This window comes from Poecile atricapillus, chromosome Z (assembly GCF_030490865.1).
Source record: "Poecile atricapillus isolate bPoeAtr1 chromosome Z, bPoeAtr1.hap1, whole genome shotgun sequence".
In the NCBI taxonomy this organism is placed as follows: domain Eukaryota; kingdom Metazoa; phylum Chordata; class Aves; order Passeriformes; family Paridae; genus Poecile; species Poecile atricapillus.
In genome coordinates this window covers 69,213,398-69,356,199 of record NC_081289.1, presented here as the reverse complement: position 1 = coordinate 69,356,199, position 142,802 = coordinate 69,213,398, and the positions used below count along the sequence as shown (strand labels likewise).

At 42.4% G+C, this 142,802-nt stretch overlaps 4 protein-coding genes and 1 long non-coding RNA gene across 10 annotated transcripts in view; 2 read left to right on the top strand and 3 right to left on the bottom strand.

The window, feature by feature from the left end:
- LOC131573226 (uncharacterized) overlaps positions 1 to 9,133 on the bottom strand; it is an 11,257-nt gene extending 2,124 nt beyond the window's left edge. Inside the window, exons 1-2 of the long non-coding RNA XR_009276149.1 lie at positions 9,063 to 9,133; positions 2,936 to 3,270 (exon numbers count right to left, since the gene is read on the bottom strand). This is a non-coding gene — a long non-coding RNA (uncharacterized LOC131573226). The remainder of the gene's footprint in view (positions 1 to 2,935; positions 3,271 to 9,062) is intronic.
- Positions 9,134 to 9,178: 45 nt separating this feature from the next.
- On the top strand, positions 9,179 to 18,167 carry PHAX (phosphorylated adaptor for RNA export). The gene is made up of 5 exons (XM_058827056.1): positions 9,179 to 9,300; positions 11,504 to 12,123; positions 13,441 to 13,561; positions 15,359 to 15,442; positions 16,256 to 18,167. The coding sequence occupies exons 1-5, from the start codon at positions 9,205 to 9,207 to the stop codon at positions 16,523 to 16,525; spliced, it is 1,191 nt and encodes a 396-aa protein (XP_058683039.1). The 5' UTR covers positions 9,179 to 9,204; the 3' UTR covers positions 16,526 to 18,167.
- An 18,188-nt stretch (positions 18,168 to 36,355) lies between these two features.
- On the top strand, positions 36,356 to 59,173 carry LMNB1 (lamin B1). Its single transcript, XM_058827824.1, has 11 exons — positions 36,356 to 36,809; positions 45,406 to 45,562; positions 46,362 to 46,487; positions 47,484 to 47,654; positions 49,056 to 49,181; positions 51,707 to 51,927; positions 53,153 to 53,378; positions 55,364 to 55,468; positions 55,872 to 55,991; positions 56,694 to 56,807; positions 57,981 to 59,173. Exons 1-11 carry the CDS (start codon positions 36,460 to 36,462, stop codon positions 58,020 to 58,022), a joined length of 1,758 nt encoding a protein of 585 aa, XP_058683807.1. The 5' UTR covers positions 36,356 to 36,459; the 3' UTR covers positions 58,023 to 59,173.
- A 4,772-nt stretch (positions 59,174 to 63,945) lies between these two features.
- On the bottom strand, positions 63,946 to 121,231 carry MARCHF3 (membrane associated ring-CH-type finger 3). 6 transcript variants are annotated; one of them, XM_058864996.1, is made up of 6 exons: positions 121,109 to 121,231; positions 119,695 to 119,842; positions 82,183 to 82,463; positions 80,981 to 81,188; positions 69,082 to 69,291; positions 63,946 to 65,549 (listed from the first exon to the last, which is right to left on the bottom strand). In XM_058864996.1, exons 3-6 carry the CDS (start codon positions 82,440 to 82,442, stop codon positions 65,391 to 65,393), a joined length of 837 nt encoding a protein of 278 aa, XP_058720979.1. In that variant the 5' UTR covers positions 82,443 to 82,463; positions 119,695 to 119,842; positions 121,109 to 121,231; the 3' UTR covers positions 63,946 to 65,390. The 6 variants fall into 6 exon arrangements, with proteins under 6 accessions (XP_058720979.1, XP_058720978.1, XP_058720977.1 ...); XM_058864995.1 differs by having other exon boundaries at positions 82,183 to 82,452; XM_058864994.1 differs by having other exon boundaries at positions 82,183 to 82,448.
- A 4,598-nt stretch (positions 121,232 to 125,829) lies between these two features.
- CZH5orf63 (chromosome Z C5orf63 homolog) lies at positions 125,830 to 135,031 on the bottom strand. The gene is made up of 5 exons (XM_058865001.1): positions 134,867 to 135,031; positions 132,815 to 132,945; positions 130,024 to 130,144; positions 127,335 to 127,391; positions 125,830 to 126,577 (listed from the first exon to the last, which is right to left on the bottom strand). Exons 3-5 carry the CDS (start codon positions 130,141 to 130,143, stop codon positions 126,398 to 126,400), a joined length of 357 nt encoding a protein of 118 aa, XP_058720984.1. The 5' UTR covers position 130,144; positions 132,815 to 132,945; positions 134,867 to 135,031; the 3' UTR covers positions 125,830 to 126,397.
- Positions 135,032 to 142,802: the final 7,771 nt, after the last annotated feature.

Here is a 142,802-nt window from a genome sequence, read left to right as displayed (position 1 = left end):
TGCCTGGGCTCCTCCAGCAGCTGCAGGGGGGTCTGTGTTTCCCTTTTCCCTTCCATGGGCTGCAGGGGCTCAGCTGCCTCTCCATGAGCTGCCCCAAGGGAATCTCAGCTCCGGCACCCAAAGCAGCTCCTGCCCCTTCTCCTGTGCTGCCCTGGGTGTCTGCAGGGCTGTTTTTCTCGCATTTGTCCCACTCCTGTCTCTCACAGCTGCCGTGCAGTGTTTTTTACCCTCTCTCTCACACGTTGTCACGGAGCTGACAGCAGTGTCACCACCGGCTCAGTTTTCCCCAGCAGCTGCTCTGTTCTGGAGCTGTCTGACACAGGGGCATCCCCCAGTCTCCTCTCACAGGAGCCACCCCTGCTGCCCACTCACTACCAAAACCATCTGTCTTTTTGGCCTCAAGTCTTTGCTGAACACACACAGCTTTGTACTTCATCCCCTGTGATCTCTGAGATACAGAAATGGAGGCTCAAGCTAAAATTTATGTTACACAGATTGTGCGAGCAGAGTTTCCTTACACATGATTTTCCTCTTCCTGGTTTTCCCTTTACACTTTGGCAGTTCTCTGTTGGATTCTGACACTCATTCATGACTCCTGTGCAAGGATGAAGGGATGGAGGCTTGAAGGCCAGCAAGATGTCTACTGTTCAATTCTAGCGTTCAATTTAGTCCAATTTCTAAATAAGTGAGTGCACTTATTCACAATTTATTGCACAATTTCCAAATAAGTGCAGCACTGGCCAAGATGTAGCCTCCATGAAACTGGCCATATGGGTCACAAAGAGAAACAATTAATGCTTATAATTACCTTACACTGCTATATTGAGCCAATCAATACACATCCTAAGCCTTGTTAAGGGATGTTACCTTTACTGAGGAATTTTGTCTCTTGCACTTAATCTGAAAAGCTACTTCAGGGTTTTAAAAAAAAAACACAAAATCCAGCCTCCTGGCCTCTGTTTTAACGTGTTCAGGATGTTTTTCTTTCCCTTTTACTCCTGAACTTGTGTATTAGCTGAAGCCACAGCAAGATCATTGGTGAAAGTGGGTGGGAGAACGAAAATGCTGATGGGGAAATGCGTCCTTATTTCAACAATATCAGATGGAGGAAACAGATCAAGACTCTAAACCACGTCAGGCATTCCTGACTCACAGACCAGAGTTTATGAGAATAATGTGTGCAGCTGTGAGCTCTGAAAGTACCTCCTGAATCCTGCAGGGAGTTGCAGTGCCGGTGAGGTATTTCTCTCAGGAAATGCAAGTTTGGCTAAGCTCCTTCTGGGTTTCAAACTCTCCGTTGTAAATTACTTTTATACAGAACCCAAAATGCAGCATTGAGCCTGGGAACCTCTTTTTCCTCCAAGCCCTTTTCAAGACAGATTTATTATTATTAATTATTATTATGCACAGATCTGGAGCTTTTCCTTGCCAGAGGCCTCCCTGCTGTGTGACAAATGTGTGCTTGTTCAGCTGCAGGTAATGCAATACCACCCTCAGCAGAGTGCAAGCTTTGCATTTCACCCTCTCCAGACCAAGGCTTTTCTCACCACTTCTGGCAGGCTGCCAGTTTTCCATGCAGCTCTGAAATTAAAAACCTGGCCATTATGCTCTTTGGTGCAACTAGACTCCAAGTTATCCACACTAAGAGCTAAACTTTTCCTTTTTTTTCTTTTTTTTTTATCCTCTCTCTTGTAAAGAATTTGGGTTGATTGGGTCCTCTGGGTGCTGTTAATCATAGTAACTAGAGAACAGGGAGAAAGGCTTTATGAGATAAGGCTCTAACTCTCTTATTTCAGGACATGATGCTTTTTTCTGTGTTAGATCTCTCGAGTCTCTATAGGCCAGGAGTGGGTGATAATTCAAGTGCTCATTCTGGAAGGAGCTGACCTAAAAAACTGTCAGAAGTGTTTTGCAAAAACCTATTTGTGCCTCCAACCAGTGCTTCTGATAATGTTGTGGGAGCCTGCAACAATAAACAAACAAACAAACTTTATTCATATTACTTTTTTTTTCCCTCCACACATGCTGAACCAAGGCAGAGAAACTACCAAATTATGTGAAAAGTATGACTGATATCTCCTATACAAAAAAAAAGCAGTGAAAGAAGCTTGAAAAGTGCAAGAAAGGCATCCAAACTTCAGCTTGTGAGTAGTCCTATTAGTAACAGAAGTGAGTGATATTATTTACTGACCAGAACACTTTAGCTTTATATCTTTTCTCTAGAGCTTTGAAAATCATTCTGAAAAATGCAGGAGTGGGAGGTTTCTTTTGCCAGCCGTTCTTTGTATTGAGAAAATGATCACCAGCTTGGCATTTCTGTTTACATGTTTTGTTCACTCACTACTGGGAACTTTGTGTGTTTATTATTGCTAAACTTCAGGCCTGCTATTCTAATTGTGGCATTCGTGTGAAAAGCACTGTCTACCTGGATAAAACTTGGGCTGCCCATTAAACAAGGAGAGAGGAGATCCTCTGGTAGTAATTAAAAGAAACAAAACACCTATACCACGATGCAACACATCAGGCAGACCTTGGGTAATATCTGTGAAAAATCTTGGATGTTTTATGGCAAATAAATGCCTGGAAATTGTTGGGGTTTTGAAAATGTCTAGGGTGAGTGAATTCCTGCTGTGCTCCCAATTTTGACTCAAAATTTTTATAAGGAATGTTCATCTAACAGATTTTTGCTGTGAGATTTGAAACTCTTCGTTTCAGACTTCTCACTCAGCTGCCTCCTCTGTCTCCAGTCTCTGACAGAAGTAACAAAAACTTATGAAAAGATTACTAAATTAAAGGGAGTAGCACAATCTTTCCTTTTCTCCAATAACCGAATAGGAATATTTATATTCTGATAATCAAACTCTGGATGGCTCCACGGTTCATGTCAGGACATTACCCTGCTTGACATTGAAACACTCTTACTTCTCACCCATACCTTTGAGGAAATTATGCTGCTGTGTCTGTAAAACTGGCAGCTCATTCATCAGAGCTCTCCGTGCTCTCATTTCAAGGCCGGCTCCAAGCAACATCTGCTCCTGTGAGCACACTTAATGCTTGAGAGATCCAGGACCCTGGCATGGACAAAGCTGCATTTTTTTCCCTTTATTCCAGCCCTGGAACATGGCATTCTGTACAGCAGGCCTTGCACAGGAACAGCCCTTTACCCCACGGCCAGGGAGATCAGCAGAAGGGAGCAGAACAACAACTGCAGGTCTGATTTCCTCAAAATGTTTTTGCCTTACAGCTCATCCCAGGCTAGGATGAAAACAGCTGGAGGAGGAAAAAAAAAAAAAAAAAGCTTAACAGACATTAACTTATTTACTTATTTGTTTGTATGCACTGCAAAATCACCTTTTGCTGTTGTTTCCTTCTACATCAGAGTAGCAGTGAGTGCAGAATTAACCCCTGCTTTTACCAAAAAATGGTTTACCAAAAAATGGTTTACCAAAAAATGTCTGCAAGGAGATCCCAATAATGGAAATAATGGTTTCATGGAGATAACAAAACTTTCACTTCTGAATAGTTCTGATCAGCCAGGCTGGTATATTATATTCACTAACAAAACCAGGGTTTTGTTAGTGAATATACAATTAAGTAGATGTGATTGTCCATGGCTAGGATGGAGAAAAAACTTTTGTTTGGGTCAATATATTGTGGTTAGAATTAATCTCAATTTAATAGAAAAAAAATTGTAGTACTGTATTATTATTAAATATATTATAGAATTAATTATAAAATATATTTAATTAATTAAATATATTAATTATATTAATTAAAATATTTATATTATATAGAAATATAATTATCTATTAGATATAAATATTTATTATTGATTATATTATTATATAATGTATATTAATTTATAATTAATTGATATAATTAATTACTATTGATATATTATTTTTAATTCTTATTTTCATTATTATTCATTATCATCATTATTATCAAAATAAGTATTCCCATATAAAGAAAGACGTATATCTGGAAACCAGTAAAAACTTCCTATTTTTTCACCCTTTCACTGAGAGTGCATTCTTTGGGGAAAAAAAATATAATAAAAAAAAAAGGTGTTGAAAGAGAACAAACAGAAGTCTACAAATGTTTCATTGTCCCTAAAATCCCTACTTCAAGGTGTTACAATCTACAGCAGTGAGATGCTGCTCTATCATCCCAGTTGGGTTTTTTGCACATGCAAAAACCTGAGCTATGGAATTATTATTCCTCAGTGACAAAATCTCAGCAGACCATTTCTTTACATAAAAATACATTTCACTGACAAAATTTAAACACATCCATTCATTCATTCTCTAAAGACACTGGAACAGAAAATAAGGGAGATAATAATTTTCTTTCAAGGGATGTAGTATTTTACCTTCACGATTCCTTTTTCTGTTTCAGAGGGAGACAAAAGTCAACAGGTTCTTCTCAGAGAAACACCTCATCATGGAATAACTGGATGTTATATATATATATATATATATATATATATATATATAAATATAAATATATCTATTTTCACAACTGCAAATCCATGGAGCAGCTCTGTTACCTCCCTGAATGTTACAGCCCAACGTCATCTTCTAACTTAGACGAGACTTTGTGGCTTGGACAGTCTGAAATACTCCTAAATGTGAAGCACCAGAAATCCAAGTCACTTTGTGAGCAGCCAACACAAAACAACAGAAACCTCCAAAATTTTCAGGTTCACTTAATTGTTTTGCAGTTACTGGAATGCACTGGAAAAAAATTAAATATTTTGGCAATTTACAATCTGTTTCCTGTTGGATATCTTCAATCTAAATGTGGCACATCTGTGCTATTGATAAATGACTCAGCCTTTGTAAGCATTGTTACAAGTTCTCTTTAATGAGTTAATAATTGTCTATTTCCAAGTGCAAAGATTTAAGCCAATTTTTTAACATGCTACAATGATTATAATATATTAATGCCTGTGCAACTCTTAGGCAGAGTGACCAGGCTCATTTTGCCTTCCTGCTCACATATTTTTATCAGCTAGCAATTAACCTTTACTGACTGCTTTATTGAAACCACTTACTTGTGAGAGTACATTTGAAGTGAAAACGTTTTTCCAGAACTTCTTTCCATTTCACAAAATTTTTCAATTAAACTCTTTTTTTAGGCTGCCCTTCAGTCACAAAGGACAGCAATGCTGTGAATAATAACAAAAGATGTGCAAGGAAGAAAATATTGAATGCAAACAGAAAAACTGCCAATTGCTGATTAAGAATGAGTGTTAAGAGAGATTACGACTGAGACTGATTTATGTGGTGGGTTGATCTTTGTTGGCCCCCAACTGCTCTATCACTTCTACAGGATAGACAGGTGAGGAAAACAAAGCAAATTAGGATGGAGAAAGATTACTTATCAACTGCCTTTACAGGCAAAACAGGCTTGACTGTGGAATTACTTCAATTTTCTGTAAATTAACAGAGTAGGATAGTCAGAAATAAAAAAAAATATAATTAAAAAAAAATCCAACCAAACAAAAGCCCACAAACATCAACCACAACAACAGCATCCCCTCCACCCATAAAAAATTTAAAATACCCCCTCCCACACCAAAGAGACACTCTACAAACACCTCTACCCTTCTGTACCTAAAGACCTGAAAATTCTCCTTATGAAAACCCAGGAGATGTCTTCCCATGCACTTCTTGTGCCTGTGTGCATATTCATCTCCTTCAGTTTATGAGCACTTTAAAGGATTTTATTTTCACTGTGGTTTCACAATTGCATATTACAAATGCATTACAAGGGTTTAATTTTCACTAACTGGCATTGTAAAAGTCTTCTCACAATACAGGTATTTGTTGTATATCTCTTTTTTTTCTTCAAGTGTTTTGATTAGCTGTATAAACCAAGAGGTATTTAATTGAATAAATCCTATTGAAAAAGAAAGCACTGAGAATGTTTTTGCTCTTCTGTTTCAAAGTCACACAGAGGTTGTTAACACCCTGGCATGCCGCCCACATGTCAGGAATTCATGGTTTTTAAAAACAGGTACTTGCAGTGCTGGAGTCAGAGTGGGAGGATGAACACTTATGACACATAACTGCGATTATCTGAAAAGTTTCTGCATTTTTTTCAGGTAAACTAATCCCATCTTTCATCACAGATGAAGAGCATCGGGTTACTCGCCGAGGTTCAGCTCCATCCTAAGGAGCAGAAGTGCTCCTGAATAATGCCCTTTCCAAGTGAGCATCCTGCTGGGCTGGGACATACTGTGCTGCTGAACAGATTGTTTAGTCTTATCACCACCAACTGGATTCTTTAAAAATAAAAAAAAAATTTAAAAAAAAATAAAATCTGGAGGCGTTAAGAGTCTTTTCTATTGTGAATTCAGTTCGTAATGAGATGAAGAAGCCATGACGACCTCAGTTGCTTTAATTAAACATACACCTTGAAATAAATATTCTCCATCTGTTTGACTTGCTCATTAGGGCAGGAAAAACAGAATGGATTTCACAAAGTAGGTGACATTTTCTGAAATTTGTGCACCCTATCTGTGCAGCCAATAAATGGTGAACAGGTACTGTCATGAGGAATCCTAAACAAAATCAAAATAGCTGCAAGAAGTATGGAACCATCCACTGAAGCAGGGAGGGAGTAATTTCCCATGATTTATTCAACTAGGTCTTAAAAATAATGCACATTTTGTTTTAATTGACATGAAATGTTCTTGCTACAAACTCAGCAGGACTCTTGTCTTCTAAGAACAAAAAATAAAAAATAAAAATATTGTCTTCTACAATCAGAGATGGATCTCCTGAGTTTTATCTGGACCTACAGTGATGAGGCTCCAGTCACTCAAAACTGCAGTAACACAACAGAGAGGATCTGCAGGCTGGCATAAATCAGGACTGTTCTCTGTTCCACTTGATTATGATTTTTGAGTCTGCTTGGAGGTGGTATTTTGAAGGTGATATGCTCAATCAAAGGGTGGTTTTAAGATTTCTCTGTCAGCTTAATTAGTTTTGGTAAGGGGAAAACCAAAGGTGTGCAAAAATGGCATCAAGGAGACCGTGACTGAAATTAGCCTGTAACCAAGAACTTCTCGGTTCTTTGCCAGTCTTGCCTACCATCCCTACTATGCCAGAAGTGAGAGAACAAAATGTCCTTTACAGCTGAGCCTGCATTAAAGATGGAGATGGGAAGACATGCCTCAATACAGAATATTAATTTAGGAAATCCAGATATGGGATAGTGAATCAGCTGGGGGATTTTTTGTTGGTTTTGTTGGTTTTTTGTTGTTTTTTTTTTTTTAATAAACAGTACTGTTATCTGATTTATGTTATTTGGCCTGCTTCTGGATACTTTATGAAGTGCCCAAATGAATAATTCTTCTAAAGTTAAACTGAAAGTTGTGGTGGGGTTTTTTTGTGGTTTTTGCTCAGTGCCATGCACAGATTATGCTGACATAGATAACACCTTAATGTGAGTTACTGGAGGATTACATTTTCCCTGTTCCACAGTTCCCCTTAATTTCAGCCCAGGAACTCCCTGTAACCCAGTGAAATCCCACAGATATGATTTAATGCAAATAAGATGAAAAACAGCTTTTCTGCAGAACAGGATGTGACCAGTGCTATGCATCATTAAACACAATGGGAAACGAGGTGAGAACAGCATAGAAAGCAGCACACATTTATCTCATTTTCACCAGATTTCTTTAACAATTCTGAAGCACTGCAACAGGAGTGTCCTGAGGGACCAAACAGGGAAGCAGTTTTAACTGTTCCTGTTTTTTTCTTCAAAGCTTCATTCCTTTTCTTCTTCTAAGTAAAAACAACAGGAAATTTAAGTCCAGGAGTGAAATTTTTAAGGTAAGTAGCCATCCAAAGGTGCAGAAAAATGTCAAGTAGGCTTTTCAAAGGCCTGACTGGATAACTGATAATAAGGATGGCTAATTGATAATGAGAACTAGCTCCCAGCGATTTTCATTGCAGTTAATGTCCAAGCACTGAAAATCCAATTAGACCACAACAGGGATTTCAAAAGAGGCACTGATGGTTTGCAGTCCTCAGGTAAGATGGTCTAAAATGCATAAAGGAAAAACAGTGTCCATATTGGACATAACATTGGACTGTTATGGTCCAAAAAACTGCGCTTCTTAAATTTATTGTGTGTTCAGGGCCACATCACCAAGACCATAAATGCCTAGCTGTCATGTATTTCTTCTCAGAAAAATCACAGCTACATTTGTTTGAGTCAAGTATGTTTGAGTTTGAGTCTGGATGTTTCCAGTAGGAGTGATTTATCGACTCTGCTGTTTTATTCTTGTTAAAATGTACCTAACCAGCAGCTGCTATATGCTGAAGAATTATGAGGCATCTGCTTGGATTTGTTTTTTTTTTCTCCACCAGTAATTAATGATACCTCGAGCACTGGCATTATCGTACAATAATACCATCAGCTTAAAGCTTGTTAGCTCCCAGATGTCCTTGTGTAGGGGATGCTCTTTGTTCTAATACAGAACCACAGCAAGGCTGGGACTGGAAGGGATCTCTGGAGCTCTTCCAGTCCAACCTCCTGCCCAGGCTGGGTCACCAGGCGGCACAGGAATACATCCAGGTGGGTTTAGGGTGTTTCCAGAGCGGGATGCTCCACAACCTTCCTGGGAAGCTGTTCTGGAGCTCTGCCTATCATTCATGGAATGAAGTTCTTGTGTTTTAGTTTATGACCACTGTTCCTCGTCCTGTCACCCTCTGGAATTGCCTCGGAGATATTTATACACATTAATTAATTCCTTCATAGCCTTGCCTTCTCCACACCCTTATTTACTACACCCTTAAAGCTTCTTAGTTCCGGCATGTCCCTGATTACGGGATACATCTGCTGCCTGTGCCACTGACGAGAAGGAACCTCCTTTCTCGCCCACCAGGCTTGAAAGCACACCGTGATTTCACCCCAAAGAACGCTCGGCTCAAGGCAAGCTCGCCGCATCCCCTTCAACACCAGCTCATCCCCAGCAACACAACCCTTCTGCCGAGCATCCCACGGTCCCACCACCCGCCGGGGGCGCGTTGTAAGGCCGACAGCACCTTGGTTCCTTCCACCACGAGGCACTTCCACGGGGGTAGAGCCGAGCAGGAGGAGCCGCGGCCGGGCCGGCCCCGCAGCATCCCCGCCCCGGACGGACGCGCTGTCCCGCCCCGCCGCCGCGCTCCGCCCTTCCGCCGGGACATGGCGCAGGAGCTGCGGGGCATGGACGGCGAAGTGGAGGACGGCGAGCTCTCTGGCTCCGACTCGGATATGCCCGGCGCCGGCTCCCCCGGACAGGTGAGGGTGGGCAGCGGCTGGAGCGCCAGGCCGGGGGCTGCGGGACGGGCAGGCCGCGGATTCCGCGTCTGAGGGACTTTTATCGGCGTGGGGCGCTCCTTCCCAGGCCGGTGGCTTCTCCCGGGGCTTGGTGGCTCTCCCTCCTGTGGTGCCTCTCCTTTTTCTGTGGTGCCTCTCCTTTTTCTGTGGTGCCTCTCCTTTTTCTGTGGTGCCTCTCCTTTTTCTGTGGCGCCTCTGCTTTTTCTGTGGCGCCTCTCCTTTTTCTGTGGCGCCTTTCCTTTTTCTGTGGCGCCTCTCCTTTTTCTGTGGTGGCTCTCCCTGCCCCGGTGCTGGCTCTCCGTGCCCCGGTACCGCCGGGGCTGTCCCGGGGGGCGGCTGCCGCGTGGCGCGGGCGGGAACAATGGGGACAGTGGTGACAATGGGCACGAGCCGCTGGGTGACCGCGCGGGAGAGCCCCGAGCGCTGCCAGCCCCGGGGCCCCGCGTCTCTCCGTGTGTGGACAGAGATGCCGGCGCTGCCCCCGTGTCTCTCTGGGTCTCCTTGTGTCCCCCCCCCGCCACCACTCTCAGGTCCCCGGCACAGGGAGCACCTGGAGCTGCTGCAGCCAGCCCAGAGGAGGCTCCAGGATGAGCAGAGGGACGGAGCAGCTCTGCTGCCAGGAAAGGCTGCCACAGCTGCCATTGCTCAGCCCGGACAGGAGAAGCTTTGGCCTCAGCTCCCTGTGGCCTCGCAGGGCCCGAAGGAGCTGCAGGAAAGGTGGAGAGAGACAATTGCCAAGGGCTGCAGGAATTGCCAGGAGCCAGGGAATGGCTGCCAGTGGCAGAGGGCAGGGCTGGATGGGATCTTGGGCAGGAATTGTTCCCTGGCAGGGTGGGCAGGCCCTGGCACAGGGTGCCCAGAGCAGCTGGGGCTGCCCCTGGATCCCTGGCAGTGCCCAAGGCCAGGCTGGACATTGGGGCTGGGAGCTCCTGGGACACTGGGAGCTGGCCCTGCCATGGCTGGGGTGGCACTGGGTGGGCTTTGGGGTCCCTCCCAACCCAAACCATCCTGGGATTCTCTGAGGTTATGAGGAATTTGTACTGAGAGTATGAGGTACTCACAGTGGTGTACAGACAGGAAAAGATTTCAAACTAAGATCAATGTGAGATGCTGTATGTGTAACAAATTTTATTTTCTCCGGTTATTTTGATCTTTGCAATATAGTTCTGAGAAATGAAGCGCAAAGTAAGTGTTTTACAGAAATGTTCAGTCTTTCTGTCTTTTTTTTATTTATGCTGGTTTTGGGGTTTTTGCATTACACATGAAGTTAAAAGTTTGTATTTCATAACATGGTAAGTTGAATACTTCTCTTTTCTGTTTGCTGTTTGGAGAAAGAAGAAACGGCGCCTGTGTTGACAAAACCAGTAATGCTAAAGAAAGAATTTTCATTTCACCTGAAAGTGAAAGAAGATATCTTATTTTGAAGGATCATGGGACAGCATATAACATTATTATGATTTCTTATATAATGTAAGATGTCAGGGAATAACTGGAATTATGAGTAAAAGCATTTTTCAAGTATTTGTTATATCAGTGGAATGATTTTTTGGTGGGGGGGTGTTTGTTCTAATTAATAAGTTAATCCATGGTATCTTGGTTTAAAGGAGGAAAAATGGGTGCTTCTGTAAAGGTTCTGCTGTTGGTCATGCTGTCCTAACTGAGGTGGGCTCACCGATCACTAAAGTCTGAGCGCCATCTCAGTTTTGTGTGTTTGGTTTTGGGGTTTATTTTTGGTCATTTGGTCTTCTCACTTGAAACTCCAGAGAGATTACTAACTTCTCTGCTGTTAGACAAACTTCTGTCTTAGGTGCATTGCCGTGTTCTGTTATTTTACTGTCCTTTGAGCTGCTGTGCCTCTTGCGTCTTTGTCTGCTTCGCGCATATTCTCCACTTTTCCAGTCCTGTCATCATTTTTACTCAGCAAAGTTTGCCTTAAGGAGAAAAGCGACTCCTGGCGTGTTTCTGTGTCAGCCATGCTCTTTTTCATGTTTGTGCACTCAAAATACAGGAATTTCAAAGGATGCTTCTGTGCTGTAGCCTAAGAGATGCTTGTGGAGGACTGCATGGCCACAAGGGTCACAATTACATATTTTAGCTAATCGACAACTTGATATCTCTTCTAATTTTCACAAATAATGGGTTTTGATTCACTTTTTAATTGCAGAAGCCGCATGCTGGCAGTGATTCCTGCAGGCCTTTCCAGAGCAGCCTCTCATCCTGTGCTCCCAGCATTCCTTACAGGACCACCAAGAGCGTGGACTCCAGCGAGGAGAGCGGCTCCGACTCTGACGATGACAGCTGCCTGTGGAAGCAAAAGAGGCAGAAGCGCTTCAACTTCTCCCCTGCCAAACCTGAGCCCTTCCAGCTCGGCCAGAGCCACCAAAAACAGACTGCTCTGCGTGGCAAGAAGGTCAACAACATCTGGGGCGCGGTGCTCCAGGAGCAGAACCAGGATGCAGTGGCGACTGAGCTTGGGATTCTGGGCATGGATGGTTCAATTGACAGGAGCAGGCAGTCTGAGACTTACAACTACCTGCTGGCTAAAAAGCTGATGAAGGAAGCCCAGCAGAAGGAGGCAGAGACTTTGGATAGGGAGCTGGATGAGTACATGCACGATGACAAGAAGATGTTGCCGGCAGAGGAGGAAAACGGGCAGGGCTTCCTCAAACGGAAGCGGCCTGTGAGAGACAGACTGGGGGAAAGGCAAGAGATGAAATACAAGGGAAGGTATGAGATAACAGAGGAAGATTCAGAGGAAAAAGTGGCAGATGAAATTGCTTATCGGTGAGTCTAATAATGGTGCATCTTCACTTCACTAAGTACTGGTGATTGATAGAAAGAAGGGTGGGGAAAAGCTCCCCTGCTGCTAAATAAGGTGTCACACCAGATCACAGAAAGCATTTCCAAAATCCTGGGATAAAAATGCATCACTGTGGCTGCTGATTGTGTAGAAACATCCAAATAATATTGCCTGTTTCTTTGAATTTTTATATTTTTATTTACAGAGTCACCAGGGTAGTTTGTTATTTGAGAACAGGGCAAGATAAGGCTTCTCATTATACAGATTTCGTAGCAGCTTTTTTTGGGAAATACCCTATGGTTGTTTGGAGTTTGACACCAATGCATATGTGCTGTGGTCACCACAAAAATGTGTTTAAAGTTTTAAACCTTTGAAACTGTAGATAACTCAGGACAGTGCAGTGTTTTGGATCAAGTCAAACTGCCACACTCCTCTTTCAGTGGTGCAAGGAAAGAAAATTATGTGAAATAGGGAACAAGACTTAGAAGGTTTACTGACAGTTAGCTTGACATTTAAATAAAACCTGGGTTTATTGGTCATAGTTGTTTGTATATGTGTTGTATTACTTCAGAATCCGGCAATACTACAGCAATGAGTTATTAATGCTGTTAATAGTTCTGGGTAGTTCTTCATTTATTAATTTGAAAATTTCAAGCATATTTCTTGCAAAAAAATCTGCCTTTTTCTTATACAGAGCTTCACTGAAATAGGGCAGAAGCATCTTTTTTCTAATTTTTCCTAATTGTAGTAGTGGTGGCACTGAGCTGTATCAATAGGGCTCTGGTTGTAGTGTAATTTTTGTTATTTAGTTTTCTTTTAATAGATTATCATGGATCAGTCAATAAACTGATTTCTTCTTTGTTATGTAGGTTTCACTTAAATAGCACATGAAACAGGGGAACTTTTATACTTCCTGTTTTCTCCAGTTGCTGATTTAACTGTAAAAAGTTAATTTTAACCGTTAAATGCACAAGAAGCTTTTATACTTTGATTTCAGAGGTTTATGCATGTCTTTGCAGTTTCATATTTGGTTTGATATTCTACACATCCATAGAAGAAAAATAACTACTCAAGGCATTTTCATTGAAACAAGTTTTAAAAATACATGCTTTAGGGAAAAAAACATCCCTCAGAAGCTCAGTATTTTGAAATCTGATTCAATAAACCATTTAAACACATTTCAACGTGCAGACTCTTCAGCACAAAATGAATTATTCATTGTGGAAGTTCCACAGTCAGTTATACTCCAGAAATTATCCTGACAATAAATGTGCCTTTCCTTTTTTCCCCTCTTTGAACAGACTTTGTGAGCCAAAGAAAGACTTAATTGCTCGAGTGGTGAAGATAATTGGGAAGAGAAAAGCCATCGAGCTGCTGATGGAAACAGCTGAAGTGGAGCAGAATGGCGGACTGTTCATCGTGGTAAGGAAAATGTTATTCTTTGGGTTTGCCAGGGATGGGGAGGGCAACACAGCTTTTTACTTGCAGAATATTCACACAGTGCTGTTGCAAGTCTCTTGTGCTGGACCTGTTCTCCTGGAGTTTTATGGCCTTCCCTTGCCATGAGATCCTCCCCCAACAAACACTCGTGTAACATTCCAGCAGGATTTGAGCAAACAGGAAGGTAAATGAACCTGGGAATTACCCAGGTTCTTGTGCTGAGGTTGGTGTCTGACTTGCAGGGATAACGTTGTGTCTGTTACTGTGGCTCTCCTTGGAATCTTTCCCTCACAGACTTGAGGCCTAAGGATTCTCAAGCTTGAATAAAAACCAGCATTTCCAATATCCCATTTGCAGAATAACTCCCAAAAGGAAAACTGTTGGCTTTATTAGAGAACCACTGGATTGTGTATCAGCAGAGCATAACTGAGCACTGATTTCTGTTATAAATAGTGGTAAAAAACCCTCTGCTCCATGTTAGGTTATCAGTTTCCTGGTGTGTTTTTGCTGTTGTTAAATAATGAACCTCAGTGCGAAAAACACAGTGGGTAAGAAAAGCTGTGGATGAGGAAAAAAAGTGGGTGAGAACCAGGAAATACTTTCACTTGATTACGATTTTTAAATTCCATCACTTGGAAGTAGAGAGGAGGCAAAAAACAAGTAGAGGGGCACAATCTAAAAAAAAAAATAAAATAAATTTAAAAAACCAACCAACCAACCAAAGAGCTCCCCCCACATACAAAAAAAACCACTTCCCTTCTTCAAAAAAGAAAAGGCAATAAATTCCAGCTAGCTAGTTGTGTTAGAAGCATTCTCTTGTCTTGAAAGTTAAATTTAAAAGTGTTTAACGGAGGAGATAAAGGGACACAGCTCTTGGTGGCACAGGTTGCTTTGGAAGCAGATTAGAGTACACTCTTTGAAAGCACATCACAAAAGACACCATGAAATAAAGGTGATAAAGAGATGTTCACATGTGCTGTTTCAAAAGCCTACTTAAAGCCTGCCCATCCCTGTTTTGGAATTTTTAGATTATATAGTACATTATGTAGCAGGAAAGTATGACATTTTGCACCAGTGTCATCCAGATTTTACTGTAGTAAAAGTAGTGTTTTATACTGCAAATTTTAATTGAATAATAGTGTGATAATTGGCACTTGTAATTTACAGAGGTTTCAAAGCTGAGCCCGTTCCATGCACTGCAGTTGCTGCACTGAAAACTGCTGGGTCAAACATGTGGGGAGGAATTTTTAAAGTACTGATTGTGTTTCCTATGCCTTCAACAGAAATATAAAATCCTGTAGATAACAACAGACAAGTTGTAGCATTTCTGAGCACAATTATAAAAGAAAACCCTGAGATGAACATAATTTTATTAAATTTGTTTTAGACATTTTAGGAAATCTCTGAGTGCTTAACCTAGTGCAGAACTCATTGCAGATAGCTGTGAGAGTAGTTAGAATATTATTCATATTTTGTTTCTTCACTACCAAAGTCAGGTTTAGTGTGTAGTTTTAACAATTTAGCATTATGTTCTAAAGGATTTTTTTTTGTAACTTTGTGATTTTCCTGTCCAGATTCAGCAGGCTGATTGTTGACCTTCAAATGACTAATTCAGTCACAAATGAGGCATAGCCAGGGTTATTTTCATGTGGTATTTGAAACACCAGAACTTAAATTAGCTTTATTCTGTCTCAGCACTGAGTGTTGCCTTAGAGGCTAGTTTTTTGTCAACACTTAGCATTAAGCTTGCTGTTCTAAATTTCCTCTCTCCCTATTAAGAATGGCACCAGGAGAAGAACACCTGGGGGTGTTTATTTAAACCTGCTGAAGAACACACCGAGCATCAAAGAAGAACAAATCAAGGTAAAAACGTCAGGAGTTCAGATGTATATTCATTCTCCTTTGGGTTTTTTCTTCCTACTAGAAATGTCACGACTGAAACTGTAACAAATGTAACTGTGTATTCCACTGAAACCAGACTTTCACATTCAAAAGACAGGCAAAAAATAAAACACTCAAAAATGGTTGAATTGTCATAAACTCTAAGCAGAGAGAACTCACTTTTGCATGCTGCTAGTCACAAAAACCTGTTGAGGAAGATGAGGTTGTAGAGTCTGGCAGAGGTAAATGTTAGATTTTCCTAATTCATATATTTGTATTCCTTACAGCAAAGTTGTCCATATTGTGTTTCCCCATGGAGGCTTTGTGTCATTGTGCATGGATTGAATGCAGGCCTCTCAGTAGAATATTTTTATCCTGTATAGCTCCAGCTGTGGCAGCAGGCAGAGAATTGTGAATGAATTCTTCATTAAATTCCTTCAAACAAACAATCTTATTAATTTCTCATTAAATTGTTCATTTGGAGGAAAAAAAAAAAGAAACAGGAAAATAAAACCCCAACATCCTTCCATAGCTTACAGTGGTCAGAAAAAATTGTTAAAAGTTGCAAGACTCATCACTTTTCACTATTAGAGAAGAAATTTAGAGAAGAAATTTTCTCTTCTACTCCTCTTCCTTAAGTGCAGTCTTTCTCACACTGCTGCTCTCAATAACAAGTAATTTAAGTAAATATTGACCAGCATTTGTAATATTTGTTTCTTTTATTACTTCACATTTTCTTAAGGAAATACCAGTAAAATGAATGTGCAAACATTTTTGTTGTTGTTTTCTCTCAAGGAAATATTCTATCTGGAAAACCAAAAGGAGTATGAAAACAAAAAAGCTGCCAAGAAGAGGAGGATACAAGTTCTGGGCAAGAAGATGAAAAAGGCCATCAAGGGGCTGAACCTGCAGGAATATGATGATGCATCTCGTGAGACTTTTGCCAGTGACACAAATGAGGCTCTGGCTTCCCTGGATGACCTGCAGGAGGGGCACCACGAGGCAAAGATGGAACCCGAGGATACTATTGAAATTGATAATCCCCACGATTTAGAGATCTTTTAGTTACTGATATTCTTGGTAACAGAGTCTCTATGAAAACATGTTAAGTGAGCCTTTCTTTTAATCCCGTGGCTTCTTGTTTTTGAAGCATGGGGAATGCTTGATGCTGAAGAACAGGAGGTAGTTTTTAGCTAAATTTAACAGCATGACAGACTTAACTGTCCTGTTACTTGTTTGCTGAGTCCTCAGAAACTCTTAAGATTTTTATAGATAACAGCCCTGTGTTACATTAGGGAGTGTTTTTAGTCACATGTTAGTTTTAGGAGTTAAGGCTATGTTTTAACCAAACACTTCTCATTTAATTTGCTGAAGCACACAAAGTCAACAGGTGAGCAATGTTCTTTACTACAGATGAACAGAAAAAACAGTGTAAATTTAGTCTTGATAAAAAAGATCATATATTCTTGATGTGGCAGTGTATTGACAAGAACAGCAGTATTTATAGGATTAAGATCTGTAAAAACAGATTGGTTTGTGAAATAAACTTAATTTTAGTGGTGAGTGACCTTTGAATAACAACTTTGTAAATAAGCTGTATTGAGCAATGTATGTTTCAGATCTCTGCAGTAGTTTTATTCTTTGTATCCAATGGTGACTTGAGCTTCCTAACTGTTCTATCTAAACATTTCCCATGATTAGAAACACACCTAAGTTCCATGGATCTTTTTGTTTGCAGACCAATCAAACTGAAAACCTTCAGAACAGTGAGATTCTACTAAGTTGTGTTCCCTTCAAGGGTCTGTAGACTGTACCTGCAGATATAAACCCTTTACCCTGCAGTTCCTGTTTTTGTCCTCCTCCTGTCTGCAGTGAGATAATGTGCAGCTTGCAGAAGATCTGGAGTTTTTCTGTGCTGACTCTTGCAGGGGATATTTTTTTTTATTATTAACTTGATGCTGAAAATAGTTGTGTAGTTTGTTAGTTCGGCCAAAAACAATTTTTATGTCGAATATTGTTTTTAATATAGCTGAATAACATGTGCAGCACGGATATGCAAGTATTTTGTCACTAATTAGTTGTGGCTTTTTTTGTGAGTAGACACTATTGATCCCAACTTTTGTGCATAAATTTTTTTCACCTTTGAGTCCTTGAGTTTCAGAAGGAAAGTGTGTCACTAAAACACATTATCAGTTTATAAGATTGAGCAACTCAGTACTGCCAAGAGCTGGCATTGAAAGGACTGCAGCATTTGGAGAAATGCTTCTTACACATAACAGCACATTCCATTACCTGCCTTACTAAACCTGGATTTTGACTTTTCTGCTTTTTTTCTGTTCATGTGTCAGAGCTCTTAATTGTTAAAAAGTTACTCATCAGATGTGCAGCATGCCTTTGCTGGTAGTAGTTGCTCGTGCTGAAATAATAAAATCTCATATTTTTTCATTAACTTTCCTAACCAGTGATGGCCAGAGTAAACCAGTAACTCCCTAAAGGAAACAGAATTTTGTGCCGTTTAATTGCTTTGGGACTGTACCGTTTCATCCTGGTTTTGGGAACTGCTTGGGGATATGTCTTAACTGTTTTCTGGATAGAATCAGCAAATTGTAACGTTGGTTTAAGCAATTTTTTTATTGTTATGTAATTCGCACTGTGTATTTTTTTAATGTTAATATTTTTAACCTTGATTTCCCAGGCAAGGGGTACTGAAATGGTGTGTGAAGTGTTGTCTTTAACAAAAGGTCAACGGGCATCAAGCTGTTGGGGAGGGCAGTGAGGGTGGGGAGGGGTCTGGGGGCTGAAGGTCTGTGTTCAGCTGGAGGAGACCGAGGGGAGAATCCTCAGGAGGGGACGAGGAGGGGCAGGCACTGCTCTCTTCACTCTGGTGACCAGTGACAGAACCCCAGGGAATGGCCTGAAGCTGGGTCAGGGTTTTCAGGTTTAGGTTGGATATCAGGAAAGGGTTCTTCCCCCAGAGGGTGGCTGAGCACTGGAACAGCTTCCCCAGGGCAGTGGTTACAACACCAAACCTCACAGAGCTCAGGGAGTGTTTGGACACTGCTTTTATTTATGCAGATGGCTAATGCAGGGCCAGGAGCTGGAGTTGAGACAGGTTTTCTCTCTCAGCTCCTGCTTAATCACCTTCAGTCTGTCCTGGGCTGATCCTTGCACAGGGAGCAGCCCTGCCTGTCTTCTGTCTGGGAGCAGATTTATCTGTTTAGATTTTGGTAGCTGATGTTCTGCAGACAAAAATGCTAGCAACATGGGTTGGGGTTTGAGCTCTTTGAGTTAATCTGATGAGCAGGTATGGTTGACTCACTATATTTGCTGCAAATAAAGACTCTACTGCTGGCACAAACATCACCCTCCATCCCATAAACCATAGCATAATGAGCCATCTCTATTATACCCGAAGAAGATGCTGAAAAAATGAGGGAAATGTGCTTTGTTCTGAAAACACAAAGCTTATTTATAACCAAAGACCTTTTGCTACCTTGCATCCAGAGTTCCAACTGATAAACAACAATTTTTGGTACCACTGGAAAAAATTACTAATGATTCAGTTTTGCTGCGGATCTTGAAAGCATCATTTGAAGTATAATTGCAGTTTTACAGGTTCTATATCTCTTTCCAAGTAGATGATCTCATTAAGGTGTTCTTAGGCCCTCTGGGCTTATTAACTGGTGTTTGCCAAAATTCTCAAGCAAGCGTGAAATGACGCAGTTCAAGGTATAAAGGTGATGGGAAAAGGAGATGACTGTATTAATTTTGATATTTTCTGTTACAGAGAAAGTGGATTCCTTGTATTTTTTCAGAGTAAAGGTGAAGGGGTAGACTGAGTAATAAAGACAATTCTTCAGTGTTTTTTTGAAGTTCCAGGTTTTTATCAGTCATAAAACATCAGTATGAGTGCTCATTTTGGTAGACTGAGTAATAAAGACAATTCTTGAGGTTTTTAAATTCAAAAAAATTTTTTATCAGTCATTAAACTTCAGGATGACAATGCTCATTACTTATCCACTTAACTTAGACCATCCTATGACTCTGACAAGTCTGTCAGAGGCAATATTTAAAAAAAATAAATGTTTATTTCAATGTACAGAGGAGAACTCATGGCTCCAGTGAACATCAGCTTCTTTAGTGCCCCACTCCTGTTCCTGATTCTTACTGGTCAGCAACACCTCAGAGATCCAAGCCTTTTTCTGAAGCACTCGAGGTCTTCAGTGGGTCTGGGAATATCCATCCAGTCTTTGAGCTTTGGCATCACAGTTTGTTTAAGGATTCAGGAATGTGGCAGAGATGATGACTGCAATTTCCAGTCACCACCTCTTGGATTCAGTGGGCAGCTGTGGCCTCTTGGTGATTTTGAACCTCATGCATCCCATCTTATTCATGACCTGCCAGACCTGAGAACCAGACCTTTGTTCTTGCAGAACAAAGTTTTATTTTAAAATTACGTATTTGAAGGTTTCTTGTCTCCCCATCTGCAATGCTGATAGATGCCAGTTTTTCAGAGCTGTGGGAGGAACACTCAGCTGTGAAACGTTTAATAGTGCCCAGCCAAATGCATTTCTAGACTCACAAACACCTGGACCCAAATACTGACAAAAATGAGGAATGTGTATCTGAAGGGAGACTCTACACACAATTTAGCTGTTCTAGACATCTTTCAGGTTGTTGGGTTCTTGTTTCTTTTGCTTGACCAGAAAGATTTATTTAGTTACTTAAAGAAACAAAACAAATTTTGTATCATTAAATACATGCAGGAAAAAAAATATTTACTATCTTGAAAACTTGTCCCCAAACAGAATGTGTTATTAATTGAAAACTTACTAGTGATTCAATATATCAGCATTCTTGTTTAAGACAAGAATCCCTTTGAAAGATATTCTCATTTTTCTGCAGAAGTTGCACTTTTTTAGTTTGCCATCTAAATTATTTCATTTGTTCTATTGACGATTAATGGTGTTTCGGTTTTGGTTTTTTCCCCCCAATGGACAATACAGCTATTTACAGTAATTATTTTACATTTGATGTTTAGTTAACACTGATGTGTTTTCTACTGACATCCTTTCAGCCACTGAAATATCTTCATTCAACATGCAGAACTGGGGGGAAATAGATCCTGGAAGAGCATTTTGCCTTGGAGCATCAGGAGAGACCCTGCCATGGACCCAAAAAAAAATAAATGCCTTGAGAAATTTTACTTGTTGATATCCTCACACATTCAGATTTCCAGATGTTGGGCAACTGATTGCTTTTCCATTTGGAACACTCATGAGCTACTTTTACCTCTTAGAAAACAAACTGGAACAGAATAGTGTGTAAAGTTTAAATGGCACACAAAAATGCACCAAACTGTTGTGTGGACTACTTTCTTTATAAAGAAAAATAATTTTAAAACCCCACCAATTTGCTGTAATGTTGACATGCTTTCCTTGGTAAAGAATATGACAACCTAAAATATTTAGGACTCAAGGTTTTGGTGGAAAATCAGAATGTCTGTAGATGTACAGGAGCTATATATCAGCACAATCTTCTTTTTCTCTAAGTAGTCTCAGATTTAAAAAACAAATTGCATTTATGTTTACTTAGGAAAATATGTAAAATAACTCTTGCATCTTGTTGCTGCTCCATGAAGAACTTCTGTCATGGTGGATAAAGATCTGCAAACTGCCTAATTTTTCACCTTATGCAGATATTCTTCAGTAAAAGGCACTGAAGAAGAGTTTCTGTGCCAGAACATCCTCAGTACCTCTCAAAAGACTGGAGCTTTTTTCCAGCTTGGATGCCCCAATTTAGCCAAGAGTGTAGAGCAGATGAATTTCCAAGCACCACAGCTGGAAAGTGCAATAATCTGCAGTTGAAGGATGATGGAATGAAAAGATCAGGGTGCCAAGCAAGCAGGTTAAGAAGGGTCTTCAGGATTGCAGATATATTTTCCTGGATTCTGACTGCCCTGACTGACTGCCTGGGCTCAGCAGCCAGCTCTGGCAGTGACCTTCTCCAGGAGTTTCCTGTGGATAGGTCCAAAAGCATTTCTTAATGCTGGACCTATCTGTCTTTAATTATGGATTAAGCTCCATGCCAAGGGCCCTGGCCCCTCGGGACACCACTTCCTCTTCTCTCTCCCTCCCTTCCTCCATGCTGCAATTTCATTTACTCTCTTCAAAAATGAGAAGAGAAAGTTGAGACCTAAACCTGCTGCAATTTTCTCTGCACAGAAACCCTGTAGAGAATGGAGGGGTGTGTGCATGTGAGACAAACCATAAGGTAATTTTCAGAGTCACTTCAGCAGTTATATGAGGAGTTAAACAGATGAGATTAAAGCAGGCATGAAAGAGGTTGTTCATGTAATTATTCTGTCAGTCTGCTGCTATCTACAAAACCATAGTCCCTACCCAAGAGATAGTTAAGAGTCAAATCAATAGGTTCCTCCAGCAAGCCCTTAAAAAGGTGGGGAATTAGAATAGAATAGAATTAGAAGAATGGAAAGGAATAGGAATTGGAATGGAATGGAATGGAATGGAATGGAATGGAATGGAATGGAATGGAATGGAATGGAATGGAATGGAATGGAATGGAATAGAATTAGAATAGAATAGAATAGAATAGAATAGAATAGAATAGAATAGAATAGAATAGAATAGAATAGAATAGAATAGAATAGAATAGAATAGAATAGAATAGAATAGAATAGGAATAGAAATAGAAATAGAAATAGAAATAGAAATAGAAATAGAAATGTTCCTATGAAAATCATCTAGTTCAACTGCCTGCCCACTCCAGAGCTGACCAAAAGTTAAAACCTTTCATTAAGGCCACTCTGCAAATAATTATTTTTAAGGCAGGGTGTCATCCATCACGTGTAGGAACCCTGTTACTGAACCTCCTCTAAAACAGCTTTGAGCCATTCCCACCCACCCTGTCACCCAGGGGAGTTCAGGAGCTCCCTCTGCACATCCCTTCCTCAGGAAGCTGCAGAGAACCACGAGGTCATCTCTGCAAACAGGACAAACACAGACTCCTCAGCTGCTCTTCATGGGACAAGAGACTCTGGATACATTCCACTACCTTCATATGCTGCTTAAACTGCACCCAGCATTACCCACAGAAAACCCCACAATGCTCCTTTGGCCTTCTGGGAGCTTTTAAGAGCTGTCAGTTTTATGCAGGGAAGCTTAAGCCTTCCAGCAGTGAACAGGAACTGATAATAATGCTAAACCGCCTCTGTGAAATTACTTGATTCAAGTAATAAAGTAATAAAATAATTATGATTATTTTATTTTTATGAGGAAATTAGTCTAAGCAGGAAAAGCAGAATTTTCTTCTCTGAAGATGTAATTACTTCCAATTTTCAAACCATCACACTTTCACTATAATTCAGAAATTCCTAAAAATGACTCAATGTAGATCTGCCTTGATACTTCAAGGTGAAGCAGGAAGATGTTAACAGCTCAACATGTAAAACTTTTAGCCTCTAAACTGAGACCACACATTAGGATTTTATGAGCTTCCTTTAAAAGCCTAAAAATTATCTGCAGACTGCAGTTCAGAGTTGGTTGTACTGCAGAAATCAAAGCTGTGCTACTGCTGTCATTTTTCTTACAAGGCTTTGATTTGCAGTGGGTAAAAGAGAGGGAAAAACATTTCCATTGAAATGTATCCCAGTGATTGAATCTCGGTGGGAGGAGTAATTTCACTTGAGATATTTCACCACTACTCAGGGCAGGGGAAGAAGGCTTTAAGAGCAACATGTGAGAAAATGTCACCTGTAGTTCCCTCACTCCTTGCATGGCAGTTTCTGCATGCCCACAAACCCCTCCAAAATATTCCTCTTTAACACTGATAGTCCATAATTCCTCCTCTTCACAAAAGCACAGCAGAGCATATTCCCCAGCTGCCTCTTAGGGGTGATCAGACTTCACCATGCAGACACGCAGCAGCATGCAGACCCCTAGGCTGTCCTAAATATTTCAAAGCTATCAGAGCAATGGTTTCTACCCTATTTATTGTACAGTATTCTTGTGAAAGAGAGTTAGACCTTCCGGGAGGTAGAACTCAGCCTCACCTGGGAGTGAGCTTCCTCCCCATTTCTGGAAAAAGGGAAAAACATTAAAGGTCTACAGGCTAAGAGTACCTGAATTTTTTCAGAGATCGTTCAGGAGACCTGAGAGAAATTAGCTGATTTTTCTTAAACTGGAAGATAAATAGGAAAGACTTAGGTTCAGTGACTGGTAGTTCAAGCTGAAGATGTCGGAATGGAACCAAATTGAGCAGTTGCATCCCCGAAGGAAATCCTCTGGAAGTGCTGGATAATGTCTGTGAACCAGGAATGTGAGGCAGCCAGGAGGAAATCTGGATCTGGTGTGTGCTGGGAGGACAAGCTCCCCAGAGGAAGAGTAAATGGAGGAAATAGCAGTTTAACGTCTGAGAAGTTAAGGAGATGTTATCAGCAGGACCCAGAGCCAAACTCAGCAAGCCCCATCATCTAAAGTGATGCTGGGGGCTCACTGAAATCCACATGGAGGCACTCACCATATCCCTGCCTCAGCATGGGCAGAAAAAATAATTTTATTTATATATATTTATTCAGTTATACCCAAAACTAATTTTATAAAATGCTGACAAAGTGTGTCATCTCTGCCTTCCTCTAAGTGTCGCTCCTGCCCAAGCATTCCCTAGAGAAGGACAGGCATGAAAATAGCTTTTTGTCAAAAGGTGCTGGCTGTGGGGCTGTTTGTGCTGCTTGAATGTGTTTATCAGAGACCGACAGTATTTACTTTTAAGAACAATGATAATCAAAAAAGATAACACGTTAGCACTGCTTTGTGTTTCTGAGCCACTCCTTTGAAGGCAGTTTTACGATGTTTGTCTGTACAGCTATAATTTTCACCTTTAAACCTCAGGTAATTACGCAAGAATTACCAGGGGAGGAGGAAGGAATAATAAATTTTCTGTCCTAAAGCACGCAAATACTACTTGCAATTGAAAAGGTTTATAGTAAACAAATCAAGTGATTAATAAAGGCAACTATTTGTTAGATTTTTCAGGTATCTGTGGGTAGGATAGTCCTTTTCTACTTGGACTTGGCAGTTGCTTCAGAGTGAAGCATGAAGTTTATCATGAAGGCTGAATAAAAAAGTAATTACTTCCTTATTCTTTCTTGGTTGTTCCTATACACCATATTTCTACAGCATATCATTCCATATTGAGGAATAAGAGGAAGTGGTATTTTGCCAGGGCCCATTTAGGGGAAATCACAGGCAAGAAAAATTAGCTACATCCTGAAAGGAAAGGCAGGGGAGAAAGAAACAGATTTTGTCGCTTTAGGTCTTTACCCCAGAACTTTGGAGAGGATATCTTGCAGGTCCATTACCGCCTATCTGCACACATATTTTCAGAACTAAGTCATCTCTGCAAGACGTTCAAGCAATCTTTGGCACGAGGCCTGAAATAATTATTCGGCTATCTTCAAATTTTTGGAACAAGCAGAGTACTGTTTGAGCCTTCGAGAAGTTTGGGAGATGATGGACAGATTCTGAGAGTTCTAGAAAGCATAGGAGTTTTCTTCTGCAGCCAGCATATCAGTATCTTAGCTATTAGCTTAGCTATTACCTAGTTTGCATTACACTACTTTCTTTGCGAGAACATACAGGAAATGCATTATCCTTTAAAAAGCTTTGTTGTCAAAAGCTGTTTTCCCCACTCACAGGCTACTGCAAGGCAGAGCACCTTTCATTCATGAGATAAGATTTCTGTCTGCTAATTGCAAAATGTTTTTTTATCAATAAGTTCTTTTTGGTACCCTTAGCAGCATTTAACGTAGTTTGCCATTTCAACAGAGCCCAAGAGAAGCATAAAGTATTCACTTTTGCAAAAGGGTACAGAATCAAGTAAGAGCCTCCTGTGAAATCATGTCCTCTGCTGAGCAGAGCAGATCACATTAAAGCTGGCATGGATGAGCAGCCATTTATCCCTGGATGGAATCTGGCCCTTTGTGAGATGCCATTTGGAATTAATACCTAAATCTCTTAAACCATGAGGAACTAAGCTTTAGGATTCCAAAAATTCTCCATGTGCAAGGCAGCCAGTTATCAGTGTAAAATAATTTCATGTATTACTGTAAAATAGTTTTACAATGATGCAAGGAAAGAAATATAGCCCTGTAGAATTAACAGAAGACCTGAAACTTATGGAGGTGTGACTTAACAATAGCGATTCTCTCCTTCTCCTCCTTAGAGAAATTTCTAAATGTAATATGATTTTAAATGTAGTTTTTAGTAGTTTTTAGTTTAAGCAAGAAGCACTGTAGTGACCAAGAAGTATATGTGCACTCAATGTACTCAGTGCAAAAATGAAGCTGATTTGGGGAAATTGCTGCAGTGTCTTTTTGGTGACAGCTAAGGCCAGAATTCTCAATGAGACACTCATCATGACAAGTCTTATATTTGGAGCCTTATCTGACAGAAAAATAAAATTAAATGAAATACAGGAGCATGAATCGACAAGAATACATATAAGGCTCATTGAAGATAGTTGCAGGTAAAAAAATAATAAAAAATAATAACAAAACTATTCTTGTTATAGAACAAATAATCCTATCTTTAGTCAGTGCTTTGTTAATTTAGCAGCTGAGGGGACTGGTAAAGTTTTCCCCTCCCGTCCCCATCACAGGAATTGTGATCCTGTGATTCCAAGGTGAAAGATCAGATTTTGTGTTGCTGGACTGTGGTTTATCTCACCTTAACTCCTTAATTCATGCTGTGGCAGTGAGCTGATTTTTCAGAGAACTTGCTAGCTGAATACTAGAGGCAAACACAAAGCATGACTTTAGTCATTGAAGCCAAGTGGAAATAAGCAACTTTTAATTTTCTGTAGTTATGCCTATGGATGTAGGGAAATCCCTATGGATGTAGGGAAACCTGAAAAAGAGATGTTCTATGAGCAAATTTATTCTGTGAAAGGCGGTTATTAATTAAAATTATAGGGTGAGATCAGTTTTTCTGAATTATTCAGGATTTGTATAATAAAGCTCTACCCTGGTATAAATCCTTCTTTCTGAGTAATTTGTCCTGCACGTACCTGTGCACTGAAAAATGTTTATAATGATGTTACTGGTAATTTAAAAGGTAAGAACCTGCCAGCAATGTGCATTTCCCTCCAGAAGTAAGAAGCAGCATGCCAAAATTAGATAGAGCCATAGTTAAAAAGCAATATAAAATAAAATTATAGAAAAGAAATAAAATCTCTTAAACTTGCAGAACTGAAATTCTCCTATATTTGTGGTTATAATGTTGTATTCATAAAGCCCAAAACCAGAAACTTATAACCAAATACACACTGAAATTTCCTTCTCAAGTTTCAGCAAATCTTTACATTTGTTCTCAAAGTTATTTTTTTTTCCCTAAAATGACTACTTGAGTGCTTGTAAAGTTTTCTGGGGGTCCACAGTCCTGCCAAACTTAGGGCCACAAATAGCTGGGCTGTGAAATGACACTGCTATGACAGTTTTGAAATCGCAATCTTTTTCATCTGCTAAATGAGATTTAGGAAAGTTTAACAGATACAGATAAAGCACCACTCAAAATGGAGAGATTTCAGCTATCAACTTCAGGAGCCTGAGCAAGTCTCCTTTATTCCAAGTCTCAGAAAACTCATACAGAATTTCCACTGTAGAGATACTATAAGGCAGTATTACACAGCTAAGAAATGAAGTTTTCTTCTGAGCTTAGGAGGAAGACTTGCCTTAACTGCATGGAAATTGTTTTGTGGCTTACAATAAATATCTTCCTTAAGTCAGTGCTCTGTATCAGAAATCACTTGGCAGGTTGAAATAATCAAAGTTCCTAACTTTGAAACAGGACAATTTTCGTAAGGCTTCTTCATGAATGCGACTTTTAAAGAATAACTCTACAGCCAAGATGCCAAACTTTTAAAATCATACTTAGTACCTTGCTGACTAATTAATTTAACAAAACCAGGAGGCTTTTATATGCCTGTGTTTTCAAAATATGAAAACTGGTTTTTTCCAATGCCTGCAACACCCTTAGAACAAACTCTGACACTCATCTTTGCAGCCACATAAAAGAGGCTATTGGTATAAAACTAAATATAAAGGCATGTCTGGACTAGAAATACACTGCAAGTTTATTGTATTTGCACTGTCACCCACAGCAACTCCTGTAGGAGCAGACAGACTGTCCACATTCTAAGATTTTAGTGTTTTCACCAAAGGTCTCAAAAAGCACCCTGCTCCAACCCAACTCATTCCAACAGTCCTTCCTGTGCTGAGAGCAGCTCTGCAGGTGGGGTCTCACCTGAGCAGGACAGAGGGGCAGAATATGCCCCCCCCTGCTGCCCACACTGGGGCATCAGCCCATGTTTTGAGTTTTGGATTGCAAAATAAATACTTTGTGTTATCTCTATAAATAGAGTTGGTTTGCCAGCCTGAATCCTGTAAGGTTCAATGACACCCGTGTGATCCTTTAGATGTGAACTGCTGACCAGCCCTGGGGCTCTGAGGACTTCACAAAGTCTGGAGGTCGTTTTTGCCACTCATGACATTGTGGGTGGGTGTCTGATAATGCCCAGGTTGTGACTTTGATCCCTGCATAGGCCATTCACTTCAAAGCTGGACTCTGACAATGCTTCTGGGTCCCTTCCAATTCAGAACTCCATTGTTTCTGTGAAACCTTCTCTGAAGCTCCCACCCTCCTTGCCACGGGCAGTGGCTCCGTGGCAGCAGCACAGCACTTGCAGGAAGCGTCCTGGTCTTTGCTGCTTCCTTGGGCTCCTCAGGATCGAGGCAGCCTGAGCTGCCAGGCCAGAGATGTGGGATCGAGGTCCACCTCCAGAGGCTGAAGGGCTGTGACCCAAAGGACCCAGCGGAGCTCCCGTGTCTGCAGAGACCCCCCGGCTGCCCCCCGCCCTCGCTCCCCGCTCCCCGCTGAAGGTCGGAGCCAGCTTCTCCTCACCCCGGTCCCTCAGGCTTCGCGGCCATCCCCGGGCACAGAGGTCCGTTCGCTCCCAGAAGCTCCCCCAGCCCTGCCCTCGGCCCCAGCGGGGCTGGCCCCAGGGACCACCGGCAGCCCGGGCGCGGCACCGGGCGAGGCGGCGGCCAAGCCCGGCCGTGAGGGCAGGAGGGGCCGGGGCGGCCGAGGCCCTGCCCGGGACGTCCCCTGGCCTTGGGGGGGACGGGAGCCGGGCTGCCCACAGAGGGAGCCCGGGGAATGGTCTGGCCGGTGAACCGGAGGGTCCCGCAGATACCTGAGCTCAGCCCCGCTCCCGTCCTGTGCCGGCTGGAGAGGGCGCAAGGGCACGGGCGTGTCCCAGAGCCCGCAGCGGGCCAGAGCAGCCTCCGCTGCCGGAGCTCCCCTGCCCCGCTGTGCACGGGCCTGGCCCCTGCTCGGTGCAGAGAGGGCAGAGGGGCCTCAAGAGCCCTCGGGGGCTGTGTTGTGGAGCTCAGGAGCGAGGGTGCGGCTCCGGGCTGTGGCTCTTCTGGGCCAGAGCAGGGGGGCACGGCCGCAGAGCCGGAGGCGGGGGCGGCCCTGGCCCAGCCTGGGCCCCGGGGCTCATCCTCGCCGAGCACCGCCGGTCCTCCGCGGCTGCTGCGGCTGCTGCGGGTGCTTGAGCTCCTTCCACTCGAGGAGTTCTGCCCAGGGAAGGAGACCTCTGGGCTTTGTTCCTGCGGTGATCCCGCCCGTAGGGATCCCCAGCTGGGATGTGCTCCCACCAGAGTGTCTGGGGGTCTCTTGGGGACAGCTGTGAGGGACGGGGACCGAGGCTCGAAGCCCTGGTGGGGACAGCTGAGAAGTCTCTGGGGACAGACGTGTTCAGCCTCTGTGGCCAGGGCCCTGCTGGAACAGGCAGGGCAGGTGTTGGAAATGGCCTTGCCAGCTTCTCTGCCCCTGCTCCTGCTTGTTCTGCAGGGACCCTCCCCACGGTCTGGGCTCTGGGGGAACACTGCCAGCAGCACTTGCCCCAATACTGAGACCTCCGGGAGATATCAGTCCCCTCTCCTGACCCTCCCTCCCCATGCCCCCAAGCATTCTTCTTGCATGTGTGAAAGACAGCTTCCATTCTGTGAGAAGGTCCAAGGCAGCAGAGTTTCCCAGACAGGCACCAGGCAGGGAGGGTGTTTGGAGCAGTCACTGCACCTCCTGACTCCCAGCTCAGGCCAAGCCGGCGCCCTCCGCACGGCCCCAGAGCCCAGCTGCCAACACGGCTGCCCTGACACCGCACTGCTCACCATCTCCACTCTGCCTGACAGCATCGTGAGGCCCCCGAGCAGCAGGGAGAGCAGCTTGGGTATGTCAGGAACCTCAAGGCTTTGCACTGCTGAGTGAATTCCTCTTTCTCGTTGTCAGAGGCCAGCAGCTGACAGGAATCCAGCAGTGAGCTCCCAGGAGAGCCAGCAGGACTGCCCACACTGAGCACCTCCTGGTCCATAGCAGCAGCTGAGGGCACGGACACTGGGGCTTTTCCTGCTGACTCACAGCCAAGTCGCTGGGACAGGTGCCCTCCTTAGCATGGAAGAGCCCTTTGTGCCAGAGCTGGATGTGCATATCCTTCAGAACCATCTCCAGAGTCTGGGGCATGGAGAACATTTGCTCCCACAGTCTGAGGCTGTCCCTGGAAGGGGGTGTCCTGCAGCATTCCTCAGGTCTGGCAGCCAGAGTCTCAGGATCCCTCTGCCCACAGGGAACAAGCCCTTGGGGCTGATAGCTCTTATGTGGTGCCACAAAGGTCAGCATGCTGTGGGCCAGTTTCCCGGGGTACTCGTGAGCCAGCATTACAGGCAGATCAACCAGGCTCTCCACAGCTGACACTGCATTGGTGTGCTCCAAGTTTTCTTGGCTGATGTTCACAATTTGTGGGACCTGGAGGGGCCACAGGTGAGGGTGGTGCAGCCACTGGAGTGCAGCCTTGTCCTCAGCTGCCCTTCTCTCTGCTGCTGTAAGGTGATTCCAGGTGCACCTGGGCTTGGGAGGGAGACAGGCTAGGCTCATGGACACAGGGCACTGGCCCTACAGAGACCCAGGGCTTGCTGCTGAGCAGGACTGGAGCTCGGGGACAGCAGGAATGCTCTCCTCCAGGGACAGCCCTGCTGTTTTTACATTGTGGAGGGTGAGAGTCCCTCTGTGGGGGTGACACAGGTGACACATAGGACAGGGAGAAAGCCACTCCTATGTCCGGTGGCCCTGTGCAGGACACTACCCAGCAGGGTAGGGGTGAGGTGTGTGTGTAAATTTTGGGGTTCTCTAAACCCTTTGGGCCTACCCTATAGCTGTCTCCTCTCCAAGACCTGCTGGAGAAGGTTGGCTTTCCAGCCCTACTACTATTCTTGGGTGTGCAAACAGAACGAAAGGAGTTGTGCTTAATAATTATTTAATAGTTGATAACGACAATTTTCCAGATGTGGGTGAGTGAAAATGAGACATTTCCACTCCAGAAAGAGCACTAAACTATTTTTCAGAGGAGCAGCTCTGAAAGTTAAAACTCTCCAGAGCCCCAAACTCTCCAGATATCTGTAAAAACAGAGGAGAGGCTCTTTGACTGGCAAGAGAGCAGAATATGTGAAAGACAAGCAGGCTGCTAAAATCTGGTTTTCTGAAATTCTGTACTATACTTGTCCAGAGATGTGGAGCACATCAGCTTCACAAGCACTCACTTTAACTCAGAGAACCTGGGAAACTCACCATGCCTGCTGTTACCTGTCACATGCCAGAATAGGCTTAGGGCGAGTGTTTAATTTTCTTTAAGATGTTTAATTTTGCACTCACACAACAGGTTTGCTTTTCTCCACTGCCTCTAAGGGGACAAGGACCTGTGAACTAAGAGTTGTGATTAATCTGACAAGTTCATATGATTAGCCTTTGAAAACAAAAAGCTGACAGTTTCATAAAACTAATTACAAAGTCTCAGAAGATGGCAATAATTGAGGTATTCTCTAACCTTGCACTTACAATGTGAATTACTGTCCTGTCACAGGACCAGCCACAGCAATGCACTCTCATGTACTAGTAGGGTAAATACCTCTAACTTCATGGCAAAATCTTTTCTACCAAAAACTAGCACTTCTGTACAAGCATAAGCCATCTGTGCTAACAACTGGGTTCTTTAGCCAGGAGATTCTGTATTTACAATCTAGTTTGTACTCTGTTCTGCAGAAATGCAACTTTACCAGTTCTGCATGGTCTTTTTTAAAGTAAGCCTAACCTGACCTTCATGTGGAACTGTGCAATTACGAATTCCTGCTTCTCCTTTACCTTCCACAGTTTCTCTCTCTCTCTCTCTCTTTTGTGGTTTTGCAATCACTGTGGGGAGCGATTTCAACCACAGCAAACAGCCATATCACTGCTTTTCCCCTGTGGGCAGCTCTGCAGTGTGAGTAGACAACTCCCTGGGCCGTTCTCAGCCAAAACCAAACACCACCCCTTGTGTTTATCCTTTCAAACACTGCATGGCTCAGCATCTGCCTCAGCAAGGCAAGCTGGACAGTGGTGGTTTAAATGTTTTAGATGATGAAGACCAGCGCAGTGCAGTTCTCATGGTGGTTCTCTTTGCTTCTGTTCCTCCTGCTCTGCTTCCCCTGCCCCTGCACTTCTTGATCTTCCAACCTGTCACAGGCACATGCTGTGTGTCCACATCCCAGACGTGTTTATTCATCCTATTTTGGCTTCTCCTGAAGAAAGAGGTCCTGCAGAACACTAAACATAGTTTTCAAATAAAGTTTTCAGTGTGAAAGGTTCAGCAGAAATGAAAAACGGATTTTCCGTTCTACCTGAAACAGCAGTTTAAAAAAAAAAATGCAGTAATGTAATTTTCTTATTTTCATTTCATATACTCATTTAGCTCAAAAAATATTGATAGCTCTGTTTGAATCCTGGTAATAGTGCTAAATTAACATTTTTAAAGTATTTTTTTAGGAAAGGCTTCAAGTTCTGCATGAGGGAACCTACAAAGTGCAGTGTAGTCATACTTAAGTTATTGCTATACAGAGCAGCAATTAGAATTTGCACAGGGACCATGCAGCAGTCACAGTTATCATTTTCACATAATTGAAGCAAAAAAACCAGGGAGGAGTATTACTATTACCCCATCTGCTCCTGTGAGGAGTGTCCAGATTTTGCTCTCTTTCTAAACAGCTGCAGACACCCCTGTGCTCTCTCCTCCTGCCATGGCTGTTACAGAAAAAAATATTTCTATTCATTTTTTGTTGTTTTGCTTGGTTTCTTGAAAGCCCAGACTGAAGCAAATTCTCTTTTTTAGCAGACATTCCGCAGGTGGAAACAAACAGTATTTTCTCATAAGTACTCAGGTTAGATAATATAAAGTAGAATATTTTTAAATTATTTCTTTAAGTTCTTCTTTAGGAGAACAGTATCTGAATCACTGAGGTAACCCTCAGACTATGGACATACATGCAGAATGTATTCACTATGATTCTTGTTCACTTTAAAATCAAATATGGCATAAATACAAATTATTATATATATGTAAAATCTAAGCAATACAAAGTTGGCAACAGCAAAAATGACTCCTTTACTGGAAATTAAAAGATCTATGCAAATTTCCCAAAAACTTTTCAGATTCTGGAATTTCGCTTTAATCACCATCCAGAGAAAACCTTTGCTATTAAATGGTGTACGTTGGAAGGCTTTTGCTTAAAAATGTCTCAGTTATTGAAATGCTTTCTACATTTTGAAGAGGTGAGTTCAAGAGGTGTAGTCTGTCGGGTCTGTTAAATTGTCTACATGTCCCACATACACAATTTTTGCTGACTGCAAAATTAGTAAATTAAAATTAATACATTGTACCTGCCGTGGCATTTTGAAGCTATGTGGGAAGTACTTGGGATATTTTTCAGAGGTGTGTCAGAGGCAGGGCTGAGTCACACGGGTAAACACCACATTCCTGGTTTCTTGTTTGTTTCTTTGGGTTTCTGAGGGAGAGAAAACACTCCTGGTTCTCAATCTTGGTGACTCTTTGATCACTGATGGGTTTAGCCGTGGTACTCTCAGGCTCTTCTGGACACAGAGGCTTCATCCCATATGTGCCCTGCATCCAGCCAGAGCTGCCCTGAGTAAAGAGGAACAATGTTGATATTCAGTTTCATAAGCCTACCATCAGCCCAGGCACAACTTAAAGACCCATCATTTACTCACTTCCTTTTTTTAGACTAATCCAGAGGAAGAATTCAATCACACAAGCAGCAGAAAGAAATCGCAGATATAAGAAAATGGCAGGGAAATCTGGCAGCAGCAATGATTACTTGTTTCTTTATGGAAGCTAGTCTTGCTGTTGAAACCAACACAAGTTTATATTTTTTAAATACAGATATATTAATAGACTCAATTATTATAATTTTTATGTGCATAAGAAATGCTACTTTTTTGAAAATAAATGCTATTTTTGAAATGCTATTTTTTGAAAAATAAGCATAGAATTGACAAGATCAACATTTACTTTTTTCAGTGTGTAGTTACAATAAGCAGACTAAACTGGCCAGCTGCTTCTACTACAATATTTGTTTCCATTTAATTTTTATAGTATTAGCTAACCTTGTTTGCTAAATAAGTACCATTTAGTTTAATCTCATGTAGCAGACTGGGAAGCTAAAATGCAGTGTTTTCAACAAAAGAAATTTAAATCTTGAGACTAATAAGGTGAGAGGAAGGCCTCCTTACAAATAGTTTGGATTTTAAATAGATCATTTTGATTTGGGAGGTGAAATGGAACACATCACACCTATACTGTTCTTCCAGGAGTGAAAAGTGCTGCCCAACTGCAAGAGAAATATCAGGGGGTGGGGAAGGGATGATACTTTTTTTTTGTAACAAAATAAAAACTGTGATTTAAAACCAAGCACCAAACTAAATTCTGGAAGCAGACAGAATCAAAGCCAGCACTAAACACCTGCAGAGGGCTCAGTCTGTCCAACAATAAAACCTCCCAAACTTTGTCTCTTGTACTGCCTGTGAACACAGATCCTTTCACACCAGTGCCAGCTGCAGTGTAAAATTACCCTAGGTTATAATCCTACTGTGCTGACAATTTTATGTTCAAGCAGGTGCTGTAGAATTTTTTCCCAGCTGCTATCACTCTTATTACCCAGCTTTTTTATTTTTCCAGTGGAAAAGGAATAAATTCTAGTAACTGGCAGGGAAGGAAAAGCCAGAAAGAGATAATGAAACCAGAAAGAGATAATTTGTGTCAGCCAAGGCATCATGTGGGAAAAGCAGGAGCTCCCAACTATGACTAGTTTGTGACTAAATTACTTTCGTTATATACACCCCTGTGACTGGAATATATTTTTTTTTTCACTTTGAAGGGCTGTCACTCAGCAGTGGAAATTTGCAAAAGGATTCTTGCTTTTCCTGAAGAATTAATGCTCAGCCTGAAAGTGAGTGCTTCTCACTGGCAGCAAAACTTCAGGAGCCACACTGAGATCAGCCAAGGAATACGAAAATGCAAACTCAGAAGTTGGGCTGACTCCACCTAAGAAATTGCACTCTGAGTCCTGAAATGAGCAAACTCGCAGAATGACAGAATCAGTTAGGTTGGAAATGAGCTCTGAGATCATCACGTTCAGCCCATGATGAACAGCAGCTTGCCACCCAGACCATGTCACTGAGTGCCACTTCCAGTCTTTCCTTAAGCACCTCCCTGGACAGCTCCTTCTGCCCTCTCATGCAGGTGTCGCTGGTCACCTGGGAGATCCCTGGGTACCAAATTCCTTCAAAGCAGCCCTACACTGGGCGCTCAGGCGGCAGCAGGAGTCAACGTTGTTTTTAAACCACAGCGAGCAGGCTGTGGGTGAGGGAGAAGTAAATTCGGGATAGGAAACGACCATAACAGTTGTTATGCTGGCCAAATTCCTTATTTATGAGGGGCTTATAGCTGCAGCTGGACACGAGCCCAGGGGTGGCCAGGTGGCCAAGAGGCCGATGGCCCCTGGGCTGTGGCAGCCGTGGGGCAGCAGCAGGAGCAGGGCAGTGCCCGTCCCTGTGCTGCCACTGCTGAGGCCACACCTCGAGTGCCGTGTCCAGCTCTGGGCCCCTCAGCACAGGGAATGGAGGGGCTGCAGAGTGCCCAGAGAAGGGAATGGAGCTGGAGCCCCAGGAGGGGCTGAGGGAGCTGGGAAAGGGGCTGAGCCTGGAGAAAAGGAGGCTCAGGGGGCCCTTCTGGCTCTGCACAAGTCCCTGCCAGGAGGGGACAGCCGGGGGGTCGGGCTCTGCTCCCAGGGAACAAGGGCAAGAGGAAATGAAGCTGCGCCGGCGGGGGTGGGAGTTAGGTTGAACATCAGCAGAAATTTCTTCATAGAACGGGCTGCTCAGGGACGTACTGGAGTTACCACCCCCGGAGGCGCTTAAGGAAAGCCTAAACGCGGCGCTCAGTGCCATGCTCTTGTTGTCAGGGTGGTGGTCCGGGCATACCCTAGGCTCGATCATCCCCGCCTGATTTATCCCGTGGTTTTGTAATTTATGGGCACACCGCAAACAAGTGCATCTCCCCGGGACCGCCCGGCCAGGCGAGGGGCGCTGCGGGGAGCCCGTGCGGGGACCCCCGGGCGCGGCGGCGGGAGGGGACGCGGGGTCCGGGTCCCTTTGTCCGGGGCCATGGGCGGGAACGGGGGGCGGGAATAAGGGGCGGGAACGCGCGCGGGGCGTGGGCGCGGTCGGGGGGGCGTGGCCTTAGTGGCGCGCCCGCCGGCCGTTGGCGGGTTTTGAATTTAGCCCGCGGCAGAAGGCGGGTCGCAATTGGCTGGCGCGCGGTCACGTGGGCGGGAGGGCCGCGAGCGCGGTCCGGCTGGGCGGGCGCGCGGCCATATTGGATCGGTGCGGAGCCGGCGGAGGAGGAGGAGGAGGCGGCGGCGGCGGCGGCGGCGGTGGTGGTGGTGGTGGTGGTGGTGGTGGTAGTCGGTCCGTCCGTGCGTCCGCCTGTCCGTCGGTCCCCGCCCGGTCCCGCCAGTGTATCCCCCCCGCCCGCGCTCCATGGCCGACCCCATGCCGCGGACCCGCGGCCCCGCCGTCGCCGCCGCGATGCCGCAGAGCCCGACGCGCATCTCCCGCCTGCAGGAGAAGGAGGAGCTGCGGCAGCTGAACGACCGGCTGGCCGTGTACATCGACAAGGTGCGGAGCCTGGAGACGGAGAACAGCGCGCTGCAGCTGCAGGTGACCCAGCGGGAAGAGGTGCGGGGCCGCGAGGTCACCGGGCTGAAGGCGATCTACGAGGCGGAGCTGGCGGACGCGCGGCGGGCGCTGGACGACACGGCGCGGGAGCGCGCCAAGCTGCAGATCGAGCTGGGCAAGCTGCGCGCCGAGCACGAGCAGCTGCTGGGCAGGTGGGCAGCGGGGAGAGGCCCGGGAAGCGGCCGTGGGATGAGGGGATGGAGACGGGGATGCGGGCGGAGCGGCGGCCCAGGCAGCCGCGGTGCGCGCCCTGCGCTGCCGCCCGCCCGTCCCGCGGGGGCTGCGCGGCCGGGAATGAATGAGGGAAGGAGTGAGGGAAAGAGTGAGGGAATGAATGAGGCACGGGCAGCGCTGCCGCCGCTCCGCCCCGGCGGGAAGCGCCGGCCCCGAGCGCCGCCCCCGCCGGCTGCCGGAGCCCCGGTCCCCGCAGCATCCGCGGCCCGTCCCGGGTGCCATCGGGCTGGCTCCGAACCGTGCGGACGGAAAAAGGTCTGGTTGGATATTAGGCAGAAATTCCTCACTGTGCGGGTGGTGAGGCGCTAGAACAGGTTCTACAGGGAGGCTGGCGCTTAAAAAATGAGGTGAAGTGCTCTGATTGCTGCCCGCAGTAAGAGAGACCTTGGAGCGCTTTCTGTAAGGAAAGGAGGCTGGAGAGAGGTTTTTGGCAAGGGCCCGGAATGATAGGACAAGGTGGGAATGGCTTTGCACTGAAGAAGGGCAGGTTTACATGGGATATTGGGAAGAAATCCTTGGCTGTTAGAGAGGTGAGGCCCTGGAACAGGTTGCCCAGGAGGTTGTGGATGCCCTGTCCCTGGAAGTGTTCCAGGCCAGGCTTGATGGAGCTCTGAACGATCTGCTGTAGTCAGTGGCATCCCTGCCTCCGGCTGAGGACTTGGGACCAGACGGGCTTTAGAGTCCATTCCAGTCCTTGAACATTCTGTGATTCCATGAGTGTTCACTGCTCCCTGCACGGACAGGATGCTGTCCTTAAGGCTCAGGCTGCTTCGGAGTGAAAAACAGAGCTTTTCTGAAACAGATTAACTTCATTATATTACATTACTCACTAGGTAATACATGGAGTGTACTTAGAACCAAAGAGAACTGTAATTTCTGTGCACCTTTCTGGATGTTCAGGTGTTACAAAAAGTAGAATTTGTGGCCACACATCCCTCAGCTTGACGGCTTTAGGGCACAGTGCCAAGATCCCTGCTCTTGCAGTGAACTGATTTTGAGACACTAGATTTTGCTTCTTAAGCATTCAACTCCATTCAGTTGTTTATTTGGTTCCTTGTTTGTGTTTACCTTCAATTTGATTTCTGTCATTGCTGAAGTTTTAGCCATTCATCCTTTAGTCTTGGAATCACAAGGTGTGTCAATACTGGGAGGGGAAGAAACGTCCAGAGTTGTTATTCTTCCTCTGCTAATGTGTCTTCAATGGCCTCTCAACCCTGATTTTTCGTGATGAAAAAGATACTTCATGTCTCCAGCGTCTGCAGACCGCTCTGATATCTTTTGGACTCTGTTATTTAAAAAAACTAAAACTGTGAGCTTCTAATTAGTGAGACTGGTTGCTTGAGGTTACCTCTTGGTGCCTTATGAAGGTCTTAAATCAAAGTGGTCATTGACAGTGATAGGGAAAGCCAGGTGTAGCTGCAGACAGGCACCAACATTACTTGACTCGAAGGTCAGGCCAGGAATTTCCATCTCTTAGTGATTCTATTGAGGAAGACACACCCTTGTGTCAGCTTCTCACCAGACTTCATGTGTGGGGTTGGGATCTAAATGCAGCCTGTAGTGGATTCCCTTTTTGTGGCTGGAACCAGGGCGTTAGTAATGTGGACATGGACATCTGCATATTCTGTCTTGCATTTTCCTGTGATGGGATACTTGGCAGAAACCTGATGTTTTGCTGGGGGCAGGGTGTTGATTGCCAATAACTCTTGGATGGTTTAGTAAAACACTTGATGCTGTTTGAGGCTCCTGGATTCCACCTGTTTGTGGCTCTTTGGTGCCAGACCTCACGATGGGCATGCAGTTTCTTAGTCCTCTTTGAGTGTTGTTAAGATGGATATCTCTGGGATATCTAAGCTTATCTGTAATTCTACTTGCAAAGTCTTAAAAAGGAGCAAAGGGGTTTTTCACTTGAACTGGAGCACACTCCCCCATGGCTTCTTAAAGCTTTTAAGTCACATTATAACCTGGCAAAAAATACTCTTAGAAACACTTCTCACAAGTGTGCATAGGAGTACTGTGAAGGTTTACAAGGTAAGATGAGAATGTGTGCTCTCAACAGAATTTTCCTTGCCCTCTCTGAAAGCTGAACTGCAGTGTGATCTATGTGCTGGCTTTAGTTTAAATGTATATAGTAGTTTGCATCCAGCAGAGCCACTTGGGGAAAGAAAAAAGAAGAAAATAAAATAAAAAAAAAAAGAGTTTCCTGGCATGTTTGGTTTCTGTGGTTTAGGTATTCTGGTAGCCATGTCATAACACTCAAATTAGTGTTCCTTGCAGAGCCAGTGGAGATAAATGTGAGGAGAAATGGCTCTCAAGGTGTTCTGGGTTTGTGGAGGGAGAAAAGATGATTTTCCACTTAGTTATCTGAAGCTGGGCAATATAATTCATGGTTTAGCTGGCTTTTTGTATTTTTTGAATATTTTTGCAGGTGTTATTCTTGTGCAACTCTGCTTTCTCGGCATCCTTAATTGCTTGATTCATTTTATTCCAGTCATCTTACAGTCACTCTTCGAGTTCCACATCAAGTTCATGCTTCTAGTTACTCTCCAAGTGCTGTAGGACTTCTTTTATTTCTTTAGAAAAATTAAAGATCAGGTCACCTATCACTACATATAGTTGGATTTGCTGACTTTAGTGCCATCTACATGGTGTGATGCGCCAAAAAGCTTGCTCTGTTCATACTTCTAATCCCTCAAGAGAAATTTTATTTGTTTCTTCAGCTGATGCTCCTATATATAGCAGACTTGTTGCATGCTCTCCTTCTAGAGTGCTTGCCAATGCAGTGGGTTCTGCTGTAGCTGAATAGGAAGGTTTCCCTTGATACTTCAAATCTCTAAAGTACTAGGGGGGAAAACAAGTGAGGCTGAAGAAAACCAGCTTCCCTATTTCTGTTCTGGGGAGGGGGTGGGAAAGTGATACTCCTTGTTGTGTAAGTAGGAAGCTTGTGATGGACAGAATGGAGATCAGGGGGAAAAAAAAAATCTCTGTATTTCAAGACTTGGGGGGAAAAAAAAACCCCACGTAATTTGAGTTTAGGTGTATGGAATTCTTAGAGGGCTCTCGGGAGGTGGAGAAGGGGTAGATCTCTCTTCGTAGCTGGAGAAAGAATTGAGAGACCATAGCAATTTCACAGTATTTCCAGTTTATTTTCTCATTAGTGATTAGGCAAGACTTTCCTGTATGCTTAGCCATTGGTGGTGGCTGTTGCAGAGACTCTACTTCTGTCCTTCAAATAAATAGTCTAGTTAATTGTGGCTCCTACAATTTTGCAGTCAAGAGCTGTGGAAGACACCAGCAGTAGCTCCACGGAAAAAAATGTCTGAGCATGTTGATTTCCAGCTGCTGGGCTTGCTGGTGAACAATAAAGGTGAAAGGAGGTAGTGGGATCACAAAGTCTCAAAATGTGTGATGATACAATTAGCAACAAATTGTTTTGTTAATTATTAATGAAATTGTTAAATTATCCTGTTATTTTTAGGTAGAGTGCATGCACTTCCTACAGCAGAGCAGCGTTGCCTTGGCTGGGAGTTCAGATTGCTGCAAATTCCATATTTCTTGAGAAAAGGGTTAAATAGACAAGGCACACAAATCAGTGGAAGATGTGATCCTCGGGCAGGTCATAATGCCATCATTTAAGCAGCAGGTCCCAATTGCTCCAGCACATCCTGCAAGACTGGAGAAAGCTGCTTTTGAGGGGAAATGTGTCATGGGTTCATCATTTCCCCAAGTGCACACCAGGGAGAACTGCTGAGCTGAGATGGTTGGGGGGAAAAAGCATCCTGTGTCACTGGGGCAGTCGTCTTGACAAGGGTGCACATTGTCAAGTTTGGCACAGCTGTGTCACCAAGTCCTGCTGAACAAGGGCTGCTCAGAAAGCCAAGGCTGGCTGTTGTGTTGTGTGGCTCTGCTGGGGGGTCAGGTTTCAGCATAGTTTTCCACTGGTGGAAGTGGTTTCCAAGATGAAGAAAATTTATTTCCAGGGATGTTTGTGATGGGGGGTTAATTAAAGCGTACGGCAGGTCAAAAATCCCCGGCTGGACTTGTCCACGTTCTGGTTGGTCGTGTGAGGAAATTGTGTTCTTTGGGAGGCATAAGCTGGTATTAACACTAGTTCATTTAGGAAACCCATTGTTTACATTTGTCTTTGGCAGGCTGAGGTTTCACTGTGGCTCTTTGCCAGTGCTGCGGGACATCTGCTCTCCTGGAAGAGGAGACAACATGATTAAAGTAACTTTGAAGGAAATTGTATGTTTTACTGGAGAAGTTGGTAAAGGACTTAATCTTCCTTTATTATCTTCAGGTGTTTTGTAGAGTGCAAGCATTAATAGCAAATGTAATTGTGGCAAGGAACTAGACTTTAATTTTAAATATCAAATAGATAATTTGTCTGTTTGTCTGGCTTTAAATCTCCAATTGGCCTTCCTTCCCATCTGCACTCTGAAGTACCTTTCTGCACTGAGATTAGGCAGTAAAATAAATATTAGGAGCAGCTTCCCATCAGTCTGTGCCTTGAATTATGGGCAAGTGTGTGGCACTCTGCAGCTGAGCAACTGCGCAGAGCCATGTGGTCTTGGTGCAGGCAAAGATGTGACACCTGTTCCAGGGTTTTCCAGGGTGCATATGTGCTGTGAGGAGCTGGGCAGGAACTGTGGAAAGGAAGCTGATTTTAAATTTTTTGAGGCATGTTTTTGTTACTGTAGGTGATCTTGAAAAGCGAGGCAAAGGTTGGAGTCTGGGGAGCTCCAGAGCTTTAATCTGAAATATGTCGCTGTTTTGATGTGTACCATAGAGCACCCAGAGGAGGAAGGGGTGGGGTGATTAACTTGTTGCAAAATAGTTCAAGCCACTGAAATATAAGAATTTGTATTCTCAAGTAAGCAGGTCTTCTGTGCAGTGTAGGACACAAATGCTTGGGCGCAAATATGTGAACATGTAATGATGACAGGGCAGTGGTTTGATATGTGCTTATGTGTGTAGGTTCTGCTTAGAAATGGGGTTACAGTCATGGGATTCACACAGATGACCATGAACTTCAGGCTGGATTTGTGACTTTTCAAGCAGGGTCACAGCAGAGCAGTATGTGACCAGAGATGGTGTGTTGGTGTTGGTTTCAAACACTTTAATAAATAAATTTTAAATAAAATGGGTGACATGAGACAAGTTGAAACCAGATTACAGATATTTATTTACAGGACAGCCAAACTCATCCAATTACTCTTGTTTTCATGTTGAACTCCATTCCAAAATTTGAATGCTCTTAGCTGCCTTATTTTAAGGCACTTTCTTGCAAAATACAGCCTTAGCATTTTGTCTGCCATAGGGGAAGAATGTGGGAAACTGACTGCTAGCTAAATAAAGCATAGAAAATTCGTGACTGTAGTTGGGGTTTCTTTTATTATTTTCATATTTCTCTACAACTGGAGTAGAAAACCAGCCCACTACGCAGTAAACGTAATTTTATATGGGTCTAAATATAGGTTGCATTATCAGGAATTACAACACCTGTGTATCTATGTCATGACTTGGCAGAAAGCCAGTGATGTTCTAGGAGAGTTTGATTAATGTTGGTAATGCTTAGCTTTGTGATCAGACGCTTAAGTAGGGGCAGAAAAGAGTGGGTGAGGTGTGGGAGGTGAGAAGAATCTGTTGTAGGGTGGTGGTAATCCTGCACTCGGTCAGTTTCAAAGGAAATTTTGAATTATACCTCCCAAGGTCTGGCTGCTGACTGCTTGCCTTGTGTTAAGTGTGTGGTTTGTCTGGCTCCAGATGGTCAGCTCAGCTTATTGAACAGCTAGAAAATGATTTCTTTGGGGTTTTTTGGTTTTGTTGGGTGTTCGTTTTCCTGGAGGTTTTTTTTGGGTGGGTTGTTTTTTTTTTTGTGTTGTTTTTTTGCTTGTTTGTTGGGGGATTTTTTAGGGGTGGTTTTGTTGTTGCTGGTTTTTGGGTTGGGGTTGTTGGGTTTTTTTTCTGGTGGTGGTGGTTTATTTTTGTTTGTTTGGGTTTTTTTTGTTGGGTTTTTTTTGAGGTTTTGTTTTTTGTATAGCTTTTCTGTTAACTTAGCAAGAAGTATAAGGAGATTATGGGAAATTCTAGGTTGTTGTTTAACAATTCCACGGATAAGAAGATCCACGCTCTTTGAAGTCAAAAGAGAGAAAGCCAAGCTGCTTCTTTGAAAAAGATGCAAGTCAGCAATTACTTCTTTGCTTTTGTTTTTCCTTTCATGAGTCAAACTACTTAAAAAGGAGTGCAATTCTAGGTAACTTTTGAACACTGCAACAGGAAGGTGTTTGAGGTTTTTTCACTTGCTGTATTCAGATGTAGCTTTGGCTCTCTGGGGAGGAAGAAGCCAGCTATTGTCAAGAGGCTGGAGCTCTTCCTGGTGAAAATTAGTGTGTGTTAGGCTGAAGTATGTGTTGTATACATTAGTGTTTGTTTTTATAAATCACAGAGGCTTTTCTGATCTTCCCCTCCTTTCCTGTCTTCCCTTTAGGGCTGGGATGACACTGCTCAGTTGCTGAGATTTCATCTGGCTTTCAGTGTTTGAAGTGTGGAGCTCCAGTTTCTGTTTTCTCTCTGAGAATGTGCTCAGCTGAGCTGTCTCAGACAGCTCATGACACTAACAACTAATAGTGCTTAATTTTAATTCTCCACCCACCCACCCACCACCCCCCTGCTGTGGCTTTTGTTGCATTAAATTATAGTGTGGCTTCACAGACAGCCTTGCTGCAAACAAGCCAGAAAGGGCTGATCTAACTGGTTAATACTTTTTGTGGTACAGGTACCACATTGGGTTTTAATCATGTTGCTGTTGCTAGTCCATTTTATATACTCTTTTTTTCTCTGCTGCTGCATGGCAAGCATGCTGCTCTCAGCTGCCTTCCAGTGTATAAATGTATTAAAAAGGTATTTGCATTCAAAGAATTTAAAATACAAATAGTTTTAAGGTGTCCACACGCTTTGGAAAGTGGCATATTTTGGGGAATCTCCCTGTTTCAAAGTCCAGGATAATTTGGGGCAGACTAAGGAGCAGCACGCTGTCTGTAGCTCTGCAACATTTTTCATTTCAGGGTGGGCTTGGTTTCAGCATGGGAGAAGGAGTTTCTTCTGCACACCTTCCTTGCATGCTGAAGTTCCAACAGGCCTGGGTGGAAGAGGAGGGACAGGACAGAACCTCTAGGAAATAATGGGGAGAGCTGGAAGCAGGAGTATCCAAACCCTAAGTCCCGTGGTTTTGTCCGAGCTGCGGGTACAGCTGTGGATCCGAGAAGTGAAATGCCACGAAGGGATTGGGGAGTGCTGTGGAGGAGGAAGCAGCTGAGTGCAGAAGAGAGTGTTTTTGTGTGTCTCAGGGGCTCCCAGCCTGCCCCGTGGTGCAGGAGGAGGGGGGGGAGCAGGTGCTAATCCCATGGGATCGGGATTAGCGAGCGTTAAGTCTGTTGCGTAAAGCCTGCCATGTGGTGTGGCTGTGGTGCTGAAACCCCCAGACGTGCATTCCATCCCTGCACCCCTCTGTGTGCACCTGCCTCTCCCCCGAGCATGACAAGTGCAGGTAACCTTGGGAATTAAAGGATCTTTTAAAACTGAGGGTCTCTCCTTTTAAAATTCTGTCGATTTTGCCATAGGTCTCCTTTTGCCAAGAAGCGTTGCTGTTGTGTCTTATAAACTGTACAGTGGTTAGAAAGTAGTGGATGTATTCTGGGTCTATCTTTATCCAATTTCATCATCAAAATCATCTCAGCATTATGTTGTTAATTCTGCCCTTTTTTCTTCTTTTCTTTTTTTCCTAACATCTGAAAGGAAAAGCATGAAAACTGAAGGGGGATATGCCGGCTGTGGTGTTATTAAGCCTAAATCGGTCCATTCCTTTAAAAAGTTCGTAGCTCAGTTAAAACCATCAAGGAGTTCTGCATGCTACTGCCTTGGTATACAAATTTGGATATCCCAGGCAGAAAAAGAATGGAACTCCAAGGCTGAAGAATTTGTTACAGATTTAATGAATGCTTGTGTCATCTAAGGACAAGAAACATTTTGATTCATTCACCGGTTTCCTTTCTCCCGCTTTTGATAGTAGCCTGTTACAACATCATTTGTGGATAATAAACCTGTGTTTATGAGACATTACTTTTTTTCCCATTTCATTTCTCTGTTTGAATATGCTGGTTTAGGAAATTAACACCTACAAAATGTGTGACTGCTTGTCTAGACATAAAAACTAGTTTGAAGGTAATTTGAAAATCTTCTGTGCTTGCCCTCATAAAGAAATCACATCACTGCTGCACCAGTGTAATTTCTGTGAGGGCAGATATTGTTGTATAGACAGGATTTGGGTCTGTTTCCTCAGGTCTGTGGAACTTTGCCATTTTTGAAGGGTGCTGCAAAGCACAGTAAATTTAACTAACACAAGATGTTTTTGACAGGTGTTTCTCAAGTTTGATATTCAGATTGCTTTATTAGTCAGCAGTCAATGGGCATTTCTAGGTTTTTCTTGCAACCACTTTTTCTGGTTTGTTCCAGCTACGCAAAAAAGGAATCCGACCTCAGTGGAGCCCAGGTCAAACTTCGTGAGTTTGAAGCAGCCCTGAATTCTAAAGAAGCTGCACTGGCCACAGCCCTTGGTGATAAGAAAAGTCTGGAGGGAGACATTGAAGATTTAAAAGATCAAATTAGAGAGGTGAGAAGAAGAAGAAACATCAATTAACCATCAATTTCTGTTAGCCAGTTGAGGTGGTTTTCTGTATTATGAGCTGCCAGTCTGAGAAAATATAACTTTGTAACCAAAAAAAAAAAAAAAGTCATCTGGTCATAGCTAGAACAAATAGTGATCAATTTTCACCACTAGAAGCAGTTTCTGAGTTACTGTTGAGTTTTATTAATAAGATGAATGGTGAAAGAAACAGCTCATAAAACTGCAGATGCTGAAGTTGCAAGGGATACTTAGGGAGAAGAAAGCGGGTCAAGACTCAGAGTACACTTGACACTTTTCAGAAGTGTTTTGGGGGGCAGATTGACTTCACAAGAACAGATAATATCAAGTAACAGTTTCTCTCTGCCCTCCTTTTGGTTCTGCTTGTGGTTCTCCCTGTTCTGGTGGAACAAGGAGGAGGAAAAACTCTTGTCCTAGTTTTGTTAGCCTTTTGATTTGTGATCTTGAGCAGCACCAACTCAAGAGGATGGGTTGTGGAGAACAGGAAACTGGTGTTCTTCATGTATTAGAAATTGATTTGTAAAGAAAATTATTAAGTAGCAATTTTAATGCCAGTTACTAATGTGAAATATATAGAACTCACTTGTATAAGCAGCTGCAAAGGTGTATGTTTGTGATAGGCAATATTACAGGGGTAAGTATTGGGGTTTGATTGTGAAGTTATACCTTAATGTGTAGTTAAGCTGTGGTTCTGTGAGGCTCTGGCCATTCTTTGAGCGTGAGTTCTGCTGCATAATTGTTGTTTTGATTCTTTTGTTTCTTAAAGCTTGAAGCTTCTTTAGCTGCTGCCAAGGAACAGCTTATAAACGAAACTTTGCAGAAGGTGGATCTTGAAAACCGTTGTCAGAGCCTCATTGAGGACCTGGAATTCCGTAAAAATATGTATGAGGAGGTAAATTTAGTCTCAAAAATTAACATTTTTAAGGGCAAGAAGACTGGGAGGTCATTTGAGAATAGGAAAATAATTTGGGTTGGGAGGTTTCTCTGCAAGCTGTCTGAACTCCTACTCAGAGTAGGGTTTACCTCTGTTCTACTGTGGGGATTTATAACTTCCTTTTTCTAGGAAAAAAATATTTTAATTCTGAATTAGTGTGGTAAAATAACTTCATGTGTCATGTTTCATCTTAAATTCTGATCATGGTATGCAATGCACATGTCTTTTTTTATTAATGAGAAAGTAGGTTAGTAACTTCCCACATAATCACATTATAAGAAATAAAGTGGAGGGAGACTCAAGCAGGTGCTCTGGACCTGCAGTGTCAAATCTTTCTAATAGGATGCTTTTGAATAATGGAAACAAAAGTGGATGAATAGTTGTCTTTTAGAACTTTTTCTTGCCACCCTCCCTTTCATCTGTGGCATTTGAGGCTTTCCAGGAGGAACCTTAGGGCAGTAAGAAATGTACTTGACCATACTGTCTTTTGTTCCATGTGTGCTTTTTCTTGCTTGGAGTATTTTCAGTTTTGTTTCATGTTGTTGGAATCCCTTTCTTTCCAGAGAAAGCACAGGCAAGCACACAAGTAAATGGGCAAAGTGGGGTGACTGTTATAAAACAGTAGTTAGATTTTGTTGAAGCACAGAAGATACCTCAAGAAAGGAAAGATAGAAATTTTAGAAATTTTATTTTAGGAATAAAAATCCAATGGTGCTGGGGTGTATTTGTTGAAAGTCCAGACAACTCTCAGAAAAAAAATGTTGATGGTATCCTAGCTCTTATTTTAATGAGTGGTTACTGCAAAATAAGACTGGGGAGACTGTTTCTGCTAAGAGTTTCATGTCAAAGTAATCTGATACCAGAACCTGCACTACTCTCCACTCAGCAGGATAGTCTTCTGAAATTCTTGTCCTGTCTTCACTGGGTGTTACCATGTTTCTCTGGTTCTCACAGGAAATCAATGAGACCAGAAGGAAGCACGAAACTCGCCTGGTGGAGGTTGATTCTGGGCGTCAGATTGAATATGAGCACAAGCTGGCCCAGGCCCTCCACGAAATCAGAGAGCAGCACGATGCACAAGTGAAGCTGTACAAAGAGGAGCTCGAGGAGACTTACCATTCCAAAGTGAGAACATGTTTTCACACAGCTGCTCTACGTGCTTTGTTTTTGTTTTGCTTAATAGCATAATTGCTGGCAGCTCAGAGGGTTTATTAGGGAGCTGGGTTTGAAATTAGCGTGCGTTTGAGTGCGAATTCGCATTTTCACGTCTCACTTTGGGAGCAGGTTTGATCCTCATCAAGTGCAATAGCAGAAGGGGAGGAAGCACTGTGTGAAGGTGATCTGAGGGGAAAAGTGATTAATGCTGGGATTCCTGTGAATTTAAGGGAAGTTCTTGTGTTGTTAAGCATGATACTGAGCAATGATCAATAAAGTGCCCCATGTTTTGTGTAAAAATTCATAATAGGACTTGCTGAGAAGACAGCAGATAGTCCTCTAACCCTGTACAAAACATGGGGAAGTTTTACAATGCCCAGTAACTTCTGGTTTTTACTCATCTAGGCAGAAAGCTGAAATCAGTTATACTTCATCATTTCCTTCCTCTGCTGTTATTCAGTATTTATGTCAGGAGGCACCCTGGTGTCTCAACTGAACCTGGTTTCTGTGGCTGTACTTGTTGCAGTTAGTATTTTTTTAAAAGCAGAGTGGGATGTTACAGCAGAAAAGTTCATACAAATTGAATTAATTAGCATCAGTTTTGGTCTTTTGAGCCTGCTTGTCTCCAGACCTTCAATCTGGCCTGGAAAAGATTGTTTAAAATACAAGCTAGCCAAAAATGCAACCTCTCATTGCTTTCTTGGTCATTCTCATCAGGTATACTTTACTGTGTTTTTGGAAACTTAGTTAAAAAAAAATAATTGGATTGCTTTGCATCATCATCATCATCATCAAGTTCAGTAAATCTATGGTGCAGCTCAAGTGTGTGTGGTAGTATTCAGCAGGAATGATTTAGTTACTTTATAAGAGTAACTTTCATTATTTAATTATTTATATTCATTATTTCATTATTTATATTCATAATTCTTTATTCATGATTGAAGAGATGGGATGAGGCAGTAGTGGCTTAGGGCACTGGTACTGATACCAGTCTTTTCTTATATTGCCTGAAAGTTAACAAGTTTGCCTCTTTTTAGAGAATTAGTACTTTCAGTTCAGCTTCTTCAGTGTAAGTGTGTTAAATGAAATTAGGCCAGCATGAAAGCTGAACTTAGTTCAATCTCAGTAATGTGTACAAGGGAAAGTTTTAATCCTAAAGTAAATATTCAGAGAATTGGAATTCCAGGCAGGGCAATCCAACGTGGCAACCGAGGCACCACATTTTAGCCCTAAACAAAGAAAAGTTTCACTCTGTTGGAGCTGCAGAGAGGAACTCAGTGGCTTAGCCGTGCCTGTGGGTTTTTGGTGATTCATTCCTTCTTCTGGTGAAAGTTACTTTGAAACTGATGTCTTCACTTGGGTGCCCTGCAGCTGGAGAGTGCCAGGCTGTCCTCGGAGATGAGCAGCTCTGCAGCCAACACCATCAGGGAGCAGCTGAATGAGAGCCGCATGCGCATCGACAGCCTGTCCTCCCACATCACCAGCCTCCAGAAAGAGGTAACCAGCTGTGCCTCCTTGGTCCTGCTACTTACAGCTGTTGATTTTTGTGTTAAAGGGCTTTTCTTTCCGTTGTACTCGTTGGGTTTTGTGTTAAAGGTCTGTCTTTCCCTTAAGTTGTAAGTATGTTCAGCGTCACGACTGGAGTCTGTCTTCTCTCCTACTGCTTTGTGCTTTTTAAAATCCCTTAAGGTCTCCTTTTGGCAAACTCTATTTTCTTTTTCATTATGTAGTGTTCTGCTATAGAGCAAGTCTTTGAAACAGGGTACTGTTAACTGCCTTTGGTGAAAATTTTTGTGGATAGATGAGGCGATTTTAGACAAATGTATATTAACTGTTCACGACACTTTGAGCAGTCCAGTAGTGACTGGCCCAGCCTAGTGTACAATTCTACAAAGACACATTCAAAGCCAGAACTGGAATTTGCAGACTCTTTTCATCCTAGATCCGGTTTACCTCTAGACATCTTGAAAAAACCAAACCTGATGACGTGATCTTGCCCAGATTGGGAATGTGAGGCTGAGTGAAAACATCAAGTAACTGTGCTTGAACATCTGTAGGGCAGGATCTTGAGCAGGAGCTGGTTGTTCCTAGATCACAAAGGGCATAGATCACACCCAGAGAAGTATGACACGATGTATGACAAGTGGTATCTTCAGTAGTAGCCTGTCTGTAACATTGTGGGCACTGCAGTGGGAAATCCTGCGTGAAAATGAGGAGAGTTAGGAGTTGGTTCTGCAGTTATCTTTTGTAACTCACTTGAAAACCAACAAAATATTTACACTTTTTTAGGATTATAAAGTACTAGTAGTGTTTGATCCTTTCTGTGATACATTTTGAATTTTATTCCTCCTTTACCATAGACTTTCGTAGGACATCAAAATTCTGTGTATTTTGAGTAAAAAATATAAATGCAGGGGACATTATTTCCTAATTTTCCAAATAAATTGGCAGCTACTAGTAAGAGTCTTCCTAGTTTTCCTTTTATCTAGTCAAGTTAGTTTCTGGAAAAGATCAGGTGATAAAATGAACGTGTATGAGGTTCCACAGGAATTGGATGGAAAGTTCTGGCCACTTAGATCTTATTTCTGCCTTTAGATTACCATCATTTGGGGGTTCAGAGTCAATAGGTTTTTTAAGTTAATTGTCTCTTCTATTACTTCAGGAGCAACAGCTTGGTTGAGAGGACTTGCTTCTGGACTGGCAGAAGTGTTTGTTGCTAACTTCAGGGCAATCAACTTCAGGAAAAATCACCTTCTGTCATTTTGACAGTGATTTTCCACCAAAGAAACCATTTTGGCTGTGATTTTGGGGTGGGTTTTCTTTGGTAGCATTAGTGAAGTCAGCCAGTACATTTTTGTCTTCCACTTTACTAGCACTAAGTTAAGCTTTATTTTCTTGGAAATCTCTTCTCTCTGGTGCTGGTCTGGCTTGAGCAGCCAGCACTGAGCTCTGTAGTAGGCTTCACTGTGATCTCTCATGTGACACAAAACTCCATTTATTAAATTCCTTATCTGACTCTCAGCATGGACAACCAGTTACACTGGTCCCTTGTGTCAGACATGTAGACTCCCTTCTCTCTCTTGTCTCTGGAATATGTGGTGACTTCCTAAATTTGGGTGCATGCATAGCAAACTTCGTGATTATGGGACATTGGATTCTGTGTCTGCCCATTAATTAAAAAAAATAAGAACAATTAAATTTCAAGGGGCTGTGAAACAGAAGAAAGCATGTTTATGGAAAGTAAACCCTAAAGCTGACATCATTTTGGGCTTTCTTTGATAAGCATTCCATTCTGGTGGTACAATTTTAAGATCTGCTGGCTTGATGGAATTTTTGAGGCAGGAGACAAATCAGATTTCTCCAAGGAATGCTTATCAGCACACTCTGAGCAAGCCTTGGAGGCTCCAAGGGTAGACAGACAGGTTTTCACTGACAGCAACCCCTGTTCCTTTAGGGGAGCTGCCTCCCAGAATTCAGGATTAATTAGGATTCAGCACCAAGGCGAAGCACAAAGCAGGCATCTGGAAACTAGAGAGCACTTTAACACCTCCAGGGGTGGTGACTCTTCCACCTGCCTCCCTGGGCTGCCCATTCCAATATCTAACCACCCTTTTTGGTGAAGAAATCTGTCCCAATGTCCAGCCTAAACCTGCTCTGGTGCAGTTTAAGACTGTGTTCCTGTGTCTTGTCTGGCGTGTGTTAAACAGTTAAACTCTTAAGCTCAGTTTTTCTTTCTCAAGTAAATTCAAGTACAGTAGCATGTTTTCATACTTCAGAAAAACGGAGCAAAGAAGTTGTTTTTCCAAGGATGTTGCAGGTTTCACTGGAATTTGAGGTGTTTCCATTTCCAGTAGGTGAGGTGGAGAGCAGGAGGTTGAATATGGGTGAGTTTGAACTCAGAAATAGGGGAGGACGTAACTTCAGTGTTCTGAATTCCGTATTGCCTGAAGAGCAGAGCACGTGGAGGCTTGGGTGGGCTTCCCTTTGCACCATCATTGATCTTTTCCATGCTTTTTCTCTAGTCTAGAGCGTGGCAGGACAGAGCACAGGAGCTGGAGAGCAGCCTGGCCCAGGAGCAGGAAAACTGCCGCAAAACGCTGGCAGAGAAGGAGAAGGAAATTGCAGAGATAAGAAATCAGATGCAGGAGCAGCTGACAGACTACGAGCAACTCCTGGATGTGAAACTGGCACTTGACATGGAGATCAATGCATACCGGAAATTGCTGGAGGGTGAAGAGGAGAGGTAGGGAAGGACATGGCAACAAGGTGGTGTCTCTGTTATCTCTGTGCTTTACTTGTCTTTTCCTCTGTTAAAAAAGCAGTTTTTAGTGGTGCTTGGCTGCTTTCCAAGGCACTGGTTTTGCCCCCTCCTGTCTGACACAGTTCTAAGTCACTGTGAGACCACCCTGGTTATCAGACCAGCTCTCAAAACAAAAAATACCTGTTTTTTTATTGTTTTTTTTGGTTAAGGTCCAGCACAGAAGAAGTAATGAATTTTCATTTGTATGACTGTTTGATGCCATATTAATTTTCTTTGAGATCAATTGCAGGGTTAATTAATTGTTACTCAAATTCCTTTTAAGTGCAGAATAATTGTAACAAAGTCATTATGATTGCCCAGCTCATCAACTAGCTGAGTTTTCCACATCTAGCCTCAGATTTCTTCCAATACCGAGAATTTTCACCTCTGTCACATCTGTAATTTAAAGCAGTTTGATTCTTCACAGTATTCTGAGCCGCTCACTGCTGATTCCTCTCACCTGTGGGGATGAAACAGCCAAAGGTTTTATGCCACTGTGTTTTTGCATTAATTTCCCACAGTAGCTTAAGTCTCCCTAGGGTTTTTCTTTCCTTGTAGTCCTTAACAAAAGCACAGAAATGTTTTTATGCTCTTAATGTAGTAGTCCATCAGTATTCTGTGCTTCTGGAACATTAATCAGCTGTTTAACAATGTTTTATTCACCTCTTAAGTACTTAAGCCTTCACTTCTTCATGTAACATGCTTTTTTTTACTGTGTTGCTGTATAAATCTATGGGAAGAAGAGGAGATGGAAGAAAGTTTATTTAAAAAAAAAAAAGGTGGGAAAAGTAAAACCAAATCAACGGAATCATTAGGGCTGGGAAAGATTTGAGTCCAGCTGTTGACTGCCATGGTCAGCACTTAAACCGCGTCCCCAAGTGCCACATCCACGTGTGTTTCCAACACATACAGGGATGGTGATTCCACCACTTCCCTGGACAAAGCCTGACTGCCTCTTCAGTGAAGAAATTCCTGCTGATACCCAGTGTACACCATCCCTGCCCCAGCTTGAGCCGTCTGTCCTCTCCCTCTGTCCCGCGTTCCCTGCCAGCAGAGCGCCGCTTCACCCTCTCACCCCGGGGAGCTGTGGAGAGCAAGGAGGTTCCTCCCTGAGCCTCCTTTTCTCTGATGTGAAGTTGCTGTGTGTTTCCTCCCTTCCCCACGCCAGGCTGAAGCTGTCCCCCAGCCCCTCCTCCCGGGTGACCGTCTCGCGGGCCTCATCCAGCCGCAGTGTGCGCATGGCCGGCGGCAAGAGGAAGAGGATCGACGTGGAGGAGTCGGAAGCCAGCAGCAGCGTGACCATTTCCCACTCTGCCTCTGCCACGGGGAACGTGTCCATCGAGGAGATAGACGTGGATGGGAAGTTCATCCGCTTGAAGAACACCTCTGAGCAGGTTTGGAAGTGCCCCGTGTGTGTCACGAGTCGAGGTGCGAGGGCGTCCTCAGCGCCCTAGCAGCAGCTCCCGGGTTTTGTGTTGATCCCGGAGCTCATGGCATGAAGGGACTGCAGTGTCTCAAAGCAAGCTTTCACACTCTGTTCTGGATTGATGGTGGCTTTTCCCCAAAGGTTTTCAGTGGTTTTGTTTTTACTGCAAGGTGGCCCATCCAACCAAACATTACCTCGCACTTCTGCGTTCTGCCTTGTAAAACTTTACAGATGACATTGTCCCTGATAAGAAATACTGCAAGCAGACAAAAAGGGTGCTTTAGAAGCCTTTACAGCACTTTCTCTGCCTTAAAAAAGCCCAAAATAAAATACACAGGCGCAGTATAAAGGTCTAGATGAAATTAACTGCTGATGTCCCTTGTATCTGCATAGACCTTTCCTAAATCGTAGTTTTTCTTCTTCCTTGGCTGCACCCACAATTTTATGAGCCCTCAGTTCCCATGCCAAAGCCACTGTTGCAGTGACTACTGAGGTAATTTGATTCTGTGAATAGGTTGCAATTTATACTGGGAGGGTGCACGTATCTGCACGTATGAAGAACCCTTTGATAAATAATAATCACAACTTCTCCTTATCTTGCTCTCAAAATGATGCTGTTACACACAGCACATTTCCCTCCTTTATCTTCACTAAAAGGCAGCATGTCATGATGATTTAGCTGACAAAGACTGGCCTGGTTCCAAGTGTCCCAGTCCCCTCCAATCATCGAGGATGTGGGCAGGTTCCTCCAGACAGTGATAATGTGGGTTGTAATTACCTGTAATTGCCACACCTGGGAAGAGATGGTTTCATTCAGTGAATTCAAGAAACCTTGACAATTCTCTTGGTCTAGACACTTCAGTGTGTAGATGACTCAATTCCAAGTCAAAAACTATTTCTAGTGAGTCAGAACCTGACTTTTTTTTTTTTTTCTTTTTTCAGGGATTTTTTTGAGCTTCACCCCTGCCACTCACATACTTGTTTACCACATAGATTTTCCCCACACCTCTTATTTAATTTACCTACACATTCATTGTTTCATAAGGAAGGAGAAGCATCAGTTTTGTTCCCAGTAACCATGGGTGGTTCATGTTTTTAGCACTTTTCCAGGGGGTCTAGATTTGAGCAACTCCCTGTAGTGCAATGTGATAAACTGTACATGGAATATTCTCAAGTGTCTTGACAGTTTATATAAAAAAATAGATTTAAAAAAAAAATTATTAAATCCTCTCTAATTATGGTATGTTTTGGTGCAATGATAATCTGAATGTCAGCATCCATTGAAATATATAAGATGTTTTATTTTTGATAATTTAAACTGGCAGTGGCAACTACTGAGTGATCAGAAGCTATGTTGGTGGGAGAGTTTAAAATATTCTTACTCTTGTTTTGAATTTTAAAAATACCTACTCTAGTTTTGAAGCAGTCATTCTGTAAAGATGACTTTGTATATGATTTGTTAATGCTTTTCAAGTAACTGGTAGGAAAAAAAAAATATAGGGAGTATGTGGTGGCAGGTGTGAATATGTAAAAATATTTCAAGAATACTAACAGCAGTATTTTGTTTTCTAGGAAGCCTGCTTGCCATTCTGTGCTTCAAAAAACCATAAATATTTGTAAGGGGATTTTAATATTTAATATATATTACTAATATGTGCTTCTCTGGACAAAGCGATAACAAAACTGGTGCAAATCATAAACATTAGTTAACATCAGAACTCAAAAGCAGGATTTATTAAAGTTTAACTTCAAATAAGAGGTAAGATAAACTTACCTAAAATTATTCTAATTCCATGCTGAAGATCAAGTGATAATAAACCCTTTCACTGAAGGTTTTATGTGTGCCACAGCCTTAAAGATAAAACACACTACATGAATAGCAGAAAATGAATGCTGGTGGAATTTTTTTTTTTAATTATTATTATTTTCTTTTTTTCCTCTCCCTTTTCTTAGGATCAACCTATGGGAAGCTGGGAGATGATCCGAAAAATAGGAGACACTTCTGCAAGTTACAGATATACCTCAAGATATGTACTAAAGGCAGGCCAGACTGTTACAGTAAGTTGTCACATTTCAGGTGCTCCAGAAATGGACTTCAGGCCAACTTCTGTGGGTCAGAAAGGCACAAGGTTTTTTTACACGCTCAGGAAATAATCACCTGTGCTTGTGCTGGGCATGCCTTGTGTCAATTGCTGGGACAATTAATACAGGGAGATGTTTTTCAGGTCTTTCTGTGTGAAGCAGTATTTTCAGCACTGAAAGTTTTACGTCATGTTACATATTCTAAAGTCCCTGCATTAAAAACAGGTGTGTTTTATTGTAGAAAACTTGGGAAGATACTTGGTTTACTTCACTGGGAGAGATCCACGGCGTCACTTAAATGGAATTAACTGAACCAGTAGTTTGGAAATGCGGTAAGACTGGCAAAAAAAAAACGTTCCTGTGTGACTTCTCTTGTCAGATCTGGGCTGCAAATGCTGGAGTAACTGCGAGCCCTCCCACTGACCTCATCTGGAAGAACCAGAATTCCTGGGGCACCGGTGAAGATGTGAAAGTTGTGCTGAAAAATTCTCAGGGAGAGGTAAAGCACCTCAGATCTGTGTGAGCTTTCTCTGTGGTGGCATCACCTACAAAGATGCAGGTTAGGGCTCCACACAGGAATGCACTGCAGGTGTTTGGTAAAGTTTCCTCCTTTTGGAGAATTGCTGTTGTTTAGAAATGCCTCTACTGAAGCCTGTGATTCTTTTACTCTGTATTGAGTCTAAATCAAAGTAAATTTACTTGTTCAGGCCCTTCCATCGTGGCAGGAGCTGGGCAGTGCCTTAGAACACACTTTGAAAAGAAAGTTTTGGTAAACTCTTCAGTGATTTGTCTTCTAAATTAGTTTTCCTTAAGTCTGGGTGCTTATGAGGAGTGAGGGATGTTACAGTGAAATCCACATGAAGCAGTGAGGGGTTAATTCAGGTGAGGGGTGATTTAAAGCTTGGTTTGTGGGGGACAGTTACTGTGACATGCTGCAGCTGAAAGAAAATACACAAATATATATGGAAAGAGCAGATTTTGGAAGAACCTGATGAGTGTTTTGTCAGGAACACTCCTTTTTATCATTAAGAGATTCAAAACTAAGCTGTTTATGCTCAGCAATACCTGAAAAGTATAAAAACAAAATTAATAGCTTCCCCAGCAGCCAGAACTTTAATTTCTCAAAGTCTTAGGCAGGTGAGTGGGAGATTTATTTTTTTATTATTTTTTTAAGAGTTCAGATCTTAAAAATGTCTTGCAGGAGGTTGCTCAGAGAAGCACTGTGTTCAAAACAACAGCACGTAAAGGGGAAGATGAGGAGGTTGAGGAAGAAGCAGCTGAAGCTCTGGATGAGGAAGACATTTACCGCCAGCAGGTATTTTCTAAGAGTTAACAGGGTTATTTGCATTGAGAAAGTGGAGATGTGAGTAATGAATTCTTTTAAAAAAAAGAAAAGATCAAGTGTGGATTTTTTTTTGTTGTTGTATTTTTGGTTTTTTGTTTTGTTTTTTTTTTTTAACAGTAATCAATGAAAGCATGGAGCTGTCTTACTGAAACCAGTGTAAAAATACTGCCTTAATATATCCTCTTGCAGAGAAATACACTTCTTTTCCAAAGTTTAAAGATATGGGGATTTTTTTTTCCCTTAAACTCTTTTCCTAATAAGATTCCTCACCCATGCCAATTGCTTGTAGTTAAGTTTGGCTTAAGCAGGTAAATTTACTGAAAGTTTTGAGAATTTAAATCTCTTTTTATCGCTGATGGAAAAAATCATGTTAGTCTCTTCTGTTCACATATTTTCTCTGACAGAGAAAATTAGAGATTTTAAAACTCTTTGAGAGAAAATGTCCCTGGCATGCTGAAAAAATGAAATTCTGAAGACCAAAAAAAAAAAAGGGCTGTGCTGGAAATCAGAGATGTTAGATTTCTTATATGAAACTTTTATATGGTGCTTGTATATGCTCCCTGATTCAAATATGGCAAATATGGTACCTGTCCTTTATTATTCCTCAACAGGAAAGGACAAGGTAGCATTCTTTTAATTCCAGGGTGAAACAGGTTGTATAGCTTTGCTGACACTTGTTTGCACCATGCCAGGGCAGCAATTTCATATTTGAAATATAATATAATACAAATAATATAATATAAATAATATATCGTAATATAGTATATATCATAATGTTGTTGCAAATCCCTCCTAACATAACGAAATGTACCATAATGTAATATATCATAATATAATATGTATTATATGTAAAATTAAAATTTATATATTTATTAAAATTATATATATATAAAAGCACAGTAGTTTCTTTTGAGTAGGAAAGCATTTTGCTGCTAGGGTGATTTTTTGGGGTGGTGGTTTTTTTTGTTAATTTGTTTTATTTTTGTTTTGGGGTTTTTTTTGTGGATTTTGTTTTGGCTTTTTTTGGGTTTGGTTTTGTTTGTTTGTCTGTTTAGTGGCGGGGGGATCATGGTTTTCTTGTGGGGGGAGTTTTTTGGTTTGGTTTCTTTTTTGGTTTTAAATGGTTCTCCCTGCTCACAACAGGCAGAGCAAAGGGCATCCAACAGAAGCTGTGTGGTCATGTGAAATTCCAGCCCCTCCAGGCTCCTCCAGCCGTGGTAATCCCTGCCTGCAGAACAGAGCCTTCTGAGAAGCACAAACGTCATTTTCCTGTCTGTGAATTTTCAAAAGCTGCGAGTCTGATGGCCTTAAATTTCCTCTGCCACTGAAGAAAAAATAAAATAAATATAAATTAAAAAAAAATAAAAATAACCACACAAAAAACCCACAAAAGTAGAAGGAAGGTTTGTCACAAGCATCTCAACTTCCTGGCAGGACGTGAGCTGGTGGCTCCTGACGGGGAGAACTGAGAGTTGATGCTCCTTTCTCTCTCAGATTTATACGCCAGTCTCTCTTCATTGAAACCTTGCTGGAGTAGGAATATTCCAGTGTGTTTTGGGGATCGATTTTTTTTAGATTATACCACTCTAGACTAGTTGCTACGACCTCTTTGTATTTTAGGTGCTGTTGGGGATTGGTTTAGAGTTCTTAATTCTGGAAGAGGATTCATGTTACACCTTGTAGTTGTGGTGTTAAGATAGTGTTACCAGCTTAAATTTTCTTAATGTGTTTTTTTCTAACAAATTAGAAAGCTGTTTCAATATGGATTGCCTTACTTGTTTACAATTTTTAGTAACAAAACAAAGTCTCTAGAGGTCTAGTCTACATTTGTATGGGAAACAGTTGTAATTTTGCCAATGTTGAAAGTTTTTCTGTCCTTTTCACATTATTCTGATGTCTGGAAAACATTTGAATAAAGTACCTCTGCAGAAGAGTAAAGTCTTTGGAATTTGTTTCTTCCTAGAACTGAGCTGAAAGTTGAATGAGTATCAAATCCTTGAAATTGATGGGCTTTGAAGCTGAAGAAACATCCATTAAAGGGAACAGTGGCATTTGAGATGCAAAGATTTCTTCTGAATAATGGCTGATACTGCTTCACATTTGGAAAATTAATTCTCTTGAGCTTTATTCACACTCTGTTGCCTTTGTGCTCATCTTTGCTCATGGTTCTGTTCTTACTGGACTGACTTTATTGCACCTTGCAAGTACCAGGCTAAGCAGTTTGAGCAAGCAAGAGAGATTTAGAAGTGGTGTAAAATAATTACCTTTTGACATAGCCTGAATGTATTGTTTTAAATGCATGGCCAGAATTTTGGAAACTGATTGGATTTTTTTTTTTTTTTTTAATTGACTGGATGTTTTGGGTTGTGGGGTTTTGTGTTTTTTTTTCATGGCAAAATTAAGACTTTTTTTACATGTCTTTCATCTTGGATGAGTCCTTTTCTGGTGACCAATGCGATGGCATTTCAACCACGTGCCAGCAGAAGTGAAAGGGGGGATTGATGGACAAATTCTTAAGTTATGGTAGCAGCCTTCCTGCAAGATCAAATTCCTGTTTATTTGTTCCTATTTATTCCTATTTATTTTATTTGTAGAGCCTGTTCTTCGATGACAATGGGAGAAATACAAATACTAGAATAACTTTTCTTTTTTTTTCCTTTGCTGTGGCAGGAATTCCTGTAAATTAGCAGAGGGAAGTTTTGGGAAGCACAACTGTGAAACATCCTGCCACAAGGTGGAGGTCTTGTTTTGCTTGTCTTTTTTTTAACACTTGTTCCTTAACAACCCAGCACTTCCTGCAAGTTCCATAACTTGATTATCATTGCTGCTGGAATTAGGTACAAATTGCATCCTCCTGCAGGTGAAAACTCTTTAGCAATTTAGTGCTTGTAGCTGGATAAACACTTCACCAGAAATGTTTCTGCTCCAATGCACTCATTCCTCTGAAAAACAGATTAGGAATTTAGGGAATAAGTGGTTTGACCTGTGCAGCAAACCTCTGAACTGCATTCTTTGTTTGCAGTGTTCATTATAAAAACCCCAGTGTAGTCAAAACTGGTGTAAATTAGTTTGTGGTGGTGTTGACAGCAGTTTTGGGCTAAAGTTTGTTTTTTGATTTGGATTTCCTTGTCCATGATTTACATATGTACATCACATTTGTCCAAGCAGACAGCAAAACATGGGCAGAGAAATTAATGTGTAGATTCTGATCAACAGACGCTAATTATTAATTTTCTCCTATAAATGATTCAATTTTAAATGCTGATCTTAGTTTAAAATTTTTTTCCATGAAAATTTGTCTTATCAGTGTATCATTTTGGTACTAATTTGGGGGTTTCTGGATTGAAAAGGATGGTTTTTATCTGTAAAACACTGTATTTCATATTCATAATGCACTGCAAACAGTATCTCTACTTCAGGTTTAAAAAAATATGCTTTAACAGGAATGGCCATGTCATAATTATGAAGGATTTTTCTCCAGGCAAAGGAATCAAGTAGTTGATGGAGAATAAAAGCTTTTAAAGCCCCTGTCCCAAAGAGGACAACTGGTAATAATTGGTGATTTTTAGAAAGGCAGTGGAGACTGTATGGGATGGATGTAAACACTTATTTAGCCTTTCCTGGTCTGTGATGGTTGACATCAAGGAAATGCTCAGACACTTAATTATTTATAATACTCAACTAGCTCCATCACAGGTTCTATGGCAGAAGTTAGCTATTTTATCTCAGGTTTTTGCTTGGTGTGCATTTATTGCTCAGAGCCTTTGGCAGATCTGGTTTCTTTTTGGTGGGTTTGCATAAATTCAGGATTTCTGTGTGATAAAAATGCTGTGATTCACCCCGAAGAAAAGCTGCATTTGGGGCATCAGTAAAGGAAGGCACATTTCAGCTTAAGCTGATTGGGTGATAGAATATTCCTGCAATTAAAAGCTAACCCTTGGATGTGAGTTTTCATAGCTGTTCTGCACTTTCAGAACAAAAAATACTATTATTGGCAAGCAAGTCTTACTACTTATTATTTATTATTACTTATTAATAAGTAATATTATTATCAATTTCTGCATAGTAATTGAAGCTGTGGAATGAAACACCGACATTGGTTTCCCCTGCAACTGCAGCATCCTGTTTTTGAGGGTGGTGTGTTTTGTTGTTGCTCCTAAGGGCATGTTGTACATAGAATATCAACGTTTTGACAAGTTTTGCTGGGAAAGTGTTTGGTACACTTAGAATAAAGAAAATTCCCATCGGTTCTGTAACCTTTCAACACCAAAGGGAGGAAGAGTGTTTTGCAGCCTTGGCTCAAGCAGGTGTGGAGAGGCTGCCAGCAAAAGATGCAGGACTGAAGGACTGCAAGATGAAACCCTTGGTTTTTGAAATTGGTTTTTGACAAAGCAGTCTCATGTGGAAATGCACGTGAAACCAAGTTTGGTACGTGGGAATTGCAGGGTGGATTAGTGAGGGGTCATCATCATCAGTGCTGACTGTGTTGGGACGAGCTCTGGTTATTATTTCTCTCCATTGGCCTGGAGTGTTCCCCCCGTATATTTGGAGATTACACTAAATTTGAGTGAGGATCTTCTGGAGGGCTCTGCAGAGGGGTCTGGACAGGCTGGATCCATGGGGTGAGGCACAACCAGGGCAGGTGCTGGGTCACAACAACCCCCTGCAGCTCCAGGCAAGGTTTAAACTGGTTATTAGGGAAAGTTTCTTCACTGAAGGGGTGGAATTGTCATCCCTGGGAGTGGTCAAAAAAACCTGAGCATGTGGCACCTGGGGCCATGGTTTGTGGTTGGACTCCATCATCTTTTCCAGCTTTAAACATGGTGTGACCCTGTGAGTGTGCATGGTAGTTTTTAAAGATACTTTTGAACACCCAATAACTGGCAGTAAAGAGGCAGGGCTCAGTTCTGCTTGCAAGGAAAAGCTTCTTTAATTAACCAGGGTTAAATGAGGCGCCCTCTCACAAAAAGTAACAAGTAAAGATATTTAATTGTTCACAGGCTTGGTTTTTTTCCTTTTTTTTTTTCAGAGGGAGAGCTTCTTTAGCTCTCTTAGTGCATGGGTCTGTCCCACTATCTGTTCTCATACCTCTTTCTGATGGTACCCATTGCATCAATGGCCAGATATTGGCTCTGGGTCCTCTTTTTGCAGAGTTTTCACTTTGCCCTGTGTGACTTTGTGTTGGTGCAAAAGCTGGTTTAAATAAATGAAATGTAAATGACATTTTGAGGTCTCATGTCTGGCAGAGCTGTTCAGTTGAGTAAAGAAAGAAAAAAATGCCCCAAACGTTGCCAAAAACTGGAGTATCTTTAATAATGGCTTCTGTTGTGGCTTCCAGCTGAACAGAAAGCTGGGGTATTTCTAAATCTTTATGTAATGTGATAGGCAAGTCCTGCAGGGAAAAGACTACGTAAAAAAAGGCAAAACTTCCTCATTTTGCATTACACTCATCACACTGAATCAGAACAAGCTGCTTTTATCATTTGCAACTTGAAATTCTGGCTCAAACACTGTTGAATACTGTTCCTTCTCTGTAACTTATCTGGAAAAGGAACATAAATTACAAGGTCAGCTTCATGAGAAGAAAGCATAAAGTTTCCGAGAGAGAAGTTGAGTGACATTTTTTGAAAAAATAAAAGGGTGGTCACTCATCCTTTCATTAATTATGTTCTTTAATTAATTTTGTTTTTTAAGGAGAGCATAACAAAGGTGTCATTGTACTGCCAGGAGCTTTGCTGGCTCTGCCTTCTGCTGTGGTTAATTTTGTCTTTTACTTCTATTCAGACAGAAATAGGTGTTGCTGCTGTTGTAGAATGTTTGCTGTAATGATCCACTTTTTTAATGGAAATTTAGGCTTGGTGTGGCATCTACAGCATCAACTCATGGAAGAAAAATCAACTCCCATCTGGCAGATCCTTCTGTCTGTGAATCTTTACAGCAGAAGTGGGATTAAGAAGTAATATCTCTCACCTCCCAGTTCTTGTGCTTTAGAAAAACAAGAATACAAGTATGTTTTTCGGTTGATTTTTTTTTGTTGCTGTTGTTTTGTGGTTTTGGTTTTTGTTATTTGTTTCCATGGGTTTAATGCAATGGTAAGTGTCTGGCTGGATCTTTCCTGCCACTTTTTTTTCCCTCAAGAAAATCCATGGGACATTGCTGCTGGTGACTTCACCAGGCAGTTCTGCATCAAGTGTTCTGCACCAAGCACAGGAACTGGGTTAGTCATATATGTGCCAAACTGGACCATACTTTTTCTCTCTGCTTCAATATGCTTTCTTCAGGTAAATAAAGATGTCTTCACACACAAAAAAAAAAAAAAGACAAAAAAAGACCAAAAAACCAAAATTGAAATAATACAGGTGAGCTGAGCCAAGCCACCGTGCTGATCTCCGTGCCTGGACCTCGCAGCTTCACTTGAATAAATGTTTCCCTGAATGTTTTGCCACTTAATTCCGAATCACTCCAATTTTTGGTTTCACAAGGCAAAGTGGCAACAATACTACTCACTGAGAATAAAAATTCTTTCAAAGAATTCGAGAGCAGTAATAAAGTTGTGAAGAAAGCTTACCTAATGTATGTGTGTGGGCATTAAAACACTGACAGCATCCTGACCCAGCTTGATTTGCTTTATTTCTTTGCCCCTGGCCAGCAGATCTTTTTATTTATTCCTTTTTTTTTTTTTTTTAATCTGGAATTCTGCTTAAATGCACATTCAGTCTTCATTCCAAACAGTTCTTTACCTTTGGGAAGAGGTATTAAAAGAAAAATAAAGCACTACAGGTTTTAGGCTATCACAGAGATTGTGACATCCTTGTCTTCAGAGCCTTGTGTCTTTTTCTCTGGAAGAGAAGCAGATATTCACAGCCAAACATGAGCAACCCCAGCCTTGTCAGACCAGTCTGCAGGCTCTTGATTTAACTACACACCTTGGCTGGTTGTGTGAGTTCCTTTCTGTTGGAATGAGGCTGTTATTGCTGTATATCCCCATGGTTCTCCGATCCCCATGACTGACAAAGAACATTGTTAAATAACATGCTCACAGCTAGACTGGTCCACAGACAGAATAAATAAATTTAACAGATTTGGCTTTGTCTACTAAGCTTTCTTCCCCCCTCCCACCACAGAGCACGCACAAGACATCAAATAACTTCTTGTCTGATGGTAAATACCCATAATACCTTAAACATTATGAATAACAAATTATTATCCTTCCTGCTATGACTTCCTTTTGATTTTCAATTCTTGCAGTGTTTGGAAAACAGAGCACATGGTGATATTGCCATCCATACACAATTCTAAGAAATTCATCTGTTCAGAGAGGCTCGGTATCGATTTTTAATTCTAGCAGCATTTGGTAATGAGATCTTGTGTAGTTATTTAAAATAAATCTGTCTACATAAGTGTGTCTCTTCTGGGAGTGAAGAATTGCTGAATGAATTGGGCATAAAACCAAGGGGAAGCAGATAAAGTCACCCAGGAATAAGGTCTGATCTTTACACTCCAAATTCAATTTGGCCACCACAGAAGACTGTGTATTAAATGTTTTAAATTTTTTTTTTTGTCTCAGTGCTACCGTGAGAGGCCAGGGTTTGCACACACTCTGCTAAATCCTACCTGTCAAACTGGAGTTTCTGCTGCTTTAAAGTAATGCTGTTCTTCATGCAAGATGAGTCCCTGCTTCCTAAAACTTATCTGAGGATCTCATTCATTATGTATGCAGAGCTTTCCCTATACAAAAGTAAGCTGTTGAGTTAAATTCAGCCTGGTGTAAATGCAGGATAAATTGGCCAAGTTTGAATTCACACCAGCAGAATGTGCACCTCACTGAAGAATGTGGTGCTTCTTCATGGAAAAGTACATTTTTTCTTTTTTTTTTTTTTCCTGAGTGCTGTGTACTATAATACTTTTGATAGGAAGATTACTGCAATTTGTCTAATTTTTTAATTTTTATTGTGCCTGCTAGATTCATAACTGAAGAATCTTCCTGTCAGACCTTCTCTGCCAAATAGGAAATGGGTAATAGGATTTTCTAATCACTTTGTAGCATTTAAATAATGTGCCAATTTCTAGAGCTTATTACACACAAATTTTAATAATCAAAACATTGGTATAATGGACCTGCAGATAAAATCAAATGAGGAAATGCCATTGCTGTGCTTTAGGAAGCAGAAAGAAATATTGGTTACTGTCCAGCTGCCTAAAGAAACAGTACTGTAGGAGCAAGAAATCATAAAAACAAAGCACTTTTTAAACCTGTTTTGCATTGTTAATTACCATAGTTTAATACTTTAAACAATAAAAAAGTTTGCATCACTCTATGACGCAAGAATTAACATATTTGCAGAATCCATAGGGTCCCTGCTAACTAAACACGTTTGGCAGCTTAGCAAATGCCACAAACGACTGCAGCATCCATGACTTGAACTCTGGCTGTGACTTTTCCCTCTGCAGTCGGTCCATAAATCCAAATTGCACATTCCTAGGTGCTGGGCGCTGCCCCGACCCCGGCCAGTCTGAGAAAGAAACACCTTCAGTGTACAGCCCCACCCCAAATCACACGATTGTCTCCTTGGAGCTCCTTTTGAGGGGCTGCAGGCCCAGCAGGGACTGCTGGGTGGAGGGGACGTTGGCAGATTTTGGGATGAGGAGCATCACCCGCTGATTGTTCCGACGCCACTCGTGGTACAGCCGGCAGTGGTACCTGAAGGACACCTGGGGACAGAAGGGACACCTTCCTGAAGCTGCCTTCATCCTCTGCAAGGAGCCATCTGGGGCTCCAAACACCTCCCAGTGGGACAAAAAGGGGTGAAAACTGCTGAAGAGAGAGACCCACCAAGCCCCAAGGTGCCACAGCAGAGGAGAAAAGCAGCCTGTGCCTATTTTATCTCTCATTCCCCTTTTCCACAGGCTGAAAAATCAGCCATCCTGCTTCTGCCTTTCTCAAGAGCGGCTGGCACACATGGGAAAAAAAATAAAAAATTGGGATATCCTGCCTTTCTTCAGGTTGCTAAATTGACAGTGTAATTGTTTGCAGGCAGATGAACACAGGGTTGTGTGTTCTACATTGTAATATTTTACTGCTGAATGCATCAAAGTTGGGCTTGCACAGAGGCAATGAGCTGACAACGTGGGTGTCTCAATTTAGATTGTCTCTGAAAATTTCATGTTGTTGTTGTTGTTGTTGTTATCAGGTAATTTCAGCCTTATTGAAGAGAAATGAGTGACTGCTGTGGAGACTCAAGATAGCTCTGCCTCGTGTTTTTGAAAAATAGTTTACACCAAGTTTTAGTGGCAGCCAAGCTTTGTGGGAGTTGTAGCTGTGCTAGAGGATGCATATGTGCAGCTAAAAACAACAACAATGACAACAAAAACCAACAAAATCTAAAACCAAAATGTAAATTTTAAGAGAAATGTGCCAAGTGATGATTGTTTTGTCCTTGGGCTGTGGGCAGGACCTGACCCATGCACTGTATCCTTACTGCATAAAGGGTGCTTTTAAGTAAAGAAACATAACTTTCAATGATCTCCTATGAGGAGAATGCTTTGTTTTTCTTTTTTTCTTGTATTATTAGATCTTTTTACAGTTGTCTGAGGAAAACCTATATTGCTTTGGTTTACTAAGCAGTTTAGAAGTAAAGTTTAGAAGCAAAGGCAGCTCTTCAGATTGATTCCCCCAACTTTCAACCTCCCCTCCACCCTATGAAGGAAAGCATCCTGCATCTTCTGTGGAGCAGTGTGTATGAAGGAACATGAGAAATCTTTTCTCAAAAGACACTGCAGGAGCAGTAGAAATTGCTTAGAGTACTGAGGAGGGTAAAAACACCCCAACACCTGCAAAGGTGGACGCCCTGTAAAATGCAGTGACAGCTTCAGGAGAGTTCAGGCTGGGTTTTCAAGCAGCAGAATGTGAGGTTTTTGGAGTAAGAGCTGCATTGTTAAACCAGGTGTGCATGGTACACAAGAGAAAATCAAGTGTGGCCCCGAATTCTTTGAGTATCAACCTCCTTTTTGTGCCCAGGTCTTCCTTCTTGGGAGAACCTCTTTTGGTGTGTGTTAAAAACACAGAGTAAAAAGCAGCAGTGTTTTATGGATAACTTGTCTGCTTTAGAGGGAGGGATAAAACAGCTTCTGGGGTGCTAAAAAATAGCATCCCTCCTGTTCACTGCTCACTGGGATAACTGTGGTGTGTAAATAATCTGTATGCCAGCTTCTGCCTCCAGAGCAGGAAAGCCGATTTACTGGAAGTAAAACCAAGTTTTAGTTCTCCTAATTTCCCCAGGACCTAAAGGGATATTGTATCATCTTGTGTGCAATTTACCCCGCAGCACTGAACCTTTTCCCTGCACAGCCACAGCTGTGTGACAGGATTCTCCCACTTCCAAAAGTGACAAGGCATGTGCTGCTGAAGAATTGGATGAAATTAACATTTCTGTGTGTAGGACCATTCCTTCCTGCAAGGGGGGGGAGCTGGGGCTTTCCTCCATAACTGAAGGGAGGGTTATTTTGCCTTCAATCATTTGGTGATTCAGTCCCCTAAAGGCTTTCCTGCCTCTCCCTTCCCAGGTGAACACGGTGCTTCCTTAGCCCATCCATCTCCTACTGCCCTAAATAACAATTCAGAGTGGAATTACAACTGTCCACAACCCAGGGAGCATCAAAGATACTGAATTTCCATTAAATCAACCAAGGCATGCATTTACATCAGGCTCACTATCACTCTCATGCTCTCCAAGAGCCAGCAGCACATTTCTCTGTGTGCTTTGGAAGGGGCAAATTTTATAAAGTGAACAGAAGGGATTTTTGCTTCTTACTCTGCAGATGAAATACCCAGAGACAGGCACCAAAGCTGAGATGCTGCAGTGGTCTTCATAAGCAAGGTTGGACAAGTCCATGTGTCATAGCTAATTAAGTGCACCTAAAAAAAATGCCTTTTACCACTCCCAACAATTTTGGTGACGGTGAATTAAGTCTCTTAGGTAAATTGTTCAGCATTTTGGTTCCTAAGACAGCTGTACCCAAAGGAAATTTGAACAATATTTGCTTGCAGACCTGCCAGGCACATCTACACCCAGCACTGCAGGAAAAGCAAGTGTGGCCTCTCTGCTGGAGGATCTGGCCTGTCTCAGGAGAGTGCTGCTGCTTCACAGAAAAGCAGAAACAACAAAGAGGTGAACTGCACAAGGCTGGAAAGGCAAAACTGTGAGCTTTCCCTCCTGTCTGCCTGCGTTCCTCTGTGGGTGGGACAGGGCTCACAAATGTGTAAATGTAATGTTCCCTTTCATGGCTTTCTTGGAGACACTCATGAGGAAGTGTGGTGTTTCTGTGTTTCCCTTCACATCCCCTTTTCCTCAGCACAGGGGGTTTCTTGTTCCACCAATGCAGTTTTTCAGAAGTGCCACCTCCTCAGCAGCTTACACGGGTCCAAATCTGCTGGAAGGGGAGGCAGGGCTTTTCCTGCCCCAGCAGAACCAGCCTAGCACCATCTGAGTGCACTGGCAGTGAGTGCTGCCCCTCTGCACCACCCTGCCCTTGCCACTGCACAGAAATAGGTGTAAAATGTCAAACACAGCATGAACCTGGGCTTTTCAGTGGACTGCTACACCGTGGGTGGATAAACACCCATTTTGGCAGCTGTCCCCTGTGCTCCTCAGGTCTCTGCTGGGCCCTGTCAGTGCCCTGGGGACAGTAAATTATCTCAGCTCAACAACCTGACAGAACAAGTGGCTCTCAGGATGGATTGGCATGCGAGTGACTCGTGCTGGGGTGCAGGATGCAGTTTAACCTGCACTGCAAAGGCAGCTCTGTTTTTACAGACCTGGGCTTCTCCCACATCCAGTACTTCTGAATTGTAAAACTGGGAAGATGTTGCATTAGAATAAAACGAGGCAGCCAAGTTGTTCGCCTAAATCTTTTTTTCGTGTGTGTGTGTGTGTGCTGTGCCTTCACCCTTTGCACATCACATTTGATGAAACTCCCTCCTGTAGCACCTGTCCCAAAGTCCTCCCTGCGACTTCCCTGTCTCCCTCCCGCTGTCCCCAGTGGTGTTTGGGATCTGAGAATCCTTATCCCGAAGCAAACTGTCTTTCTGGTGTTCCAGGGAGCTTGAATGCTGTGGAAACAAGAGGTTTCCTGCAGGTTGCACCTACCAGCACAGGAGGCAAGCAGGAGCAATGCCATTCATTTCCCCGTTTTCTCTCCCCCCCTTTTTTTTTCCTGTGGGTTAAATAAAAGCCCTGATACTTACCAGGGTCCAAAAGAGGTAAATAGTGAAGAGTGCCACAGTGAGTGCAATGAGGCCGACAGCTTCCAGCCTACTGCTAAAGTGCAGGTGGTCCACGGCTCCTCGCAGGCACAGCCAGCCGGAGACAGTGGCCAGCGGGGTGATGAAGAGGAAGCACACCATGTCCCCAAAGAGCGTCCTCTTCTCGTGCTGGGGGCCCGGGTTCCTCAGCCACTGCAGGCAGAACACAGACAAGGCAAGGGAGGGTGTTTTGCCCTCAGCTCAAAGCACAAACCCACCCCTTTGAGGAGTGAACTCGGAGCACGCACAGGACGCGGCTTTCGGTGTCCCCAGGGATGCCTTGCATGTACCTGGAGATTTTTATAATGTGTAGGTGTATAGCTCCTAGCACTCTTCCTGGCCTCTCTCACATTTCAGAATCATAAGCCAACCCTTTCTAACACGTTCTTTAAATTCTGTTTAGTCTCATTCTCGAGAAGAGAACTTCTAACCAGGATACTTTGTTTTTCACCAGAATTTGAGAGCTGTAGCAAAATATATGACAAGCAACCCCCTGGACCAACTCCAGGGGACAGACCCAAAGGCAACTGGTCTCTTACTGGATCTACCTGCTAGATTTACTAATTAATTAACCCTATTAAAATTGTATCCTGTGATTGAAATTGAAATCCTCTATCACTCACATGCATACCTATACCATAACTGAAGCAAAGGTTAGGATTGAACAGCTATCAAGCCCACACCAACATTTCTATAAACAGGAATAGCAGAGGTTAAAGAAGTTCCTAGGACAGCACTTTAAGGCCTTTTAATTAAAAAAAAACCAAACAAACAAAAACCCCCAAAAAACCCAAACCTTGTCACACAAGGTTTTGAACAGGAAAACTACACAGCCCTGTAATTTTTGCTAATGTGAGCTGTAGGGTTTGGTCAAACCTGCTCTGCAGCATCCTTTCATGGGTTTTTGGGGCCAGCAGCATCAGGTGAGGCTCATGCATCCCTAAACACTTTGGTCCTCTTACTTCCCCAAGTGTGTTACACATGGCAGCAGAAGTCCTGTCTCATGTACAGCTCAGGAATTTAGAACACCAAAAAATACTTTCATAACCTTCTTTTTTTTTTTTTTTTTTTTTTTCAGGATGTAAGTTTTTAACTTGGTTGAATACTCCTGAGACACTAGGGAAGTACAAAGTGCTTTAAACCAGCCAGGTATTACTTGTGAGCAAGAAGTTGTAAGGGAAGACGCCAAGAGGGAAGTTCAGTACTGTTTTTTTCCTCTCCTTAACCAGGAAAGATAGTAACCAGCTGTGGTGAGCAGCTAAGCCCCCACACAGCCATTTCCTCACCCCTCCACCCCATCAGTATCAGGGGAAGAATAGCAAGAGGCTACAAGTAGAGTTTTCTTCAGCAGAGCTTGTGCAAAATAATGGGACGCAGGTTTACTTTTGAACATCTTTTTATTTTACTAAAGGTACTTCAGCTTTAAAGAGAATGCTGAAAAGTGAAAGTCACACTACTTTCCTTGGAGCTTTCACTCCATTTACTTAAAAACAACCCCAAGGGTTTATGTGCAACAGCTTCAGGTTATATCTGGCTGCTTCTGAAGTGGACTGATTGCAACCTTCCCCTTGTTCCATGTCTAGGAGTCCCTGCAACGTGAAACCACCAAGAAAATGAGAGGAACTGAAAGCACCTGACGGTAGAGATTGTGCTTTGAAAGGTTCTAAAGACTGCAAAAAAGGTTTTGTGGAAAAACACTTGTTTGAAAGGTGACCTGGAAGAGAAATGCCAGGCATTTGTTCGCTTCTTGTCCTCAACAGGAATTGCAGGTGTTCACCACTTTCCCAGGACAGACTTCAGAATTTTGGCACTAAAGCAGCTCAGGTAGTGCAAGAACAGTTCCCAGTTCTGGGAGAAAGGAGGAAGAACATCAGGGATGCAGGGGAGGGAGCACACACGCCAGGGCATGAGCTGTTATCCCCACCCTGTGACTGTCACTAGGCACAGTGCAGTGCTCCTGAATTAAGACAGGATTTTTTCACCGTGCCATCAAACCTGACTGAAAGTTTGAGCAGATTAAAATGGTGTGGAGCTGGTGGCCCCCTGCTCCTTGTGCCCTGTGGCACACGAACAAAGAGTCAAACCCAAGCAATTCAAATATTTGATGAGGCTGTGGCAGGCAAGAGTAGTATTAAATAATAAATAAAGCCATCACAATTCTACAGTCTAACCTCAAAAAGCTGGAAGGATTTCATTAGCTAGCTCTGAAGTATAAGTCAAAAGCAAAGATTAAGCAATTTCAGTGGTTGTACAGATTTCAGCCACAGCACTTATTTTTCTCCTGAAGTAGTGCACACCTGCTTCTAAATCTGCTTCTGTTTCTGGGTTTCAGTCATTTGTTTTGGGAATGGAATGGGCACTGTCAAGTTACTTTATAGCTAGAAAGCTAAGTCAGCAAATCCTTTTGTGCAACTCATACCCACACAGGCACCCTAACAAAGCCCTGAGCTGATTAATTACTGTGGCAGTATGGTATGGACTGCCCTGCTGGCCCAGAACGAGATGTAAGGCCAGATGAAGCTGTCAGATCTGCACTGTGACACTGAAATCTGTCCTATTAAAATGTGTCAACGTGCCCAATTATTTCTGCAATAAGTCGAGACTCTCAGAGTGATAATTTCCATTTAGGAGAGCGCGAGGGGAAAAAAAGAAGAGAAATAAAAAGTTATGAAAAGGGTCATGTTTGAAGTAAAATGCTGGCCTGCCTGGCTTTTTGTGAAGTGCAATCTTAAAGTGATTAGTGTTCCCTGTTCCTGATCCACAGGTAAGTGGAGCAGGAATAATAAGACGTGAAATGACTTCAGCAGTGGCAGCAAAATTTATTTCAAAAACTTTAAGCACAGCACCTGATGCAAAACCCAACCTTGGCTGATGACTGAGACAAGCCAAGAGTTCCTCTGAGAATCCAGCACCTCAGAGAGATGGGGCTAACATTTATCTCAACAAAGTCACTCTCTAAATACACCTTGAGGAAAGCCACAGGGGAGAACTGAAGGGGACCATCAGTGAAGTAAAAGTGCTACTTGAGGTAAGGGACAAGGTTGGCTTAGGAACAGATGGATAACAGTTGTCCCCAAACAAATTTAGGATAAGAATCAGGAAAAAAAAATCCCCATCCTTCAGAGGATCCAGCTCTGGAGCAGCCTCCCAAGAAGAGCAGCTTAGGCTAAAGGCTGACACAGTTTTGAGAAGGAGCTTGCTTGCATCCTGAGAGAGATTTGTGATGTACTGCATTGGACTTGACAAAGCACTGTGAACACACCTGGGGCTCCTCCACCCCCCACACATAACACACACAGAAAGATTTGCTGCAGTCACTTCACAAAGCAGGGTTGAAACTGGAGAAGGAAATCATTGGACCAAGCAGCAGCCAAGGACCAGAGTACCCTGGAGAGCCTCAGACTCTCTGGATTTATCTACCCTAACCAAAATGAGCTGCCAGCAGAGCACTTCTGTAAAACACCTCCACTCAGACTCTGAGCTGCCTCACCACCGCCAAAGGCCAAATCCTGGAAGTACTCATCTCTACAGGTCTAACTTCAATTAGATGACTCACAAATGTAAAAGCAAAGTGTGTGCACAGTGTTTTTCCTGATCAGATCCTAAGGCTACAATCTGTTTCTGCTGGAGAGCCCCTTCTGGTTCAGTACATTCCCCTTGGAGAGATTATTTTAAACACTACTGGAGTTGCACCACGAAGCTGGGGGGAGAGGACAGGAAGGAATTATCTCCCCTAAACGCATTGTCCTTTGAGCAAAAAATAGCTCATTGCACATCAAAACTTGTCAGTTCATTTTGCCATTTTCACGCTGATGGCTCAGCAGTGAGTCCTGGTGGAAGCAGGCTGTGCACAAGCTGAAGTGCTGGAAATTACTGTGGTTTCTGGTTTCCTGCCAGCAGCCACCAGTGGGAGCATTTTCCCTTGGGCTTTAAGCACAGGATGGCTGATATCCTCTCTTTTTTTCAAAGAATATTTCTCTGGAATGAAGAATATTTTTAAAGACCAGAATGACCACTTATTGGTCCTCCTCCTCCTCCTCCCATTTATTGCCCAAAAATTTGCATCAGAGCAATTTCTTTTTGGTTTTTACACTATTTTTACTTGAAACATTTACTTTAACATTTTTCAGTGAAATGCTTTGAAAGTTGGCTTAACTAAATGTAACTCAAAAATAAAACCTCCTAGACTGGAATGGTACATGTGCTTGTTTTCAGTGTCATGAAATATTCTGGGTGACTTGAAACTTTTCTAGGTTAATGTTTTGCCAAGGAAAACAAACATTTGACTGTTAATTTTTGCCTTAAAAAAAATATTTATGCTTCAGTTTTTGGGTCCTTATATCAAATATTCTGTTACTGGCACAGTGATACTGTCTTTAGTAGGTGCCTTTAGAAAGGCCATGGTGACAGCTCACAGAGATGTTTCTTTGGTCTCAAAGGCAGAGGCCTGTGTATTTGAGAGCTGGAATCACAATTATTTGACCTCTGTGATGTTATTGTGTCAATATCATGGCCTCTTTGTAAATGACTCTGCTCTTATTTAAATTTAACCCCCATTTCAACTCAAATTGCAGGGAATATTTTAAATGTGGGTGTCTCAATGACCCAAGGCTTCTTTTTGAAACAGAAAATAAATTTTGCTATGTCTGCATGTTCCTGAAAGGGGAAAAATCACATTTTCCGTTGTAAGGATGGTGTATGGTAAAACTTTTAGTTTTGTTTTGTTTTCTGGAAAGGGTAAATCACAGCTACCACCTAGGGTTGGTTCCTTAGTGTGAGAAGATCACCACAGGCTGTTGCTGTCACACCACAGCTCAATTCTCAATTTTGACCTTGGGTCATTTGCCAGCTGAAAAACAGGAGGAAGAAATTGGGCAGGGAAGGCAAGAGACCAGCGTGGGCCAGTAGGAACTTGCTGGCCAAAGGAAAGGGAAAGAAGCAAATGCACAGGCAGTGAAAGCAAGGACATGTGACCTGGGATGAGTCTAGAGATTAAATTCTCTAAGAGGTTGTGGAGAACTGGGGCCAGGAAGGCCAAGGGGAAGCTGGAACTGAACCTGGAAAGGGGGAAGGGGTAACAGGACACTCCACAGCTTCACTAAACAGAAAAGGAAGGTCACAGAAGGTGTTTTCCCCCACCCTAAACGACTCTGGGAAACGGGAGACAGGGGATGGGGAGCAGCCTGAGGTACTCAACAGCTCCTGTGCCCCAGTCTCCCATGGGAACCTCTCCTCCCAGCCCTCCCCAGGGGAGGGAGGGCAGGATGGGCACTGGGAGCAAAGGCTCTGCCACTGGAAGGAGAGATCCTGCTGAGGGCCAGCTGAGGAACCTGGGTGTGCTCAGCTCCGTGGGACCCGCTGGGATGGAGCCCAGAGTCTGGAGGGAATTGGGGCTGGAGCTGCCGAGCCACTGCCCGTGATACTGGAGAAATCCTGGCAGCCAGGTGAGACCCAGGTGACTGAGAAAAGGGAAACACTGCACCTGTCTTCAAAAAGGGTGGAAAGGAAGACCCTGGGAACACCCTCAGTGCCTGGGGAGATGATGGGACAGACCCTCTGGAAGCTCTGCTGAGGCTCCTGGAGCACAGGGAGGAGATTTGGGGCAGCCAGCACGGCCTCAGCAGGAGCAAGCCCTGCCTGACCAACCCAGTGACCCTCTCTAGTGGGGTGACCACACCAATGGAAAAGGGAAGAGCTATGGATGTCATTTCCCTGGAATTCTGCAGAATTCCTGCAAAGCCTTTGACAGGGTCTCCCAGAACAGCCTTCTGCCTAAACTGGGGAGAGGTGGATTTGATGGATGGACTGCTGGAAGTGTTCCAGGCCAGGCTGGGGAGGGCTTGGAGCAGCCTGGGACAGTGGGAGGTGTCCCTGTGAGCTTTAAGGTCCCTTCCAGCCCAAACCATCCTCTGATTCTGATACACAAAGCTCCACCAAGCAACAATAATATTGTGGCCCCTGGATGTGGTGTCCAGTTTCTGGATTGCACATACTCAGCTCCTAAAAAGGGTTATTAATTCCCTAATTACTATTAGAGTAATAGTAATTAGTAACAGTAATTAGCCATAGTAATTAGTAATTCTCAAATAGAAGAGCTTGCTAAATCACAATGTAGAAATCTATGAAATGCCTTGCAGGTCCAATTACACAATAGTATAATTTTTTAATATTAGTCTGGCTCACTGCTCCTCTCTTTTCCTACTAGCCACTTTTAATTTACAGTTCTGGAGATGCTTGTATCAGTTAAAAGATTCCAGGATGTGTCAAGAAAGAAAAGATTTTGTGGCACTACGGGAAAAGCTGCCGGTTTTTTTCTCTATCTGTGTACATTTGCAATGTTCTCATTCTGTTTTGGATGACTGTATTCCCAGTTAGGCAGACGAATATAAGCATTTGAGAAAATCAACAAAAATCACATTTCACATTTTAAAAGAAAAGCAAAGCAGATTTGCTGCTGGCAACACTTATTTCAAGACATTGCAAATGTCCTGATCTACAAGCTCTAATGTATGGGAAACCAAAAGACACGACAGATAATAAACGCTTGTCAGGTATGCAAAAAGACATGCAATAAATCTTAACAGCTCTATTTTCCTAGAAAATGTAAACTTTAACTGGCTCCTACAAGTGGTAGGAAATGCTACCAGCAGGAAGGACCAGAGACAGATGACAGCTGGGCAGTGTAGAACTATTTTAAAGGACTATGATGTCCAAAGAAGAGTCACCAAACCCATTTTCTAAAACAGGAGAAGCTGTGCCTTTGAAAACTCCAGCATCTCTCCCCCATCTTGCTCATTCTTGAAGCAAATTGATTGTTCACTTACTTTCTCCTGGGAGCTTTCCTCGAGTTTTTTTGCCCTTGATTGTTATAAATTTAGCAATGAGCAGTTACAGATGTGATGGTTTGAACTAGTCTGTTCACTGACAAGTAATTTAAATTTTTCTTTTTTTTATGGGGAGTGGGTTGCTTTTGTTTGCATTCTTCCTGCCAGTACTATAAGAAAGATTTGTGCATCGTAGCAAATCCTTGCTGCAAGGAACATAAAACAGCTACTTAATTTCTCTTTAAAGGAGAAACACTCTGGTTTGGTCTCTGGTTTTCACTCCATTAGGAATATATGGATCCAAAAAATACGCATCTTGGAGAGTTTATGGTTTTAAATCTGTGCTGGGGAGTTTATTTACATATTTATTTATTTTAAAATACTTTTTAAAACTCAGACATACATCTACTGGAAATCTACATGGCTGCTTCAGATTCTCCCTGTGTGAGTTGGTCTTAGGGGGATTTTTTTTTCACAGCCAAAGACAGCTAGGTACAAAAATGTCTCTATCACCTTGCCCTTTTAATCTGCCCTTTTTGGGTCAAGAAAGGAAGGAGGATGAACACACCTTAGTTATCTGCTCTCCGCCCTAATATGATGTATGGACAGCTGCAGTTCCTCCAAACTTTGATTTATGGAAGTTTTCCTGGTTGGTGACTATGCTGAGGAACCATTTATTTTCCTTCTGGCTTGAGGTGTGACCCTTTTTGTAAACTACCTGCAGCAAATCTGGAGTCTGTTCATTGCAGTAATTTAATGCTAATGACTTGCTTCACTGAACAGCAGAGAGGAAAAATAAGTTGAAGTAATCCCAACAGATAAAAACATCGTGACTCAAAGCCTTGCACAGGAAATAAATTAATAAATTCAGTGTAAGGCTTTGGGAGGTTTTAATTTATAATGCAAGCTCATCTTAAATACTTCATGCATAGGTGTACATTTTAGAGCATTTTAAAATTTATTTTACTTTACTGATACAAGCTTTATAGCCAGCAACACTGTGGGGAAAAACTGAAGTTAATTTCTGCCCAATATTGCTGTGCTTATCCAGACTTTATTTTTTCTCCTAGTTATATTGTTTTGCTTATAAGCTTTGTATTGTTAATTAAATGCTTTCTGTTGTTTGGAAAAAAAAAAGAAGAACCAACAGATACCAAATCCTGGTTGGCTTAAAACTTGTAAGTAACTTAAAAGAAATACAAGCCTGACTTATATGGTCACATAACACTCTTATACCATTTTTATTTTGTGGCTGGCTGTTCCCTAACATTTTATTATTGCACATAAATATATTTGTACTGCCACATTTCGTGCCTGCTCTTGCACTGAGCCAAGTGGAAGCAACACAGATGCAGTGTGGAAATTGAAATGAAGATGATACATAATACTTACAAAAAGCTTGACTAATCTTTATTCTGAAACACAACTAAAGCAGCTATGTGAATAATAATACACATTCCTAATGCAGATTTTTTTTTTCCAGGGGATGCACTGCATTGAAAAAGGCAGCTTATATAAAGCTGGAAGGTCCATAAAAGTCAGTAACGGAATTACTGCAGTTTGAAATCTCACTGTGCTGGTTTTGAGGTCCTTGTCACAAGGAACATCAGCTCTGTGCATATCAAACACCCTGCTGTAGATTTCCCTTTCCTTTGGGGTGGAAGGGTTAGGTTCAGACCCTGACTCCTCTAAGTGAATTTTGCACCACTGTGAATGCTGAAGGAGGGTTTTAATCACCACCACAGTGCCTGATTCACATTCCCAGCGTGGAAACACAGTTCTTTTGGGGAGAATAACGTGAGTTCAAAACAAAAAAAAAAAAAAAGAAATTAACCCAGAGGCACCACAAGTTTGCTGTTGGGAGGATGGATCTGCCTGACAGACTGCACTACCACTGCCTGATGGTCTGGTTGGGGTTTGGGCGTCAAACAACCATCACACTGTGCATTTCCAGGGAGAAGATCCTCCCTCAGACAAAAAAAACCACACATCCTCTGGCAGAGACAAAGGAGAGGCACAGAGCTGCCTCTGGTCCTCTGCTGCTGCCACAAGGATGGACACAGGGAGGAAGGAATACTGCTGGACCATCAGCCATGCCACTTATTCCAGTTCAACCTCACTGTTGCTGCAGCCTCTCCTGCTAACAGCAGGAATAAATTCACATATGACATTTCTAGATAAAACCAGGAAAGTGCCTCATTTTTTTTTCCCACTGAAAGAGATTTCTTCCACGCCCATATCTAAGCCACTAGGAAGCAATGATCAATCCAGTGAAGGGACAAGGAGAAAATATAATAGCATGTTGTTTCCTTTTTTTTCCCTTTGAAAAACAGTATGATATGTCTTGGAATAGTCAGAAATACCTTTTTATTTTTTTTTTCCACCCCTGGCGGAAGATCTCTTGGAGAAAAGATCAATATGATGACTGATTGCTTTGAGAATTTCTTCACTCCCTGTCACTGACCCCTGAATGGGATGTATTCACTCTGTGAGACAAGGAATGTTGAGGAGTTACTGGATAGGTTTTTAGAGTCTGTGCTCTATAAATCACTTTATGAGTACAATAGCTTCTCTTGACCTACTAAAACACATTGGTAAAACTCATCATTCACCTCCAGTGAGAGGAGGACCATTTACTCTTTCCATTATCTAGGTCAGGGGAATCTTTGGAGAACTAATTACCTCCCTAAATGAAGAGAACTTTGACACCCCACCCCAAACCTACACACACTGAGGCGTTAAAAGCAGGTGGCCACTTTGGCTTGCCACTCATCCAGATGTTACCACAGGGTTTTTGTGAGAAATGGTCCTATTACACCTGATAAACCTCTTTCCATGTCCTCACACTCCAGGTCACTCAGAGAGACAGGCATGAAAGTGCTTTCAGGACACAGAAGATGAGGGAATCTGGAAACTTGCTTCTGCTTTGGTCCTGCTTTGGGAACTTTCAGATTTTTCCTGCAATTACTTGCATGGGGAGGTCTTTGCATTTAAAAGTGCTGTGTATTAAATAATTAGAAACTTCCAGGACAAACTTAAATTACACTGACAGAAATCAAGAGGTTTGATTGTCTTTCTGCTTAATTTGCCCCTGGCAAAATTAAGTATATAAAACACACAATATAATACAATATACAAATACAGCTCATTTTAGTTACTCTTTCTCTCTGCTGCTCTCAGCTTTGAAAGTGCATCTTTATTTTCCTTCTAAACTGAAAACATATTTCCTTTATAAGATCACAAAGGACTGGGGGTTTTTATGACCATTCCTGCAACTGCAACCAACTGTTGATTTCTGCACTTAAAATACTGTGGGTTTAAGTACCTGAGAAGTCAGAAAATAATGACCAGTAAAGATAAAAACACTTAGCTATGTTTCAGAAATGTTCTTGCTTAGGGTTTTCATTTGTCCTCAGCTGAGGAACAACTGGCAGGTTTACCATTATTACTCTACATATCATTGTTGTTGTTGTTGTTGTTTCTACTACTTTTAACTGCTTTTGCCCAAAAAGCAAACTCATTTCACCTGGGAGAAATAAAGAAGGCCTGGGCAGGGTCAGCTTTGCTTTCAGCGCCTTCCATCATCATCAGCTCTGCCCAGCACCACATCCAATTTGTGCAGCACAAGCCTCACCAGGAACCATCACAAGGGAACAATTTCGAGAGGCTGGGCTCTGAAATCAAACTGTGATGCCTCAGCATCACTAATCTTTCTTTTCAGAGGGCAGACTCAGAGTGGCATCATTCTTGCACCAAGGATTGAGAGGAGAACCAGACAGCAACTAGAGGCAACCAAGCACAGCTGGCCAAGCCTTGCTCTGGGTGCAGGACTTGTGCTAAATCCCACATCAAGTACCTTTTGTGGGGGTATCATGAGGAAAAAAGAAGAAATCCTTAGGCTTAGACACAAAATGTGCATGCCTATCTTAATTAATTTTGGTACTCTAGAACTGCTCATCCCCTGACCCCCTTCCCAGCAGTCAGTCCTGTCCTGTGTCCTCTTTTCTGTGAACAGGAGAAAACAAAAATAAAAAAATTAAAAAAAAAAAAAAAAAAATGCTGCTTTCCCCTACCCATTTTTAGTAATGTACCTCTTTACCAATTTTGACACAGTTTAAAGGAATAATTAAGATGCACTGGAAAGACACTTTGTCCTGAACCCAAGCTCTGCATGTGTCACCAGCAGGTATAAAAAAATGCTGCTTCTCATTAATTTTGTCAAATGTTATTTGTATTTCACTTTTGATTCCAAAAGAAGCGCTAACTTTGTTTTGCTAAACTTCATGTTTTTCCAAAATAAAATAAGGGAGGAAAAAGGTCATTAACAGCATCAAGAGACTGAACTTGTTTTGGTTTCTTTTCCTGATGACCAAAAATACCCTAAAACCTGGAAAACCTCATGGAGCTGCTATCTATGGTTGGCAAAAACTGAATTTTCATTGATAAGGGAGAAACAAGAGTCCAATTCACAGCCAAGTCTGGCACATAGGCAAGAAGAAGCCAAGAAGTCACGCACAAATGGCTAAACATGCCAGACACTGAACAAGAGCAATTCTTTCTTGTGGGCTTGACATGCAAACTGGGTTTCTAAGGCTCCTAAGTTTGTTGCCTCTCAAAAGCAAGAAGGTAAAAAAAGTAAATAAATTTCTGACCTACATTTAGTACGCTGGGTCCAGACACTTGCCCCACATTCCACAGAAGCTGCTCCTTACCTCTCTTCCACCCTCTGCCAATCTGGCTTGGCCATTCCAGGAACCTGCTGCCCACTTGTTTCCCAAACCTCCACTCAGGTTTGCAGGGGGGCAAACCCACCCACCCTATTCTGACCATTTGCTCCGATTTACTGCAAAATGAGGCGTTTTGTTCTTTCCCACCCTCTCCCCCGAGCTCCCACCCTGGTATTGCCAAACCCCAGTGGGGCTGCAGAGGCTTTGTGGTGATGGCATAAAAGCAGGCAGGTTTTATGGTTCTGCCAGGGAAAAAAAACAAGTTTTGAGGGCCATGCCCCAGGTACTGACCTCCAGGAGTGGCCTGGGCTTGCGCTCCACGGCGAACCTGAAGTGGCAGAGCTCGCAGTAGCTGGTGTTGGAGGACGACAGCCAGTGCTCCAGGCAGCTGCGGTGGATGGTCCCCAGCGTCCCCGTGCACTCGCAGGGGGACAGCAGCTCCTCGTGGCTGCTGCCCTCGTGGCAGATCCTGCAGATGGGGCGGTCATTGAAGGGGCTGCTGCGGGAGAGGGAGAGAAAAGCGCTGGTCAGAGCGCCAGGCTGCGGTAATGTCCTTTGGCTTGGTCGTGAGGTAGAAATATTTCTATTTAAGGGTGCTTTGCCCTGTAGTTGGTAATCCAAGCTGCTGGGCTAATGGTTTTGGTATTCCTGCTTAAAATATCTCCTTTGCTGGGGGGGAAAAGTTTAGAATGAAAAGCATCAGAGTGGCAGATGAGAGGCAGAAGATACGTCCTTCGTATTTTGTATTTCCCAGCTCTCCACAAAGCAGTGGTGCTCAGGAAATCCCAAAGTGCATCAGGGAGGTTGTAAATCTGCCTCAGCTGGGCACTTCTTGATGTAGTGGTGATCCTCTGACCTAAACATTATTTCCACTGGCCAACAGTAAAGGGCTGCAGAAAGGGTACCCCGAAGGCAGGGCCACAGCTTCAGAAAAACACGTGAAGGCAGGAACCTCCTCTCCCTGGAAAAGGTTTCCCTCCCTTTGGGACACCCCACAGACAGGTCAAGGAGTGATACCAAGAGAGAAAAGAACTGTGCCAAGCACATCCCTGCTGTGTGGCTGCAGGTGGGTATTTCTTCTGCACTGCTTTAGGATCCATGAAGTCTTTCCAGCTCACCACCAGCAAAGACAAATTTAATTTTGACCCAAGCATCAAGTCTGGATGAGGCCAAACACATCAGAATACTCTTTCTTGCTTCTAATGAGAATAAAACCAGCCTGAGGCATGCTTCAAAGGCATAGATTAAGAATATATTTCACCACTGATCTGCCTCTCTAAACCAGCAGCAGGAAGAGCTGGTCAATCACTTGGGCAACGACAGAAGCTGCAAAGCTGGTGCTAGGAACAGCTTGTCTGGCTGCTCAGCACGCCAGCTGGGGGGTGTTTAGGAAGTGTGATGCATTCTGCAGCGTGACCATCACCATGCTGGCACGGGGGGTTTAACCACACCAGGCGGGAAGGGGCCTGTCCCTCCTTCTGTCCTCCACATACCTCTGCACGGCGAGGGTCCGCACGACGGACGAGAGCAGCTGCCCATCCTTGGAGGACACCTGCATGACATACTGGGGACAGCTGGTGGCCAGGCCCCTGCTGCTGCTGCTGCTGGGCAGGCTCTTGCCATCGGGGGCCGTGGGGCGCGGGCACTCCGGAGGGACTCCAGGCAGGTGGCTGCAGCGGTTCGTCCTCATGGTGCTGGGCAGGGGGTCCCCATCTAGGCAGGAACCAGGACAGGGAGGTGCTGTGGGGCACATCTCTCCCTGTCTGACCAACACCTGGCATGAGAAGGAGCATCCCTCACTCCCCAACCCAAAATTCCCAAGCCCACTCGGCAGGGAAAGGGGGTTTACGGTGTTAGGATGTCACAGAAATAAACACCGACCAGTCCGCACACCCCACAAGCAGCAAGCCAGCAACTCTGCTTTCTTCTCTCTGCAGACTCCTGAAGTCATGAGTGATAAATAGAGAGGCTGAACCCTTTGTCACTCCCCCCCCCCCCAAATGTTTCAAATGAATATACAGTCTTCACCCTTGTGCACTTTCAAATTTAAAGGCTGCCTGCCACTTGTCCGCCAACAGGGAAAGTTATGTACTGGAGGAGAAAGTGGCTGATCAGCTTCAAATCCCCTTTGAAAAAACTTCACTGCTGCTTAGTGTCTTCTATCACCAACCCACAGCAGAGCACAGACCTGGCAATTAATCCTGTACAGGGCTTTAGTCACACAAACCTGCTTAATCACAGCCTGGGCACAGCAGTAATTTATGCCACAAGGTGAGGCAGAAATCACAGCCTGCCCGAGCCTCTCTCCTCTGCTTTGCTCTTTCTCACATGGCTGTGAGTGTGTTCTGCATGGTGCTTCCGACCACAGCAATGGGGAAGGAAGGGCTGTGCTGGGAGCAACGGGTCTGGGCGTGTAAATTCCCTGATGCCTTGGTGGGATGGATGCTCCTGGTCGTGGAGGGCTCCAGCAGGCTGTGTCCCTGCCGCCTTCCCCTTGGGGCCAGGCACCAAAATCACACACAGGGTGGGTGAATCCCACTTCAAAAGCAGGGAAAGTTTCCCTAGCACACCTTAAGACACCTGGCTGCAGTCCCATGTAAACCTTGCAGGCTGCAGTGGTGATATTCCCCTGTCAAAATCAGGAGCTTCCCCCTCGAAACCAAAATATTCTGCATCACCCACCACAGCTGTAGGGTGCCAGCACTGCAGCTGAGAATAATCTTTAAAAACCAAACAGGAATAAAAGCCTGTAAACAGGGGTGTTCCTCCAGGAGTACAAGCACAAACCTTGTGACTTTTGCTGGGTTTGAGCAGTAGCAGCACAAACCTTTGGAAGCCCCCTGAAGGGACGTCCTTGGCAGCAAGATTTCACAGAGCCCTGCTGAGGATGCTGGACCACTTGCACCACACAAGTTTTCCACACAGGGACTCGTGTTCTTAGAAAGGCGTCTAAAATAGGAAAATGCTTTGGCAAAGCGTTTGCTTTGCAGGATTACTTCAGCTATTTCCAGACCACACACACCCCAGGGAGCGAGCTGGAGGCTGATGAGACAGCTTACAGGGGAGAGAGTGCTCAGGGAATGGGGAAGGGAATCGGACTCTGGGCCTCATTTACAATGAAAATGAAGCAAATGGCTGATTGTCAAAACCATTAACATATAAAAGATGCAGACATTTCAAGAGAATAACAGCCACAGACTCTCCAAGGAGACCGTGGCGTTCAGCAACGTTTTAGTTTTAAAATCTGTGCTGAGACTGTTTAACGAGAAGGTTCAGCTGCTGAGTAGCTGCTTCATTAAACTTAAAAAAGCCTAAGAAGTATCATGCTTACAGACCCACGCTACAGAATTACATATTTCTTTCCTGATTGCTTCACTGACCCCATTAAGAACAACAGTGGGTTTATCATTTCATATAAAATGACCACCCAGGCTTTTACGAACACATCCATCACTCACTTGATGAGTCTGGAGCATTTGCTGGAGCATCAGAAGATGCAACTAAATGCAAAAAAAAGCCCACGGGAAATAATCTAAATAATCTGACTATATCTCAGCAATGTTAATTCAAATTTCTGCCTACAGCACTGCATTGATACCTCACTCTGGCAGAGCAGACACAGGTAATCCCTTTCTACTTGTTTAAAAGGAAGTTGAAAGTTAGAACATATTTTTCTGAAGTCAGAAGAACCCTTTCCACACAAAATCAGTGCATGTGCCTGAAAAGTGATACAATTATAGAATTAAATGATATGTGCTTTAATACTGAACCCCATGGCAAATAATGGAGATTAGTTGTCCTGAGAAGCACAGAGATCCAAAGCAAATCCTAAATTAAAGCTGACATTAAGGAATAGCAAATCCTAACAGCCACAAACTCCCAAAGTCAATATTTACCCATATGCATGTATCATGTCAAAAAGTTTTTCACCTGAAACAAGTGGAAATCAGTCAAAAAATGCCTCAATAAAAGAGAAAATAAAGATCAAAACCAGGAATCATATAATATATATATTATATATTATATATATATATTATATATGATAGATAATCTTTATGAAGACAAACAATATTAAATTGGGGAAGACAGAGTACCAATATTTATTCCAGACACCAGAAAATTCTGAGAAAAGTGGCAAAATTTGGCATGATGAATGTGTGGTAGTATTTAGCTCTTTGTTTTTTCTTTTCTGTGTTGTCACTAGTCCTAGTTTTTCATATACCCTGATTTTATATATATATATATATATAGGCATCAGAGTAAAAGTAAAGGTGTTGCAGATATTTTCTTCATGGAGTAGTTGTAAAAGCAATGACAAACCAACCAATAAACTCCAGCAAATTATTTGAAGGCATGTTGAAGCCAGGCAGAAGATTCAAGTGCAGAAAACACCCTTTGCCCCATAATAATTTATAGGATGCTATATTCCTGTTTAAGAGATTTATATGTACCAAAAAAACCCCACAAGGCTCAATAAGAGCCAGTGAGCAAGGCACTACCCCTCCAGTTGAGTTGCACTCAAATAAGATGTTAAGAACCAGCATCAATGCCCTGAAATGGAATTTAAAGCTGAAGCCATCTGAAAAGCTGGAATACAGCTGGAATCCCTGCTCGTCTCTTCCTGGTTGTGCATGAGTTCACCCCAGTTCTTAGACCTAGAAAGCATCATCAGGGTGACAAGTTAAATTATCTTAGCAGAGCCTTTTTAAAGCAGTGCTGTTCTCCTGCTGAAGCTGTGAGTGGCTGAGATTTGCACAGGACAAAATGATCTTTACACTTTGAGCAGGGGGCTGCAAATGTTTAACATGGAGCAACTTGCAGAGTTGCTCCTTTTTCCTTTTGTTTTTCAGCATCTCTGCTAAGAATAGCACTTATTCCACCTCTCTCAGTCATGGTTTCAAACTTGGAAACCCATTCACCTTTCTGATTCCACGTTCCCACGAATTCACCCCCTTAGTTTCAAGAAATGGGACACGAGCTTGCACCAATCAGCTTAAAAATGTGTATGGAAAACCACAAGCATCCCATCTGGAGACATTTTCCCAAGAAATACTGCATTATTTTAAAAAGACAGCCAAAAAGCTATTACTGGTATTAATAATAACAGCAACAAACCAAACCAAAACAAAAAAAAAAAACCCACACCAACAGAAAAATCCCAAACACATACACAGAAAAATAATAATAAAAAACAAACAAGAAAAAATCCCAAAGAAACAAAAACAACAACAACAGAAAAAACCCTAAATAACCAAAACACCCCCCTCCAGTTTTCTGAAGCTTTCACAGATACTGATTCCTATTTATGTAATTTCACATAATTTTGCACATTTTACTCCAGAATTTTGGACCTCAGGGGCGTGTGGACAGTTTTTTCACTTGGGATTTCGGCAGATCTGGAGCACAGATAGAATTCTCTATCTTCCTGCAAGCTGGAAGAATGGTGCAAGTTATGGAGGGGCATCTCCCACCTTCTTTTCTGCTATCAATTCTGGCTGGCTACTCAGAATGCAAATTGCTGCATTCTCAATAATAAATTCTGAGTAAAAAAATTCAGGTTTTCAGAAGCTGTCAGCAGTGCAGTAAAGAGGCTGTGTGAAAGAGGTGTTCTCCACTGGCTCACGTGTCACAAGCTCATGCATTGCCTTTGTTTCTAGAAATGGGGAACAGGAACCCACCTCTCCCTCACTGAGGTTTAGACAATAATTTTATGCCACCCTTTAGGATACTCCAGAGACCAAAGCAGACATTGCACTCACTGGGTCACACACAGTTTCCCCTTCCCACCAAAAAATGCAGCAGAAGAACCAAAATTTTCAACTCCAGAGCACTCTGAAACCTCCAAGATTTTTACCTACTGAGAAACAAAGCAGGGCACTTTGAAGGTGGAATAGACAGAACACTTTATGAAAAGTAAGAACCCCTGGAGCACCTGAAAATCCTGTTTTAGTGGACAAACATCAAGTTTAATGTGTGTCTTTTCTCATATCTGGAATAGTTTGAAATGTTTCTTGACTCTTCCCTCCACAATCCACCACAAAGAGTTTCAGGGGATGCCCTCCTGGTTTCAAATACACAAATATTGAGTAAAGAGTTGGTGGAGTAACTGGCAGTTCCAGCTGAAGCCGTGGATGCTGCAGCTCCACATGACCCCCCCATAGTAAAAAAAAAAAAAAAAATTATATAAAAATTAATTTATTTCAAAATTAGTTTTCTCTAAAAATTGCTTTCTCTAAATTGAGAAGACAAATCCCTACACTTGATAATGCCATGTGACCCAGCACAAGGAGACAAAAAAACACTGCCTGACCTGCTCATTTTGGAGCTCTAAAGCCATCAGAGAGAGAGGCAGCTCCAGGACACGGCAGTTCTGGTGAAGAAGGAGAAGAAAGCTGGAGAAAATTGTTTTTGGTCAATAGCATCCAACTTGCTCTATTGCACCACCACCTTGTAAGGAGCTGTGAGAGAGCACTGAAAGGTGCAAGAGGAAGATGTGGTAATTGTTCACCAGCTGAGGAGGACAGATTTCACATTAAAGTGTTTCAACATACAGAAAGTAGCACAATATCAAACCCAGATGACATTGGGCAATTTTACTCTGTTCCAGCCCACATTTTACTAATTTTTCAGGCTGTAAATAGCATTTCCCATTCATCTGGCCTGACTGCAGAGAGCTCCAGGGGCTTTTAAAAACTGCCACACAGTAGGCTGCATTCAAAGTGCAATTTTATAAACAAGTACATCAAAAAAACTGAGTGCTGGTCTGAGGCAGCACCACGAAGCAGTCCAGCACAAATAGTCCTTAAGAGTCTGACCATGCATTTAAAACATTGCTGCCCACATAAATCATTGTTATTTTGTTATGTACTGAACCTTGAACCACTTTCCATGAGAGCAATAGACTGCCTTTTTGGCACTGTGAACTCCAATAAATTGCTTTATATGCCTGCACAGCCACTAACTTGAGTAATTTGCTTAGATTTGTGTCCTTTTGTTGGTTGTTGAAATGAAAGTCTTCAGGTGATAATAAATACGATAAGTACTTGTGGTGGTGGCATTTTAGCCTTGCATTAATAAGAAAAAAACCCAGAAGATACAAATTCAGTTTTCAACTGGACTGGAAATAGAATTTCTTTTTTGTTTTTACCCAAAGCATAAGGATATGTATATTTTCTTCCCTTGTATTAGTTTTTGTTCTAGCAGAAATGTCTTTCTTCACAGGCTACAAAGGTACCTACTCTAACATGTTCCTAAATTCTCTTTTTTTCATTGCCACATCAGCTTCAGACCACCATTCCCCTATTTCCCCATTCCTGCCCACAAACTTCCTGCTTATTCTGGCCCCAGAACATGGCTTAAACCACAACTGATTTCACACTTAGGCACCAAAACACAGTGAGAGAATTAGGATCTGCTTATGGACTCAAAACTTGCATGTTAAAAGGCCCAGAAGTTTGGGGTTTTTGCACTAGAAAGTTCTGGATTCTCTTTTCTCTTCTAAATTAGGTGACTTTATACAAACGAGTCAAGCACTTCTTGGCCTGAAATGTGCAAGACGAGAATTTAATTTGGTCTCAACAGCTGCCAAAGGACAAAGAGCTCCATGTCAGCCCTTAAAGCCAGGGGTCACCTCTAAAAATCACCAAGTCTGGAGAGTGACAGTGGTTTTTTTTTGCACCGTGTGTTTCACTGACGAGGCACCTCCTTCATGATGGGAGCTGCAAAACTTTCAGCAGCCCCATTCTCTGCAAGTACCTCGTATTTCATCAGAAAACCTCTGCCTTTGGCAATTTCCAGCAGCAGCAATTTCAACTGCACCAGCCAGCACCTCTGCTCCTTTGAGGTGCTTCATTCCTGCTGCTTGTTTTGTCAGGAAAAAATTAAAAAAAGCAAATTTTGTCAGGAAAAAATAAAAAAAAAGCAAAATCTGGGAGTGCAGGGTGCTCATTCCACCCTCTGAGAGTGCTCCAAAGAAATGGAACAGGAGTTGCACCTAACCACACCCTGGTGTTTTCAAATATTCTGTCAGCAGATGGGGAGAATCAAGACAGTGTGAGGACCAATGCTGCTGTGAAATATAAAGTCTTAAAGTCTTTATTAAATACCTATAGGTCCTAGGAGGGAAAATTCAGTCAGATCTGATCCCAGTGTGCTGCATTTGATGGAGTTGTTGACCTGCCCCACATTTAGGCTGGGCTCAGAGCTACTGTCCCATAGCTGTAGGATGGAGCTCAGGGGAAAACACTCGGAGTTAAATATTTATGTACTCTCAAGGCCATGTTTTCACATTCAAAAATAGCCCTCCCCATTCCCACTGCAAGGAATGCTGACAGGAGGGCTGCCAGCACCAGAAAGATCATTGCCCTGCCCACAAAATAAATCCCTAATTTGGCTTTTTTTTTTTTTTTTTTTTTTTTTTTTTTTTTTTTTTTCCCTCACACAGGTAAACATCAGCTGAATCCAAACTGATTCCTCCTGGCCATGTAAGGCCAAGCTGAAAATTACTTACTTAAACTGCAGATGGTGTAAATTGTTAATAACTGAGGCTTTGCTTGGAGCCTGAGGTTTGCTAATGAGCTCTTTTTCCTGTAAATCTTGTGTAAATTAACTCTCTGACAAATGGGATCTGCTCTTAAATTGTGGTTTTACCAGGCTCAGGGTGGCCAAATCCAGATTTTGGGGCTGTGAGCAAGCCATGTGTCTGCACAAGAATTTGAGCAGCAGAGAGCACAGAGAGTGCTGGCAGGTGATGGAGGCAAGAGCCTGAAAACTGCAGGGCAAGAAGAGACAGCAAAAAGCAAAATGTTTTTAACTGCTAATGGGGGATGCTTGGAGAAATGTGGTCAGGGTATTTCTACAGACAGCTTAACAAAAATGCTAATTCTTCTGCTCATCATTGCTAAGTTAATTATTTGCCCGTTTTTAGTACATTTGATTCTTCCAGCTCCTGCAGTCGATACTGCACACAAATATGATCCTGTTACAATTATTGCATTTATACTCCTCACTATTGACGAGAAAACAGCTCAATGTATGAAACTTAGAAAAGATACTAAGCCCACTTTCAAATTAAACTAAGTAGAAAATTGAAAACATTTCTCTTTTTAATAGCTTTATATTTTCATTCCAGAGTCTGGCAACATTGGCTGCATCAGTTCTTGCATCTGAGAAAAGCTTCATTAGAAGCTCAATGAGCACAACCTGTCTTTAAGACTCCAGTTTTGAAACAAAGACTGCTCTCATACCCTGCATACCTCTGTTTTGATGCATTGTAATTTAACCTGAAATCGTTCTGGTACCTTCATATTAATTTTTTTTCTTTTTCTTCCTTAGTCTTCATCTGCATAAAAATTTAATATTAGCATTTAGCTCCTGCACAGAGGACTTCTCTCCTTTCCATGTGATTCACCCCAAATATCTCACTGTCTGCAAGGTACCTGCATTACTAAAAATGTTGTCTGGTGCTCTGCATTGAAGCCTACATGCACCAAGCACCATCAGAAGACCTTTTTTCCTTCTTCCCTGGGTATTGTGTTTATCAGTTCCACAGCAAGGCTGAAAACCCCATGGGGTGGATTCAATTCTCATGTTTTATTCAGCAGTGAATCACCTGGACGAGGGCCTGCAAGCGCATGGAACTTGGCTTCTGTGTGTGATGCCTTGCAAAGCATGTCCCAAACTAATATATTTACATGGGGAATAGGTGCTTCCACTTGTTCTAAGCCAGTGGGATCACCCCAGGTGCTTCTGGAGGTGCCATCTAACAAGCCACTTCCCTGAAGAGAATTTACTTTGCATCACTTTGTCTTGTTGTGTTTCACTTGGCAGCAGCTGAGTGTTTGATGCTTGACGATGGGGGAATTAGTCTTCCAAATACCTCGTTTGAAAAACAGGAGAACACTTCAAAAAGCAGAATTCCTCCAAATGCAGGTCTGTTCCTCTCCATTTTCCCTTTTTACCCTTTTTCAGTCAGAAGCAGCTAAAAATATTCTTGCTGCATCTTCCTTCACATGGGAAGATAAACCCTTCCTGTTCCCATATCAGTCTATTTCTCCCAGCAGGAGCAAAATGTGGACTCCATGGGTTTCTGTAATATTTACATAAAGATTTCCCTCTGAACTTGAATTTGGGGGAGGGGAAGAGTTTTTCATCAAACTCCAAGACTTTCAGTCTAGTCCAGAATGAGACAAACACATGGGGATATTGTGAGTTAATTAAAATCAGTGATAATTCCCTACACCAACTAGGTTTGCATGGGTATGTGATGTGTTATATAAAACTAAATGCTGTGGGGACTGAACAGCTCCAAGAATGCTTTTAGTCATTGTCACATGAAGTTGGCAATGGTCAAACAAATCAGATCTGACGTGCAGACCTGGAAAGGAAAAGTTATGGCTGCAAAATAAAGCACAAATAATTCAATTTCTCTTCAGTAATCCTCAAGCAAATTACTGAAATGCTGCACTAGTGAATCAAAACTACAAGACAGAATTAAATCAAAATGGCAGAGGTAAAATTTGACAACATTAGTGTCCTTATCAAATCCAAGAGAAATACCAACAAGAAAAATAACAAAAAGTTAGTTAATTCTAACAAAAGCTAAGAAAAAAAAAATTAATATGAAGGTACCAGAACGATTTCAGGTTAAATTACAATGCATCAAAACAGAGGTATGCAGGGTATGATAGTAGTCTTTGTTTCAAAACTGGAGTCTCAAAGACAGGTTGTGCTCATTGAGCTCCTAATGAAGCTTTTCTCAGATGTGAGAACTAGGTATCAGCTTTATTCCTATGAGAAATAAAGGCAGTGGAAGTCTGGAGTGGGTTTGAGCTGATCTCAGCTGGGATTTCGCTCTGTGTTATTGTGACTTCTGCACTGAAATCAACCATGACATGCAGATTTTCTTGCATGCCCAAGACCAGCTTGGTATAGGAATATTAGAACTTTGCAGAACAGCAGTGAGACAGACTGATGCTAAAAAAATTATAGTGTTATGTAACTGGACCTGCAGGACATTTCATAGATTCCTATAGTGTGATTTGGCAGGCTCTGCCATTTGTTTTCACTGCCAGAGAATTAGTAATCCTTTTTTAGAAGCTGAGTATGTGTAATCCAGAAACTGGACACTGCATCCATGAGCCACAATATTACTGCTGCTTGGTGGAGCTCTGTGTATCAGAATCAGAGGATGGAAGGGACCTTAAAACCCATCCAGTGCCACCCCAGGCATGGCAGGGCCAGCTCCCAGTGTCCCAGGAGCTCCCAGCCCCAATGTCCAGCCTGGCCTTGGGCACTGCCAGGGATCCAGGGGCAGCCCCAGCTGCTCTGGGCACCCTGTGCCAGGGCCTGCCCACCCTGCCAGGGAACAATTTCCCCCTAATATCTGATCCAAATTTACTCTCTGTTAGTTTGAAGCCATTAACCCTTGTCCTGTCACTCCACACCCTTATAAACAGTCTCTCTCCATCCTCCCTCTAGCCTCTCTTCTGCATCAAAAAGGTGACAATTAGGTCACCCTGAAACCTTCACCTTCCCCAGGCTGACATCTGGAGTTCCCCCAAACACCAGGACCAAGTCCCACTAAGTCTCAGGACATGATGATTGTGATATTCCTTCAACCACACCTTTAAAGCAGATTATTATTATTATTATTATTATTATTATTATTATTATTATTATTATTATTATTATTATTATTATTATTATTACTATTATTATCATTATCATTATCATTATCATTATCATTATCATTATCATTATTATTATTATTATTACTACTACTACTATTAAAGATTCACTTCTGCCTCATCAAAACTTTTGCACACCTTTGTACCACTTTGCACATCATCAGACATCACGGATGGCACAGAAATCATCCAGAAGCCTAGAAATGCTAAAACTTGGCTGAGCCCTTTTGGCTCCATTGCAGAAGAATCTGTGTGAAGTTAGGTGTTGCCAAAGGGCAAAGGAACTAAAGAGCTCCAGGTTTTGTCCTGGGGGCTGCAAAATTCTGGGTTTTCTGGAGATGCTGTGAACAGCCAGAAGTAAAAAGTAAGATAAAATACTTATTTGATCTCAGCAATGTGTTTTACCAGTCTACTTCATCCTCCAAATTTATTTTTTTTTAAGTAAACAAGCAATTAAAAGATTCTCCTCCAAGACTTGCCCTCCTGCCATTGCCAGCTGCTGAGGCAGGTAAAAAGGAAAATCCTGCTGGAAGTTTAGGATGTAGGTTTTCCACAAACTCTTGATTGATTCCCATCTTCCACAATGCGGGATTTTGTGGGTCTCCGTCCCCTCCACCACTCTAAACATCAGAGTTTAGGGTCAGCCAGCTGTAGGGCTGTGGAAATTTCTGGGGTCTGTTCACTCACCATTCTGACACAAGCTGCAACAGCAACTGAGGGGAGTTTAGGTAGAAGCAATTACCAATGAAACCTGAAAATGGAAACCTTAGCAGTCCTAAAAACCAGCCCTAGCTATGTACTCCAGCTCCATCTCTTAATCAAGAGCAATTTATATTTACACAGCCCATGAAATGTAAAGTTTGACAGCTTCAAAGGCACTCTGCTGTTTAACAGAACAAAGCAGCACACCACATTTTCCACGAGGAGCACTTTCCTTGGCTCAGGACCGAGCTCTCAAAGCATGCTTCACGCTGATCCAAAACCTGGTGAGCAAACACACAGCATCAAGTGCCCAGCTCCCAATTCTGTCTGCCTGTTTAGCACCTGATGAGCAGGGAACTCTGCTCTGAGAGACAGAGAAAAGATGACACTCCTCCTCCCTGGGGGCCTCCACGCAGAGATGTCTCACACACAGTGGTAAATTGAGTATACAGACGATTCTGCTGGTTCTGGCAACCAGAAAGAAAGCAGTAAGACTATTTTTAGCATGGCACTTCATTACCAGTTTAATGGCATCCCTAGGTTTAGCAGCCTGTCAGGTCAGAAAGAAATTACACCTTGTTAAAGAAGAGCACTGAAACAAATTTCCTCATTAAGTGCCATGTCTCCTAGCTTTTGCCTATTGCTGGAAACATCATTTTTCACCCTGTAAATTGGATAAGTAAGATTCAATCATTTTTTGTTTTATGTTAGGCTATCTCCATCACTTTTACCTTCCTTGACCTTGACTAGCGAGATTTTTAGTGGGTGTTTCTGGGTCTTTAATTAAGAAGTATTAAAATACTTCCACAAGTATTTTATGATAACAGTGATGCTGAAGTTGAAAAACTGATCCCTTTATGTACAAACACCTTAATAAACTGGTGAATCGTAGTGAATTTCTGCATTTAATTTCAAATGAATCGTCATTTTGATCCTGCTGCATTTGCCAAAGGTTAATTACATTTCCCATGCCATCTGGGCATTGTTCTCAGCCAGTCATACTAGTCCTTAAATTTGTTCATTTTTTCCATCAAATGAATCCCCAGTGTTTTTATAAGGAAGCTGACATCCTCCAACAGCTGTTCTTCCTTTCTAACTCCTGGTTTATCTCCTACCACAGCTGTGGAAGCAGAATGAATCCCTGATATCCCATCATTCTATAAAATATATCTTAATACTCTTGGCATACTTGTCTGTGCAACATCCTCCAGGCATACAATGTATTTGGAGTCCTAATGAAGAACACTGAGTTAAAATACTGACAAAAATTAGTTTAAACTAAGCCAAAGCCTTGTTCAAACCCTCCTCAGTGCAGCTCATCTCCAAAGCTGAACAGCCCCATACAATAACTGCAATAATTAAACACATATTTGCTTCCAATATTTGTCAGATCTGTCCTTTCTGACAGTCAGTATCTGTTTCAAGCACCTTACACCCCTGGCTGCTGATACAGACAGAGGATGAATTAATTATGGATAGGAATTTGTGACCAAGCCTTCCCAGAAACTCAGAATATCTGTCTCATTGCACAGAGCCATCAGCTCTCAGCTGCCAGGCAGGACTGAAATAAGCAAAACAGAGACAGGAAATTCACTGTCTGAGCCCAAAACACTAAACAACAGGCCAGAGCACACTTGTCTTTTGTCACAGGCAAAACAACAGAAGCCTAATGATCAACAAAAGGAGTTAATTGCAATAGGCCAGCACTGGAGGAGGTGAGGGAGTCCAGGTGGTAGGAAATTTCTCTTGGATTTTGGGGGTGGTTTTTTGTGTGTCCAAATGGGAGGTGGCAACTGGTTAATTGCCTTTTGAGTCCTCAGGGAGAGAAAAAAAGGAAACACTTGCACACCCCAGAGCAGGTTGTGCTCCTAGAGAAGTGTGAACAGGCAAAGGGCAAAGGGCTGGAAGTGCCCTTGTGTCACCTGGCTTTAACACAGATTCATGGGGAAAACTGAGCCACAGCCGCTCTCAGTTTTTCATTTTTCCACTTGATATTTCATTATTTAATTTGATTTGGTTGGTAGAAGCTTTTTAAAATCAAACTCTGTCCAGAATCTGTTCGAGTGGGTTGAGAGCCAGTAGGCACAAGCAACCTGTGCATGTATAAAATATTTGAAAGAGCTGAGGGAGCTGTCTCTAATTTCTAAACTTTAGTGGCAGCAGAGCCTGATTACAGCAGCAATGTCCAGTGAAGTACTTCCAGTTCTTCTCCTCCACTGCAGTTTTTTCAGCCTTTATAAACCCCTGGCTGTTCACACTGGCAGTCAAACAGCACACAGCTGAATAGCAGGCAGTCAAACAGCAACTAGAAATTAACTCTGTGCTGTGTGCCATAGCTGAAAGCCCACTCCAGCTTCACAGCTGCCAATTACTCCCAGCCCAAGATGCAGGATTGTCACAGAACCCTGTAGTCACAAAAAGTGAGCCACCAACCCGTTCTGCACAATGAAATCAGCTTACAGGCAAGGAGCTGGCTTTAAAGACTTTATTATGGATGAGTTCCTCTTGTGCTGTTGAAAATACTTTGATCTCCTGGGTTTCAGAACATGTCTAAATTTAAAATAAGTTGCTGCAAGGGAAATGATCCTTTTATGCTGCAATTGAGCTGCATGGATTGGGAGGTCATGGGCAGGAGTAGAAGGAGGGCAGGAAAGGGGGGATGAGCTCCCACATTCATCTTGGCACAGGCGCATGCACTAAGTCAGAGAAACTACAACTTCAGCAGCTGTGAGAGAATGGATCTGCAATTTCCTAGGAGAAAAGAGAGGTGGGACTCAGTTACCAGCTTCTGATTGTCCTTGGGGTCAGGTCCTCGAAAACTAAGCTTATTCTTGTTGGAGTCTGGAATACAGAGTGTGTGCCCTTGTTTCTGATACTTAGTTATAAGATCCAGAGAAACACTGAATTTCATATAATATGAAATTCATGAGCATATTTTCATGGTGATACATGAAAACAACTGTTAAAGTTAGATAGAAAAAGCTAAAAGTGTGTGTAGATTAGAGAGTCTTTTTAAATCACTGGGTGAAAAAGTTAGTTTAGAGAACAGGAGACAAGATGAAGTATTTAGGGTGTTGTCTCTTGTCCTTTTTCTTTCTTCTTCATGTTCTTCTCCTAGAGGTTTTTGGGTAGTAGTGAGTGATTGGATAGAAAATGCCACAGTGCAGCACACAGGTGATGGGTCATTGGGTCATTAAGAAAAATAATATACGTGTCTATTGTTAATTGGGTAAAAATAGGTATAAAGATAAAAGAACTGCGTAGTTCGGGGCCATTTTGTGTATCAGACATGGAGTGTGCCACAAAGCCTTGTTTGTACCATCAGAAGAAAGAAATGTGCCAAATTACAAAGATTAACCTTGTGTAGCCAGCCTGGAGAGAGCTGTTAAGTTTTGTGATGACCTTTTAATAAATACCAGAAACAAGATTCTAACGAGCTCGAGAGTTTTCTTCTAATCACAAGAACTGAGGTAAGAAGGGCTCCCCATGAGGGAGGACCCCAAAAGAATTCAGTCCAAAGGAGGCTGAGAAATCCAAGAATAAAAAGAAAAATAGAGAAGAGATGCAGCAGAAACAGAGAAACAGAAAAAGGATTTTTTAGAGAGAAGTTACAATTGTGTGTGTTATTGGTATTCCCATCAACACTGAATTAATAACTCCTCCCTCTGCTGCACCTGCCCCCTCAGACATGACTTGGCACATTTCACCTCAGGAAGGAGCAGCCTGAGGATCTCTGTAACATTAAGTTCATAAGGCATCCACAGTAGATATTTTATTGTGTTTCACAGAGCCCTTAAAGACCAAATTGGGGGTTTAAACAGCCCAGCAGATGAAGATGTAAACCTGTCCTCATGTGAGGATACCAAGGGCTTAAACAAGGCCTTTATATTCCAGCTGCAGCCACGAAATGCTACATGGTTTTATTTCCAAGCATTTTAGAGATAAATGCATTTGATACTTCTCATAAACAGCCTAGAGCAGATAAGCAGAGAACCAACACTGACCTTGTGTCAGATTTACAATTTTTATTTTTTAAGCCCTCAGAAAACCAATTACCTAGACCATAAGCTAGTTTGGAGAAAACTAATCTCCCCAGTGCTCAGCCCAGCGAGGCTTGTAAAGTACCCAGCTCACACAGAGGTAGGAGGAACCACATGGATAAGAAAGGATTTCAGACTATTGTAGCTCTGACCCTGCCTCATGCTTCTCATGCTCTCTCTCTTTGAGGTAAAGCACTGATTACAATGATAACTGGGACAGCAGACACTTGATGACAAAGAATTGAAAAAAAAAAAAAAAAAGTCGAAAAGTCTACTGAGCTTCACCTGCAATCTAAGCATCTTGGATTATTCCTTCTTCCATTGTGTCACTGATGGTGGCTGGATGTTAAGCACGAGTGAATTAGGAACACCAGGCTATGGGTCAGCACCTCACAATGAGCACCCCAAAGCAGCAGCCACCATCCTCAGCGTGCTGCTTTGACCCTCTGTGAATTACACACCAACCTGTAGGAGTCCTAGCTCTGCTAAAATGATGGAATGCACTCAGAGCTGAACACCTGGAGCTCTGCAGGGTCATCAGCCTCCTGAGCTCATCCCCAGAAGTGAACAGAGTGATCCTGAGCTCTTCACTCGACAGGTTAAGAGATGAAACATGAGGCTAATCTGGGACAGGGGCTCCAGAGAGGAGCAAAAGGAATGATGGGGATGGTCCCAGTGGAGGCTGGCAGCCCCTGAATGGTGCCATAACCTGATCATTGGATAAAAGTTAAAGTGTTGGATGAAATCCCATTGCAGGAGTGAAATACGGCAAATTTCTTTCAGCACTGGCTTTTTATAAAAACACAAATTCCAAAAAGCTTCAGACTGCCTGGGTTGTGACAGCTTCACCACAGTGTTTATTCATTTGTGTTTACTGTCACATCCTAATAAATATCAGAGTCAATAAAAGCTTTATGCCAGTTGCCTGTATCTCTGGTTAACCTTCAAAATTTGCCTATTCATCACGACTATCACCATCAAGCCAGAGAGAAAAAGAGTTTTCTTTTCTTAGTGGTTTTCCTTTTCTTCCCCTGTGTGTTTTAATGCAGAGACACATTTGCAAATTTCATGTGTTAATATTTTAATACTTGTTGCAACAACACTTGCTGCAAAGTTTAGGCAGCCTAATACAAAGGTGACAGTATAATAAAAACACCAAGCACTGGTCATCTCTGTCTAGCAGAGTTCTGCTCTGAAATTCTAGTGTCCACCTCCACTGCTGCCTTATACCAGGAGGAAAAGCACGGCTTCTACCTTTTAAAATTACTCCTTCTGAAAAGACACCCAACACTGGAGCAACAGTCCTCTGGCAAGCTTCACAAACCACAGATTTATTTCATGGCTTCGACTATTTCCTCACATTCTAGCAATCCCCAGCCTCGAAGAGACTGCCGTGAGGGGATGGTAAAGTCCCCACATCCCCCACAGAACAGTCAGCATTATAAAAAAAAAAATCAGTAAAACTGAATGGAAGCAAAGAGTTTGTCAGAGTGCTCTATCCAAGCCAATGTGCTTCCCTACACAAAGCCATAACAGCTAGAGGAGGGAGTTTTGTCCCCAAAATTCAGCAGCTTCTTGCTACATGTAGAACCAGGTTAATTCAATATTAAAAACAAACAAACAAACAAACAAACAAATAAATAAATTAAAGCAGGTTAAAAAGAAATTTGCTCAAAGTGGCCGAGTCACTGTCCCTGGAGGTGTTTAAGGAAAGGCTGGATGTGGCACTGGGTGCTCTGCTCTGGCTGACAGGTTGGACTCAAAGCTCTTTTCCAACCTAATTGATTCTGTGGTTCTGTGTGTTTCCACAGAATAAAACTCAGTAAAGATCCACGGGAATCAGAGAAAAAACATTCAAGATCCGCCTTGAGCATTTAGAGGTTTTTTGGTTTTTTTTTACAGAGTGTTAGACTAAATATTTTGTCTCTGCTTTAGCAGTGCCAGCAATGATTCATCCCTACAAAATACTGTTGAATAATTAAAAGTAGATGATATCTCTGTTCTCTCTTAATAACATTTTTTTCCTACTCCTATTTTTTTTTCCTTTGAAACAAATGTCTGCCAGTCAGTTAATTAACATTATTTTTTTCTAGCATCTGCTCAGCACAGGAATACACTAACTCTTCAGGTGAAAGTAATTTATAGACTACATTATCCAAAGTTATTTTCCATTCCTTTGTCCTTGGCAGAGCAGCCTTGCAATGACAACCAACATCTCAAAGCAGAACACATTAACAAGATTGTTAATTTCCTGATTCTGCTAACCAAAAAAAAAAAAAAAGCCTCACCACTCCATGAAATTAAAATAAATGGCAACTATTACCAATTTTATTATTTTTCCACAAAGAACAGAGGATTAAATCCTCAGTTCACTGAGCTGTTAATTACTCCAAGGAATAAATCCCAGATCCATGGAACTTCTTATTCTCTGTATTGTGGGGCTTTTTTAGATAATGCTGCTGTGAAAAAACCTCTATTCTGAGTAAGACTGAGTGGGCACCTCAGCTATTCGTCATTATTATCAAGGAGCTCCCTGGCCATGTAACCACAGAGAAACATTCACAGGGGAAGAAAGGTTGGGTCCCTCCCATAAAATTTAACATTGGCTCATCAGCTGACACAATTTTTCACTCATTTCAGGAGTCTGGGGATCAGCACACATTGTCCAAGCTGTCCCTGCTGATTACCCTGCTGTTTTTAGGGCTGCTGAGTGCAGTGACCTGCAGCTGGGACTTCACCACAGCCAAGGGGGATTTTCTCACTGACCCCCTGGACCTCCCTTTACAGCACAGCCACCTCCACTGCCTTGCATCTCACTTGGTGGAAAATTCACATTGTGCCTCAGCTGAAGGAGTGGCAGAGGCAGAAATTTTCTCAAGCCAGGCTGTTTCATGCTTCGCTTTCAGTGCTTCTTAAAAACACTTACCGTCAAATTGTGAGGAGAAACATGATGCAGAGCTGTAAGTTTTGGTCACCTTAAAGTGCTAATGCAATTTCATTTGGGAAAGCTGGCTTTTCTGGAAAACTTGGGGTGGTCTGGAGAGCTGGAGATGTGACTGGTGCACCAAGTTTCTAATAATTTCATTTTTAGAAGACCTTCATGGAATCACTTCATGCTAAGGTCCGATGAAACCATAAAGCATTTTGGGTTTATGGTTTCTATCTGCACACTTAAAAAACAGACAGAACAGTTAACCTGTTAACTGATCACATATTTTCCTTTTCTATCTGATAAAGAGTAATAGGATTTATTCCACTGGTGGTAAGAATTGCATCTTAGTGCTTATCTTATTAAGAAAAATTATATGTTTTCAAGGAGTTTACTTCCTCCTATTTTGGGAGGCATTCAATGTGCACAAGAGGTTTAGTGGCTTTTAGGGTGTGTTGAGAATAATATATACATTGGCTGTGGGTAGAGCCTGGGTATTGTATACACAATCTTAATATTAGTAGTCTAACACTAAATTTAATATTTTTACACTGTCTACCAGTATTTTTTTCTTAAACCTGTATGTGGCATAATCCAATGTTTCTTTCCTTTTGCCATGCACAAATTCGTAATTTATTTTGCTTTATTTTATTCTCTTGAAAAACAAACAAAAAATTAAAATCTATGCATTCTCTGGAACATCTGACCCAATTGCATAGGTAAGTATTTACTAATTTTCTGCAAGGGCTGAAGTTAACAAAAATAACTCTACTTTTAATTTCGGGCTTTAAATTTTTAAGTAATTGCAACCCTCGGCACCGTATAATAAAACAGGATACAGAACAACAGAGTTGCTTCCTTCCAAAATTTATTTGGTACCTAATGGGGCCCAGCAGCTTGGTAGGACTGACCCAAGAGCAGCATCAGGCTCATGACACTGGAAAAACAAGGCAGCTGCTTTTTTAAAACTCCACACCGAGGGAAAAACCCCAGATTTTTGTGAAGTTTGTGGCAGGAGCAAAGCCCAGCAGCAGACAACGAGGCAAAGCTCATCATGAGCCAGATGTAAATCCAATAATGCAACATAAGCAGGGGGAAGAAGAAAAGGAGCCCCTCCTGCCCTGCTGTCTTTCTCATCACAAATTCCACCAGGAACCTTCCACCTAATTCCAGCAACTTTCCAGAGCTCTGATCCAGAACTTAAGATGACCTGAATCTACTGATTTTCAGGATAAGTTTTTCACTGAATTCAGTATGGTCAAAATTTCCTTGCTGTTGCATTGGCCATCATCATTCTACTGCTTAAAAAAAGGTCCATCTCAGTAGGTTCTTGGCAAGATCAAATATTCTGCATGTTTGCAGAACAGGCCTGGGAATCCAGTTTACAAAATTGTTAATTAGACATGCTAATCGTTCCAAGAAACAGAATTTACAGCAATTAAACTCAGCTCCTTTGTGCCAGCTGACAAAATTATTATTAAGTTATTTCTCTCTGATTCTTCACTTGGTATTCAGCTATTTTCTGTCAAATATTGGGTGGCTAACTTTACTTTCAGCATCTCATAACCCAAGTCAGCCCGAAATGCCTCACACCTGCCCTGAGCAGCCTTCCCAATGGTTCAGCCGAGGTCACAGGGTGTGAAAATTAAATTTATGCCGTGCCTACAGCACAGGTTAATTGCCACAGCACTACAGCAGGACAGAGACTTCAAGCAAAGAACATTTAGCTCATCATTCAGTATAACCATCCCAATATGTGGCTGTTTGCTGCTCCAGAATTCACCCAGTCAGTCAGGATGCCACAGGCACAAAGGACGATATTCCAAGGCTCCGGGAATTAATGTTTTGTTATAGCTTAATGTATCATTAGACCAGCAGATGGAAAACAGATGCATTAACCCTGGCAGGCTCAAAGTGACTTAAACATAAGGCTGTGGGGGCAGATCTCTGGCTCAGCTGGCCACCCTTTTTCTATTAAAGCTTTAATGCAAGAAAAGCTGACGTGCAGTTTCATTATTTGGTTGGGAATTACCGTGCAGTCCCAGAATAGCATCAGCATCTATGGGCAGCATGGTTTTTTGAACCACAGCCTAGGTAAAAGGCAGAGATGACTTTAAGCTCTCTCTGTAGATGCCTTGCTTTAGCAGAATTCGATTCTGCAGAGGCAGGAGGGCATCCAGTTGTGTGATGCAAAAGAAAGCACCAGGTACTCACAGCACATCTGATTATTCCTAGCCCTGATAAGCAGCTTCTCTAAACTCATGGCAGCAAAATCAAAAGGTTATTTGTTCAGCACTCCTGACAAAACAGGAGGGAGATCTTGTTGGCTAAACACAGCCAAGCTGCTTGAGAAATCCCTGTGGACAATGGCTGTCTTCCAAGGGCTGCTTCTCCCACCAGCTGAATTCCAAGCACTCACACAGAGCTCTTAGCGCTTCAGTCCCACAACATGTGTTTAATTATTTAACAAAACCAAGCACAGTGCATTTGTGAGGCTTTTGTGACCATCCCAAACATACTCAGAAGCACTGAGTTTGTATCTTTGGCCATTCATTCACACTGACACTGCACAAACACTAACACTTTTAGTTTTCTTGGAACTTTGAAGACACCCCACATGTCCCCAGTCTTGTTTCCTTTGGATTACAGGGACAAATAAAGAGGTCTAGTTCTGTCACGAACACATATGTAACTTTTCATGGTATAACATTCAAACCCATCTTCTCCTACCTTTTCTCCCATTTTCTTCTGGAAGAGCCGCTTCAGGAACCTTTAAAACACAATAATTAGATGACATATCCAAATGTACTTCAGATTATCCATCCCTATGATCTGAGTCTCTGGTCTTCAACTTTCAGTTTCAAAATCACATTTCAAATGCTGCACAGTTATCGTTAGCTGTGGTTTCTGCCTTTTAAAGCTACTATATTTACTTCACATTATTTTGTCACATCTAGCAGGAAAACTTCATAAGAAGATTTCAAAGCTTAGCATGCCTAAGAAAGGAGCATTTTCCACTCCCAGAAACATATTCCTCTCCCACATATCTTAGTAGACTGTGTGAAAGTATCTTTCTTTTTAAAGAAAAATTATTGCATTGGTTTTTTTTAAAGAACAAAAATACAAATCCTGTGTACAAATCCTTTCCTTTCCAAACCACAGTCACAAACATCAACATCTGAAAACCAGCACATGTAAAGCAAATTGAAGAAGCAGGCATGGCCCTGGATATATTTTCCTTCTTTTCCTCTAAAACCAGAATGACAATTCCTATGCTCTAGCTCCCTGTGCACCTTTGGATGGCAGCTCAAAAGCAAACAGATATTTCCCTGATAACTTTTTTTTTATTATTAAATTTGTCCATGCTGCTTTGTAAATTAAGTACTTTAAAAAGCTGGGGGAATGTACCCATGACACCTCTGCAATGTCTAGTTTTGCATGTGAACTGTGCATCATCCCAATTTATTCCCACAGGGGTATTCAGCTGGAGTAAAACCAATCCACTGTGAAATGCATCACTCTTCTAAACAACCCAGGATTTTGAAAGAGCTGACTGCTCTGTAACCTTTTTCTACCACTTCTAGCTCACAGATGTGTTAACAGCTCAATGGTTAAAAGGTGATCATGGAAGGATAGAACTGATACAGCTGAGCACTTCCATCCTCTTTTTTCCATGCCTATTTTGTGCTTGCCTTTAAAAAAAATTTAAAAAGCATCAAATAAGAGCCCACACTTATGGCAAAAGGAGCACGAGTTATCTGCAAACTTGTTGTATATCATTAAAATTGTGTTTTCCTTTTCCACCCTCACAGACTTCTCATCCTTTCAGCAGAGCCACAACCACCTGGGCATTTACATCTGCCTCCCACAGAGTTCCTGATGTCCTCTCTTGCACACACAGAGCCCTGACTCCTTCTTAGTCATTAATGCTGAGATGTTTCTTTGGGCTAAAAGGATCAGACACGTGGCTCCATTAGGAAAACTGCATGGCCAGAAAGAGAGCTATAAAAAGGCCAAAGGCAAATGCAGCATTCTCTGTCCTAGAGAGTAAGTGCACCTCTGGCAGCGTTGTCTGAAGAGATGGGTTATTTTCCCTCCTATCAAGAAAGAGAATAATGAAGGAAAAAAAAATAAATAAATGAAAAAAATAAAGCCCTTCTACCACTGGGTGTTTTGGACAGTCACCCCACAGCCAAAATGTGACACCAGAACTGTGCATGTCACACCACTCCACAGCAGTGTCCATGCTGGACACTCCAAGAGCAAATTAAAACTGGTCTTCCCTGCTTTCTCTCAGCCTCTTCACAGTGGTTTGGTGTTTTTTTTTCACCTGTCCATAATTCACCCCCAAAGCCTCACAACCTGTGATAACCTCCTGTTCATCCAGCAGCCACCAAGGGGGTCTCTCATGCCATGTGCATGCCAAAGGGCTGCATGCCCTTTGAAAAAAAAAATCAAAAGAATTGATGTGAATGTTTCAAAAGAATAAATGTGGAGTTATTTAGCTCTTTTTAAATTATTGTTCTTTTAACTGAGGCCACAGAAGATGCATCCCAGCAAACTAAGAGAGTTCCTGGTGCGTGGAGCTCACCTGTACCTGCATGACACCATGACATCCAACAGCAGAGAATTATGTTTTTAAATACACAGGATATGATGAATGGGGAGAGGAATTATGGCAATTTTACCAGAAAAACTCACTTTGCCAGGCCACTTAACAAAACAAACCCAAGCAAACCACACGAAACAGTGAGTGGTTACTGCTGTGGGACAAAGGCTTTCATTTTCATGTTATTTTTAATTTGTAATTTAGACAGAAATTTTTATGTGCCACGGTCTGTCTTGAGGACTACAGCAGGTATAGTACACTTATCCACTTCCTACACATTGCAGAAGCCAATCATCAGCAAGTAGCAATGGCTTTCTCTGAGATGGCTATTTAATTAAAAAAAAAAAACACTCAGAAGATAAATGAACTGGATGTTATACCTACCTATGAGAAGACTATACCATAAAACAAGCTACAGTCCTCATCTGTGTCACTCTGTTCTTTCCCCCTCTTTAAAAGAGAAAAAAAACCCACCTAGCTATTTAAAAAAAAAAGGTTTGTTGCTTTATTTGTGCTAAGCAGGCATAGCTTTATCTTCCCTGATTTTAACAGACCAGCATCTGGTAAGGGGAGAGGACTTAAAACCAACCAAAAGTGTTGCCAGAAATAAAACAGGACTAGCACTGGGGCTAGTGAAGGACTTGTGGACTCGTGACCCCTGTTCCAATGAGCCTGTAAAATCAGCTCAGAGGCAGCTGGAAGAGTCCCTGCTCCTCATTCCACAGCCAAAAATGTTGTGAAAGGATTTTGGGTTTAAAGGCTTCTTTGGAAGCGTGTGGATCAGCACAGTGTAAATCACTTCTTCCTTGAAATCAGAACCAGATAAGTCATTTATACTGTGACCTTAGCATTTCTTACTCCTTCTGCTGGCTTTTATTTTTCTGGTTGTTTGGGGTTTTTTTTTTGTTTGTTTGTATTTTGGTGGGTTTTTTGTTGGTTTTGTTGGTTTGGTTTGGGTTTTTGGGTTTGTTTTTTTTGGGATTTTGTGGGGTTTTTTGTGGGTTTTTTGTTTGTTTGTTTGTTTGTTTTGGGGGTTTTTGTTGCTTTTGGTTGTTTTTTTTTATTGGGGTTTTCTTTTTTTTCCTTTTGTTTTGACTTTGCAGTGCCCCTTCCTCAGTGGATTTCAGTGTGTTAAATCTTTTCCTTTCAGATATACACAGTTTTTGTACTCTCTTCTCCCTTCAACCCCTGCACCTCAGGCTTAAGCTTTGTTTCCCTGTGCTAAAACTCTCTTTTTCTTGGGTAACTTCTCTTCCTCTCTTCACCCAGCTGCTCTCTCCTCCCATACAAGACCTACACAGAAGGCCTGCAATTAGTGGCATCTAAAAATTAGGGAGGCCAACAGACAAGACTAATGAGAAAACAGAGATTTGCAAATGTTTATAAAGCTAAGTCTCTTTCCCACCCTCTGGGAAAAGAGCAAGACACTGGATTTTCACTGCATGCATGATCTTTAATTTTTTTATTTTTTTTTTTTTTCCATTCTGTAGAAATCTCTTTCATACAAGCCTCCAGCTAGGAGGAAACATTTCCTAGGAAAAAAAAAAATATTAAACCACTTTATTCATTCTTGCTGAATTAATGTCTTACAGGGGTGTTGGGGAGTTTGGAGCTGGGCTCAGAGGCTACCTGGCCTCATCCAACAAGAAAAGCAGCCCCTGCAAACACAGAAAGCAAATATTCTGGCAAATATGTGGATGCTGAAAAGCTAAATTGCACACACATCCACACACACAAGCTCTGATTTCCTGCTTCAAAATCTGCCTGGGAGACTTTTAACAGCACTGAAAGATTCTGTCCCTTTTCACAGCCATGAGAAATGGTAATTCTTACAAGGAAAAAAGAGTTTAGGCAAGATTGAAATTACACAGGCTTAGGGCTGACACACAAGGCTGCCAATATAGATTTTTGCCCATTAGAAAGATCCACAAATGACAGGAAAATGTGTTGGTGCACTCAGTATCACTTTTCACGTAAAGACACAGCTTTATCACCCTGAAAGTATTTCTCTCTGCTTTTAGCAATATGAGAGATTTGACTTCTCTGCTTCTGAGCCAGGAAACCTCATCAGACTAAAAAAAAACACCTCTATTTTGTCTGTAATATTTTAAAGTAAGAGATGAAACAAGTAAGAGATGAAATATTTAAAACACTGGGTGTGGGTTTGTTAAATCTAACTAGCTTCTAATAAAAAATAAAGGGCACAGAGAGCTCTATGAAAAGAGAATTCTCTGCTCTTGCAAGCAGAGCCTGGCCATACTCTTACTCCAATTTATGTATATTTCAATGAACCCTCAAGGGAGAAGGAAAAGCACAAGAGGAGATTGAAAGGAAACACCACATTTACACCCCAGAGGTTTAGTCAAAATATTTTCAGGCAGAGAACTCGAGGAGACACAAAATGCATGGGTTTTTTTCTCTTTTAAGCACTGTGTCTCCATGTAAAGAAAATCCTATTTTTGGTAGCATGCACTAAAAAGCTGCTGCTTCCCCCACCCTCCACCCCTACCCTCAGAGAAGGCTGAATAAGAACCATGTCATTATGGGAAATCAAGAATATTCCCATGGGTTTTGGTTTTTGCTTTTTTTTTTTTCAGTACTTTGAAGACATCCTGTAAATCAGCTTCAAGTGTTTTAACACCTGGCTTAAATATAAATATAAATATCAGTGTGTGTGTGTGTTTTTCCATATGTGCACACACATAGTTTGTGGTGAGATCCTGGAGTACCAGGAGGAAATTCGGCTGCTGATTCTTCCTGAACACAAGAAACACAAGACCTTTTAAAAGGAGACCAGTAAATAAAAATTATTTTTAAAAAAAAAATCAAAGTTCTCTCTTCCCTTAGAAAAGCAGAAAAAAACCCAAATTCACAGGGTAGATTCCAGCTCAGATCATATCTAAGTTACGTGCAGCACAAAGTTCCAAGACCTTGCTTTAGGCTTTTCATGACTTTTTGTGACTAATACTATTATTTCTATTTAATAATCAGACACTGAGGAACTCAGCCCCTGCTGCAAATGTCAGGGAATGACTGCTTGCTAAATACTATAATTTGTGCCTGTAATAAAAATGAACAAATCAACAGCACAGTAGCTGTGGCTTGGCACAGCTTTACTTTGGCTGCTTCCTCTGGATGGAGACCAGAGTTTAAGGACCTGCCAAGAGCCCTTAAAAAGTGAACCAAGCTATAAAATGTAACACACTGGGGAAGAAATAAATTACTCTGGCCAGGAAAATGCGGCTGGCAACAGCACAACACCCCAGTGCACACTTTTAAACACACCTATATTGTTGCACAACACTCTGAAATTCTTTAAGGCTGTGTAAAAATGTCTTTCAAAAAGAACAGGACCAAACTTCCAGCCAGAGATCCACAGTCAGGTGTAATCAGCCACCATGCTGCTCCAGGTTGTCCTAAAGCCCAGGATTTTTGGATGTTAATCTTGTTCCTGCAAGTAACTTGCAGCAGTTCAAGAGTATTCTCACCTCCCTTCTGGTAATCAGCAAAACACTTCAATAATTTGTGCTGAACGACCATAAATCGAGCTGCACCAGAGGAAAGCAGGATCCAAAAGGCTTCTGGTCACACCTGCTTGGGCAGGAAACTGAGAGCAGAGGATTCTGTCCTCGTGCCCTCTGTCCTGGAGCTGGCACCAGGGCAGTGACACAAGACAAGGGGCACATAAAGGTTGAAATCCAGGGCTCTTTGGTTCATCGCCTAAAAAATCTTCTTTTCACTGATCTGCATCTAAAATGCAGTGAGGAAGCACTGCCCCCTGAAAAGGCGCTAAATAATAAAACAGTGCTTCCATTTTTCTGTTTGCAGTGGGGTTGTGAATCTGTTATAGATACATTTTATATTGTTGGCTTTTCGCAAATATTAAAATGAATGTTATGTGTATAAGAATGAGAAATTTTGTTGTAATAATACAGTTTTCTTTATTTCTGTTATTGATGAAATTTAGAAGTAGTAGTATAATACATATATGTTAGGTTATGGCATAGTATTAAAATAAAAACTGCCTTTGTTTGTATAACCCAAAGACTGAGGGGAAAAAAAAAAATAGCTAGAGACTCATGCATTTGTAAACTATCTTACCCAGATGAAGACAGCAGTAACCAGAACTCTGGGGGGAGGAATTTATTGCATTCCTGATATCAGAGAATGTAAATCTCAATGGCGCCAAGAGGATTGATCTATTGGGAAGGGGGCAAGAGAAAACTAAACAGAAGAACACCAAAGATCCTAAGAAGAATGTATGAATATGTATGAGAATTTATGGATATGTAGTAGGATTCTGTTTTTAAGGGACAATCCTTTGTTAGTAAGGTGTGCTCTCTTGGCTGAATGCAGAGACACCCAGCCATATATGTATACTTTATTTTTTTCTCCTAATTATTTTTTTTATTAAACTTTTAAATTCTATTAAAATTATGTGAACCTCGTTTTTCACAAATCCGACCAGGAGCAGCCTGCAGCAGGTGGCTGGAGTTTTATATGCAGAGCAGTGAACTCTCTGTGGAGGGCAGCCCGGACCCAAAAACCACATCAAATGCAGACATCATGTTCCATCCCCTTACTGCTCCATCTGGAGAGGTTCCACATGATCCACAAGTGGAGTTTATCACAGGGCAGACATCTGCAGAGGACAGTAATTTTCCCCAGTGGATAATGAGATAGGTCCTGCCGTGTCTGACACACTGCGAAAAAAAGGGTTTGGTCACCAGCTCTGAAATGTCCCAGTGGGTGAGTGATGTGTTCACCTGGAAAAGATCGTTGTCAGCATGAAAAATGCAGTACAGAGGGCCTTTTGTCCCAGAACTTGTGTAGCCAACATGAATTACAGGAGTCAGAGGTTGCTGGTGGCTCCTATTGCTGGGGAGCCCTTGAGGGGTGTGGGTGGGGAGACTACCAAGGATAAGAGAGAGGAAGGAGATAAGGGGAAGCAGAAGAGAAAGGTAATAAATTAAGGCAGGGGGAAAAGGAAGACAGAGAAAAAAAACAACAAAAAACCAAAACAAAACCACACAAAACAAACAAACCAAAAAAAACCACACGCAACCGAAAAACAAAATTCAGAGATTTTTCTGGAAGGGGGAATATATTTGTAAAACTACAAAAAATTAGGAGGACTGGCAAGGTTTAAACGCCAAGAAAATGCTACTCTGTCCTTTTTAAATTACCTCTTCAAACTCCTTTCTGAAGTGAAGCTTTGATCACGATCATTTTATGCAGAAGGCCAAGCCAACCTTGAAGCAGAATGAACCATGTAACTTCCTCAGCACAGGGAAGCGACATGCAAAGCCAAGGAAAGACAAATCACTCTTGCCTTTGGCTATCCTTCATTCCCTACCATTAAGGAAAGCCCAGTGACTGATGATCACTGCTGAAAGGGGTGATAATCTACAAGCAGAAGTAAGACAGCATACCTGGTTCTGCTTTAGAAGATGTCCTGAAGGGCTTGACCATCACAGATAAACAAATCCTGCTATTGTCACCTCACTGAAGTGATGGGTAGCATGAAAAGCTACTACAACCTTTCTAGCAAAGTAGATCAGTACTAAAATATGAAACCATCACTTTCAGGCAGTCATATTCATTCTACAAATAAAAAAAAACGAAGTGGGAGGAAGTACTGCCTGGCTTTCTCCCTCTTTCAGTGGCAAGAATAGGCTGGCGAATTTCCCTTTTTAACTGCTAGGCTGAATTTGCTCTCTCCAGAGGCAATACTCAGTACAAATGAAGTGTAAAAGTTGGTTAGTTTATAGAATAGCAGGGTTCTGTAGGACAATTTTCCATCACTTTTTCAGAGCACCATCTACCCTGAGATGTGCTCTGAGCAGCACGACCAAAAGCGAGCACATTAAGGTCAGTTGTGAAACAAATGTTACACAAATCCAAAGCACCTCCAGGGCCTTGTTCTCCACCTGAACTTGTGCTGGGCACAGCTCATGTTCACTGCTGCTAAGCCTCAAGCTCCACTTCCCATTCCAGTCTGCCCATACCTGCTGCCTCAGATTCCTTTTTGGGATGAAACCATTGGTTTCACTTGAAAACTGCCAAATTTTCATTCTGAGAAGGCCACGTGGACACACAGAGATTCACTCAGACATTAAAAATGTCAGGAAATATCAGAAACTACCCAAAGCTCTTGTCTACAGGGAAGCTGCAGTTTCAGAACTAGAGAGGAATAGAAAACGTGTACCAGAAGGAGATTTGCAAAGACTTATATTCAGTCCTGCTAAATTCATTTGTCACTGAGAGAGGGAGAGAGGTTGAGAATATTTATATTTACCACAAGTTAGTGGAGGAACACCAGCCTTCTGCTGATTCCCACAAAAAAATTTATACAGCCAAAACAAATGGTGGGGACAACCAAAGTAAGCCAGAATTTAACTTCTCCTTAAAGAAGAGAGCAGTTTGTTGACAGCATCTCTTTCTCTACTAATTTACAGTTTCCTGAAAGACTGTTTCCATTCAAGATTTTGTCTCCTGCTTTAAACCCCCAGAGTGGTAGACTCTCTGCTGGCTGCTCCAGCACGATGCAGAGAAACTAAAAGACATGGAAATAAAGGAGTTTCAGCTCTTGCTTAACAGACCAACTGGATCACACAACACACAAAACTGCTTTTTTTTAATGACGTGGGGCATGCAGGTCTGCTTGCATTGCAATTTGTGGCTGCTGTGTCTGTAAATCAAATTTATCTGTAACTCTGGTCCTTCCACAGATGCAAGGGTGCTGCTGAAAGGGTTTATTTTGCTGAAATTCTTACATATGTCTGCACTGCAAGCTGCCAAGGTGAGATGAAAGAGCACTCTCCTCTGCCCTGTTCACAAATGCCCCAGAAAACCCTTGAACTCTCCTTGGCAACACTGATTGCACTCTGGTAAAGGTGAAGCTCTAGAAGTTGTCTGGGATTCACTGCTCAAGCAAGAGCCAAAGAATAATTCAAGTTTTCCTTAGTATTATGCCAGCAACTAAGAAATGTGTTAAATCCTAGCACCATTACTAGGATTTTATTCATAAGGATACCTTTAAAAATTTCAGTCACAAGCAGCACCAAAACTGAATTGTCTTTTTGTATTTTTTATATTTAATATTTTAACTTTAAATTTAAATATTAATGTTTAATATTAAATAATTAATATTTAATTATTTTAATTAAATATTTTAATTTTAATACTCCTTGTTAAGTTCAGAAAGGAAGGAAAATTGATTTTAATAAAAGAGTCGTGTTCACATATTTAGAGTTGCTATATATATTCTACAGAATATATATACCTATATATATTATATACATTATAATATATATCATATATATATATGATATATAATATATATATAATATCTACACAATAGAGGATGTTCACATTACAGATGATCACCTACAGACACCATGAGTCTATAAAGTGAACAAACTTAAAGTATCCTCATGCTTTTGAAGTACAGTTACTGAACACAGGCTGCTGGGAAGGTCAACAGCACAGCCTTCAAACCTGTATTTCTTAGCACTTTTTAAGAAAATTTTAAGAAACTTTCTAAGCACTATTTAAGAAATAAGTTATTTAACAATTAATAATAAATTATTTAAATAAAGAAATCTTTAAATAAACAAATATTTAAAGAAATTTTTAAGAAACTTTGTAAGCACTATTTAAGAGATAAGTTATTTAACAATTAATAAAAAATCAAAAAATATTAAGTTATTGCACTGTTATTGTTGTTCTATGCTGCTTAAACATCTTGAGTATTACAGGGACTAATCAGCAGGTCTGATATATATAAATAATTATTTTAGTTTAAAAAAAAATCCTTCTTCTTTCAGTTTAAATGACACCCCACCACTTTCAGTATCAAAAAACTTGAAGGCAGAACACATACATTGTACCACGTCCTCATCCCCCCAACAATTTCTCAAATATCCAGAGAGCTAAGAGGGAGCCACCACCTGCAAAAGTGCATGTCAGCCTTTGTTAGCTCTAGAAATCCTCTTGGCAGCACGTGAAGGCAGAGTTTCAAAACACCCCCGTGGCCTGGAGCAGTTTTTTTGGAGGGCAGCAGGATGGGTGGCAGTGCTTGTGCAGACCTCCAGCCCTGATCAGGGCTGAAGCTTCATTTTGGCTCTCCAGAAGCTCTCAGCACATGAAAACACAGACACCACGTGCAAACCTGCAGCAGCACTCCTCTGGAAGGACACAGCTGCGAAGGGGCAGTGTCTCTGCACCCAAAAAATTATTTTCTGCTGATTTCTTAGTGGTGGTGTTAATAGATGAAATATTTTCCTAATAGGAATAATAAGTAAACTCCTCAGCCTAGGGCATTTGTAATCCAAATACAATAAAGCAACAGGGTGTAAATTAGAGGGAAATGTGACAGCTTATTTAGGCAAATGGTGCTCACATCTAGATAATTTCCCTTTTACAGTGCTACAGGAATTAATGATGAGATAGGACTGGTGCTTAACTAAAATGGACAGTCAGCTCTAATTACACACAGCTAATGCTGAAAACTACTGGAAGAGGGGTTGAGGCTCTTCCAAGTGGAATCACAGGAAGGCTGAGGCTGGAAGGGATGTCCAGAAGTCATCTTGTCCATCCTCACTGCACCAGCAAGAACCTTGGGAGGAAAACGTCGTGAGCAGATTCCCACATATGGCAGCACAAGCAGAAACACAGAGATGATTACAGGAGACCTGGTCAGAGGGTGGAGTGAGACAGGCCAGAGTGGTCAGAGAGATGATAAAAGTGGATATTAGACTCTGCAGAAGAGAGGTGTTGGGCAGGCAAAGCTATGTGGGACTTGGAGGAAGATTTTAATTCAGTTTCATGAAGGCACAGGAGGAGAGAAAGTGACAAATCAGTGTCAGGGACTGCTGTGGCCAGTGGGAAAAACAAGGTTAGGGCAATCTACAGTTATTTGCCTGTAGGGCAGCCTTCAAATTCACTGCTGGTTATCCATTACCTCACTTAACAGAACAGAAACAGGTTTCAGCTTTAGTGGTGGCACTCACAGCAAAGAGAAACAAAGATTTGTTTTGCCACCACGTTCCCAGGGTGAACCTCAGCTGTGTGGACAGGACTCAACAGTTTAATAGGTGAAACATGAGGCTAATCTGGAACAGGAGCTTGAGAGAAAAGCAAAAGGAATGATGGGGATGGTCCCAGTGGAGACTGGCAGCAAATGCTTGGTGCCATGACCTGATTGCTGGATGAAAGGTAAAATGTTGGATGAAATCCCATTGCAGGGGTGAAATATGGTACAACTCTTTTTCTATACTAGCTTTTTACAAATTACCAATTCTAAAACGCTTCAGACTGCCTGGGCTGTCACAGCTTCACAAGAGTATTTATTTATTCATTTGAGTTTACTGATCCTAATAAATACCACAGTCAATGGAAGCTCTGTGCCAGCTGTGGGACAAGACCCCAACCCACCTTCCCCTACCCGAGGTTTTATTGCTGGGCATGACAACATATTCTATGGAAAACCCTTTGGCCAACTCAGGTCATCCCCCAAAAACCTACAACCTCCTTACTGTGGGGGCAGGAGGCAGGGGAGGCACAGAGAGCAAAACCCCGACAACACCGGTGCAGCCACAACCCAAAACCTCAGCAATTTATAGGCTTCCACTAAATTAATGAATTACTGAATTACTGAATTAATGAATTACCTCCACCCCAGCCAGACCCAGCACAAACAGGGAAGGTTGGTCACAGATGTGCTTGCAGCAGCCTCTTTTAGGATGATTTTGAGCACTGCACAGCCAGAATTCAAATTCCTCCCAACTGTCAGAGCACAAACCTGTAGCTTGAAAAGGGAGGGAATTCCAGGTCATGCCTACAGACCTCATGATCAGATCCACAACACGATGAAGATGATGGATCTGAAACTTTACTGAAACCCTCCATGGCACTGGAAGTCCCCCTGACCAGAAAAATTCCTCCTGAACACTCCTTTTGAAAGAGCTTGAGAGACTGATTTAAAGCTTATTGCCTGAAGTTAAAAGTGCTCAATCCAGAGAATTACATGTGAAAATGTGAGCCCAGAAGTTTCCACAGGTCACTGCAGCAATCACCTGCATGGTGTACCCTGTGTTTGGGTTATTTCTGCTCAGGACTTCCAGCAAGTGAATGATGAGTCTCTCTCATAACAGATTCAAACTCAGTCATCGCTGCATAACCCAACCTACTTTTATCTAAATAATCCCAGGCTTTTGGGCATCTATTCAACTGCCTAAATTAGCATGAGGAGATGGCTCCTATCAGTAACCAGAGGCAGTATCAGCCTGGCACTAGTAAATATATTCCTATAAGAAGCTGGGATGCAGAAAATATTCCTGTTTCGCTCCAAAATTCTGCTTAAATTAATGCCAAGTTTATTTCCTCCCCCCACCCCCCCTTTTTTTTTAATAACTGCAATTTTCAAAGACAAACTGAGTCAGTTTCTTTTTCCACTTCCTATAAAAACTTGAAGGCTCTCCTAGAGAATGCTGAGGATCTCATGGATCTGAGAAAGCATCTCTGCCTTTCCCCTTCTGGCTCATGGGTCAGTTTGTAATGCTTTACTGATACTAAATACACAAATACCTTTTAGAAAGGATTTCCATTTTAAATATTCATGCATCTTAGAGAAAAAAAAATCTGGATAGCCACCAGGTTCTCTGACTAAACTGAGAGCAAACAAAACACTGGCAAATTACTTGAAGTAATCATGTTCAATTTAAACAGGAGCCAAATATCTGGACTGGGCAACAGAAACCTAACAGCTACGATTAACTGAGTAAAACAGACTGTAAGGGAACCTAGGAATTTAAGTGAAAGTAGCTACCTAAATTCTACCTGATGGCATGTAAGTATTTTTCCCCTTGACACTGTATTTCTCACTTTTCACTGTGAGTAGATTAAATTAAAAACAATTCCTAGCAGGGGCACTGAATTATTTCAGATTATAATGCTATGCATTTCAGAAGTGTCTTGACTCCCATGCCTCAGCTAATCCCTTCTAAATGTATTTTCAGATAAGAATGCCAAGACTCAGCTACTCCACAAGGAAACAGAGGCAGAGATGAGAAGATTAAAAAATCAGAGGAGGTCCAGCGAGGATCCTGCTGCAAAGATTTGGTCAGCAGCAGAAAAACTTACAGCACCCTTAATTTTCCTCACTATGGAAATAACCTCTCTGCAGACAATAGGGAATGAGTAAAGAGAAAGTTCTTCCTAGGGTTGTTCCTAAGCAGAGAAATTCAGCCCATGCTGGATTTCAGAGGAACACCAAAGCAAAGGTCACAAAATGCACTGGCTTGGCTTCTAAAAGCTGTGACATTTCCTGTCCCATGTTACAGCACTGGATCACCTCCTCATTCCATTTTCATTGTGGGGTTTTCAAAGCTTAAACATCAGATCTTAAATATGAAAACTACATTTTTCATCTTTCTAGCTAGAAACTCACCATGACTAATATCAGCAGAATATAATAAATGAGATAGTGGAAGTGCTCCTGTAATTGGCTTTTGCATCACTGAAACTTTGGGGATATAAATTATGCTCAATAATCACATTGATTCTTATTTATTTTTGTTTATAGTTTTCTTTTAAGACATATAATGAATGATTCTTTGGCATTAGCAGAAGTTTTATAGGATGGGAGAGGAAAATAACTCTTTTGTGATAAAACTTTTCAATGGCAGAAAAAAAAAAACCTTTCAAGAAGACAATTTCCTCAACTTATTATTCAATTTTTTACAGTGGCTTACATAGAAACCAATTAGTTTTAATCTCCATTTAGTTTTATGGAATGCCTCCAGAAATGCTCCTAACACAAAGCTAAAACTCCAGTAAGGACAGAGCAAAGATGATGAGAACTCTGCTGATATTATCCTCACAGAGATAGCAGAATTACAATTCTTATGTGTCTCTGATAAAAAAAGTATTATGGAAATAATGTTCAAAACTCTCTAGAAATTTCTCTTTGAGCTTACACTGGCAGTGTCTTCACAAGAATAAATTTCCTCACACAGACACTGAGGTGCAGACAGCAGAATTCAATCCAAGAAGAGGCAGAAATACAAGTAAAGTCGCTTACAATGCTGGAAAGCAAAAGGAAAATATAAAACCTCATTTCAAATAATCACTAGGACTAAAATACTGTGTTAATTGTTAATACTTTTAAATCACAGGTATTCAAATTTAGAAATATCTCTTTACTTCTTTTAAATACCTGGTTGGATGAAACTTACCTTTCTGAAGACTAGCTGGAGTTATACTGATTATTTACCTGTCAAAGCCCACTCAAAATCTCTGGTGTTTTTTGTTAGCTTTCACCTGTAAGTGGCCTGAGAAAGGACTATTTCTCTGTGAATTAGTAACAACTCTTCACCTCTCCTGCCTCTGCTGCCCAAAACCCTGCTCTTCCAAACCCCCAAAATGAGGTAGAAGCTGCTTGCAATGCTCCTGCATCAGAAACTCTTAGGAAATGACATTTTAAAACTGTTTACGTAATACATTTAATAAGTGGAGATGGTTAAAAATTGATGGAGGGAATCTTTAAAATTTAATACAGATACCTTACAGTGGTAGCTTCAGTGCTGGGGACCAAATACTAATTTACAAAAAAAAAAAAAACAGAAGAGCATTTCAAATGAGACAAAAGACTAACAGACATTCATGCATATTACCACAGGGTAATATCAGGGACAGATTTGTTCATGACTTCAATTTAATACTGAATTTAAAGACAGGTAAATTGTAGGCTCTTTTTCTACCCCTTCTTTCCAGTATGCCTTACTTTCCTCATCACTTCATACTGGCTATAAGGTTTTTGGCCACAATCTGTTTTATAAATAGCCCCCTCATCCTTTCTGTGTATTTTGAGATGCCAGGGTGTCAAGCACTGGGTTTCACCAGCAGGAATAAGTCTGATATTGCTAATCTGTGGTATAAGCAAATCAAACTGAGTGACAGCTCCAAGAGGAAGCTGGTTGTTAGGAAAGAAGCGTGCTAGTAATCATCATTTCTGAGAACAGAGCACAACAAATGTGCTGCTGTTAGATGGGAATTCATTACAACATCCATGTATAAAAAGGAAAAATGAAATAAAAGGATGGGAAGGTGTAGCTTTCAGTTCAAGAGCCAGGGAGGGTCCAAAGATCAGGAATTTATGAGGTGATATTCAGCAGGCCACAGCTGCCCCATATTATCCCAATTTCATCGGTGTCAGGACTACATTCCCTTTAACCCTGGTGCTGATCCTTGTGGCTCACACTGGTCCAGATTTGGGTGCTGAATGACCCCCCAGATTGGTCCTGCTAGAAACCCAAAGAGAGGGGTCGCTGAAATCCTTGTGCTGAGCTGCCCAGAACGTTCAGGCTGACCCTGAACAGAGGAGAGGGAAAACACAAAAGCAGAGTGATGATGCTGGCCTGGTTCTGCCAGCTGCGTTTTAGCTGAGGGAGGCTCTCAGGGAAAGAAAAACTGGGAAGTAATTACTGGAAAATTGGGAAAGAAAAACCTGGGAAGTGCAAGAGCTGAAGGCAGAAAAAGGGTGAAGACAAGGAACTGTGGAAGGATGCTAAAGTGCCAAGGAATGGACATACTCCAGGAAAAATAGCCACTTCTGAGGCAGATCTTATGGTGGTTTTGTTATAATTAAGTGTTGTGGGAATGAACAAGGTCTTCTAAACCTCTCTGGAATTAATAAGCATCACATAAAAACCAGAGTTTCTTCAGGGTGAAAGCAAATACTGAGACACCAGGATTTTTAACATACAATAATCCCCATTTTGAAGGTTTACCCAGAAGAGCTTGGCCAAGTCGTGTTAGGCTTCAGGAATAAACAATTTCTTCCCTTCCACCCTCCCTCCTCTTCCCTCCAAACCCTGAAAAAAACCACAACTTTGGCTGCCATCAGGACAGAGAGAATTTTATATTAAACAATTGCCCTGGGCCACCCTGGGCCACTCAGCTGAATTAAGTCAAAGGGACTGCTGGCAGGCTTAAAATAGGCATGTTTTTAAGAGCTTTGCTGGCTTCGTTGCTGCAGTGGTAAAATAAAAAAAGGAAAAGGAAAAAAAAAAAAAAACTGCACATGCATAAATTAGAAATTGAAAATATCATCAATATCGCCAAGACACAAAGTATAATTAGAATTAGTAATTAATTCTGGTCTACATTGCCTTGCACGAAGCTTAAATGAGAGCAAAGTGGGAGAGATACCAGATACTCTTTTCCCCTTCCTGTTGCTTTGTTTTGCTGTGAAAACAGGTTCAATAATCACAAGAAAGAAAGATATGAGATTCCTTGGTGTGTGGAGGGGTGTCCCATAGCAAGGACACAAAAAAAATCTCTATAGCACAGCACCAAGGGGGCTGACACAGCGGGCATGGCTTGGGAGCAATGCAAGGATCCCTTGAAAAGCGTTCTTTTTATCACTTTGTGGGTTTTCAGCACTCTGATTTTCTGACAAGCCTTCCTGCACTGTGCCACAAACAATTTCCCTCCCTTTCAGACCTGTGGGTCTAAGCAGCAGCAGCATTTCTTCTTGCCAGCTTCCATAAGGAAAGCAGAACACCCCCCTGGCAGCAGAAATCAGCCGTGACCACTTTTTTGATGCTCTCAGATACTTTTCACTGGTCTATAATCTGTTTTATTTTGAGGCAAGGATGCCCACAATGGCTCTTCTGGGCCTGCTCCAACTAGCTGGAGTCATCTTTAGGGTAATATTGTCATCTGATCAATGGTGGTCTGAGGATGAATCCCTTCAGAACATCATTCAGAAACAGTTTGAAACTCTTTGCAGGAGTGCAAAGAACATACTAGGTAGATGAGTTTGCAAACAGAGGTGAAGTTTCTGCTACTACAGAAACCATCTCTTTGTGTCTGCTGCAGAGAAGAAGAGTCCACAGAAATTCAGAGAGAAAGTGCCACAACAACCTTCCCCTGGTGTGTTCTAATTGGCATTATTTGCAAAGCCCTATTTTGGTAGATCAAAACAGCTCTCAGCCTAATTGCAGTCATTTTAAATGGAAGATATTACTCACCCTTTCAGAGCTCAGGCCTCTGAGCCACCAGGCAGTGGCTCAAACACGCTTGAAGCCCTGCCATGGATGGAGCCTGTCCATAAGGGCAAGTGGAGACCTCACAGGAGTCGTGAGCTTGATGCAGGGTTTGTTTGTGAAATCCTGTGGCCTGTGATAAGCAAGAGATCAGAAAAGGTATTAGAAAAAGTCCCTTCTGACAGGGAAATTGGGCAGCCAGCAGATCTGTGAATTCCCAGGTGAGTCTGATGCCTGCAAACTCCCAGACACAAGCGCCCCACGACCAGGAAGTTTCAGAGCAGACCCTGCACACCCCAAGATGCCATCACAGCAATAATTACTGCAGAAAGACGGGCTGCAATTTGCCTCATCAGCCTGGCAAACAGCAGCGGAGTAAGCCATTAGCAATTAATTAAAGATCAATGACATGTAAAACCCTAAGGAACACACATGCAATTAGCAAATGTATTTACAGCAAGGCACAAACCCACAGGTTACTGTCTGACACCACTCTCCACCTCATCCCACTCCCTTCACAAGCCAGGGGGGCTGTGGGAGGGTTACCTACAGAGTTCCACTTGGCAAAGCACTTTTCCAACACCGTGCACTGGTCCAAAGCCCACGGACATGAGTCATCGTCAGTGAGAGTTTTTCCTGTTTATTCCAATGGACCTTGGACAGGCTGTAAACATCCTTGCCAAAACAAGTAATCTCTAATGGGAAAATATGCTCTGCTTTCACTGTTTTGATGCCTTGGGAATGGCTGGGTTGCCCTGTAGAGTCAAGTTGAGACTCTGCTTGGCAAAGACCCTGCGTGCACCATCAGCAGCCCCAGAGGCTGCAACACGGGGTTAAATTTAAGTTTAAACAATTGCCTGGCATTGGAAGTTAAACTCCTCTGGCATGTGCGGGTACATGACCGAGTAGTTTCATAATCCCTTACATCTGCAAAGAACCCTATGATCCCCGGCAATTAAAAGGAAAAATGATTGGAAAAAAAAAAATATACAAAGGCAAAAAGGACCTGGAATTCCTGGTCTGAATCCCAGAAATGGCTACAGTTTGTCACATCCTCTGGGATATAAAGCATCCGTATTTCCTGCCTCCCCGGCTCCAAAGTCCCGCAGGGGATTCTGCCCGAAAGAGCTCCCAGCCCAGATCGCTTCCCGCTGGACTTTTCTACTCCTCACATGCCTTTGCTTCTTTCTCTTTACTCAAAGAGTTAAAGCCAAACCTCACTTCAACTACTGCAAACGACAACGACAATAATGATGATGATGATGATGGCAATAATAGCAGGAAGAAGAAGAAGAAGAAGAGGAGAACAGCAGCAATTTACTCCCGCACAGAAAACGCCAACCCCCTCCACCCACCCAGAGCTGCGAATTGTCATTCCCGTGTGCCCAGTCACACTTACTTGTTCCTCCAGCCGGACCCTCAGCTCTCCTTCCAAAAACACGGACGAAGCAGCCAAAATGTGCCTCTGGCTCGGCTGTGGCCACTGGACCTCGCTGCCATCAACTCCACCTCCTCCTCCTCCTCCTCCTCCTCCTCCTCCTCCTCCTCCTCCTCCTCCTCCTCCCCCGGCGGTACCCGCGGAGCAGCAGCGACACAAAGGAGCGGACGGGTAGCGGCAGCTCCCTGCGAGCCTGGAGCAGTGCGGGGGATGAAGGCATCCATCGTTTCCTCGTGGCACGGGAGTTAAAGAGCTCCGAAGAGCCGTCCCCACGGTCCGAGAGGGAAGGAGCCTTCCCGGAGCCGGCTGCGACTCCGGAGATGTTCCGGATGATGCTGATGCCAGTGGGAGCGTCCGAGCCGCTGAGACCCAGCTGAAGCTGCATCGAAAACGACAGCTCCGAGTTCCAAAGATAGCGGTGGATAAACCCCAAGGCTAATGTTTTTCCTTGCCTAACCACAGTTCGGCATTTCGCTGCCGCTGTCGTGCTCGCTTTGTTCCGAGATAAAGGACTATTGCAGGGCTGAGATGGTATTTCGTAAAATTGCTGTGTTCCCTGAATACATCTGCCCATTTAAGCAGCAAGAGGTACTAAAATTTTACTAGAAGGCACATCACAGGGACAGGAAGGAGTTGCCCTTAGTTTGCTCTCCTGCCAGTGAAGCCAAAAATAAATTGCCCACCTCTACTTGCACCTTCATGCTTACCCTCGGCGACACAGCTGCACTTCCAGGTGGAAGTGAAGACAGCACTCAGGCGCTGCCTGTGCATCAAAATAAAAAGGGAGAGCCCGGCATGGGTTGTCCAAGTCACCCAGCACACCTTAGCAGGAGGCAGGTAAGGTAAATTAAGCAGAAATGCAGGTGCTCAACGCAGCAGGGACATCAGTGAAGTCGCTGGGATCTCAGCCTTGCAAACAGATCTGCAGCTTCAGCTCCTGGCACCTTGGGGATCTTGTTGAAATGTCTCACCTCCTGGAGAAGGAGCCTGAATTAGTGCCTAGTGTCGAAATCAAACCTTTGTGTATCTATGTGGTTTGATTCACCATGCCTTTCTCCCCTGGATGGGGAGATTTGTGCCACCCTTCTGGGAGCAAATCTCCAGGGAATGTCATACTAAGGGAAAAAACCCAACCCAAATCAAAGCAAAACTAAACCCAAAAAAACCCACAAAAACCATTCAAAACACAACAAAACCCAAACAAATAAAAATAAAAAATATACCCAAAACAAAACAAAACAAAAAAAAGCCCACAAAAACCTTCAAGGAAAAAAACCCCTCAGCTGTATCACCTTTTTGAACTGGTCCCTAGGTTAAATATTCCTGGGAGGGACTCAGGAAGGGGAGAAAGGAAGGGAAAGGATTGGACTGACACAAGATTACGTGGCCCAAGTCTCATTTCTTTAGGTGGCAGGCTGAAACTACCTGGCCTGTGACAAGACCCTGAATTTTGCACACCCTGACCTGGTGTCTAGGTGCATTGCAGTAATCCACTTTCTTTCTCACTTTTCTCATTTCTCACATTGTTATTTTGCCTTCTCCCCAGGAGAAGCGGGTGGATGCAGTTGTGCCTTATTTCAGTGAGATTTGTGTACAACTGGGAGGGATTTAGTTTTTATCCTTCCAATCAACCATATGTGCCCCAGAAGGCAGCACTGAAGGAAAATGAAGGAGGTCTGGAGTGTCTTCAGTCCCTGCAGTCCATCCCATGGACAAGACAGAGAGCTGAGAGTATTTGTCTCCTGCAGGAACTCTTTTTGGATGGCCTGGTCATATGTCATTTCCCTCTGGAAGATCCAGACCAAGAACCAGGATTTGATCTGAAGCGCTACAAGAGGTGAGGATAGAGGATAAAGAATGATTTTGTTGCTCTTACCATGATTTTTTTGCCAAAAGCAGCTCAAGCCTTTATTCAGCTGGAGTTCCCTAACTGGAAACTGTTCATGACTCTCAAAAACTCAGGGTCTACAAGGTAAAGCAGCTTCACAAGAATGGGATGGAGGCTTCTTGCCAGCAGGGCATGATGGAAAAGGAAAGAGATGTTACTGGTAGATTATAAAGCAAAACTGCCCAGAAAGTGATACTGACACTGAAATTTAAAAAGGGGAAAAAACAAAAATTATATTAAAAAAAAAAAAAAAAGAAAGATATATGATCTTGTAAACACTTGCACATGGGGCTTTGTTTATTTCCACGTGTGGTTAATCCAGATGGCCATGTGATTACAGCTGAATCTGAGATTATGTATCACAGTTGGACAGGAAGACACTGCGCCTGGAGTGCTGTGCCTAGAAGAAATGACACATTTTCTTCCACATCTTGTGTACATTTTAAAGACACAAAGAAAGAGTCAGAGAAGCAGAACATAAAAGAAAGCGAGCCCAGTGGGTATTTTTTTTTTTTTTTTTATAGTTACTGGAAGAAGATGGGACATTGTCTATGTGCTTTTTAATTGGCCAGAAATGGGAAATAAATCTATCTTGTGTTCAAGCTTCCTTTTACTACAGAGATAGTGCATTACAAGGTTTTGTACTCCTGCCAATACTCACAGTCAAAAGAGTAAATTGCCAGTTTTCACGGAGTTGCATATTGCTCCATAAATATATATTCAGCAGGGGCATATACCTTCTCATTTTAATATCTGTATTATACTTTAACACATTTGATTAGAGAGATGCACGTGCTGGGAGACTGCTGCACTTCCTACATTCAAAAAGTATTAAAAAAAAAAAACCAACTCAAATTTATATATGATGCATCCTTCCTTGCTTTTGGAAAAGGAAGGTGAGGTTGTGCCACCAACACTCCCTATTGACACATTCCCACCTCCCTGCCCCTGTGTCCAAACTGATGAAAAGAGGGTTTCCATTCTCTTAAAAGTGTAGTCCAGTATAACCACTGGAAGGTTTCTGGCAGCACAGCCCTAATGGAAAAGCTCCATCTCACTCATAAGAGCTATGCAATGGACAAAAGCTATTATGGAAATCCTGTTATCATTCACTTTAGAAAATAAATGGGGAAAAAGTATCTGGCACTGGCCTCAGAAGAAAATCTCCAGTCTGACAGAAAAAGGAGCAAGGGATTCATCAACTTTAAAATGATTAAGAAGTTTGGTTTTAACTTTTTTTTTTTTTCCTCTTCCCAAAACAGACCTTACTAAAATAAAACAAAGGCAAAATTCTTTCTGAGAGCTCTGCCAGTCTCTGTCTGTTACATATTTTGGGAAATGGGGTGAGTCCACATGACCTCTGTTGTCCCTATCTTTGAGATAATGCTGTTATATTTTAGAAGAGCACTTGAGCTATGGTTGACAAGTGCTCTATGCAGCTCTCTTATCACAAAACTTCAGTAAGGGAAAAACCTGGGCCCTCTGAAACCATAGAAATCATAGAAGAAAAGCAAGTGGAACTTGCTGATACAGAGGTAATTCAGATCTTTTATTTTAAAGTAACCCCGTGGAACAGTTAGAAGTTTGACTGTAGCATTATGAACTGCAGAAAGTATGGAAGATTTTGTCTCTAGAGCCCTGTTCTTCTGCTAATGGTGATGAAAAATACTGTGGATCCATGATCTGGCTGAACTTACCTCAAGTTCTCTGCTATAAAAATGGCACAAGCCTCCCTCCTGGGAAATCTTGGACAGTTTCAGACCCCAACCTGAGTGGACTGAAGCTGCTAAGCTGGAAGAAAGTTTTAATTTCTTACTCCCCAGCCCCCAGAACTTTCTCATCTTGGGGAATACACCAAATTGCAATTTATCTGTCAAATGCTAAAGACACTGCAGGGTGAGGCCATGAAGGAACATCCCATTTTCCCCACAGCAGATCAGCTGACTTCTTATTAAACCATACTCCAAAACTTCAGAGTCTGACATGAATCCTGCTGTATTTCAGTCTGCTGTTCCAGCCAGGCATTGCATCTGGATTCTTCCCCCAGTGAAGACACATCTGTCAAGTGAACCTGCTTAAATTCGCAGTGACAAGACTGAATATCATCACAATAAGAAGAACAGAAACGCAGCAGGTAGGGATTAGCTTCTTCTATTAAGTACATGAAAAATACCAGCAACTTTCTCCAGACTATTTAACCTAAAATGGTTGACTTTTCCTGAATCTGTCATTCTTTTCTTCCTGCAAACACGTTTAACTTGGGCTTTCTGTCTCCTTCACAGACCTGCATTGCCTAGGGGGCTCTGAAGTAACTGCAGCAATCCTTGATAAAATGGCATTTTTGCCACATGAAAAATGGATTTGCAGCTGTGCAGCAGACAGAACTGAAATGTGACAAATAAACTATTCAGTGTTAGGTGTTAGCAGTAGTTGTATCCACTTGTGATGATCATTCTGTAGATACAATTCCAGTGAGAGTGTGTGGTCTTTAATCAGTGTCCTTTTAACTTTACAGTAAATGCCCCCATTTGCATTTCAAATTATCATTTAGGATAGGCTCATAGACTTCTTTAAAAAAGTCTCCTACATATCTACAGTCTACACCTGCTAATCATCTTTTAAACACTGATCCTGGCTGGGTGCCACACACCCACAAAAGTCACCCTACCAGTCCCTTCACCAGCTGGGCAGGGGAGAGAAAATGCAATAAAAGGCTCATGGGTTGAGATGAGAACACAGAGAGAGATCAGTCACTGATCACTGCCACAGGCAAAACAGACTTGACATAGGGAAATTAGTTTATTACCAATCAAATCACAGTAGGATAAAGACAAGGAAAAACGAAATCTTAAAAACTCCTTTGTCCCACCCTTCCCTCCTTCCCAGGCTCAGCTTAACTCAATCTTCTCTTCCTGTTTGGAGATGGAGAATGAGGTTTGTGGTCATTTTATTAAACATTGTCTCTTTCTCCCTGATCAGGGGGTCCATCCTGGAGCTGGCTGGTGTTGGCTCAGCTGGACACAGGGGAAGTTTCCAGCAGCTTCTGGAAGAAACCACCCTTCTATCACCCCCCACTACCCAAAGGTGGCCATGAAAGCCCCAAACAAACAGAGTTTACTTCATCTGCTGTTACGGAGCAGCTTTTATTCTGTCAGTGAAAAAACAGCCCAAAACAGGGCAGCAAATGAAATGGCACAGAAAAGGTGGTGCAGCTGGGCTGGGTGATTAATACAAAATAGAACACAAGTCTTTCCTGCTCGTATGTCATAAGACATTTAAGGCCAGGTAATGAAGATGGTTTTGGTTTTTTTCTCACAGATCTTTTCACCTTTGAGATCTGCATCAGAGCAGCAGCGTTTTCTTCACTGGCTTCCCTCACTTTGCAACTCCAGCTTCCTAAGTCGGTCCTCAAACTTTTGGATGTCGACCTGATGCTTCATTAAGAACTTCCCATTGAAGTGAAAAACAGGTATGTCATATTTGTATTTATCATACCACGCAGAGTTCTCTGGAAGAGTAATATCCACCTCCAGCAGAATAAACTGTGGCAGAAAAGAAATATGTCAGCTCCTGCTGGACACTGAAAAACAGTATCTGCTTGTCTTCTGATCAGTGTTTTCCTCAGAAATGCAAGGCTGTTTTCTTGGAGACTGTGAATTTATTCTTTGTGTTGTAGACAAGTTTTTTGAGTACAAAATACATGTAGCCACAACCCTTGGCTGCCTCTCTACAAGGGACTCTCTCCCTAACCCAGAATATTCTTGTTCCACTTGTTCTACTGCAGAACCACTCTCCTGTGGGCAGCAACCTCAACAAACACACAGCTGGGAACAAAACAGGCAGCAGAGAGCAACAGCTCTTAATGGTTCCATTAAAGGTTTCATCCTTCAACACAGAGATCAAAACCTGGCTGAAGAGCAGCAAAAACTGCAGTCACACATAGCTCAAACATTCAAAGCCCACTTAGTCACATCCTTCCTAAATTATACCATTACCTGCCTCCTAAAAGTTGCAAACTCCTCCTTCAGAAAAGGCAACAGTATTTACAAAAGGGGTGTTTTCAAGAACTACTGCAACACGGTGTATATTGGTTTAGTTTGCCAATAGTTGTAGCATTGTCACAAAATGCTTTTGGATAATGAGTTTTATGTAAATCAGTGCTGAAATAGCCTTGAAGAGGTCATCCATGAAAGACTAACTGATGCAAATAAACCCAAGCAATTTTCTTTTTACAAAGAAAGAATCCTGATTAACTGTTCTTTCCATATAGAAAACATATACAATATTTCCATACATTACCCTTTTCTTGTATGGCTCAAGAACTTCTTTTGCTTCATCACACAGAGGGCATGGTTTCTAAATGAAAACATTCAGAGTAGCTTAAAGCATGCAGTAAAACACAAAAGTTGTTTGTGCTGTAAAATAACACACCCAGACAGGAGCATTCATTACTGTAAATGCACATTCCCTTCCCTGCACCCTACCCCTGTCCTAGGGCTTTCTAAAACTTTATTTATCAGTGCAGTATGGATGAAAAAAAGCCCAACAAACTATCCAGACACTGAATTTAATTATTTTACATCTGCTATTCCATTCCTCATGGAGGAAATTAACAGTCTTCTGAAAGCTGATCCAAGGCAATGGTCTGAAAGGTCCTGCAGAGACCCCTCATTTTGGTCAGCAATGAATACTCAAAGCACTGTCATCACCAAATGAAGACAGCTGCAGGTCCCATTCCTGCTAAAAGAGGAATGAGGAAGCCACAGAAGTAACTTCCAGCCTGTCTCAGATCAAGACACATGGCTCAGCTCAAATGGGAGAAGAAGGCAATTTAAGATAACCTGTTTGGCTTTGCCTGGGAGAAATTGAGCAGAGCTGGAAGGACAGCACCTCCAGCAGGGAGAAATGGCAAACAACTGCAGTGTTTTGACCTGTGGTGGGGTCAAAAGAACCCTCCCATTTTTGAAAACTCCCTCATCTTCCACTAGGGTTGAGTATCTGAAGAAGTGACTCAAATGAAGGCATGCTGCTCCAATGTTTGCAACAGCAGCATTTGGCCTGTAATTCACATGGTAAAGTATTTGGAGGTGAATGTGATCACTCTGTCCCTCTGCCCCAAAAAAACTTCCACAGCTGGAAAAGACCTTCTTCTCCTTTTTCCACTGAAAAGTCTTCCTAGGGCTTGTTCAAATATGAAGTTAATCTGAAACAGCTACTTTTTATTTCCTGAATGTGAATTACTTCGGATTAAACACTCTACTTTTAATTAGATCTCATTTAAATTGCCTTTCCCACATGGATGAGCCCAGGACACTAAAGTGCTGTGTTCCTCATAGTCCTGAAAAGTTACTTTTGGAGGGACTGGCTTAACAGATACTGGTGACTGAAAGGAATGGCCCTGGATCCTGCACATCAGTTTTGTGACACACCAGGCTCCTTCCAGTTAAAACAGGACACACCTGGCTCCTCTGGGCCTGTGGAGAGCTTCCTGAAGTACCAGGTACATCAATGCATTTGGCAAAGCTAGCTTTTAGGAAAAAAATATGGTGTTACCCACGTGGCAAGCTTAGGCACTGGGTGGTACTGGTTTAAAATAAAAATGGAATTATTTTAACAGTGAAATCTTGTTTAAAAGCAGATTTATGTAAGCAATTGTTGCACAAATCCTGGGGTGGTCAGAAAAGGGGACTGAAATGTGAAACCCATTTGGTTGTTTCCATCAGTTTGATCCAGAAGTCATAGCTCCCTTCTGCTTTCTCCTCCCCTTTTCTCCTCAGTAAAAATAAGAAGGAGGCAAACAAGGGGTCAATTAGCATAAGCTAACAGCACAGATTAATTTTTTTTATAGTCTGCAGTTTTCTTTGTGGTTGCCAGTGAACATTTAAAATTAACAGTCAACATTCAGAGTTAAAAACACCTTCTACAAAAGGCCATTTCAGAGAACTGCTGGAAATCTGCTACTAGAAAATACAATTTCACACAGTGCCTTAGTAGTTAGGAATTTTAAGACACAAAGAGCTTTTTTTCCCAATTATTAACCCAAAGGTAAGAGCATTATTCCCTACCTTACCCCATTTGAATGATGAAAGAGTTCTGAATTGGGCAGGGGGAGAGAAAGCTGCAACTTTATAGTTCTTATTATTAAATGGATGCTGACCTATTATTTTTAACCTATTCATTTGTCACACAGTTTAAACACTTCTGTGTGGTTACTGATGGAATGAACAAACACTGAGCAGGAGGAGGAAATTATTTTAATCGTATTTAAAACCACCACACTGATATCAGCACTCTCAGTGCTTTGCATTTGTAGTTATTCTCCTCTTGAAAGCTGCAACAGCCACATAAATTCAGCATAACTCACCCTGTGCCATCCTTTATAAAGCTCCAGAACTATGCAGGTAATAAAAACAATTCATGGAATGTGACAGTCCACAAATGACCCTTCCTTCTAATCTCATCTGTTTTCTAAATATGCTTAGGAACCCTACACGCCTTTTATTTGTTGCCAATAAAGCAAAAAGAAGGTAAAACAAAATCTACTTTTCCCTCACGTGCTCCCAGCACTATTTGGATACATTTTACAGTCTCACAGGTGGTGCTGAAATTAAACATGAGAACTTTGAAGAGCCTGCTTTGGCTGCCGATGCTCGTGGCTGGCAGATTGTGTGTGTAACAATTCATCTCTGTTCTCCATTTTCAGGGTGAAACACTGGCAGCTGGGCCAAATCTTCAACCAGTAAATGAACCATAGAGTCACTGAAGCAAAACTGTCCTGAAATATTTGTTGATTGCCAATTCTTGCTTGCTACAATGAGAGCAGGACTGTGCTGCGAAGCCTGGTGTGCAGAAACCCACTAAGTAAATACTACTTTGAAGGGGGGTACAAAAAAAAAGGCAAGTACAAGCCATTTAATCTGTGATTCCTTTGTATCAGAGCTGATAAACACACAGTCTTGCCCAGCTTTATTGTGTAAATAGCTCTTACCTTGGTGAATAAAGTCAACACTGGCTTATTCCTGCTGGCTGAGCAGAGTTGTCTCCCCAGGGGGCTGGGTGATTGCCTCACTCGTGGCAGGGCTCTGCTCAGAAAACAGAGCACCATCATCCTGTTTCAGGCAGAAATAAAACCCTGAGTGCTCTGTGCCAAGTTGTAGCTCATGAAATTTAATGTCAGGATAAACGCCACGCTTCTATGGCGGCTCTAAATCACACACAATCAAAACATCCATCCCGGGGTTTTTATGCTCACAGTATCAACATGTTCATCAGGGAGGTGGTTTACTACGTGGCAGGCCAGAAACACTGTGCAGCTCAAAACCAGCAGTTCCATTAAGAAAAGAACAACAAAACACCTACGTTTTCCTTGCTGAAATGCCTCTTTAAAGTCCCTAACGCAAATGCTGGCATATATGCATTACACCGCTCCACCTCCACAGATGCCAGCTGGAATTACACATTTAAAAATGCAAAGTGCTGTGCTTTGAACCTCTGTAATCTTGCTGCAGTGTTTGACATAGTCTACTTACCCGAATTATTCCATCAAAAAACTAATCTGCACCTAATCAGAATATTAATATAATGCGTTCCGCAGCGAGTACAAAGCTGCAGCCAAGATGATTTAACTTGCTAATATTAAAAGCATTCACACTGCCCCAAGTCCTTTCTGAAACAGCAAATTGATTGATGGGTTTGTGATTCTTTTGAGTACGTTAAGTGCTATTGAGGGGTGCCATGCTGGAGTCTTGAGGTCACCTGTTCATGGTGCATAATAACGACACTGCTTCCTCCAAACTTTTGTGGTAATGTGACCTTTAAAAGGCATTTTAGGATCGAGGAGCAAAACAAAAAAAACCTCAGAATCCAAAGGGAGTCTGCATGGTGATTATCATCTGACATCAGAATTTACACTGGGAAAATTTACCCAAAATTTACCCTTTTACCCAAAGCCGAACTGTTTCTGCTCAGTTTCAGGCCTGACTTACCTGTAGCTCTATTATCTAAAGCTAAATACCAATAAATTGTCATAAATTGTGATGTCACAATTTCAAACAGATTAAGAGTGAGCAGGATTTCATTGCAACTGCTAAACACAGTTTAGGATGATCAGTAAAAAAGAGCCCAGCACTCCTTTGCTTCACTGGATCTCACAGTAGCAGTATCATAAAGCTTTTCTTTTTAAAAGGACAGTTTATCCAGAAAAAACACTAAGAAAGAACACTGCAGTGGACTCTAAACTTTAATGCTGTACTTTTAAGCCACAGTCACAAGAAAAATCAAATGGGTGACAGGGCACTGCTCCACCAATCCTCCTGGCCAGCCAAAGGACAGCAGTTATTAGTAAGAGTCAGCTGCAGGGGCAGAGCAGTAAAATTCCTGTCACTGAGCAGTGACTGGCACAGCTCACACTGCCAAAGGTCACAGTCCTTGGCAGATACTGCATTTGTTTCACTTTGCCAGGTGGAAATAGAACTGCCTGGGATTTTGCATGTTAAATGTAAGAACCAGGTTGGAACCTTTCGGGGGAAAAAAGCAGATCTGGATGACAGGACGAGCCTCAGTCAGAGGTGGAAAATTTTTAAACCCACAATAAATAGAAATCCAGAACAGATGCAGTTTTGGCTTGGAGAATTTGCAGCAGGTTGGCCTGTTCACATGCAAGATAAAAAATGGGGGGAAGAAAAAAGGTCTGCTTTCTGACAAGTTTTTTAAGAATGCTTTTGTTGCTAGCTTTTGTAGCAAGGCTTCCAAATGAGGAAGATGCTCTCAAATTGTTTTGTGGCTAGCACAAAGAATGAAGCCCAGATTTCACAGATCACATTCTCCCTTCCATATACATATGTGCATAAAATAACTCCAGCTCGGTCCTATATAGCCCCTTTTTGATCTCTCCATGCTCTGTTGTCCTGAGGATAACTCCTACCAAATCATCAGATGAAGGGGAATGAATAAAACAGTATCAGCTACCTGAGCTTTGAGACGCCACAAAAAGAAATCAGCCAGCAGTCCCTTAACTTCTTACCAATTTTATGTGATTACAAGCAATTCTACCTTCAGAATCCAGCAGCAAACCTTCACTGACCAGTACTGCTACTGAAGAAAGAATCTGCTTTTTCCAGGGCTAGCATGAGTCTGGCTGGATGTTTTTATAAGAAACCAAATGAAAACAGAGTCCTGTCTGTCTATTCACTGAAGTAAAATGATACCAAAGTCACTAAAATGCATGAAACTTCCCATATAATCATTCTGGATCTCTCTCTAGACTACCACTAATTATGAAGATATGCTTGAGGGAAAAAAATGAATACATAAACGTAAAGAAGGATGAATGCAAACTTGAGAATTTAACTTCCCCTGCACCACACAATGCTAAGGATTTAACAAATTACTCTTTTGAGTCTCAACTTGGCCCATGCTCTGTTTTGCAAAGCCAAGTTGGACTCAATTGCTGTTAATAGAATCTCCATCACCCAATAAATCCTCATCTGTAGGAAAATCAAGCTGTGACACTAAAACCATCCATTATTTAGATGAGATAACTATCTGTATAAACCTGGTCTCAGCATCAATCAAGGGTAGACAAGCACAGATGGCTTTTTTCTGGAAGTATTTACCTTTTCAGCAACAGCTGAAAGAGAATGGGGGGAGCAAGTAGGTGCAAATATCAAAATGCATGTTGATGGCATTTAAAACACCTATCTTCTGTTGTCCCTCATTCCAAAGGAGCTATGGCCATCAAGGAAACTAAAGTTTCTGGCAGTCTGCATTTGATTACCTACCAAGGAAATGCTGGACAGGAAAACAGGTGCCACAAGCACAGACCAAGGAGCCCACCTGAGTGGGGACAGCGAATCCTGCAGCTGTGGAGATCCCCACGCAGCTGTTACCCCACCAGATGGTCAGAGGAGGCCTGCAAAATACACAAAAATCTTTTTTTTTTTGCACATGCACATAACTCTAGAAGTCTTTCAGGGAGAATCAGGTTCTTGCAACAAATCAAAATTCAAAGATGACATCAGCAGTACCAGCTGTATCTGTGGGGTGATGGTCTGCATCAATCAATGCTTCCATGCATTTTCTCCTCCAAAGTAGGGCAACCTGGGGAAAATGCCACTAACACGCTGCATTCCATCTCAGAAAGGAGGGAAGTATCCCTTCATCCCAATGGAAAACACATTTTGTTCAGTAATCCCCCCAAGAGTGTGCATCCCAAAACCTGGTCCAGGGCCACACTCCAAATTTCAGGTAATTTAAATAACATCCAACAGCCTGCTGTAATTGCCTGTTCTGAATACTTTACAGAACTTACACAAAACTACAGACTGCTACCATAATGTAAATTTGTAATGGAGCTTAAAAGATAATAGTAATAACAGCATAATAGACTGTAATATATATATATATATGTCGTATATACTATGGAACACGGCATATTTTATACATAACCATGTATCTCATGAAGTTATATTAATATCTTAGATGCTGCACATCCTAAATTATCATATTAACATGTTATGTATATAACATGTAATATGTATATATGTTATGTATATAACATTACATATCCTAAAATTATCATATTAAGAAATATATCATTAATGTTAAAATACTAAGATACTGCTGACATTAATACATATTAATATTTATATAGACCCAATAGAAGGTGGTATTAATATATCATTAGTATGTAGTATTGCTTTGGTGTGTTGTATTGATAATTATATTAATGATATTGTTTTTATGTTATATATATAATGTATCTAATGATACTGGATATTAATTATGCATGTAATGATCTTGCATATTATGCAATATGTATATATTACACATACATCTGTGTATATGTACAGCTTGTACCTTTTAAGTGTATACATATATATATTAAACATTATATATACACACATATATCCATATACACATATACAAATATGCATGTAAATATATAAAATAGATAATAATATGGACTACATATATGCATAAATATAATATATGCATATAAGATACATATTTGTGTATACATACATATAAGAATATATGCATAAGATATATTTTACACAAATATATTTATACATATATATGAACATATGTGATAGATATTTATGAAAATATTAAAAAAATGTATGTGCATACATACATATATACATATATATACACTCATATATGTATATACATATATACACATATATACACTCATATATGTATATACATATATACACATATATACACATATATAAACATACAAACACACATATATATGCATATATATATACACCCATATATACACATATATATACATATATACACATATACACATCTATACATATATACATACATATATACACATATATACACATATATATATTTTATATATGTGTATATATAGGTGTATATATATATATATATTTACACACATATTTATTTATATAAATAACATCAGAAGCGTTTTTTAAACACTTCTATCAGGAAACTTTTGAGATAAACCACCCAGGCCCCGCCGGCGAGCCCAGCAGGGTACAGTGTATCCAGAGGCATCTTCATCATCCCCCGGCTGCTGGTGCCGGTACTCGCAAACCTGTAACCGGACCCTCCGCGGGGACCAAAGAGCCGGAACACCGCATCCCGGGGGGAGCCGCATCCCGGGGGGAGCCGCATCCCGGGGGGAGCCGCATCCCGGGGGGAGCCGCATCCCGGGGGGAGCCGCATCCCGGGGGGAGCCGCATCCCGGGGGGAGCCGCATCCCGGGGGGAGCCGCATCCCGGAGGAAGCAAAGCCCGAGGAAGCAAAGCCCGAGGAGTGGAAGGGCGAGTCCCCGTGTCCGGTCCCGCACGCACCTTTGGGAGCGGCGGCGGCGGAACGAGCCCGGCAGCGCCGGCTGTGACGTGACCCCGGCACGGGAAGGAAGCGACACCGGCCCGGGAAGCGCTCCCGGCAGCCCAGGGGGCGGGCGAGGCCCGAAAGGGAAAGTAAAATGGTAATAGTTATAGTAATCATGTCAATAATGGCAATGTAACAGCGGTGAGAGCAATAGAAGCGTCACAAAGATTTGTTAGTAGGTTGGAGGCTCGCCTGGAAATGAGGGAGGGAGGGAGGGAGGAAGGAAGTGGCGGAAGGAAGGAAGGAAGTGGCGGAAGGAAGGAAGGAAGTGGCGGAAGTGGCGGAAGGAAGTGGCGGAAGTGGCGGAAGGAAGTGGCGGAAGTGGCGGAAGGAAGTGGCGGAAGTGGCGGAAGGAAGTGGCGGAAGGAAGGAAGTGGCGGAAGGAAGGAAGGAAGTGGCGGAAGGAAGGAAGGAAGTGGCGGAAGGAAGGAAGGAAGTGGCGGAAGGAAGTGGCGGAAGGAAGGAAGTGGCGGAAGGAAGGAAGTGGCGGAAGGAAGGAAGTGGCGGAAGGAAGGAAGTGGCGGAAGGAAGGAAGGAAGGAAGGAAGGAAGGAAGGAAGGAAGGAAGGAAGGAAGGAAGGAAGGAAGGAAGGAAGGAAGGAAGGAAGGAAGGAAGGAAGGAAGGAAGGAAGGAAGGAAGGAAGGAAGGAAGGAAGGAAGGAAGTGGCGGAAGGAAGTGGCGGAAGGAAGTGGCGGAAGGAAGGAAGGAAGGAAGTGGCGGAAGGAAGGAAGGAAGTGGCGGAAGGAAGTGGCGGAAGGAAGTGGCGGAAGGAAGGAAGGAAGGAAGTGGCGGAAGGAAGGAAGTGGCGGAAGGAAGTGTCGGAAGGAAGGAAGGAAGGAAGTGGCGGAAGGAAGGAAGTGGCGGAAGGAAGGAGCGGAAGGAAGGAAGGAAGTGGCGGAAGGAAGGAAGGAAGGAAGTGGCGGAAGGAAGGAAGGAAGGAAGTGGCGGAAGGAAGGAAGGAAGGAAGTGGCGGAAGGAAGTGGCGGAAGGAAGTGGCGGAAGGAAGGAAGGAAGGAAGGAAGTGGCGGAAGGAAGGAAGGAAGTGGCGGAAGGAAGTGGCGGAAGGAAGGAAGTGGCGGAAGGAAGTGGCGGAAGTGGCGGAAGGAAGTGGCGGAAGTGGCGGAAGGAAGTGGCGGAAGTGGCGGAAGGAAGTGGCGGAAGTGGCGGAAGGAAGTGGCGGAAGTGGCGGAAGTGGCGGAAGTGGCGGAAGGAAGGAAGGAAGGAAGGAAGGAAGGAAGGAAGGAAGGAAGGAAGGAAGGAAGGAAGGAAGGAAGGAAGGAAGGAAGGAAGGAAGGAAGGAAGGAAGGAAGGAAGGAAGGAAGGAAGTGGCGGAAGGAAGGAAGGAAGTGGCGGAAGGAAGTGGCGGAAGGAAGGAAGTGGCGGAAGGAAGGAAGGAAGTGGCGGAAGGAAGGAAGGAAGTGGCGGAAGGAAGGAAGTGGCGGAAGGAAGGAAGGAAGGAAGGAAGTGGCGGAAGGAAGGAAGGAAGTGGCGGAAGGAAGGAAGGAAGGAAGTGGCGGAAGGAAGGAAGGAAGTGGCGGAAGGAAGGAAGTGGCGGAAGGAAGGAAGGAAGGAAGTGGCGGAAGGAAGGAAGGAAGTGGCGGAAGGAAGGAAGTGGCGGAAGGAAGGAAGGAAGTGGCGGAAGGAAGGAAGGAAGTGGCGGAAGGAAGTGGCGGAAGGAAGGAAGTGGCGGAAGGAAGGAAGGAAGTGGCGGAAGGAAGGAAGGAAGTGGCGGAAGGAAGGAAGGAAGTGGCGGAAGGAAGGAAGGAAGGAAGGAAGGAAGGAAGGAAGGAAGGAAGGAAGGAAGGAAGGAAGGAAGGAAGGAAGGAAGGAAGGAAGGAAGGAAGGAAGGAAGGAAGGAAGGAAGGAAGGAAGGAAGGAAGGAAGGAAGGAAGGAAGGAAGGAAGGAAGGAAGGAAGTGGCGGAAGGAAGGAAGGAAGTGGCGGAAGGAAGGAAGGAAGGAAGTGGCGGAAGGAAGGAAGTGGCGGAAGGAAGGAAGGAAGGAAGTGGCGGAAGGAAGGAAGGAAGGAAGTGGCGGAAGGAAGGAAGGAAGGAAGTGGCGGAAGGAAGGAAGGAAGGAAGTGGCGGAAGGAAGGAAGGAAGGAAGTGGCGGAAGGAAGTGGCGGAAGGAAGTGGCGGAAGGAAGTGGCGGAAGGAAGTGGCGGAAGGAAGTGGCGGAAGGAAGGAAGGAAGGAAGGAAGGAAGGAAGGAAGGAAGGAAGGAAGGAAGGAAGGAAGGAAGGAAGGAAGGAAGGAAGGAAGGAAGGAAGGAAGGAAGGAAGGAAGGAAGGAAGGAAGGAAGGAAGGAAGGAAGGAAGGAAGGAAGGAAGGAAGGAAGGAAGGAAGGAAGGAAGGAAGGAAGGAAGGAATCTTTTGCCATCACCTCATACCCACTTCTGTGCTGATGCTGCATTTTATTTGTGGAAATTTTATTTATTCATTTATCCTAGAACAAGGATGTCTGTCCCAGAAAAGTGCTGCCTTGTCTCTGCATGGCTCCACTTCCACTTTGTTCCAGTTACTTCTTGCTTTTCCAGCTCTGCCTCCAGAGCACAGTCCTGGCTGGCAGCTCCCCCACCTCCCTCACTCCATGCCCTCTGCTACGTACCAGAAAGCGGCAATCAGGCCTCAAAATCTTCTCCTCCCTCCTCCTGCAACATGGATTTTGGGCACCCACTCAGCTGGGTATACTATACAATGGAAACAATCCGAATTTTTGGAGGGCATCATTAGAGCACAAAGGGTCACAACAACAAAAGCACACAGGGAAAGAGCTGGGCCTGTTTAGTCTAGAGGTGACTGAGATGGGATCTTATCAGTGCATATAAGTATCTCCAAGACAGGTGCTAAGAGGATGCTCTTGATGCTCCATTTGACTACTCTGATGTGTTTCAGTTGTCAGGTGTCTTCATTTTCCTTTGTCCAGGAAAGATTTAAGTAAGAAATGGCAAGTGTCCATTGCTGGGCAACTAAAGCTGTGGGCTGATGTTTCGTTTCAGTGGCTGTATTTCTGTCAGGATTTTGGTTTTGTCATAATAGGCCGAGAGTGGGAGGGAAATCTTTTGGGTAGAGGCTCAAGTCAGCTTCCCCTCTTCATCTGTGCTCTGAGAAGCACAACAGCACACAGGGGAAAGGCGCTCCAGGGGTGCAATCCTACCCTGCTGATGTGACACGTGTAATTAACCAGCAGTGAAATTAACATGAGGGAGAGTCAGCTCTGGATCCTAGTGACTCCTTTTCAGCCACTGTCTTAATCCCTGCTGTTGAACAGAGATGTAATGATGCTGACAGCTGACACTGGCCTCTCTTTTTTCTTTATTTTTCTTTTTTTTTTTTTTTTCCCCCCCCACCATCAGAAAATCCAGGCTTTGGTGTTTGGCACTGCTACAGGACAGACCTGACAAGCCTCCCACAAGGGAACTGCTGAGCTGGCTCTCACCTGGCTTACACTTTCTCAGAAAGGGTGGGAGGACACTCAGAGAGAGGACAGAGGCAGGTTGGAAAGCAGGTTTAAGCAAAGAGATCAGCACGCTCTTGACATCTCAGATTAATTTTATCCCTCTCACACATCAAGCCTAGCCTTCTCTGGGACATGTGTCTGCAATTCCCTGAGGAACCTGGAGGAGACAGCTCCCAAAACCAGTTTATTTAAACAAAATTGCTGCTGAAGGCCAGAAGTTACCTGGCTGTGTTCCTTTCCTGCTTTCTTTTTCCTGGCATGTTGCCTAAAACAGTTCAATGAAACAAAACATTGCCTGGTCCTGCCAAATCAGAATTTCCTTACACTGCCACATGTGTTTATTGTTGTGCACCCTGGTGTGGACTGGTTCCAGCCTCAGATCAGGTTGTCTATAATACAGTATAAGTATGTAAAATTTAAAAAAAAAAAAAAGGTTGAAAGAAGATGGGAAAAAAAGAAAAAAAGAGAAATAATTTTAAAAAGAGGTTTCCTTACACTGCAAACATCTGCTTCGCAATTAACCAGTTTTGTTTTCTCAGGTTTTTGATACACCACTGTAGACATCTCAGCACAAAATTATCTCTGGTTTTAATCCAGTATTTATGAGATGAATCTTCTTAATCTTCATAGTGACAGATGCAGAAAGAATTATTACTTACAGCATGTCTCACTATTGCTGTGCTTAGGAATGAGACGGATTGCTGTAAAGTTTGATATTTAAAAATGTGTTCTGAGATCTGAAAGGAGTGCAACTCCATGCTATTTTTCATTATGGCACATAGAACATCTTTAAATTTCAAGGGCAGTTATGACTCCATAGTTGAATTTGCTGCATAGGTACCATGCTATGATGCACGTCTTACACTTTTTTTTTTTTTTTTTTTTTTTTTTAATAAATATCTCTCTTAAATAAAGTGTGGACACAGTCTCACAATCCAAAACAAAAAGAATTCATGTTCTGATGGATTACATTCAATCTGGTTCTCCTCCAGATTTCTATTTTATTTCTCTTTGTTATTTTGACTTACAATGACAGAATCCCAGGATGGTTTGGGTTGGGAGTGACCCCAAAGTCCCCCCAGTTCCCACCCCAGCCATGGCAGAGCCAGCTCCCAGTGTCCCAGGAGCTCCCAGCCCCAATGTCCAGCCTGGCCTTGGGCACTGCCAGGGATCCAGGGGCAGCCCCAGCTGCTCTGGGCACCCTGTGCCAGGGCCTGCCCACCCTGCCGGGGAACAATTTGTTCCTAATAACCAGGTTAAATCTACCCTTTTTCAGCGTAAAGCCATTCCACACCTCAAATCCTGGGGTCAGTTTTGAGCACCTCACTCCAAGAAGGACATTGAGGGGCTGCAGCGTGCCCAGAGAAGGGAACGGAGCTGGGAAGGGGCTGGAGCCCCAGGAGGGGCTGAGGGAGCTGGGAAAGGGGCTCAGCCTGGAGAAAAGGAGGCTCAGGGGGCCCTTGTGGCTCTGCACAAGTGCCTGGCAGGAGGGGACAGCTGGGGGAGTTCAGGCTGTGCTCCCAGGAACAGGGACAGGAGGAGAGGGAACGGCCCCAGGCTGGGCCAGGGGAGGTTTAGGATATCACGTTTATTAAGGATTATTATGCATTGGAACAGGCTGCCTGGGGGAAGGAATCATTTTGTACTGGTGAAAAGCGAAATTCTGAATGCTCAAGTTATTTGAGTACAGAAAAGGTGACAAATAGAAAAAATAATCACAGTGTCACATAATTCAGTAGCTTTAAAAATGAGCGGAGGAACGCCAGAAAAACACGCTAGAGAATTTGATGCTAATGTGAGAGAAAATTTTTGCTGTAAGAAGAACAGCTTTCAGAGATCCTAGCCTGAGGAAAAACACCTTGAGGAACATGCTTTACAAAAACCCCGTAATGTGTTCCTTAAATGATGAATGCCAGTGGAGAAGCATTTTCATTTGCATAAATGACCTGGGGAAGGGAAGGGAGTGCCTGGCCATGAACTCTGCACTGTCTGCCAGCCCAGGGATCATCCCAGCATTAAAAACATGATGGCACACAATTGACACATTGTGTAACAGCAATTTAGGCAGCACTTCGGATTTATTTACTTTTGTATCTCGCATTTTCTGTTGTGCCATTGCCACGGCGAGACATGGTATCCAAAAATTAATTTACTGAGCACCAAGAGAGCACTCGGTCCCAGGCTAAGCCAGAGCCTGCTGGAAATCAATGCTATTCTTCCTCTTCCCGTTCAAAAAGCTTTGGGTCAGGCCATTCTTCTGCAGGCAGCACAGAAAATAATTTATGGTACGTTTGCTCTGAGTGCTAAGACGGAGTTGTGCCTAGCAGCTTTGTTCACAGCAAAATTTATTTCACATAAATTCCAAATCAGTGGAGAGTACTTGAGGGAGATAATAGTTTTCATGGGATCTAGGATATCCAGGATAAAGAGTTATTTTCAAACAAATTAAATCTGCTGTGGTGTCAGCAGATGCCCTACTCCCCTCATCTCTGAGATTATGTAGTTGAAGAATAACGGGATAGTGAAATAATGTGGATAATTTTGTGCCATGTAAAGTATGTGAGGGCTGCAGCAGCCACTTTGCCAACCAAAACTATCCCATCACGTGCCCACTATGCCTTTGACTGCTCATAAGTGACACGTGAACAAACAGCATTTGTTTGGCATTACGAAGTGAACAGCAGAAATTCTATTTTACTCCTATACCTTCATATCTTTTTCCTAGAAGTATCTCCTCATGCTTTGTCTCCCGAGCCAAAAAGAGCCTTTCCTTGTAACATCCTGCAAGCCTTGTCACTTGAAAAAGCATTTACAGTTTGAAAGAAAATGAGAGGAAAGACTGAGTGTGAGGCTCTGCTATGATCTTCAAATTATTTTTCAGGCTAACAATGTACTTTGTAATGACGTGTTAGGTAATGAAGTACTAACGAATAGAAACTGTGTTTCTTTTATTTTCTTCCACAAACCATACAGGTTTGTAAAGGAAGTGGATCTTCTAATACCTCACACTCTTAATACTCCTTTCAATTTAATGTTACTATCATGCAAAAGTCGTTATTCCTAACTTATTACCCCACAGTGAAACACAAGTCATATCCTGCCCTTTTGCTATAAAGCTAACAAGAAATGTTAGAGTGTTAAAACTCTGTATTTTGAAGTCCATCTGAATAAAAGACCTGTGCCTTTACATTTGAAATGACAATTGTTTCAAACCTAATTGAAGTCAGCACGTGGCACAAAAATTCTATTCACATGATTTCTTTCTTTCAGGGATATTTTTTTTTTCTTTCTGCTGCTTCCCCACTCACTACCCAGTAAATAATTGACTGACTACCACCATAATCTATATTATAACCCATTCACTTTAATGACACGGGTGCTTTTTGGTAAGTGTTATTTTGCTTTGCTAAGTTTATAACAGCAGCAGTGTTGTGTTTTGTGTTGATTTAAAATCAATTATAAAATTATTTTGAAGTTAAAAAAAGGTGCATTTGACCCTGATACAGCAAAATGCTCGCAGTGGTCCAGCTGCAGAAGAGTTTCCAGGTCTAGGGACATGATGAGTGATTTTTATGATAAAATTTTTCTTTTATCAGTGGGATGGAAGATCAACAAAGCCAAATGGGTGCAGCTTCAAAATTCACACACAGCATGTCTCCTGAAGAGAGCTTTTCCAAAGCATGGGAATGATTTCCTTGTGGATTTACTGTTCTTTCCCTAAACAAGAACCTAAAGTCATGGAAAAATATCTTCATTTGCTGCTGGGCCTTTACCTGGGTTGTTTTTCTGCCCAGAATGTGATCTAGCAGAATGTGGTTTTACTATCATTTTTTTTTTTTTTTTTCCCACAGATGAGAACTCAGACTTTCTGTGTAAAACCTTGTGACACCAAAAATGTGTTGAGCCATAGATTGTCCTAAACATCTCATGAACTTGGTTTGACAGCAGCAAAAATCAATTGTGGTGTGTTGCGTGGATCTCTGAGTGGGGCTGATCCCAAACCCTGCTCAGAGTTAAAAATGTGGGTTTTTTTTCTCAGTTTGCAAGGCAGTGCTGCCCCTGATACTGCAGAGAGTATCATGATACATGATGGGCTAACTCCTGCCTGGGGTGTTGCTGTCATCATGATCCCACAGTAGAAAAGTTGTAAGGGGACAACAATATAAAGTGCCTCATCACACTTCATCAACTGCTCTGAGATCTGCATAAAATAAAAAGCCAGAAAGGACGGCAACTTTATTGCAGCAGCATTTCCAATTAAAGCAATCCTCTTGTAACTTGTGGACAGGTGCTGTAAAATAGGAACTCCCCATTTTATTCCTAATCAATGCAGCTATCCTACTCACCCCCTCTGTTCTTTCTGTTTGATTTAATTTCAGGGTATTTCATTCAGTACCTCACTGGAGATTCAACACTTCCTTGGAGAGGTTACACTGG

Bases quoted from the DNA above. Each gene is read 5' to 3' on its own strand.
- LMNB1 (XM_058827824.1), top strand. From the start codon at position 36,460: ATGGCCGACCCCATGCCGCGGACCCGCGGCCCCGCCGTCGCCGCCGCG. The intron at 36,810-45,405 runs GTGGGCAGCGGG...GGTTTGTTCCAG, and splicing joins CACGAGCAGCTGCTGGGCAG to CTACGCAAAAAAGGAATCCG. The intron at 53,379-55,363 runs GTTTGGAAGTGC...CCCTTTTCTTAG, and splicing joins TGAAGAACACCTCTGAGCAG to GATCAACCTATGGGAAGCTG.
- CZH5orf63 (XM_058865001.1), bottom strand. From the start codon at position 130,143: ATGATGGTGCTCTGTTTTCTGAGCAGAGCCCTGCCACGAGTGAGGCAA. The intron at 127,392-130,023 runs GTAAGAGCTATT...GTTTTCATTTAG, and splicing joins TGTTGACTTTATTCACCAAG to AAACCATGCCCTCTGTGTGA. The intron at 126,578-127,334 runs GTAATGTATGGA...TTTCTGCCACAG, and splicing joins TTGAGCCATACAAGAAAAGG to TTTATTCTGCTGGAGGTGGA.
- PHAX (XM_058827056.1), top strand. From the start codon at position 9,205: ATGGCGCAGGAGCTGCGGGGCATGGACGGCGAAGTGGAGGACGGCGAG. The intron at 13,562-15,358 runs GTAAGGAAAATG...CTCCCTATTAAG, and splicing joins ATGGCGGACTGTTCATCGTG to AATGGCACCAGGAGAAGAAC. The intron at 15,443-16,255 runs GTAAAAACGTCA...TTTTCTCTCAAG, and splicing joins TCAAAGAAGAACAAATCAAG to GAAATATTCTATCTGGAAAA.
- MARCHF3 (XM_058864996.1), bottom strand. From the start codon at position 82,442: ATGTGCCCCACAGCACCTCCCTGTCCTGGTTCCTGCCTAGATGGGGAC. The intron at 81,189-82,182 runs GTATGTGGAGGA...CCTCTCCCGCAG, and splicing joins CGGACCCTCGCCGTGCAGAG to CAGCCCCTTCAATGACCGCC. The intron at 69,292-80,980 runs GTCAGTACCTGG...TTCTGCCTGCAG, and splicing joins AGCCCAGGCCACTCCTGGAG to TGGCTGAGGAACCCGGGCCC.